This window comes from Vigna unguiculata, chromosome 6 (assembly GCF_004118075.2).
Source record: "Vigna unguiculata cultivar IT97K-499-35 chromosome 6, ASM411807v1, whole genome shotgun sequence".
In the NCBI taxonomy this organism is placed as follows: Eukaryota; Viridiplantae; Streptophyta; class Magnoliopsida; order Fabales; family Fabaceae; genus Vigna; species Vigna unguiculata.
This window is the reverse complement of record NC_040284.1, coordinates 20184112-20327507: the sequence shown is the minus strand read 5'-3', so window position 1 is coordinate 20327507 and position 143396 is coordinate 20184112. Positions and strand designations below refer to the sequence as shown.

At 31.7% G+C, this 143396-nt stretch overlaps 12 protein-coding genes and 2 non-coding genes across 39 annotated transcripts in view; 8 read left to right on the top strand and 6 right to left on the bottom strand.

Moving 5' to 3' along the window:
* The window catches only part of LOC114187515 (cell division control protein 6 homolog B), a 4939-nt gene extending 2308 nt beyond the window's left edge, over positions 1-2631 (bottom strand). Inside the window, exons 1-10 of the mRNA XM_028075780.1 lie at positions 2446-2631; positions 2287-2356; positions 1985-2205; positions 1608-1682; positions 1431-1531; positions 1206-1312; positions 1053-1112; positions 831-904; positions 593-643; positions 349-398 (exon numbers count right to left, since the gene is read on the bottom strand). Coding sequence (XP_027931581.1) covers positions 349-398; positions 593-643; positions 831-904; positions 1053-1112; positions 1206-1312; positions 1431-1531; positions 1608-1682; positions 1985-2205; positions 2287-2356; positions 2446-2550 — 914 coding nt within the window. The 5' untranslated portion in view covers positions 2551-2631. The remainder of the gene's footprint in view (positions 1-348; positions 399-592; positions 644-830; positions 905-1052; positions 1113-1205; positions 1313-1430; positions 1532-1607; positions 1683-1984; positions 2206-2286; positions 2357-2445) is intronic.
* A 4914-nt stretch (positions 2632-7545) lies between these two features.
* On the bottom strand, positions 7546-11815 carry LOC114187230 (peptidyl-prolyl cis-trans isomerase CYP95-like). Of its 7 annotated transcripts, none has more exons than XM_028075418.1 (7): positions 11735-11815; positions 9798-9885; positions 9665-9719; positions 9460-9548; positions 9128-9186; positions 8312-8552; positions 7546-8078 (listed from the first exon to the last, which is right to left on the bottom strand). In XM_028075418.1, exons 1-6 carry the CDS (start codon positions 11746-11748, stop codon positions 8510-8512), a joined length of 348 nt encoding a protein of 115 aa, XP_027931219.1. In that variant the 5' UTR covers positions 11749-11815; the 3' UTR covers positions 7546-8078; positions 8312-8509. The 7 variants fall into 7 exon arrangements, with proteins under 7 accessions (XP_027931219.1, XP_027931218.1, XP_027931222.1 ...); XM_028075417.1 differs by having other exon boundaries at positions 9162-9186; XM_028075421.1 differs by having other exon boundaries at positions 9162-9186; positions 9484-9548.
* Positions 11816-25993: 14178 nt separating this feature from the next.
* Positions 25994-36709, top strand: LOC114187872 (villin-1). Of its 4 annotated transcripts, XM_028076256.1 has the most exons (24): positions 26020-26198; positions 26341-26437; positions 27692-27797; positions 28232-28331; positions 28600-28668; positions 29218-29451; positions 29811-29988; positions 30067-30193; positions 30428-30593; positions 30994-31144; positions 31240-31325; positions 31419-31574; positions 31779-31847; positions 32061-32129; positions 32215-32352; positions 32750-32878; positions 33049-33196; positions 33332-33345; positions 33670-33810; positions 34209-34334; positions 34705-34767; positions 34859-35054; positions 35928-36106; positions 36261-36709. In XM_028076256.1, the coding sequence occupies exons 3-24, from the start codon at positions 27742-27744 to the stop codon at positions 36372-36374; spliced, it is 2709 nt and encodes a 902-aa protein (XP_027932057.1). In that variant the 5' UTR covers positions 26020-26198; positions 26341-26437; positions 27692-27741; the 3' UTR covers positions 36375-36709. The 4 variants fall into 4 exon arrangements, with proteins under 4 accessions (XP_027932058.1, XP_027932057.1, XP_027932056.1 ...); XM_028076257.1 differs by lacking the exon at positions 26341-26437 and having other exon boundaries at positions 25994-26198; XM_028076255.1 differs by lacking the exon at positions 26020-26198 and having other exon boundaries at positions 26248-26437.
* Positions 36710-38040: 1331 nt separating this feature from the next.
* On the top strand, positions 38041-46129 carry LOC114187873 (alpha-glucan phosphorylase, H isozyme). Its single transcript, XM_028076259.1, has 16 exons — positions 38041-38452; positions 38577-38808; positions 39467-39646; positions 39946-40122; positions 40214-40299; positions 40484-40673; positions 41029-41121; positions 41597-41775; positions 41905-42022; positions 42114-42242; positions 43348-43566; positions 43651-43854; positions 44205-44363; positions 45006-45269; positions 45393-45583; positions 45708-46129. Exons 2-16 carry the CDS (start codon positions 38584-38586, stop codon positions 45832-45834), a joined length of 2541 nt encoding a protein of 846 aa, XP_027932060.1. The 5' UTR covers positions 38041-38452; positions 38577-38583; the 3' UTR covers positions 45835-46129.
* Positions 46130-50674: 4545 nt separating this feature from the next.
* Positions 50675-54264, bottom strand: LOC114187794 (serine/arginine-rich splicing factor SR45a-like). 6 transcript variants are annotated; one of them, XR_003605348.1, is made up of 8 exons: positions 54109-54264; positions 53476-53498; positions 53294-53386; positions 52488-52596; positions 52214-52363; positions 51961-52064; positions 51674-51737; positions 51452-51538 (listed from the first exon to the last, which is right to left on the bottom strand). XR_003605348.1 is itself a non-coding variant. In XM_028076163.1 (7 exons), exons 2-7 carry the CDS (start codon positions 53496-53498, stop codon positions 50886-50888), a joined length of 1092 nt encoding a protein of 363 aa, XP_027931964.1. In that variant the 5' UTR covers positions 54109-54264; the 3' UTR covers positions 50675-50885. The 6 variants fall into 6 exon arrangements, 4 of the variants coding, with proteins under 4 accessions (XP_027931964.1, XP_027931966.1, XP_027931965.1 ...); XM_028076163.1 differs by lacking the exon at positions 51961-52064 and having other exon boundaries at positions 50675-51538; XM_028076165.1 differs by lacking the exon at positions 51961-52064 and having other exon boundaries at positions 50675-51538; positions 52488-52593.
* A 10357-nt stretch (positions 54265-64621) lies between these two features.
* Positions 64622-65294, bottom strand: LOC114188500 (sporozoite surface protein 2-like). The gene is made up of 2 exons (XM_028077072.1): positions 65252-65294; positions 64622-65103 (listed from the first exon to the last, which is right to left on the bottom strand). Exons 1-2 carry the CDS (start codon positions 65292-65294, stop codon positions 64622-64624), a joined length of 525 nt encoding a protein of 174 aa, XP_027932873.1.
* Positions 65295-67879: 2585 nt separating this feature from the next.
* Positions 67880-88109, top strand: LOC114187815 (DExH-box ATP-dependent RNA helicase DExH11). Its single transcript, XM_028076189.1, has 23 exons — positions 67880-68186; positions 69263-69520; positions 69658-69912; positions 70034-70102; positions 70328-70406; positions 70582-70745; positions 70919-71026; positions 71971-72072; positions 72324-72524; positions 72621-72731; positions 73072-73139; positions 73429-73795; positions 75000-75155; positions 75216-75326; positions 75517-75570; positions 78426-78683; positions 79732-79841; positions 83955-84108; positions 85948-86407; positions 86735-86949; positions 87061-87299; positions 87466-87592; positions 87699-88109. The coding sequence occupies exons 1-23, from the start codon at positions 68052-68054 to the stop codon at positions 87909-87911; spliced, it is 4014 nt and encodes a 1337-aa protein (XP_027931990.1). The 5' UTR covers positions 67880-68051; the 3' UTR covers positions 87912-88109.
* A 2834-nt stretch (positions 88110-90943) lies between these two features.
* LOC114187045 lies at positions 90944-104392 on the top strand. 10 transcript variants are annotated; one of them, XM_028075156.1, is made up of 14 exons: positions 90945-91124; positions 91220-91332; positions 93251-93327; positions 93402-93516; positions 94303-94343; positions 94430-94645; positions 94841-94933; positions 95591-95750; positions 96263-96351; positions 102655-102758; positions 103150-103262; positions 103351-103608; positions 103808-103916; positions 103991-104392. In XM_028075156.1, exons 1-9 carry the CDS (start codon positions 91096-91098, stop codon positions 96292-96294), a joined length of 876 nt encoding a protein of 291 aa, XP_027930957.1. In that variant the 5' UTR covers positions 90945-91095; the 3' UTR covers positions 96295-96351; positions 102655-102758; positions 103150-103262; positions 103351-103608; positions 103808-103916; positions 103991-104392. The 10 variants fall into 10 exon arrangements, with proteins under 10 accessions (XP_027930958.1, XP_027930957.1, XP_027930953.1 ...); XM_028075152.1 differs by having other exon boundaries at positions 103351-103916; XM_028075153.1 differs by lacking the exon at positions 103351-103608 and having other exon boundaries at positions 103150-103285.
* Positions 104393-105275: 883 nt separating this feature from the next.
* On the top strand, positions 105276-105347 carry TRNAM-CAU. The gene has a single exon. It is a non-coding gene; the product is annotated as a tRNA-Met (tRNA).
* A 2325-nt stretch (positions 105348-107672) lies between these two features.
* On the bottom strand, positions 107673-109817 carry LOC114187004. The gene is made up of 4 exons (XM_028075105.1): positions 109467-109817; positions 108577-108669; positions 108038-108172; positions 107673-107947 (listed from the first exon to the last, which is right to left on the bottom strand). Exons 1-4 carry the CDS (start codon positions 109695-109697, stop codon positions 107906-107908), a joined length of 501 nt encoding a protein of 166 aa, XP_027930906.1. The 5' UTR covers positions 109698-109817; the 3' UTR covers positions 107673-107905.
* Positions 109279-109350, top strand: TRNAG-UCC. Its single transcript has one exon. It is a non-coding gene; the product is annotated as a tRNA-Gly (tRNA).
* A 5382-nt stretch (positions 109818-115199) lies between the features above and the next one.
* Positions 115200-117860, top strand: LOC114187791 (protein GRAVITROPIC IN THE LIGHT 1). Of its 3 annotated transcripts, XM_028076159.1 has the most exons (3): positions 115200-115317; positions 115770-116470; positions 116725-117860. In XM_028076159.1, exons 2-3 carry the CDS (start codon positions 115816-115818, stop codon positions 117501-117503), a joined length of 1434 nt encoding a protein of 477 aa, XP_027931960.1. In that variant the 5' UTR covers positions 115200-115317; positions 115770-115815; the 3' UTR covers positions 117504-117860. The 3 variants fall into 3 exon arrangements, with proteins under 3 accessions (XP_027931960.1, XP_027931961.1, XP_027931959.1); XM_028076160.1 differs by lacking the exon at positions 115200-115317 and having other exon boundaries at positions 115704-116470; positions 116728-117860; XM_028076158.1 differs by lacking the exon at positions 115200-115317 and having other exon boundaries at positions 115706-116470.
* Positions 117861-117986: 126 nt separating this feature from the next.
* LOC114187792 (mitochondrial uncoupling protein 2-like) lies at positions 117987-127903 on the bottom strand. The gene is made up of 10 exons (XM_028076161.1): positions 127546-127903; positions 122808-122898; positions 121459-121677; positions 121295-121373; positions 120723-120856; positions 120535-120633; positions 120003-120107; positions 119516-119590; positions 118998-119084; positions 117987-118410 (listed from the first exon to the last, which is right to left on the bottom strand). The coding sequence occupies exons 1-10, from the start codon at positions 127593-127595 to the stop codon at positions 118387-118389; spliced, it is 963 nt and encodes a 320-aa protein (XP_027931962.1). The 5' UTR covers positions 127596-127903; the 3' UTR covers positions 117987-118386.
* An 825-nt stretch (positions 127904-128728) lies between these two features.
* Positions 128729-130643, top strand: LOC114186967 (proliferating cell nuclear antigen). Its single transcript, XM_028075055.1, has 4 exons — positions 128729-129135; positions 129741-129893; positions 129974-130071; positions 130179-130643. The coding sequence occupies exons 1-4, from the start codon at positions 128817-128819 to the stop codon at positions 130404-130406; spliced, it is 798 nt and encodes a 265-aa protein (XP_027930856.1). The 5' UTR covers positions 128729-128816; the 3' UTR covers positions 130407-130643.
* The last annotated feature ends 12753 nt before the right edge of the window (positions 130644-143396 follow it).

Genomic DNA, 143396 nt, shown 5'->3' with positions numbered 1-143396 from the left:
TGTAACGCTTCAAGTACGAGCAGGGAACTTTAACTGAAACCTCAATTTAATCACACAACCCCAACTAACTTCCCTTATCCTAGTTTTCTTGCTCTTGTCAGATACATTTAACTGTACAGATTAGTTATTATTTTAACTAACTCACTGGACTTTAATTCCCTGCACCTATTCCATGTTCAAGTTCAAGTACGGTTACTTAAATTTGGTAGGATTCTGGATTTGTAATAAAGATCCATTTCTACTTTTTCTATAAATAAAAATTACCATTTTAGATGAATAATCATGGATATTCTTATTCATGATCTCACGGGCATAAAGAGAAAATAATAATAATAATAAATGACTAACCGGCATATAGAAAGGGCATTTCGCATGTCTCCGGATGATGCTGCAACTTTCTGCAAAATACAGTGCTAATTAGACTCCACGCTATTTCAAGATGAATTAGGAAAGAACTGCTGTTCACTTGTCGTTAGCTTATTTATTTCAACGTCAAATTCGTCAGCAGTAAAATGGGACTCGAATCATTTTACGTAAAGAATAAAAAAGGTAGCATGGTCTGGAATTATTTTGTCAAGCATATTTGACTCACCCTAGCACATAGTTCCAGGGCCTGCTGTTGAAAGACACTGTAAGGAAGTTCCTAGTGGAGAAATAAAAAGTTGTTAAGAAAAATATTCAACAAGAAATGCAGGATTTGCTTCACATTTTTTCCACCAAGTCAGTAAACATTTTAACAGAGTATCAGAATGTCAATTTTGTTCCAGTAGTCATGATTAAAGATGGAGAAACATAAATCTATAACCCAATTTTAATAACAACAATCTTACCTTTACCCTTTCTTCGAGAATCTTGAGGATCTGATCTTTCGAGTAAGCCTGGAAATTTACAACAATAGGCTTGCCTAGAACAAAACAAACAGAAAAGATTAAAAAAGACAATAAAATAGTTTCCAATGGTTTACACAAGTAGGATAGCTCCAATGTTATTGTCAATGAGATGCATATAAAATGAGAAATTTTTATATAAAATTATTGACTTAATTTACTCACAATTTAATGATGTAAGTCTTGGAAGAAAACGATCAGCTAAGTCAATTGCATTAGCTACACCTGTATAAACAAACAGGATTAGTCTTGAATTACCCAGACTGATTTATTAACCACGAGGTGGAAACATCAGTTTTGCACTTTTGAGAAAATTACCTATTAATATACATCTGGAAAAAGGAAAGGTAGTGAGCATGAAAAGATCATGAAGAACGGCTCTGTCTTTGGTTATCAAATAATCTAATTCGTCAGCTACTATCAATCTGTTACAATGAAGGTATATTACTTCTTTGATAACAACCAAGTAGAAAACATGTATACATGTCAGTTTATATTATATTTAATTTGAAAAAATATAGTAGGCAGGGATATATTTCTTACGTCATGTTTTTGATAGATGATTTCTGAGAATACATGTTATGAAGTTGCTGTAAGGGCGAGGCTGAAACCTTTTTACCCTGCGCTTGGTTCAACCCAATCATCTGATAGAAAAGCCACTATGTCAGTCAACTGATAATGTTAACTTCAGTGTAATTAAATGCGCACCAACATTCCTACCTTTGTGAAAATATCCGATGTGCTGGCAAGAGTTGTACAGTTTACAGATAAAACATCGGGCAGCGGGAGACCTGCCTGAAAATTAGATAGTCAAGATCGTATTAGCAAAAGAACACAAAACACACTGTGGCTCCAGATAGAACAATCAAAGTGAAAGATCTAATTTAATGTTTCTTCGGTCAATTATATTCAATGGGCAAGTATGACACATAATTCTTCCTCATGATTAGTCAAGGAACATGTCAAACAAGCATACTAGATGGCATATTAGGCATATCAACAATCAAGGGATAATTAGCTTTTAATATTTCTGCAGCATGCGGAAATCATCAATCCGTAACAGCACCAAGAGCGTGAAACAAACAATTACACCATACCTCCTTAGCCCAATTGAGTAATTGCTCTTTCACTTTCTCCATAGACAAAGATTTCCCGGTTCCGGGACACCCGCATATATAAAGACTCCCAGCCTTTTTCTGTTCAACGCACCCTTTGCAGAACTCCAAAACAACATTCTGCTCCTCCTCACGGCACACAACCGAAGGTGGCGCAGTGGACAAATGCAATGCTAGCTTCACCGCCTTTATTTGCTCACCATCTATTATTCAGTCAACACTAAAAAAAATCAAAATCACCTCTAAAAAAAGACAGCGAGAAAGAAAAGTATCTCGAATCTTACCTTTGGGATTCCACCTGGGTTTCACAACTGCCGGATCAGCTTGGTTTTCATCTGTGCCGAAACTGTTTACCTGCAAACGAACGACAAGCAATCGGTTAATCACAGGAATTGAAAGAGATGAGAGAGAGTATGTAGGGGAATTAGAGATTTGAGAATTACATTGGGGGAGGAATTGGCGGTTGCCGCGGTGCATCGGCGGGGCGATTTGCGGGGAGGCGAGGAAGGGTGAGATCGCAACGAGCGTTTTGCAGCGATGACGGGCATTTTTGTTGCGAGAGTGAGAGAAGAATGAAGAGGAACTTGAAGGTTGAAGAAGAAACTGCGATTCTGCAATGGGGGAATGGAGAAGATAACAGATCTATAAGCTTTCTTTAGCGGGAAAAGTTTATACAAGCGCGCCAAATTGCGAGCATCTTCTTTCAACATTTTCCCGCGTCACTGTTCCCTATCTGTTTTAGTGGTTTCTTATAACTTCAAATTTCAAATTAATGCCATGTTATGTTACAAGTTGATGAAGGTAAAATAAAAAAAATAAATAGATTAAAAAATAATATAAGAACTTATATTTCTTTATTTTCCACTAAATTAATTATTTTGATAATTTTCACAAAACAATTTAAATAAGGAATTAAATAGCAAAAAAAAATGTTACCATTATAAAAAATTGATAAATGAAAGAAGATTTGTCATTTGAAATTAATAACTCAAATATATATATGTTTTTTTATTTCTTGATCTTTATTTTGTGCACTTATTATGTTTCCTCTTTTAAAAAAATGGCTTTCAATTTTGTTTTTTTATTGTCTACAAATAAGGAAGCAGACATATATAAGTGTTTAATGTATGCAAATGTAAAATAAATTAATATATATATATATATATATATATATATATATATATATATATATATATATATATATATATCTAAAATCGATATATAAATCTCGTAATGTTAAATAGTTTATAATCAACATATGTGTAGACATTACTTTATATCAAATATTAATACATAAAAAAGAAACAAACAATAATTAACTATTCACAAACTGTTCAACTAATTTAATACAATAACAAGGATGTTGTCAAAAACAATAACAAAAATAAATAAATAAAAAATGTCATTTAAAGCTCACCATGTTTATCAAATTTAAAATTAAAATATCTATTATTGAAAATATATTTATCGACTTTAAGTTTAGTTTTTCTCTATTTTTTAATGTTTTTATCATTACTCTTAATATACCACTTTTCCTTAAGAAGAAAACAAAAGAGTTTCATTTTAAAATAATTCACAAATTCAAAGAGAAGAAGAAATGTCAGTTTTGCAATCCATTTTAATGGCTTTTTAAATCATAATACTGAAAAAAAAGTATAGAATATTATTACTCGTGCATTAATTCATTAAATATTTATATTCAAATTATTCGTGTATTGTTTTATAAAAGTTAGACATATTTTTCTCCTCAAAATCCTTTTCAATTTTAAAACAAACATAATCAACCTATAAAAAAATCATATAAATGTGAAACATGTAGCAGATATATATTCAACTAAAGAGGTCAAGTAAAAGAAAACTCTAAATAAAACAACAATAAATTTGAAGACAAACGAAAAAACATCAAATTAAAAAAATAAAATTAAGAAAACAAAGAAAGAAACACTTTAACAAAGTAACTTCAAAAATATAATTAAAATTATTACAATAAATTTGTAAAACAAATCAATTAAATAATTAAAAAATCATGTTGGAAAGGGACTTATATAATTAACTTCCAATAAAAAATAAAAAATAAAAACTCGTTAAAAATTCATCGAAATATAGAAGGTATATAAAATCATGTATATATTAATGAAATGTAATTTGCTTAATTGGAGTTATAATCTCTCATTAATTTCATATTTAAAAGATATATCAAAATATATATGTGAATACTTAATTCATAATTTTGTAATCTCACATCTTCATGGTATTTTAATAATTTATCCTACATAATGACTGTGCCTGCCAAATTAATATATATGATCATAATATTAAGAATTCAAAGAAAATTAACGAATATTGCTCAAAGTTGATGCTTAAAATTAACAAAATATTTAAAACAAAAAATAGTTTAGTTATAAAATATTAGATTTAACAAAAAAAAAATGATATAATCAGCATAAAAAACCACAACGAAGCCACGCGTGAACATAAAAAATTGTGGCACCTAATTGCAGTATTAATTAATTGGAATTCACAACATGCATTATTTGCATGATCAATATTACAACAACTTAAATCAATATTACAGCATTCATGTTGCTGATTAAATTGTTGATATTTTGACCAAATCTATATAATCAATCTTTACTTGTTTGTCATATTCCTGCTTGATATTCTGACCAAACCTTTATTTCAAGTTCATAAGAGAGTGTGTAAATGTGATTTTCTTACCCATGGTTTCCTTTTTTATTATCCCAGATAGCATATTGTTGATAATATTTACCTGGATAGCATTGTTTTTTTGGTAGGTGAGAATTCGGTCTTTAAGACACAAATTCTAATATAGTTTTTTTTTTTAAATTCCGGTTAAGATTCGGTCTTAGGAATTTGAATTCTGAACTGGATTTTTATTTCTTTTTTTATATATATAAATAAGTTAGAATTAAGATTTTTGAATTTTGTTAATAAAATAGATTTAAGAGTTAATTTCTTTTGTTTTTGTAAAAAATGTTGAATTAGAGGTTAAATTTATTTTTTAAAAAATATATTTAGTATTGTGTTTTTAGTTATTTTATGTATATTATTTGAAAAAATAAAAAAATAAATATTATTTTATTTTATTTTTTGAATTTGTTGATTTAAAAATCGATTTTGTACTGTGTAGTAAATTATTTTATGTGTAATTTGAAAATATAAAAGTCAATTTATTTATTTATTTTTTTACTTTATTGATTATTTTTTTATAATAGTGATTTTGGAAAAAAAAATTAATTATAATAGAGGTAACTAAAGTAAAAACAATTAATGTATAATGTTTGAGGTGGTGGTGTATTATTTATTTTGAAAAATGATATAGTAACATTCATTTATTTACAACTTCTCTCACAATCTAATGTAGCATTGTCACTTTCAATTCTTTTAATCTTTTTCGATTTTCACATTGGTTATCTATGGAAGAAAGCAAGAAGAGAAAAAACAAAAAGGTGCAAATGCAAATTGAAAAAGAAAAAGCGGGAAGTGCGAGTGCAAACTGATGGACCGAAGAGCATCTTGTTGGTCTTCTTCAACCGCGTTAATCTTTGTCTTAATCGTTGTTCTTCGTATTCAAATCCTATTTTTCTAAAAACCCTCTTCTTCTTCGTCCCAATGGTGTGGGTTTTCTAAAAACCTTATTTTTCTAAAAACCTCTCTTCTTCTTCTTTGTCCTAACGGTGTGAGTTTTATAAAAATAATATTTTTCTAAAAACCCCTAGTCTTCTTCTTCATCCCAACAGTGTGGGTTTTCTAAAAATCATATTTTTCTAAAAATCCTTTTTCTTCTTCGTCCCAACGTTGAGGGTTTTCTCATTGGACATGAATTTTTCTTTCTTCGATAACTTCAGTAGTGACACTTTCATGCCTTGAGTTAATGTGATAGAGTTAATCTTCATATTCTTATTCCTTCGAGTGGGTCCAAATTTGTCCCTCTTTGTGTTTTGGAAAAGGAAAATAAAAGGTGTATATTTCTTCTTTTTCACTACTATTGTGCAATATTTTTGTTTACGCATGATTACATAAGTGTAAACATGTGGTATACGTTTTGAACATGTGTGAAAGGATGTACAAAACCTATTTCAATCTTCACTCTCTTCATTACCAATAGGGAGTATATGTTGGTGAGCCAAGGAATGAAATTTTTGTAATTTAATCAACAACATATGAATTCATCCCCTTACTATGTGTCAACCCGTGACTTGATAAATGCTAACACACGTGCAATGCATTGCACATGAATTTCTATTTTTTCAATAACTTCAATAGTGGCACTTCCATGTCTTGAGTTCATGTGATAAAGTTAAATCTTCATACTCATTCCTTTAAGTGAGTAGTGAGTCTAGTTTGCCCCTTTTTGTTGTTTGGAAAAGGAAAATACATGTTTCTATATTTCTTCTTCACTACCACTGCGCAATATTTTTGCTTATTCATGACTACATAAGTGTTAACCTATGGTATACGTTTTAAACATGTGTGAAAAGATGTACGTTCTGAATTCGCACATTCTCCCAATTGTATTATCTGTTAGCTTTTATAGGTCCAGGTTAATAAATTAGCCTTCGCACTTTCCAATAAAGTTGACAGGTCTTGTCATAATGGGAAAGTGTAAGTGAGGTCATTTATTTGAAATATCTGTCAGCTTTTACAATTGTGAGAGTAAATTTTTGAATTAACACGTTATCTCAATTGAAGTATTTGTCACATTTTATAAGACTAATATAATAAATCAACTTTGGCACCTCCCAATAAAATTGACAAGTTTTGTGATGATTAAAAGGTGGAACTGAGGCCATTTATTTCAAATATACGTCAACTTTTATAGTGATGTTTTCAAATTGACTTTTATATTTTTAAATTAAATTAAATTAAATTGACTTTTATATTTTCAAATTACACATAAAATAACTTACTCCACAATACAAAATCAATTTTTAAATCAACATATTCAAAAGAAAAGAAAATAATTTTTATTTTTTTATTTTTTCAAATAATACATAAAATAACTAAAAACACAATACTAAATCTATTTTTTTTTTAAATAAATTTAACTTCTAATTCAACATTTTTAACAAAAGACAAAAAAAATTAACTCTTAAATCAATTTTATTAAAAAAAATTAAAAAATCTTAATTCTAATTTATTTATAAAAAAACAAAAAATAAATAAAAATCTAGTTCAAAATTCGGGTCACCGAAGATCAAATTCTGACTAGATTTAAAAAGAAAACGACTATTTGTAAATTAGGATTTGTGTCCTGAGGACCGAATTCTCACCTAGCTAAAAAACAATGCTACCCAGATAAATATAATCAAAAGTATGGTACCTAGGATAATAAAAAAGGAAACCGTGTCATTGGGGTAAAAAAATTGTGTGAATGTACGTAAGAGAGTAATAAGAAGCCATATTTATAGGCAATACGCACAAATAACCAATTGTATAAAAAAAAAACAAACTCAGGACCTATCTACCGCTTACTGTCACAACTAATAAAGCATTTAAAAGTAGTAATTGGATAAACCAACTCTCAGAATTGATCAAACAATACCAGATCACAATTTATTTAACAAAGACAAAGTTCGAACAGTTTCAGCGTTTAGCCTAAACTTGAGTAAACCAGAAAATACTTGTTTTACGAGCATTATATGACAGATGATGAGGACATATCTGACTCAGCTGAAACTTTCATGTAATAATCTGAAGAGCTTCCTGAGAAGATTTCTATCCTTTCTCGTTCCTCTTCTGCATATTTTAAATGTTTTCCCTTCTCCAATGATCCATGATGGTCCGCAGAAAATCCATCTGTTTCCATTTCTGATTTATTTATCTCCTCAGAAAATCCATCATTATCCATTTTTGATTTATTTATCTCAGTTTCTGATGATTGTGTGTCAGGATCCGACGATCTTCCTGATTCAGATGAGTAGTATTTTCTCCTTTTCCTTCTCTCTTTTGAAGATTTCTTCTTTTTTCCTTTCGTCAGTGTTACTTCACTATTAGCTTCAGATGATCCTTCCCGTTGCGCTTCTAATATTGCTGAAACCATTTGCAGAAGTTCCTGCTATTTGGAATTGAATAATTAGTTCTCAAAAGTTTATGCTGTGCTTTTAAATTTCTAACATACTATTATGATATAGAAAAAAAACTATAGATTTTATCATAAAGATTTAAGATGTTGTCCATTAATTTTTGCATCACACTTTGGTTCTATAAATATAACCATGAAACAAAGTTTAGTAAATTCCTCTGTATAAAACAGGTTGTTTCTAAAGGAGAACAATTTTTGTTTACCTTGGATTGTGAAGATTTCGTGTCAGAATCTGAAAAGCTCCCAAATTCAGATGAGTAGTATCTTTTCATTTTCCTTCGGTCTTTTGAAGATCTTTTATGTTTTCCCTTCCTCCGTGTTTCGTAATTATTGGTTTCAGAATATATCGCTATAGTACAACATTCATGACAGAATATGCTCTTGATTGTGACTTAGCATTCTCACCCGGGAACTTGTAACCATATATGCTTTCTCCACCAGTCCCTGCAAAGCATGGAAAATATCTCGCAATGTTTAAAAGACTAATACAAAATTAACAAATTAGATAGCTATATCACTCATCCCAATAACAGGCCAAACTTTGTTCATGTAACATGAAAAACTTTGTTATATATTCAAGCTAGAAGTAGACTTTAAGTCTAACTTTATCCCAAAAACCGACTTGTAAGGTGAGATTTGCATCCAACTTGTATACTATAAAATTGTCTTATCTCTATCTAATGTGGAACTTTCAACACATCTCCTCACATTGAGGAATATACATCGCATGCGTGGAATTAGCAATGGATGATCCGATAACGACCTAATAACGGATGAAACAATATATCCAAAAAATTTCGCTAGGATAGACTCTAACCTGAATTAGGTTTAAATTCCACTTCTAACCGTTCTTAACTGACTTAAAAAATAAATAACCATTGTCACAGGAAATGCTCAAATGGAAATAGGCCGGTAACCTGAACTACTAAATTATCGAATAATAAAGCATAAAAAATGTGACCACATAGCTAGTATCAAATTGCAACCTTAAAAAAATGGGTAAGGTAAGGTAAGGTAACTCATTGAGATGCAATGGATACATAGAAAAAATACCATTTCGATTGACAAAGTCTCCTCCCTGTAAAACCAAAACCAGCCATTAGTACACATAACACTACTACAATACATAAAAAATGAGGCTTGGTTTCTTGAAACTTCTAGAACAAGGATGAACAACATAAGATGCACAACCTTAAAACTGTATCACTAGAAAAGCATTCGGGGCCATCAACCCAGTGTATCCTACAACAAGGGGGTAATGGACCACTACTAAACCATGCTCAACCACAACAAGACATACATGCAACTACCATATAACAATCTAGATACAAGAATAAATGGAACAACAAACCTGCACAATAGAACCTTTTATAACCTGATGGAAGAAAGAACCCTTGTAGTCAAGTGGTTTTCCAGTATTTGGACTCGTACCTTTTTCTCCTGAACACAGAATGAAAATTTCATACAGAAAGGGAGGAAATCAGGAATTGGTAACTCATTGATCATAAGCATGTCTAAGTACATGTAATTCCTCACACAAATCAGTTTTATAATACCTGTACATAATGCACGAAAGTTTTCTGCAGTCATGGGAGCAACATTGGATAAAAGCTGCAAGGGAGAATTATCATTAGGTTTACCATTGCAAATGTTGCAGCATAAACAGTAAACATACAACCAAGAAAGTACCTTGAAAACCATCCTTTCAACAGGATCTCCATCAATGGACACATCCATAAACACCAGGGGCTTCTTCTTCTTTCTCATCTTCCTTGGGCTTATTTATCAATATTTAAAACATTATTAAACAAACACCCAAGTACCCTTTGATTTGAATGAACAATACATCAACAGGGAATAGAAACTGATTCTAGTTGCATGTCAAGAACATAAAAGCAGTTTCCAAGCTTGTGATATAAATTTCCAAAATCTACATCAATTCATGTCAAATTTGAGTTAGACAAATGTGAATCTTCAAATTGAGACAGACAAATGTGGACCCTGTCAAACAATGGTAACATAACATTAATGGCATGCTCTCACAAAATGCAGTAGCAGCTAACAAGTTAAACATTTCACTGAGGCACCATCAGTGTGCTACTGTACACCTTAATTTCCCCTCATTGGCAACACATACAAAATGTTGAAGTCAAGCCAGCTGAATTTTCACAAAAAAGTGGGGATTTTTAATAAGTGCAAATAATCAAGGGCACGCGTTTATAAATTTTAAAGGAAACACTTGCAGGAAAAAAAAAACAGTATTACCATGTCTTAAAGAAGGGAGTTGCTGCAGTTTTTGATGATGTTCAGATTTTAGTAGAGATGTGTGTCTTAGATATACTAGCATTAGACTTTGTGTGTTCTTTGTAAGTCTTAGCATACGTGTACAGCCAATAATAATCCCTTTAATCAATCTTAATCAATATAATAATGTAATAATTTATTAGTATTAATTTAGGTACGCTTTGTTCAAAACATCACAATAAGACAACTAGAATACGCATTCAATCGATTAAGTCCTAATATGATCAATTAATTCAATAACGGGTACAAGTGTGACTTTCTTACTTTCACATTTAATGGATTATGTACTTAACAATAATCGATTAATATCTTATATGTAAACAAGATTAGCTCTCGCATTTAGTCAATTAATTAAGAACTAGTATTATTAATCAATTAATATAAGTTTCAGTCAGTTTCTAGGCTTTGCAAATAGATCAATCTGACTTTTAAGATAATCGATTAATTCAGTTATATCAAATTTCTTTAAATCTTGCATCTCTCATTTGAAAACAACTTTATGATATTCCAACATTGGAAGAACGAGAGAGTGAGAGTTTTTTAGAGTAGTCATAATGCTGAAATCAAGTTTGGCAAGAAGATGAAAGATTAAGGGGTTTGTTCATTGACTATAGGGTTTTTGTTTGTAAAATCAATTTTCAGGTGATATCTTTCTGATAAATTTGTTGATTCTATTGTAATTAATATATGTGGTAAGATATGAGCTGATTGAGTGTCTTAATTTTCTTGTCTTTAGTTTTATTTATTTTTTAATTGTTTTGGTAGTTAACAATGCATCTCACTCCAATTATGTCAAAGAGATTCATAAAAATGTCTAATATATTTTTTAAACCTTGAAAATAATCATTGTTGTTTTCAAACCAATTCACCCCTTTTTGTTTGAATTTAGCCTGTTTTCTTCTTTAACAAGTAAGAGAAACTAAATTAATTGATTGTATGTGCTTAGATTTATAAAATCTCCCTCTCATCTGGATTTCAAAAAAAAAAAATTAACTGCAAAAGTTGACTTTAATGGAAAAATTTATCAGTGACCAGGAATTGGTTCTGTTCATATCAATCTAAGCATATATATTGCAGCGATCACCAACTGGTAATGATAGATAATGATATCGCAGAGATAAACCACAGCCAGTAAGCTTAAACCTAAGAAGGATTAAGAAATTCAGACCAGCAAGAGAAACATTATACACTAACGGAATCAAACCAATTAGTGAAGACGAAAACAAGTATTTAAATAAACCAAAAAAGACAGAACAAAAACATTAATACAGAGAAAGACATCAAATTAAGTAAGCAGTGTTGGAATGAAATCCAGCCATTACCTGATAACCTTCATAGGTGCCCGGCGCTTAGCGAAAGATCCTTCGACACCGTCGACAAACACTTTTTGGAGTAACGGTGTGTTTTTGGGAAAGTTATTATTTTATATTCAGTTTTTTGTTTTTAATTTAAACTTTGTTTAAAAGTTATTTTTTTTATAATGTAAATAATTATTGTCCTGATCTTTAAGGCGATAATACATATGTTCTGTAATATTATTTTACACCCATCAATTAATTTATTAGTGTATTACATTGAGCATTTTCAATTTAATCAACTAATTTCAAGCTTTAAGGCACTATTTTCTTTATTCATTGCTTTTAGACATTAAATGTCTAATTTCTTCTTTTCTTGTATTTTTTTAAAGGTTTAAATACCTTTTTGGTCCTCATTTTCATAGTTTTTGTTACGGATGATCCTCATTTTGACATAATGTTTAAAATAGTCATCATTTTTATCGAATGTTTAAAATGGTCATCATTTTCGCAATTCGTGTTTTATTTGGTCATTTTCTGTAACGCCGTTTAAATCATTAACGAAGTATTGTACAAGTGGCACGATTTGTATTAGGGTGTGTTACGTGTACTGTTCATATGACTAATTAATTTGATTAGTTTGATATTAGTCCCATGTTCAAAATGACATCTTAATAATTAGTTTGATTAGTTTGATATTAGTCCCAACATGTTCAAAATGACATTTCAATTTGAGCATTGAAGTGATATTGATCTAAGCTTGGGAATAGCCATATGTACAGTACACGTAACACACCCTAATACAAACCATGTCACGTTTCGTTAATGATTTAAACGGCGTTACAGAAAATGACCAAATAAAACACGAATTGCGAAAATGATGACCATTTTAAATATTCGGTAAAAATAAAGACCATTTTGAACATTGTGTAGGATCATCCGCAACAAACAGTACGAAAATGAGGACAAAAAGGTATTAAAGCCTTTTTTAAACAAGTTATTATAATCTTTTACTTAAGTTATCAATTTTCAAGTAATTTATAACCTGGTTGTTGAAATACATAACTGACTTTACTTTATAAACGAAAATAACCTTAAATTCTTAATTTTTATAGAAAAAATCTAATTTCTTAGAAACCAAAATATTTGAGTTAATTTAATTTTATAATAAAAGTTCAGTCCATGTCCATATATATATTTTAAGTAGTTTTGGAAAAATCCCAGCAAAAGCTGAATTTAAATATAAGTAAAGAGGTGAATTTCCCGAATTACCCCTGCTCTCTTGAATAATTAATTGAAACGTTGGGATTAAAGAGTTACTAGCACCATGATTCGTCAAAAAAACAAATAAAAAAACTTTAATAAATCAAATTATATAATAATAAAATATTTAAATATATAACGTACACTGTATAATTTTTAAAAATCATCAAATAATTTAAAATTAATATAAAACCATATATGGATAAGAAACTTTCAATGTAACAGTGGATTTAAAACATATATACGATTCAATAAAAGTTTTCTAAAAGTAAAATAATTATTTTATGAATTTTATTCGTTTTATTTTGTCCGATTTAATATCTTTTAAAACTTAATCACCCTTTTAATTATATTTTATTTTATTATTATAATAATAACAACCAAAATAATGTTTTATTATTTTTATTATAAGAAATAACACACAGGCCATTTGTTTTGACTTGACTATTTAACAAAAGTCATATCCATCTTATTTCTTTCATATTATTATCGTATACAGGTACTACATATATATTTTTTAAATATACGTGATATTATATTAATAGATGAAAATATAATGTTATTAAGTTAATATATAAAATAAAATTATATTTATTAAAAATAAAGTAAAATATATAAAAGTAAAAAAATAATTGTTGATAAATAAAAAATAAAATAAAAGCAGTAATATCAAAAATTATAAGAAATAACAATGTATTTTATATTAAACATATTTATAAATTCAGATTTTAAAATAATATTAAATTAAATAAAAGCTTTGTTAGCACCGAATAAAAATAATTAATATATATTAAATTTTATAAAATTTGTTAGTTAATTATAATATTAAATGAATTATTACTTAATAATTATTAATGTAATTTTATTTTATTTAAAAAAATGTTTATAAATGTTGTATAATTATGTTTAATATTTTATTTAATATTTATTAATAAAAATTTTAAAAATAATTAAATAATAAAATAACTAAATTTTGAGATTGTTAAAAATTTTTAAATATAATTAAATGTAAAATAAAATAAAATTAATGAAAAAACTAACAAAAAATAATATTAAATATCTAAAAGGTTTTAAAATATATGAATTTGAGATTTCATTGAATTTTATTTTTTTAACTTCACGATAACATTTTACAATATTGTTAATAATGTAAGAAAATCTTATGTATTTAAAAAATAAACAATATTTTAATATATAAAATTTTTAATTACAAAAACATAAAGTTAACAATGCAAAAAATATAATTAGCTAAACTTTTAAGTGAAATACTAGATTTAAATTTGCATCTTAAGTATGAGAGAGATTTTTTTTTCTTGTTTTTAATAGAAAAATTTCAAAGTCTTTATTTTGTATGAGAGAAATGTTGTTTAGAAATTTTAAATGATATATGTTTGTATTTATAAAATTTGTTATATAAATTTATATTATTTTAATTAATGGAGTTAATTATTTCAATTTTTAATATAAAAATTATAAAATTAATTATACCTTAATCAATGTTATTAGGACACTGGTTAACATCTCTTTCAAATAAAATGATTTACAGTATAATAAAAAAATGGAAAATGTTAAACAATGTCTTACGGACACCGATTAATATATAATTAATGATCTTTAATTTTAGCACTTTTACTTTAAAAATATAAATAATTAATTTTATTAATTAAAATAATATAAATTTACATAACAGATTTTATAAATACAAAAGTGTCCTTAAAAATTTCTAAACCATAAATCTGAGATAAATATTTTGGAATTTCTAAGGTTTCAGTTAAAATACTAGAAAAAATATCTCTCTTTTGACACTTGAATATTTTGTCGGTAAAAGCTTGAAAGGTTCGAGAGATGCAATCTTTAACTTTTGAAAGAAAAAATATCTCTTTCAAATTTGTAGTCTTTTTCAAATTTTTTTGTGATAAAAATATTGCAGTTTCATGTAAAAAAAATCATCCTTTCTTCATAATATCTTTTGTTACTCATTTAATTTTTTTTTACTTTTAATTATATTTTAATTTTTAACAAAATTAAAACATAGTTATTTTTTTATTTAATTATTTTTTACCTTCGTATAAGTGTGCATAAGCTCAATTATTAGTTGAAATTGTATATCATTTATGGGCATTTGTGTCCTTTAAATGAAGCAAAATTGAATTTATAATGATTGAGTTAAGATTAATTTAATATTACAATTAATTACTATTAGGGATGACAATCGGGAGGGACTGGGAGGAGTTTCGCTATCCCATACTCATCTCCGTAAAAAAAAAATTCATCCACATCTCTATACTCAAATTTAGGGGTGGCAAACGGGTCAGTCCGACCCGTTTTGGCCCGGCCCGTATGTGGCCCGTCAAAAAACGGGTCGGGACGGGCTGGCCCGTCAAACAAAAACGGGCCTATATTCACAACCCGTCCCGTATATGACGGGCTAACGGGCCGGGCCAGGCTGACCCGTCTAGTTTTTTTTTTTTTTTTAATTAGTTTTCAAATTTTTTAATTTGTTTATATATACATATAAATTATTATTAAAGTCATATTTAATCAAATAAAATATTATTTTAACTTTTAATTGATTAGTTAATGTTTTAATTAGATAAGTTAAAATAATTATTAAATTTACATATTAAATTATTCAATTATAACTAATAATTCAAACTTAATTTGTAGGTGTTAATGATTTAAAGTATAATACTATTATATATTTATACATTTAAAATATATAATCTAAAAAATTAATTTTTTTAATTATTTTTATTGTATTTTATTTTTTTAAAAACGGGCCAACGGGCCAGAACGGGCCAGCCCGTACTTTGGCCCGTCAAGTTGACGGGCTGGACAGGACGGGCCAGAACGGGCTGATGGGTTGAAATCTTCAACCCAGCCCGTTCCTTTTAGCACGGGCTGACGGGCTGGCCCGTTGGACCCAGCCCGTTTTGCCACCCCTACTCAAATTCAACGACCATCAAAATTTTGTCTCATCCATATCCCCACGGGATAACGTGTATAATCTCGTACTCATACCTGTACCCGTTTTCTTACTACTTCAATATTAATTTTAATTAATGTTTTATAAAATAATAAAAAATTACGGTAAAAGAAACATAATATTATCAAATATTTAATATTAGGAGTATGGTTGTTTCTTTGACATACATACTTTGAAATAAATTATAATTGTTTACATCTTAGATTATAATACCAAATAAGATTTCATGAGAATCAAAACATTTATTAAATTTGCAAACATTAATGAAATCTAGTTGATAAAATTTAAAAATATTTAAAAAAAAATATAAAAGGAAAACAAATATTCAAATTAAAATATATTTTAAATGTTTATTTACTTCAATTTTTTAAATTCTAATGAATCTCTTTTTTATACACTAATAAAAGTTATAATACATTACTTTATCAAAATGATGCAAAGAACAAATAATAAACATAATAATAAAATTTTAACATAGATCTTGTATCGTTTAAACTTCAATATATGTTGGATGGTGATAAAAAAAAATTAATGGCAAAATTACATTAAATTTTTATATTATAGTAAATAAAAGTTATTGATACAATTATAGTATGATTGATAATGAGTTAGAAAATAAAAAATAATTAGATAAAATATATTCAAATAGTATTCTACATGATGAAAATAAACAACAAATAAAAAATTAACAAATTAAAAAATGTTTAAAAATAATTTGAGAGACTATTAAAAGAAATCACACAAATAAAAATAAATGTATAATTAAGGACATGATAAGATGAAAAATACCTCAGAGATCTAAGAAAACTTTTCAAATATCAACATATATACTTAATGGTTGAGAAATAACAAAAATAGTTTTAGAGAAACAAAAGAGTTATTCATATGAAACAAAAATTAATAATAAGTAAAGATTTTTTTTTAAATTACCTAATAAATGAAAGGTTTGTGCTATTACATGCTTAAATCGAGAGTATTAAACATTCTCATGTGAAAGAAAAATATACAATAAATAAAAATATAAAAATATAAAAAAATAGTAGAAATATTCAAATGTGAAACATAATTTTTTTTAATTGACATACATCTTTTTAACATATTTACATAATGGTTATGATAAGATGAAAAATACAGTTTAGATGCGAATGAGTTTCATGATAAACCAAATAATTTTAAAAAATAGATAGTATATATATATATATATATATATATATATTGTTATTTAATTAATTGTTAATATTTTAATAATTTAAATGAAGATAGATATTATGGCAGAGATACCCAATTGAAAAAGTCAGATATTCCGCATACGCATACCTATACACAGTCAATACAGAAACGGGATCAGACAATACTCAGAGAGACATGTTTATTTGTCATCTCTAACTAGGGATGTCAAAAAAATCCGTACCCGCGGGTATCCGCGGATAAAACCCGCAACGGATAGAAAATGGATATTAAAAATGGATACCCGCTACCCGTGGGTATGGGTATTTTTGATACCCGCATGTTAACGGGGCGGGTACGGATATCATAGTATCCGTACCCGTGGATACCCGTACCCGCTAAACTTTAATTCAGAAAAATTATTACCCCATAAAAGAGTCAAAACGTTATGAGTCTTCATTATATTAGTAAAAACTTTAATTCAGAAAATTTTTATATATATATATATATATATATATATATATATATATATATATATTAGTAAAAACATTATGAGTCTTCATTCAATAATGGTGGTTAGATTCTTACCCCACAAATGAGTAAATTACTTCCATATACTGTGGAGGCATTGATGTGTCTCTAAGACTGGTTATGGACCAATATGGAAGGTAATGAAATTAACATTTTTACTTAGATATTTTAATTAAGTGATTATTAGAAATTTTTACTGAACTCCTTATGTTTTAAGGCTCTTCTAGATTAAAATTGGACAACATGAAACTTTATACAATGTTGCAAGAGGTGGATATTGATGAAGTTAGTAATTTCTTTAATATTTTATTCAAAAATAAACTACAATATAAATTGGTAGTGATTTTTTACTTAACCAAACAATAATTATGGTTAAATAATTATTTTTTAAAATATTTTTGTAAATACCCGCGGGTACCCGTGGATACCCGCGGATATGAAAAAAATAGATGGGTACCCACATAACGGATACTCGACGGATATGGATACGGGTACGTTTCATGTAATGATGCAAACACTTTTGAGAAATTAATAAAAATAAAAAATGTTGAAAGGGTGGGGTTAGAACTTCACACTTTTAGTATCTTTCAAGTATTAACTTTTTTTTTTTTAATTGACGTTGAATCCTATATCTTAATTGATTTGGTTCTAGACAAATTGGTCTTACAATTCCATGTAATTATTACTTGCATTTTATTTTTCGGTTACTATAATTACTTGCTTTTATTTTGTGAAAAAGAGTACCCACATTCTTGTCCCACATGAAATTACTTCCTACCTAGTAATCTGTTGACAATTAAAAAGAAAATAAAATTTTGTAATTTTTTATACACATTTCTTTACCTTTTTTATTCTTTTTATACTTATATAGTTCAATAAATTGTTTAATTCCTACCATTTAAGAAAAAAAATACCAATAATAAATAATTGTGATTAAAAAAATTAAAAATGTTTCTATTATATAACTACAATATTTTTATAAGCTTTATTATAATTTACTTTTAATGGTTTAATAAATATTTTTATTTGTAATAATAATCATATTAAAATTTTGAATTGTATTTATCGTTTTTTATTTTATCACCAAAATTTATATATATATATATATATATATATATATATATATATTTAAATTTTGGTGATAAAATAAAAAACGATAAATACAATTCAAAATTTTAATATGATTATTATTACAAATAAAAATATTTATTAAACCACTAATAAATATATGGATAGTAGTCTCCTGCTTGTATTTAACTTTTGACAGTGTTTTGTACGATTAAAGTTTTGGAGATTTTAAAAAATTAAAAAGAATTTAATCCAACTTTTTAAATAACATTATTTCTTAATTAAAATCAAGTGGAAACTACGTACAGTAATATGTTTTGATAAATAGAAATGAATTTCACAAAATTATGAGATTTTTAATAATTTATAACTAATTGTAAAATTAAATTTGAAAGAATATGTTAAAGAATTTATCTCTAATATTTTTCAAATTCAAAATATTGTGATTATAAGTTTTTACTTCTCCACCGATAGTTTTCTTCCTATATTCCTATCTAAAACATACTCCAATGGTAAATACATAAAGATTTAAACTTTAGTTGGTCGTGTTGGGAAGATGTCCATCTTCAACAAAACATCTATGTTTCGGTAACACTGTAATTACAATTTCTTAGAATTTAGTTTTTTTTTTAAATGCAATTTATATACTTTTTATTTTACTATTTTACTAGGTAGCATATGATATTTTTAACCTATTTCTTTACATTAATCATCGGTATGGGAAGAGTTATCCAATTTAAAAAGTTATTTTTTAAGTTTATTAAATCATATGAGATTTTGGATTGGTCCACTAGTTTATGAGATTGATTTATCTCCTCGTCTAACAAATCACATCTTTTAGTTAAGGAAGTATGTGTTAGATCATTTTCATGTGTTAGAACTTGATGAGGTTCACGTAAGAAAAATACTTCCCAATTGAAGTTAAACTAGTGAGAAAAAAAAAATCATCAAAACAAGCAGCTCAGAGGAAAAACCACCAGATAATGAGGGCTCTGTAAAGTGATTCCAAGTGGAAGTTAGAAAAAAATGGGAATGCACATTAATGCGTGATGGTTAGACGAATGGGAAAGGAAAGTCACTAACTAATTTTAACAGTCCAAGTGAGACTATTTTTTTTGAAATTTGTTGATACTAGTGATGTTATTAAAGAATGGAAAAATGTTTGAGTTGTTAGACACCATGGTGGATGAAATTAGAGAGGAGCATGTTGTCCAAGTAGTTACAAATGGAACTTCTAACCTTGTGGCAGCTAGGAGAAGGTTAATGGAAAAGAAACCCAAATTATTTTGATCTCCTTGTGCAACACACAGTCTTGATCCAGTGCTCAAAGATATTGGAAAGCTTTTAGTATTTTACAATATTATTAGCAATGCAACAAAAATCACCACTTACCTATATAGGCGCACATGAGTTCTTAATTTGTATAAAAAAAATACTCTAATGGAAGGAAATTAGCAAGACCAACTATCACACATTTGATTACTTCTTATCTTACACTAAATTATATTAACCAACAAAGAAAGACTCTTAGATCATTGTTTGATTCAGAGGAATGGGCTATTAGTCCACATGCTAACAAAAGTGAGGGTAAGAAAGTGATGAATCTAGTGTTGAGTGATTATAGATCTAGGAGATCAATCACCTATTGTTTAAAATGTGTGACTCCACTTGTAAAAGTGTCAAGGCTGGTAGATGGTGATGCAAAACCAATTATGCCAAATATTTATGAAGCAATGGATAAAGCCAAGGAGCAAATTGCTGAAAATTTCTAAAACATAAAGACAAGGTATAAAGTATAGAAATTTATTGATACTAGGTGGAATTTACAACTACATAGGCCTCTTTGTTCAACAACCAATTATATTAATCTCAGGTAAACTAATTACACCTAAATTTTTCCTACCTAGTAGCATTATCTTCTTTGTTCTCATCAAAATATTTTTTATTGTCTTAGATATCACTATGACAAAAATTTCAATTTGGAGATAGTGGTGTTGATTGGTTTGTATGGAACATTTGAGATAATGGTTTTGAATGTAAGCATAAGAGTTATAATTGATCAACAACTTGAAAAGTTAAAGGGAGCTAAGGGGTTTTTTGGATTGAACATGGCAATAGCTCCTAGAAACAAGAAACAACTTGATAATGAAATTACTCTCATTACCATTTTTATATGATTTATAATTTATAATTACATTATATTATGACTCAATACTTCTTTGTTTTGTTAGCTTTTGGTGGGAGAGTCATAGAGGAGAAGGTAAAGAGTTGCAAAAGATAACCGTGAAAATTTTGAGCCTCACATGTAGTGCAACATGGTGCGAAAGGAATTGGAGCACATTTGACCAAGTCCATACTAAGATAAGAAATAAATTGGAACAACAAAGATTAAATGTTTTTGCCTATGTAAAGTACAATCTTCAACTTGAGTTGAGACAAAAGAGTAAAGAAGATAAGTACTTTATTTGTTGTTCTTTTGCTAATATAGGTCATAAAAACTCAAATGCCAATACCAATAAAAAAGAAAAACGATAATAGGAATTGAGGAATCAATCGATACCATTAATGAAGGGGAAGAACTTTCAATAAAAGATGAAGATGACTTGTGACGTAGATCTTGGTGAGGATGAGGATGAAATGTGAATGATTAGAATATAATGTTTTTTTGAGGTTATTTAGGATACAAGCAACAACTGTAATTATGTTTGTATGACTATAATTATGCGCAAATAGCATGAGCAACACACTTATTTTTTTGGATGGCTGTAACACAAAATTAGTTTAGTAGCATGTAGTCATAGTTATAGGAATCTTATATAGCAATTACATTGTTTTTGAAGGTAGTGTTGCTGAAATTGTGAAACTGCGTGATAAATACACATAGATACAACCACTCTATTTGAGTGAGTTTGTTTTGTTATTAATTATCTTTTTTCATATTTATATATCTTATATATTTAAGTATATGTTAATTTTCTTTAATATTTGTACAATGTTTACGAATCATACAATTCATGATACATACGATTCAAAATTTAAATTCTCCAAATTCAACTACCATAGTCTCCATTAGAGACCTAGTGTAAAGTGTGCAAACAAAACAAAAAATTAATATAAGATAAATTAAGTTGAGAAGATAACTTTTATCAACTGTGAATATTAAATTTGACTACTAAAACACTATAAAAAACTTAATAAAAAATTTACTATATTTAAAAATCTAATTGGTTCATACAAGAAAAAAACATACCGATAAACTTGTAGATTTGCCTCTATCACACATTTATTTATATTATTATTAACTATTACTATATTATTATTATTAACATCGTTCTATATTAATATCATATCTTGGTTAAACATATCATTGCAGTTTGTTTGATGAATTTTATTACAAGATTTGAAAAATATTTAGGTTTTATTTATTTGCTTTTTTTTTTCAAATTGTAACTTTTATTTTATAATTAATTCCCAATAGAATGATATTCCACTTAAAAACATTGAAAGTTACAACCAATATATTTCATTTTTACTTATACTTAATTGAAATCATTTAAAATTTCAAAAATATTCTAATTACAATGTAACATAGCACATTTTTTAATACCTAGAATAAGTTTCTCGATTATCATATTTCAAAAATATAATTTTTGAAAATATAAATAACTTTAATTTAAATAACGATCCTTTAAAAAATACGAGAGAGGGGAGAGAAGAGAAAAAGAGATTTCTTTTTCTCAACAAATAAAATTATAAATATATATAAATGGAGTGTTTAGAATACTCCAGTCCTTATACATGATATTTATAAAAGGAAAAGAGATATAAAGAGCCACAAAAATACATCTCTTTGCCAAACCTACACATCAACTAAAAATCTAACCAACCTGACATATTGCCAACATACACATCAACTAAGAAATCAAATAACCCAACCCCACGTATTAGAGAAAAATTAAAAAAGACAATCTAAGTTTTATGTAGAAGAATGTACTAAACAATAAAGAACTACAACAAAAACACATGATAACATTTATCCAACACATATCCAACACATATTAGAGTACTGCTCTTCTTCACATAAAGTTTTTTACCGCAATTCAACTCCCTTTCCCGTAGTAGTTTTTAGAACCATTTTGTACATCTTCGCAATAATGGGTATAGAACTTTGTTTTCCACAATGTTTGCTTCAAGCACCTACACAAAAAGTTAGATACAAACACACAAATATTTTTTGTAGATTATATACCCTTCCCTCTCTTCCTATTAGAGGTTAGTCTACCTCTCCCTTACTAAGATACCCATATGTTTATGGTATACCTCTTTATGTTGCCTAAGAGACAGATCTAATGCACTCAATTGGACATTAAAGCCATTCTACGTACGAGAACTTCACAGTATGAGATTTGTATTTCATCCATGTTCACACTCTCAATTGCGCCATAGTGAAAATTTCCTCTGCATCAATCAACTTTTCCTTGCCTAAAAACAACTCTATTCCTATGACTCCAAATGTTACATATGACAGAAATCCATAATCCCTTTCATAGATTGTTCCTCTTGTTGTTAAAATGCAACATGAAAAATTTTTGGAAATGAACACACGATTGATTATGGTGTGTAGTGCTTACACCTACCCATCTATTGCACATATTCCATATCTTGTTGGCAATGTTACATGTAAAAAATAAGTGGCTTACAGTTTCTAACCCACATAACGCGCATAAGGTGTCTTGTAATGTTGTTCCTCTCCTTCTAAGATTATCCTCTGTTGCCACCCTATTTAAGATTGTCCTTCAAGCAAAATATTGTGCAGATGGGAGGGCTCTTATACTCCAAAATAACTTGAACATATCAGAATGTTCCCCAATAAATGTGTTATGCAATTTTGTATAAGCAGATTTTACTGTATACTTCTCCCCTTCCACATCTTTCCAAACCCATGTATCATCACCTTCTATGTGTAATGAGTTGTGTGTTAATATATGCATGAATTCCATTAGTTGGGGTTTTTTCCATTCAAACAGTTCTCTCCTCCAACTCAGTTTCCAATCCCAATTGTTACTAATCCAACTCTCTAACTCAACTAATGTTTATTCTCTATTATGAGAGTTAGCATATAGCCTAGGGAATCTAACATTTAATGGGATATATCCTACCCACGTGTCCTCCCAAAACTTGATCTTAGTCCCTGATCTAACTTTCCACTCAATATTTTGATCAAATCATCTTCCTCTGACCTTCACCACTTACTTCACTTAAATCTTTCCACCACAAAGACGCATATTGTTTTTTGAAATTTCCATTTAAATTTCTTCAAGATCCATATTTTCTAATATGTCTTTCCATAATCCTTGTTCATCCGCACTTAATCTCCATTTCCACTTAGCTAATAAGGCTTTGTTGAACAATCTAATGTCTTTTATTCATAACCCTCCCTATTCTTTAGGTTTGCATAAGTTATCCCATTTTACCGAGGCTATTCTTCTGCCCTCTGAACCCCATTTCTAGAGAAAATTTCTTTGTTGTTTTATGATTGTCTTGCATACACAAATTGGTGCTCTATAGAAGGAGAAATAGTATAAAAGTAGGGTGATAATGACAGATTTTATGAGACAAATTCGTCCTGCAAATGTTAAGAACTTGTCCTTCCAACTTGATCACTTGTTTTTAATTTTACTAACGACAGGTTGTCAAAAGAACTGCTTTTTAAGATTCCCCCACAAGCAGGCCTAAATACTTAAATTACACTTTCATAATATTGCAATTTAAAACCTCATAGTATTTTTGTATAACATTTTTGTCTACACCTAAGACTTCAATCTTACTTTATCTTACTTTTATGAAAGTTTACCTTAAGGCCTGAATCCATTTCAAAGCATCTAAAATACTCTTTGTTGACAAAATATTTTGAAGATTTGCTTCACAAACAAAAAGTGTGTCATTAGCAAAATATAATAAATTAACCCCAACATTGTTTTTTCCTACTTTCGATCCTTTCTATACTTGTTTCTTAAATCTTAATTCTTAAATAGAATTTAAAATTCCTGAATTTTAGTTAATTGCATTTTTCTTTTAAAATTAATAAATTATTGAATGTCATGTAATAACATATCTAATTAACAATGTATAGTTAAAAAGAATTCTAAAGAAAATTTACTTTTTCCTTTTTAAACACTTCATCCAATTTCTAGACACACAATTAATTACATTGTTTGACCAATGTAATAAGCAAAATAATCCAAAGAAAAAAAAAAGATTAAAGAGATCTTTGAAGTGCTTTCTATTTATTTTTAAATAAATATCCAACTTTCCGATTTATTGACTAAATCGATGAATTAATTACAAACAACTTATAAACCTACCAACTTAACTGTGAGTTTTAAAATATAAACTGTTATTTAGTTTTTTATACTAATTCAATACAATTTGTATAGTTCAACGGCATGACAATGACAAATTTTTTTATAGTATCTTAAATTTAGTTAAGAATTTTAATACTGTTATTAATAAACATTTACTCCTTCTCTGTTCAAGTTGGTTCATTTGTTGTTCAAATAAAGTAATTCTATCAAAATATTTAGAATTTTTTTGAAAAAAAGTTATTTTCAATTAAACTAATTAAAGTCTTTATTCTTTAATATCCACAGATTTAATACTCACACTTTAAAAATATGAAAAATTAATCACCCATTTGAAAAATAGAAAAAGTAAATCTGCCCATCTTTTAACATTTAAAGAACAAATTCATTAATAAAAAAAAGTCAAACAAATCAAATACTCTAGCCTATACTATACCTCTTCAAGTTTGACTCAAACTAAAAATGCACCTTTTTATTTTATTAATCAAAATCATTTTAATATCTTTTAACATTTCAACTTTCATTTTAATCATTTAAAATTTGATTTTAAAATATGGAAACAATCTATTAGACCAATTTAATACTTCTACTAACATGATAACTCATATCAGTTAAAACAAACTGTCACTGTTTCTGTCAAAAATCGGTGAAAAGACTGATTTGGTTTAAAGAGAACCACTATCAAAGTAATTCATTTTAAATCTAAAAGGATAAAACAAAATCTAAAACATAAATAAGACAATAAAAAATATCTTTTATTTATTATCCTATCACGAGAACTGTCTATTAATAATACATATAAGAAGAAAAAGATAAACTGTTATACAAACAAAGAGACAAAGACACCGAAGATATATATGTTGTATATGTATATATACCATCCTATGTCAGAGAGGTATGTCAGAACATTAAAGATAGTGTTGAAAGTCACATTTGAGTTAGAAATCTCTTTCTATGTTGCAATGTTTTCTCAGTGTCTATGGTAACACCGCAAGGCGTAAAACAGACACCACACCACATCACACTTCATCATCATCACCCTCTTTCCATCAACCACACTGCAAAGTGCACAACTAGAAAGCCATTCTTGTGGGACCCACATACAAGCTGGACGGTAAAGATAACCATGCTTTTCAATTTTTTGTTTTGGTTTTGCTTTATCTCAAGTCTCTTTCTCCACCAAACGCTGTTTTCATCATTCCAATGTCATTTTGCCCTCCAATATAAAGCTTTCATTTTGTTTGTCTTCGGCCAAGGCTTTTCAAATGGGAATATCCAAGTTTTGTTCTTTCCCTGTCTGTTCAACCATCACCATCACATGGTGGTAGCTCCTGAATCTGCTGTTGAATAGAGGTGTGTGTGGACTATGATGATCTACCCTGCTGGTCAAATTAGTCTTGTCTGCTCTTTGAATGTTCATGCTTTGTGTTTGATTGCAGTGGATCATCTTTTTTCTCTCCCTTTTTAGCATTGTTATCGTCTTTTGACTTTGTTTTGCCCAAGGAATGAACGACCTTTATGGTTGGTTCTTGGTTGCTCTTTGAATTTGTTCAAGCTTTGTACTTGTTTGCTGTAGATCATCTTTTATCAATCCCCTTTTCTTGCATTGTTATTGCCTTTTGACTTTTGGGTAGGATCGGTTCTGGGTATTGACTGATATAGATTCGTTTCGGCGCAGCCTGATAGTTGTGTTGATTTTGGGAGTTATGTGTTGGGTTAGTTTCATCAAATATTTTCTGCTGCGTTTTGGTTTAGTATTTAGTTTAGATTTCTTGCTATTTTAGACTTTCCTAAGTTATCAAGTTGATTACCTGAAAGATTATTTTCTTTAAATTATTGGTGTCTTGGTGGAAATTTTATTTATTTATCTTCATCATTGTTACTTGAGCAGAAAAATTACATACTTTAAATCTAACAGGCGATGCAGAAACAAAATATGAATGCTTTTAAAGTGTGATACACATTTTCCTTTTGAATGTTTCATAACCAAAATAATTAGAACTTTGTGTGATTTGTTTTTTGCTGTAATTACATAAAGAAGATACTAGATTTACTGATAACAGCTGTCATTCATTGGTTTATTTATTTAATAGAATTAAATTCTTAAATTAGTAGTCATGTGACTGACATTGGCATAAGTTAAATGAAACCTTAGCTGTTTTAAATTAATTGCACAATGGTAGTATGTCTTTGCTTGATTATTTGTTTATTATAGCAGTGTTTCTGGATTATAGATGCACGGTTATAATATAAATCATTAATGTGTTGCCACCTTAAACCTTACTAGATAAGTATTAATATATGCTCTGGAAAGAGCAATCCCATTGTTAACTTGTATATGGAAAGAGCAATCCCATTGTTAACTTGTATATGAGTCAAGATTCTCTAGTGACTTTTTCTGGTGCTGTTTTCTGTTGAGCATTAAAAATACACTATGTTGGTACCATACAAATGTTTTTAATATATTTTAAAACTTGAAAATCAGTGACCATCAAAGCATTTTGAAAGCACAACAGAAGAACAACACAGAAATACCTAGCAGAAAATTCAAATTCCATATATATCTCAGGATCTAAGGACTAACGTAGTTTAAATCTTGGATTGCAGAATAATCTAGTGTGGGATCATTTGGCTGGAGTATTAGAGCCACAGACTCAATGCCTATTGTCACTAAAGAAATGGACTCTGCATTCCAAACAGCAGGAGCAAACCCGTATCCTTACAACCATTTTCTTTTCAATTGTTCTATAATTTGTGCTACTCTGTAGAACAGGCAGTAGTTAGTTTATTTTTGTTCAGTTTTTTTTTTCATGCCAGAGAAAATAGAATTGGTATTAATTTCTGATGACAAAGCCGCCAGAACATAGCTGATTTTAACTGGCATTAGCCATGTCAATTGCAAAGGCACTGGTGAATGACTTATTGATTATGGAGAAAAAATGAAATAAAAAGATAGGAGAATAGATTCTTGCATTGTAATCATGCTACATTTTAAAAATAGTTGGTAAGCACATAAAACTCTTGACCTGGATGCTAATCTCTTGACTTTTATGCAAGTTTTTGCAGATTTGTGTTTCAACTATAAATTTTATTTTTAAATGTATCACAGTTCTTTGTTTTATACTTAGCTTAGCTTAATGTTCTTAGAGGCTTAGAAATTTGGTGTATTGAGAATCAGCGGCTGGTTTCAGTATCAAAGTCAAGTCATGGAAAATTCTATACCGGAAGTGCATACTTAGTCTTGAATGTAAGATAATGCTCACTTTATTTCCCCATCGATCCTTTTGAATGCATGAAGAATTTGCTGCCTATATCTCATCTAAATCCAAATTTTCAAAGATTGTCTTCATCATCTCTATTTGAGTTTTGCTATCCCCTTTTGAAATTGAACCCATTAATTTTGGAGCCACCTTTGCCATAATGATATCTTAACAATTCCCTTCAGTATGAGCATAACCTTAATTTAAACTCTACATAAATTTGATGCAGACCTTTTTATGTGTTTGTGGAAACAGGCCGTCTTTCCGAAAATTGGCACTCCTCATTATGACATACATTATTGGCTAGGAAGTGAAGCAAAGAAGGTTTATATCCTTTCTTTTCTAGTTGTCTTGCTTGTAGTGATAATGTTACTGTTATTTTTCGGCAGGCAAATATTTTTAGGCTCCTTAGTTTTTTTCTCCCTCAAATAGTTCCTTGTAATTTTTACTCACATGATGGTGTGGTCCTCCATTTTCCTATAACATTTATTGTCATCTTTCTCATCATGTTTACTGTATAGACATGTTTTTTATGATTTTATCCCATTTAGGTAATGTGAAACTGTACTGTCTAATTTACGGTACCAAGATTTCCTCAATAAAACTTGCTTTAGGTGTAATTTCTGTTTATCCAACGGCAAAATAAAGACTATGGGTTTGTATTTGTTTATCAAAAATTTGCTTGGTGATTTATATCTGGTTAAATAGATCAAAGAAGGTAATGGATATATTGTAACAAATATCTATTCACAACATTTGATTTTAATACATTAAACACTGAACGTAATTTTTAAGTATGCATGAATGTTGCATTGCTAACTGTGAATAAATAGCATGATCAGCATTGTTTCACAGTCAATAAAGTTTTGACAGGTAGATTCAAGCTTGGCATCAGAAAAGGCACTTGAGCTGGATGCAGCATTAGGATCGTGCAGTGTTCAATACAGGGAAATTCAAGGCCAAGAATCGCAGAAGTTTCTATCATACTTCAGGCCTTGTCTTATACCCATTGAAGGAGTGTTTACTTCAAAACAGGGGAGTTTGAATGGTGAATATCAAGTCCACCTGTATACTTGCAGGGGAGATTATGTTGTTCATGTGAAGGAAGTGAGTTGTTTCTGAAATTTGATAATTAACTGCTTCTGTTGTCTGTTAATGTGAATCACCTCCTCTGCCTATTTTCCTCTCATTGAAAATTTTAGTTATGGACAATACCTTATTGTGTCTCCACATAATACCGTATTAAACAATGATTAATAACTTTAGATGAGATAATATCAATGATGATCCCTGTTGGGGTTATACATGTTAGTTTCAGACAGCATAGCTCCCAGTTTCATTTTCTTTTCTTGCTTACAGACTTTCCATTGTTTGATTTATTATGTTAGTATAGCCTGTATCTAACGCCCTTATATATATATATATATATATATATATATATATATATATATATATATATTCATTAGGTGCCTTTCATAAGGACATCGTTGAATCATGAAGATGTGTTCATCCTTGATACGGCCTTAAAAATCTTCCTCTTCAGTGGGTGCAACTCTACCATTCAAGAAAGAGCTAAAGCTTTGGAGGTTGTTCAGTATATCAAGGAGAATAAGCATGGTGGAAAATGCGAAGTAGCAACAATAGGTTACACAACTTTTTTAATGCTTATTCCCGGTTTCTGAGGGAAAGATGTTGCAATCATAATTTTACTATTTGCTGTAGAGGATGGAAAATTTGTTGGTGATTCCGATGTGGGTGAATTCTGGAGTTTATTTGGTGGTTACGCTCCTATACCTCGAGAACAGCCTCCTGTTCAGGAATCTGAGGCTCCTCCTCTAAAGCTATTTTGGTGAGGTTTATACAACTATTTGCATAATGTGTGTGTGCATGCATTAGGGCAAGTTTTGCCGAACCATACTTGTCAAAGATTATTTCTATGTAAAATATGGCATAAGTTTAATTAACTTATTCAATTAAGGGCATCAAAGTTTATTGTCTAACCTAAATTACTTTATTAGTTGGTTAACTTCAAGAAATTTGTCACTCTTTGCTAAAGAGGGGTTTCTTTTTCACATTTTAACAGGATAAATTTACAGGGAAAACTTTGTGAGACTGGAACCAATGTATTCAGCAAAGAAATGCTTGAGACAGATAAGTGTTATATGTTGGACTGTGATAGTGAGATTTTTGTCTGGATGGGAAAGCAGACTTTATTGACTGAAAGAAGAACAGCCACCAGAGCTATAGAAGTAAGACTCTCTTCTGAGTTTAGTTTATTTCATGGAAACTGTGAATATCCCTGCTTTCCAGTCTCTATGTTTTACCATTATCTTATAGTCAAAAAGGAGTTAGGCTTGGTTTATTGATGTCAAACTTTCACTCACTTGATGTTCACCTTTGTTCTGAAACTTATCTTACTAAAGAAATATACATTCTGGGATAGTTTTCTTCATTCACAATTACTTTTATTGTATTTTCCCTGGAGGCAAAATTATTTATAATTTTTAATCATAAACCCCACCTAATAATTCTTTGTAGCTGTAATGGTAGGACAGTTGATTTACATTAATTCATGTTGTCAATTGTGCTTTTCCATAAGCATTGCATTGAAGGCATTACCTATGCTCACTATTATCTCCATTTTACTAGGATTTTGTCAGAAATGAAGGCAGATCAAGCAAGACTCATTTGACATTTTTGTCAGAAGGATTGGAAAGTACCATCTTTCGGTCATACTTTACTAATTGGCCTAAAACAGTGGAGCTTAGGCTTTATGAGGAAGGCAAAGAAAAAGTGGCAGGTTTAGTATCTTATACACATTTCTCGTGTTTAAGAAGTTTACCATTAGTGTGTACTCTATTGTTCTTTTCTTGAAGTTTGTTTTTTCTGCCTCAGCCATATTCAAGCACCAGGGTTATGAGGTGAAAGAACTTCCTGAAGAAGACAACGAACCATCTATAGATTGCAGTGGCACAATAAAAGTATCTTCTTGCTCAAAACTTATATTTTTCTCCGTTTCCAGTGATCATATTTTCTTTTTCCTGTGTTGTCCGTTCTGAATACTGCAATTTCAGGTTTGGCGGGTGGATGGTGATGAATTGTCTCTTCTTTCAGTTACTGAACTGACAAAGCTTTACAGTGGAGATTGCTATATTGTACAGTATACATTTCCAGGAAATGGAAGAGATGAGACACTATTTTATGCTTGGGTTGGCTCCAAAAGTGTAATGGTAGGCACTAGTCAAGGTTTTCTGTCTTCCATTAGGTAGTTTTTTTAACGTGTCTAAAATACCCAATATGTCTTCCATTTAGTACTCAGCTCTTCAACTTCTGTAACAATGATAAACTTTTCATCTCATCTTTTGAAATAGGCTTGGTTGTTGTCAATAATCCTAACCCAAATTGCGCTTTTGTTCTATGATTTTGGCCTGCAGGAGGATAAAACAGCTGTCATTTCCCACATGAGTACTATGGCTGATTCAATCAGAACTAATCCAGTTATGGTTAGTGCTGCTCTTCCTTTGCCAACTCTTACAATGGGTTGATCGAATAATGAAATTATAGTTTTGGGAAATATGTGTACAATTTTTATCTTCACAATAGGTGCTAGCTTCTTATTGCTACATTCTGCATATTTAGCACATTCGTGTAAAAGACATAAGTCTCCTGCAATTGCTCTGCCTAATATATTCAATTTACATCACATGTCTGTTCAGGCTCAAATCCATGAGGGTAAAGAACCAGCTCAGTTTTTCTCAATACTTCACAGACTAGTCATATTCAAGGTATGTGTTCCAGATTGGATTTTGAAGTTGTGTTTAGTATTAAAAAAGTCACATGCTCCAAATTCTTCATTTTTGTTCTTGTAAGGGGGGAAACAGTTCAGGGTATAGAAACTTCATAGAAGAAAAAGGTTTGGTGGATGAAACTTACAATGAAAACCTGGTTGCTTTGTTTCGAGTACAAGGTACAAGTCTAGATAATATGCAGGCCATCCAAGTTGATCAAGTAAGTTTCTATTAATTTGACTTTAGTGGAATCCTTTTTTTATTTTTATTATATCTTTTCTCTAATCACCAAAGTGTACACAAAGGCTTTGAGCAAAGCTATTGGTTTCTTTCTTTTTTCTAAATTGCATCAGTTGTTTCTAGTTACCAGTTATTTTTCAGCACTAACTATTCCAATATCATTTTCTTATTGACTACGGACTAAAATAAGAAATTCTGAAGTCCAATCTATTGTTTTCTGTTACTGTTGGTCTATTGGGTGTTATTTATATTTTGGTTTTTGTCTGTTCTACACAAAATGGTGGTTGACTTCAATGCATGTTTTGTTTGCATTTTTTTATGTATAAAAATTGTATTATTTGTCAGTATGTATTGACTATGTACTAAAATTGTTATAGGCTTCAACCTCCCTGAATTCATCCTATTGCTACATTCTGCAAAATGAAGGATCTATCTATACTTGGATTGGGAGTCTGTCTTCTGCTAGAGACCATAATCTTCTTGATAGACTGGTGGAGCTACTTAATGTACGTCATTGCAATTGATATTTGGTGCTGGAATATTTTTTTTAGATGAAAGTCACTGAAAGGAAACATTTAGCAACGAGTTTTTCATTTGAATTTATATTAAACTACAAGACAATATAGTTCTTGTTATATATAGTGTTGACTCACTATTTCTTGATGCAAACCTGCAGACAAAATGGCTACCTGTGTCTGTGAGGGAAGGGAATGAACCTGATGTTTTCTGGGAAGCTCTTGGTGGAAAGGCAGAGTATCCAAAAGGCAAAGAAATTCAAGGATTCATAGATGATCCACATTTGTTTGCATTAAAAATAACAAAAGGTAAGAAAAACACCTTCTTAAGAAGAGTAATCTAGATCTCACTTGGTTTAGAACTATCCTGGGTGAAATGACAGGGAAAGCATGTCTAATTGATGGTTCTGTTTCTCACGCTGATTTCTTGGAATTTCAACTCAGGAGGAGACTTCAAGGTATGCTACTTCTACAATTTGAAACTGTTCTTGTGACCTGTAATAACTAATACATTATTCTATTAACTCAATAACAGAATAATATTTCTGATGAAGACTGAGATAAGAACCACCATAAGTAGCATTTCTAATAAGCATTTAGATTACCAGCACTGAGATTGAAATGCCTATAACATCAACCAGAATTAGAGCTTTTTTTTCTCATTAGTTCTATGAACTTTATACTGTGGCCTTTTTTTTGTTAACTTTTCTTTTGCTCACATACACACATATATAATGTATTATTTTAACGTCATTAATTGTAACCTTCATATAATATTTCAGGTGAAAGAGATATACAATTATACACAGGATGATTTAATTACCGAAGATGTTTTGTTGCTTGATTGTCAAAGAGAGATTTATGTTTGGGTTGGCTTGCATTCGGCTGTCAAATCAAAACAAGAAGCTCTTAATCTTGGCCAGGTACCTACTTACTATGCTTTTACTCTAATTGTAATGCGTGCAATTAAATCAGTTTTTTATTTCACGTATATATGGTCTTCTTCACATTGCCACTCACATTTTGAATTCCCACCATTAACATCTATGTTATTATTACTTTGCTTATACAAGGAAGTTTATGCATCTAATATACTATACAAGGAAGTTATTGTTTATGCATCTAATTCATAAAGAGGCAAGTTTGGTAGTTGTTTCTCCATTCTTCATTATTCACTAACTATTTGACAGTCTCGTTCTAGGAACTAATTCTTATTTGACCATAAAATGAATCATGAGATCAAAGTCTGCAGTTTTAATGTAATATAGGCTTACTCTTTGCTGCAATATGTTTATCTTACATTGGAAACTGTTATGAGCAGAAATTTCTGGAAATGGATATCCTTGCTGAAGGCCTATCCCTGGACATCCCTATTTATATTGTAACAGAAGGTTATGAGCCACCATTTTTCACCTGTTTCTTTTCATGGGATCACTCAAAAGAAAATGTAAGTGTTCTCCCTTCAAAATCATAACTATCGATCATCATACTATAATGACTAATTTTAAGAAGTGCTCATTGGTATAGTGGAGACTTGATGCGATCCCTTGCCCCCACTTTCCTAGAATTAAAGATCGATTTCTGAACTCCCTGCAAGATTTTTTTATATATACTGGTGTGGATATACATAGAAATATTTTTCATATACAATTCAATATTTTGCCATTGACCTTGGTCATGAGTTTGAATCCAGAAGTTGTCTCTTTGCATATGCAAACAGTTAGTGTTTTTATCTGGTGTTTGAATGGGACACCTTTTTGGTGTTTTACATTATATTGTTACCAATCTTATCAATTGTTCTGAGTGAATTGTTGCAGATTGTTGGCAACTCATTTGAGAGAAAGCTTGCAATTCTGAAAGGAAAAGCAAAAAGTGTAGAAGTAGGTGACTGCATTTAATAACATCAATTTTAGAAGGTTTTCAGCTTTTGATCATTGCTTTTGTCTTCGTAATGTTTTCCACATTATCCAGGGACATATTAGAACCCCATTAAAAGCAACCTCCAGGGACTCTACTCCTAATGGTCACAGAAGCTTTTCTGCTTTCTCCAATGGGCGTGGAAGAAGTAGTTCCCCTTTACCTAGCCGTGCAGGTGATAGGCTTCTTTCTAGCTCCACTCCTGTTGTCAAGAAGCTCTTTGAAGGCTCTCCTACCAATGACAGTGCTGGTAATAACAATCCTTCTCATCAATTTCTGATGTGAAATTGTTTAATTGAACAGTTAGTCTATATGTGAATGAGTTAGTTCTCTTTGGAGCTATCTACTCCAAAGTTGTATATATATATATATATATATATATATATATATATATATATATATATATATATATATATATATATATATATATATATATATATATATATATCTGTATCTATTGATAAAGAGATTCTTCTTTGTAAGAATTTTAAAATAGTTATTTTAATATGTACATCTTAATAAATAGTAATGTTAAGAAGTTGACTTGAAGTCTTATGCAACCTATGGCTCTGATGCCATGTTAAAAAATGAAGTTTAAGCCTAACTCAACCTTACAAAACCAGGACAACAAATTTCGCTAGAATAAACTTTAATCCACGACTTTGATACCATGTTAAGAAGTGAAGTTTAAGTCTAACTCAACTGGCTGGCTTCTAAGGTGCGGTTTGCACTTGTTGGGTCTTTCGAGAGAGGATCATCAGGGAGATAAAGTACCAATGAGACATGAGTCCAATCCACTCATAAGGGATTGATACCACTCTTAACCCAAAACCTTAAGGCAATGGATTTATGGGTCTTCATCGTTATATGATGCTTAATTTTCTCATTTTTACTTAATATGAGACTTAAATTCACACTTGAATTTTCAACCGCACTTACTTATATATTATAAAATTATTTTATCTCTAGTCAGCATGAAATCTCCAACAAGTAATTATTCTCAGGTGTTTTGTAAAGAATCATTAGTGGTATCAAATTCAATTGAGTTATGAAGTATTGACTAAGGTGATTCTTTTTCATCCTTTACTTGTTATTTTTTATCATTTTGTTTTTCTTTTCCTAGAAAAACCAACGCCACAGGCTGAGTCTCCAGCAACAGAACTAAGCTCATCTAATGACTCTGCAAGTTTCACTCAAAAGGATAGAAATTTGGATGGTGAGAATTTGCCTACACACCCCTACGAACGCCTGAGAGTAGTTTCTGCTAATCCAGTAACTGGCATTGATTTGACAAAAAGAGAGGTACTTTCTAAACTAATTCAATCAGTTTTGTTACCATCTTTAACCTTTTTCTTGCTTTTGGAGGATTAATACGAAAGACCAAGATAAAAGTTTATACAGAACTTTGGTTCTATACTCTGAAAAGTGACTAGAATCTACATTTTGTGATGAATAGGTATATTTATCCAATGAAGAGTTCCGTGAGAAGTTTGGAATGCCAAAATCTGCTTTCTCTAAGCTTCCTAGATGGAAACAAAACAAACTGAAGATGTCACTGGATCTATTTTAAGGTGACTGACTGTGTTTTGTGGCACTATATTACAACATTTTAGGATGATACAAATTTTATCTCGTGAGTGCATTGAGAATTTGAGGTTGAGTTTGCGAAATACGTGTCATATAGTACTCTTCACCAACTTAAGCATGTTGATTCCTTCATTTTATCTCATAATGTTCTGTTTTGAAGATGATGTTTTTGGTGCATACATGTGGAAATATGTAACGGTTTTTTGCTTGAAGAGAAAATGTTGTATAGTATTTTTAGTACCGAATGTTCAAACAAACTTGCATAGGGTTTGATTGAAAATCTATGATCTATCGACTAAGGTTTCTTGTCGTTGAACACACGAAGTGCTTAACAGTTTCTTGCATGAATCTTTATTATCATTAATGTTTCATTAATATAGTATATATATATATATATATATATATATATATATATATTCTTTTACTTAATTGTACAAAGTTGTGTGCAACTCATGTATTTAAACATTGAATTTTGGGCACGTTTGACTACCAGTTTCTCCTCCAAATTATAATATTTATTGATACAAGTGATTCTTGGATCGCACAGCCTAAGTGATTTAGTATTTAAGTCATTGTGATATAGTATATCAAATAAAACAGTAACATGAGGCTCAATAATTCACTAGGTTAAAATAATTTAGGCCTTTTCCTTCTTGCATCCCCTTAAATTTTAAAATTATCATTTTGTCATTTGTAAAAGTGAATTTTAGATTTTCTACATTGAAAATCTTTCTGACAAAACTTTTCAAAATTTTCATAACAAAATTTTTAGAATGAATTTTTTAGAACATATGAAATACGTAGAGTTTTTTGGAATAAAATTTCTGAAAAAAAAACTTTATATAAAATATCATATACATTGTAAATTCGGAATGATTTTTTTCAAAATAATTTTTTCTGTTTTTTTCATTTTCTCGCATATTATAGCTGAAAAGTATCTGAAAAGTTAAAGAAATAAAAAATAATAATAATATAGGTAAGGGAAGGGTTCAACGATTTAAAAAAAAATAATTAAATATAATAATATTTTTGTATTGTGGTTAAAAATATTGCAAACGCGTGTTTTGCATGTAACCAATTAATTTGTCCTTATTAAATTATTAGGATACCATTAAAAACCAAATGAGATCATTTTTATTATATTAAAATTGATTAATTCTACAATTATACTAAAAAGAAAAGGACGACTATATTTATTGCATGTAAAATATATTTTATCTAAAATTTACCTTGAGTTACCATAAATAAACTAGCATATGATATCACTTCACTTCTATTTTCCATGTGTAAAGGTTGACATCAAAAGTTCTATGAACACGTATCACTAGAATCATAGAATTATGATAAAATCAGTAAATTTTTTTATTAGTCTAAGAAAACGGACATTGAAATATAAATCCTTTAGATATTCCTGTTTTTCTGCTAAGAATTAGAAGCCACGTGATCGAAAGACGTATAACTTGCACCAACGTTTCTTACTTTTCCGTGAGTTCCAACCGCTCTTGTAGAACACATCAACCTTTTCCCTTACGACCGCTTCCAATCAAAGCTCACACGTGTCTTCCTTCTCACCGTTCCGAAACTATCTCATCATTCATCCCATAATGCTCCATTTTGTTATCCCAACGCAAAAAGCCAAATAAATCTAAGTATCTAAGGCACTCTCACACTCCATGTGACTCATTGCTTCCTTCACTCTCACTGCTCACTTTTCTATCAAATTCAATTGGAGACAAGAGAAAAATCTAAACTTGCATGATATTTTCTTCATTTTATTCACTCATTCAATCACTCCAAAGTCTTTCTCTATCTCCTTCTCTTTCCATTTAAAGGGTCTCACTCTCACTTATGGTATCATTCAGCATCATATCTCGTGATTCCCTTCTGTGGCTTAGCAACAACACTCCTTGAAATATCTTCCCATTTGCTTCCACGCCCTGATTTTGTTTTTGCTTATTAATCACTTGTTTTTCCACTTGCACATTTCTTCAATTCTTAATCTTGATTCATAGAGATTGAGAGGGAGAGAGAGAGAGGTTACATTGATTAAAGTTGGAAGAGGTAATTGTTCTTTTACTTGGGGCTTTCTTTTTATCATCAATTTGATTGGTGGTAGATAAAAGTTTATATTATTGTGACTATTTGATAAGTGGGTTGTGAGAAAAATAACTGTTTTTGGTGACAGATTAGAAATGGCGGCTAAAGTAGAGGCTAATGGTGGTAGTGGCAAGGTTGGTGTTTCTGCAGTTTCTGCCAAGATTCCAGCAGTGGCACATCCATTGGCTGAAAAGCCTGATGAGATTGCATCCAATATTACTTACCATGCTCAGTTCAGTCCTCATTTTTCCCCTTTCAAGTTTGAGCTGGAACAAGCTTACTACGCCACTGCTGAGAGTGTTCGTGATCGTCTCATTCGGGTATGATCGTATACTTCTACTTCTTGGAATTGCGATGTCTAAAGTTTATTTGTGAGTCAAGAGTGTTTTGTTTATAAACAGTTACAAATACGAATGTGTTTCACTTTCATGTTATAGTTATAGTGATGATTAAAGATGTTGGTATCTCAATTTCTCAATAGCAATCGACATCTAATAAAATGAGATTTTTCTCTGAGAAAGATTTAGGACCATTAATTGGTCATGCCAACAAGCAGAGTGTTTTAGTGTATATGGAATTGTGTACACGTGTACACGTGTGTGCATGTGTGATGTAGTGAAACTTTTCACGAGCATGGATCTGGTCATCTCAAATCTTAACATGATAAGGTTGTGCACGGGAGAGGATCCATTCTTACCTTTTTATAATTCAGTAGTTTGAATTGATCTGAAATTTGGACAGATTTATAAGTTCTGGTTGGTATTTGTAAGCAAGAGGCAAGTTATGAATAATTTCGTAGGAAACAATTAAGGAATCAAATTATACAAATAAAGGTTAACTAAATTAAGACAATAAATAACTGTTTTTAGAATTTTGTGAATAGTTTGTTCTCTCCCTACTACTGATTTAAGTTCTAGGTGGAATTGTTTACTTGGAAAGTACTAATGCTGCTGTTGTACATTGATGATATTATTTCAGCAATGGAATGAAACATACGCTCATTTTCACAAAGTTGATCCCAAGCAAACTTACTACTTATCGATGGAGTTCCTTCAAGGTCGAGCTTTGACCAATGCCATTGGAAATCTGAACATCCAAGATGCATATGCTAATGCTTTGCGCAAATTTGGACTTGAACTAGAAGAAATAACAGAACAGGTAATAAAAAATTACAATCTATGCATGAAATATATTTTTCTCTAGGGCCGCATGCTAGATTATCATTGTCAAATTATGTTATTGGTGTATAACTTGTGAGGAGATTCATCCCAAATGTTTTACCTGATTTCTACTTCCTATATCTTTAATCACCATGGAATGGTTTTCATAAATTCAACATTCATTTTCATAATGAAAGCATCTTCCCAAAGTCTGCATTCTTTCATATCTATTGATAGATTTTAATTATATGGTATATAAAAGTTGTTTGCTGGATCATTCAACCTGGAACTTTGCAGGAGAAGGATGCAGCACTAGGAAATGGTGGTCTTGGTAGGCTTGCTTCTTGCTTTCTGGATTCAATGGCAACACTTAATTTGCCTGCTTGGGGTTATGGTTTGAGATATAGATACGGGCTGTTTAAGCAGAGAATCACCAGGGAAGGTCAGGAGGAAGTTGCAGAGGACTGGCTTGAGGTTTAATTTATCTCCTTCATTTTAAATCTGTGGAACTATATTACATATTTCATGAGATACTGATTTGCAAAATCAAATGATAACCAAACAGAAGTTTAGCCCCTGGGAAGTTGTGAGGCATGACATTTTGTACCCCATCAGATTCTTTGGTCATGTTGAGGTTAACCTTAATGGAAGGTAAGTGTAAATATACCGATTTACTTTATAAAAGCATTTTTAGGCGGTTGTTAAATGACTATCTATGATGGTTAAAATTTTAAAACATAATTCTTTTTACTCTTTAAATCTTAATTCAAATGTAAAAACAAGCTATATTCAGATACAGTGTATGAAAGTACTTACAGTTTGGTGTTTATACCAGACGAAAATGGGTTGGAGGAGAGGTTGTGCAAGCACTGGCTTATGATGTGCCAATTCCAGGTTACCAAACCAAGAACACCATCAGTCTTCGCCTGTGGGAGGCAAAAGCAAGTGCTGAGGATTTCAATTTATTTTTATTTAATGATGGGCAACATGATGCAGCTTCAGTACTTCATTCGCGAGCTCAACAGGTTGGCATCTGTGAATTTTCATTACTGTTAAAGAGTGACTAGGTTGCTGTCCTCAACATGATTATAAGTTGGTTCCTATACAAAGTAGGGGGAAAATTGGTGGGTGGCTTGTCTGTGACTATATTATTTGTAGTAGATCAATGGTTGTGCTTCTACCTGCAAAGATCCTGTTATAGTGATACGAATCAAATGAACAAAGCATTTCTTGCCATTATATTATCCGATAACAATCCTTTTGAATTTTAGTTGTATTCCCAACCCCCATAATCCCCTCCCGTTGTCCTTGGCCTCTGTAAAAAAGAAGCAAGCAAAAAGTTATGTGAAGCAATTCTAACCTAAAATTTGTTTTTTGTAGATCTGTGCAGTTTTGTACCCTGGGGATACCACAGAAGGTGGAAAACTTCTACGGTTGAAGCAGCAGTTCTTTCTCTGCAGTGCATCACTCCAAGTAAGTCAAATCCACTTGATAATTTCCTTTTCATGCTAAGTGTTCCTTAGAGTATCGTATTATCATTCCTTGTGTTCATTCATAATAAGAAGCTAGGATTGAAACTTTCAGCAGTGATGGTTGGTCAGTGACTGTGTATTGTTGATTTGATGTTATCTTAATTCAAAGTATACATTGTTTGTCATCATTTTTGAGTTTTAAGAGAAATTAGCAGTTATTTTCACTATCCTCTTTCAGTTAATTATGTAACAAACAAAATGTTCTAGTTTCTCTTGAGACTTGTCTTAGTGAACACCTTTGCTGACAACACTTTCTTTATGTAACAAGAATGTTTTATAAATTTAATGGCGTGGATATTTTCACATTAGAATCGATTAGGGTCATCTTTACATAATTCATTCTTGCCAAATACCAGGAAATTTTGTTTGACATCTTTTTGTTACCATTGTCCACTCCTATCTTTGTACAATTACAGGATATAATATCCCGATTTAAGGCGAGGAGACAAGGGCCTTGGAACTGGTCAGAGTTCCCTACAAAGGTTGCTGTTCAGTTGAATGATACTCACCCAACACTTGTAATACCAGAGTTGATGCGATTACTAATGGATGACGAAGAACTTGGATGGGAGGAAGCATGGGATGTGACATCAAGGTCAATAAATTGTACAAAATTGTTGTTCAGAATTGTTTATTGTCCATCCTCTTTATTTCACCACCCCTCACAATTGCAGTGTATTACTGTATATATTATTGCTAAAACGTGATGCTATATCTTAACTAGGACTGTTGCTTACACCAACCATACTGTCCTCCCTGAAGCACTGGAGAAATGGTCTCAACCTGTAATGTGGAAACTTCTTCCACGCCATATGGAAATCATACAAGAAATAGACAAGAGAGTAAGTTGCTCCCCTTCCATGTTTCTCCTTGATTGACTTCATGAAAGTTGCACTGATATATTTTAATGTGGAAACCATGAAACGTTTGCAGTTCACTACAGTGATAAGTACAACCCGGTTGGATCTTGAGAGTGAGCTAGCCAACATGCGCATCTTAGACGACAATCCCCAAAAGCCAGTAGTTCGGATGGCAAATTTGTGTGTGGTTTCTTCTCATGCAGTAAGTGTACTTTTTAGAACTCAAAGAAGAGTTTCATCTATCTTACCATGTGCTTGTTTTTTATCACCATATACCTCCAAAGTTTTCCAATATTGGTTTCGGAAAGAAAACATTGAACTGAATGTTTTTGGACAACTTATGTCAAATTCCAGTTATAGTGCTATTCTAGCAAGCATTTTTCCTGCGTGCTGTATTATTCTCTTGAAGATTTATTGGCTGTCACGTCAAGAACAGCTGCAATTTAATACTGTGATGCATGAATCTATTGTTTTTCCAAACTCACTTATTGTTATAATAGTGGTATTAGAATAAAGTTTAAACTGAACATTTGGAAGGATTGTAAATCAGAGACTTGTAGTGTTACTATAGCAAGTAGCAAACATATTTTTACTGTAGAAAGTAGCAAACATATTACCTATGAAGAGTGAATTTTTGCTCTCTTGGATAATGCAATTGAATGAATACTACAATATATGCAGAAAATGTCTTGACCAATCCAAAAATATCCTCATAATACAGTATCTCCTAACTAACTCCACTGAGGAAGGCAAGAAAGCTACATATTAGGAGAAAATAGTACAGGAGAAAGATATTACCTTGAGAAAATAAGGTATTAATAAAAAGAAGAAAATGGTGAAAATATAGTGCAGATATCATTAACCTGAGTGTATTCATCTTGTATGCTATCATGATCAATCAAAGAGAACAATCTTTTGTTTAATAACACAATATGCTCTATTAAAATAGTATTATTGATAGAAAAAAAAATCTGCTAAAATGCAATCCATCCTCAATCATAATTTCCAACCATTCATCTAACAGAAAAACAATTGCTAGGTAAGAATTATAATTTAAGAAGTATGAACTAAAGATGGTCAGTGAAGGTGTCCAAAATTATGAATAAAAATATGTAGTCAAAGGTAAGGAATACCAAACAGACATTTTTTAGTCTCTGTGACAATTTTATCAATATTGTATCCTTGTATATGCCCCTCTCTCCATATTTTAGTTACTAATTTTCTTTTTCCCTATTACCCTGGTACATATGATTGTAAAATTATTTTAACTGAATTCCATATACCTCTTCGTGCCTATCTCCTTGTAGGTGAATGGTGTTGCTCAGTTACACAGTGATATATTGAAGTCAGAATTGTTTGCAAATTATGTTTCAATCTGGCCAACAAAGTTCCAAAATAAAACCAATGGGATTACACCTCGGAGATGGATTCAATTTTGCAATCCCGAGCTCAGTAGGATAATCACCAAGTGGTTAAAAACTGATAAGTGGGTAACCAATCTTGACTTGTTAACAGGTCTTCGACAGGTAACTACCCAGATTCTTCTTCTATGCAGCAGCAAATTGATTCCCATTACGATGGTATACTAACTCCTGGTGTTTTTCCCATAGTTTGCAGATAATGAAGACTTGCAGAAAGAATGGCTGTCTGCAAAGATGGCTAGTAAGCGGCGCTTAGCACGGTATGTTTTGCAGGTGACAGGGGAGAGCATTGACCCGGATAGTTTGTTTGACATTCAAGTCAAGCGTATCCATGAATACAAGAGGCAGCTACTTAACATACTTGGTGTGATTTATAGATACAAGAAGCTAAAGGTATGAGAAACAACCTACTGTTTGATAGGGTAAATTTCTGAAATGCCAATCATTTTAATTTACCTTTTTTATGCCTCTTTTAACTGATGTTGATAACGAGTCACAGTTACATCATGCGGCCTTATCCTCATATCCAAGCTTCTATTTTAACATTTTATTTTCTGTGCACAGTAATATTTTGGAACATCCATTTCTAGTGCAAATTCATCAACACTGTTTATAGTATTTCATCTTCTTCCATCTGGGAGATGCAAATATACAGTCACTTATTACGTAAAAAATCCTAGTATTATCAAAATACATTATCTATGCTGAAGATAGTCATTATATTTATAACTGAATGATGATAGGAAATGAGCCCTGAAGAACGGAAGAAATCTACTCCGCGTACTGTAATGATTGGAGGAAAGGCATTTGCAACATATACAAATGCTATAAGGATTGTCAGGCTGGTGAATGATGTTGGTGCTGTTGTCAACAGTGATCCTGAGGTCAACAGCTTTTTGAAGGTAACTTGACTTTGTGCAACTTCCTAGATAAAGTGCCTTTGTTTTTGAAAGTAGAAAAAATTAGGATACTAAGTGAATTTTTCGTATATTTTCATTCCTAATGTTGAAAAAGAGGAATGGGGAAACAGTTAGATCTCCAGAATGGGACCTAGATTTATAAAATCTTATATATGCATCATTACTTGACTTATCATCTCCACATTCATACTATGATGCATCGATATTTCAATTTAGATCACATATCCGTATCGGACATGTATAAGCATCGGATATTTTAAGATACTTTACTAATACTAATCAACGAAGTATTTAATTTATAAAACGGTAGTATTTTTTTTATGACTAGAATTTATAATTTTTTATTTTGACAATGTATAATATATATGATTTAAATTTAGATTCAGACGATAAAAATCACATATACGTATTTTATTATTTTCAATATAAACGTATCAGATATGTGGCATATCCAATACACATATCGTATCATGTATCATATCCAATACACATATCGTATCATATGTCATGTCCAATACACATATCGTATCCGTACAACATTATGTATTTGCTTGATTCTTGATATAATATCATACACTTCTTAGGGAGAAAAAAAAAGCTAACTGCTATTTGAACTTTTGTCAGGTTGTGTTTGTCCCAAATTACAATGTGTCTGTGGCAGAAGTGCTAATTCCAGGAAGTGAACTTTCACAGCATATTAGCACTGCAGGAATGGAAGCAAGTGGCACAAGCAACATGAAATTTGCTTTGAATGGGTGCCTTATAATAGGCACTTTAGATGGAGCCAATGTGGAAATCAGGGAGGAGATTGGTGAGGAGAATTTTTTCCTCTTTGGTGCCACAGCAGAAGATGTTCCTCGACTGAGGAAAGAAAGAGAGAATGGACTGGTGAGCAGTTATTCAAAAGGGATGCAAAATCAAACAAATATTTTTCTCAAAAATAAGCTAATCCAACTTTAAAACACATGTAAGAAGCTCGAAATTAACATCACCATTTTTTGTGATTTGTAGTTCAAACCTGATCCTCGATTTGAAGAGGCAAAGAAGTTTATCAGGAGTGGGGTGTTTGGAAGCTATGACTACAGTCCATTGCTTGAATCTTTGGAAGGAAATTCTGGTTATGGTCGTGGTGATTACTTTCTTCTTGGTCATGACTTCCCAAGCTACATGGATGCTCAGGCAAAAGTCGATGAAGTGTATCGGTAAGACACAATCTTCTATTATGTTTTCTCATAAATTTTAATCAATAGTAGAAAGTGTTTGCACTTCTCCTGAAACTTTTCATTTGTTCATGTAAATGATTTTGTTCATATGATTTGCATGCAGTGACAGGAAAAAATGGCTAAAAATGTCAATCTTAAGCACTGCTGGAAGTGGAAAGTTCAGCAGTGACAGAACAATCGCTCAATATGCCAAGGAAATTTGGAACATAGAAGAGTGCCGCGTGCCATAATTTCTGCTGCATGTCATTTGCATGCAAGTTTGTGTATAGCAGATAGAGAATGATAAATTTATAAGTAATAAAAAATATGAAAAAAGTAGTTTACTAAAACGAGAAAGTGGAGACTTATTTTTTCTGTGTTTAGCTTGTCACATAAGATTTCAGCTTTGTTCTTATGTTAAATGTTCTCTCTACCATCTGCTTCTGATAGATAGTGCCTTCTATATGCAAATAAATCTTTAGTTTCATTCTCTGTGAAATTTGATATAGCCTTCTAAATTTGAGGATTACTTTTTCATCTTTGCAATGAATTAGTCTGGTGTATATTCTGGTTCAGTTGAATAAGATTCTATTCTAGAAAGAATAAATGCTGTATATTTTCGTATGGATAAATAATGTTCACATCTTTTTAGAAATTCTCAAAGTATAGTTATCTCTCCTTTACTTTTAAAAATTACACTATTTTCTCTTGAAAAATAAAAGATGTACCTTTTGTTTATAGTAATAACTATTTTTCTTTGCTGATCTTCTATCTACTTCATTGGTACTTGATTTTAAAGAATTTGTTATTTATACCAAGACTTCAGAATAGCAAATTTTAAATCCTCCTATTCTCTCATTTAAAATTAAAATTTTTTATTTGGATAAAAATATTAAAATTTTCTTTGAAGGTAAAATTTTATTTTTAAAATATTTATTCTAAAATGTGAAATTCTTGAGTTGAATTTCAAAAAATAAAGAATATTGGTCGAATTTAAATATTTCAACATATTTAATAATTTAATTATTTTAGTATTAAATATATTTGGTAATTTAAAAAATAAAAACATTAATACGTTTACTAGTTGATATTAATATATTTACCAATAAAGAATATTAGTCAAATTTAAATACTCAAATAATATTTAACAATTCAATTTTTTAATGTTAAATAATATTTAATAATTTGAAAAGTCAATATTAATTGATTTCACAAAACAAAAAGATAATATTATTTACTAATTATGTCATTAACATAATAGAATCACTTAGTTATACAAATTACAATAATAAACTATAGTGTAAAAGCGGAATATTCTATACAACTTGTGTCAAACATATACGAGGATCCAATTAATTATTGTGACATTTTTGTTCTTATATAATTAATCGGTCATCATATATGTTTGACAAATTTTGTGTCATCCGGTGAAGACAGTTAAATACTTTAGCTTGATAACCAGTTAAATCTAATTATTATGATCCATAAAAAGTGCATATAACTTCATGCGTACATAAAAGTTTAATTTTTCAAGTTTCCATAACAAGTTTAATTTTCCTAGCTCCTCACGTATTTGCACATGGATCACTATATATGTTTGACAGGTTTTATTTTTTTTTTTTCTTGAAAATCACTCAAGCCAGTTAATTAGTTTAGGTTGATAACTGGTTAAATCTAATTACTACGGTTGACAGGTTTTATGTTTTTTTTTTCTTGAAAACCACTCAAGCCAGTTAATTAGTTTGGGTTGATAACTGGTTAAATCTAATTACTATGGTCCATAACACGTACATGTAACTTCGTGTGTACATAAAAGTTTAATTTTTCAAGTTTGGGTAAACTATACAAAAAGTTCTTTCTAGCTCCCAACTTGTTTGCACATGGATCACCAGATATGTTTGAAAGGTTTTCTGTCATTTTTTTTTGGAAACCACTCAAGCCAGTTAATTAGTTTGGGTTGATAACCGTTTAAATCTCATTACTATGGTCCATAACAAGTTCATGTAACTTTGTGTGTACATTAAAGTTTAATTTTCCATGTTCTGGTAGACTTGTACAGAAAGTCCTTTCTAACTCCCAACTTATTTGCACATGGGTCATCATATATGTTTGACAGGTTTTCTGTCATTTTCTTATGTCATTTTTTTACATCATTTTTTTACTCCAATTGCCCAAATAACAAACACAATAGAAAAAGGAAAATAAAAAAGGGAAGGTTTGTTTCATTCATACGAAACAAACATATCATCATCAAAGGCTTCAATGACACACCCTTCTGCAGAACAAAAGAAATATGAAATGTGTAGTCAAATGGAAAACAAATAACACAAACAAAACTAAACTACAACATTGAAATTCGTAAAGATGAAGTAATACCCGCGATGGGACATCAAAAGTACAAGTAGAGGACCACAAAGACTCTGATAACGACACCAATGATGGAACTTCGGTGAAATTAGCCGATTTAGTTTGTTAGGAACCTGTAGTGAAGTTGTTGTGGTCGCCATCTGTGTGTACGAAGGTAGAAGATGATGGTGAGAGTAAGAGATATCATAGAATTAGGGCTAGGGTTTCGCAAGGGAAGAGAGCTAGAATTTTTTTTTGTTTTTTGAATTCAAATGAAAAATCAAAACTGTTTTAGAATGAAAGCACGTGTGATATCAAAAGTCAAATAATGGTGTCAAAATATCTTTTCCCTATTATTTTAGCACGAAAAACGGAAGGCTTCTCACATCTCATTAAGTAAATTATCATGAGATATGCTATATATATATATATATATATATATATATATATATATATATATATATATATATATATATATATATATAATGTTTAATTGTATTTTGAACACACGGGTTAAAAGTTGAGAAGTGGAAAAAAGAAAGTGTGATCGAGGTAAATACAAAGGGGTGTATTTATTTTACAGATCTATTTAAGTTAAAATGCTAATAAAAAAATAATTTGAAAAATTATTTAAAACGAAAAAATTGAAAAAGATAAAAAAAATAAAGTGAAAATTGATAGACGTTATGGAAGATAAATTTAGGTTAAATTATGTCTTTGGTCCCCATTTTTGTAGTAAAATATTGATTTAGTCCCTCTATTTTTTTTATTATATATTTTTAACAAAATTAAGTTTATTTAAATTTGTGTTTTATGTTCAACTTTATTTAAAATTATTTTTAAATTTTAAATTTATTTGTTTTTTATTGTTACACAAACTAGTTAAAATTACTTATAAAATTTATATAATTGTTATTTTTACATCAACTCAAATATTTGTATAGAAATTATTGAACTTACAATACTTAAAAATATACAATTATTTAAAATATATATTCAAATAGAAAAACAATATTAAATTATGATGTAATAAAATATCAATATAATTTATGAATTTTTTTCTATTAATATTATTTTCTATTAATAACTTTAAAATAATTTTAAATAAAGTTCAATGTAAAAATTAATTTAAATAAACTTAATCTTGTTAAAAATATTTACTACAAATATCAATTTTGATAAAAATATTTGTATATATTTATATAAAATTAATTTTGGTTTCAATTTGAAAAGAAAAAAAATTGTTTGATTTTTTACAAAAATTGGAACTAAATTGAGACAAAAATAAAAATTTAAGGATCAGATTGAGAATGAGGGAGTGATACTTGACACGTGGTATTATCACTATCACATCACACTGTCACTATCATGTGTCAGCTTGACACGTGACAAATATTTTAATTTTTTTAAATAAATAAATAATAAAAATTCAAAAGAAATACCCCTCTAACCTTGTTACTACACCACTAAGAAAAATGACTTGATTGCATTAAATTGTTCCAAATAGAAAGCAAATTAAGATAAAATAAAAATAAAAGAACACCAATTTTGTTACAAAAATGGAGATAAAAGATATAATTTAACCATAAATTTAAAAGTCTAAAAAGATGAAAAGACATCTAGTAAAACTCAGTTCATGAATCTTTTCTTATCGTTTAAAAAATATCTAAATGGACCTATCCTATTATTTTAGCCTAACTAAGGAATGCTTCACACATTTCATTAAGTAAATTATCATGAGATATTCTATCAAATACATATAGAAAAATGTTTAATTGTATTTTGAACACTAGATAAAAATTGAGAAGCGGAAAAAAGAGTGTGATAAACTCATATTGAGGTAATTTTAATACACCTATTATAAAGTTTCAATAACTTTCTTTGTCAATTTCTTATTAAATAGTATTATGATCTTCAATAGTAATATATAAATTTGTTAAGGGTATCTTTCTCATAATTAACCAACATTTTAGTTTCTATAATCTACAATAAACTAATCTAATTGAATAGCCATGATGAAAATTTGAAAGTATTGTTATTATAAAATTATAGAAGTAAATTACTTTTATAACATGTTTTATTACAAAATTGTATTATTTTTTATTTTGATAATTATTTTTCATTATAATAATTACATTAATTTTTTTATTTTTTAATTACATTCATTACACTTCTACATCGTAAACATAAGTGAACATTGAGGCTAATAATATCTATAATGAGATTTTAAAAAAACACCATTTGTTTATGAAAATAAAGCTAAAATTTATTCTTCTCTTTTGTTGTCGATAAATTAGGTTAAAGTTTGAGAAAATGCTTAAATATTTGGTGGTCCTACTTTAACACGCGAACATTAATTTTGAGGGAGTGCCTCAAAGGATTATTTCAGCAAAATGATTTGTGACGACCACTAATAATATTTTGAAATTATAGAAACTAGGCTTCATTCCACCTTTTGCTGCTTCTCAAGGGCATTGCAGAGATAAAGGACTTAATTAACTGCTGATTCAGAACAGAGCCAGTATAATAAGACCTAAAACAATGACTGATGATTCAGAATAGAGCGAGTATAATAAGACCTAAAACAATGAGTACCCTATAATAACATCCTGATTAATCGAGCAATCATCTATGTGTGACTCTACGTAAATACTTAGGAAGATCACATCATCTAAGCATCAGAAGAAAAGCCAACACAAAGTTAAAGGAGCAAATGGAAAAATAAAAAATGAAACGACGCCAAGGTACGAAATTAGATGATCTATACTGACAATAACATAATTTTTCAATTCCGTACTACTAGGAATAGGATCATATGGTTTTTAGACAAAGTCATTAACGGAACCCAACGAAAACTTCACCTATAACTACTGCATACATATGTCACCACACTACTACTATTACATTATCTACTACTATAAGCCTAAGATGTTAAGCCGATGGGGAGCATGAAATTTCAAGTTGAAGGAGAGGAAGATCTAGGAGTATTAGACCTGGATACTGATCTTGAACTTGCAACCACACTGGAGGACCTTGACCGATCTTTCGAATATTTGGCACTTCTCTTGGAGCTTCTTGAAGGACTCCTCCTTGGCCTGGGAGACACACTTCGAGAATCTCTCCTCCTTGAAACAGGAGTGGCACTCCGTGAGTAACTCCTCCTTGACCTTCTCCTTGGCCTAGGTGAGGCACTGTGAGAAACAGACCTGTATCGATGCCTTCCATAATAGCGATCATTGGGTGAGGCACTTCGAGAAACAGACCTGTAACGGTTCCTTCTGTAGGAGCGACCATCCGGCCAGTCATAGGGAGAGTATGATCTGTCACGGATGCTGACGGGAGACCTGCTATAAGGAGAGCGAGAGCGAGAATATGACCTGTGTCGATAATGATCATAACGCACATAAGACCTGTACCGGCTGTAGTATGGAGAGTAAGACCTCCTTCTCTGTGAGTAATATGGAGAATAGGATCGCCTCCGCCCATAGTCAGGAGAGTAAGAACGACTCCTACTTCGGTCTGAAGAATAGGGAGACCGACTGTAGCTTCTTCTGTAAGGAGAATAGCTAGGGGAACGACGAGGAGAGTAACTTGGAGAGCGGCGTCGCCCTGTAATTTAATGATAGGTATTACGAAGATAATCGAATAATTAAATAAATTTGAAGATATAACAACTAAATGATAGGTATTAGGAAGATAATCGAAAAAATAAATAAATTTGAAGAGATAACTATGAAAACATACCACGAACAGTTCTCAGCCCTAGATACTTCCCTGGCGTTGGAGTTCGACCACGTCGCCTTCTGGCCTGCAACAAAGACAACCAAAAAATGGCATGAGTATAGGGTATTGCCAGTCACGAATACATAAACAGTAATATCATCAATGTGAAATAAAAAGTATTGCATGTTGGCCCAAAAAGTAGACAAACGGCAATTGTGAAAGGAGAATCATTTGAAGCACAAATTCACAATACATGAGATAATAGGATATAAACTCAAAAAGAGAGAGAGAAATGCAGGGCATACAACCCTAATGATCTGATACTTGGTGGTGTATTTGATTTGTTTGTTTAGTTGTGATTTGATAGTTTGATGAAGAGCTGCTTCGCACAGCTAACCTGCTGCCACAGAAACTTCACATGGAAAGCACAAAACTTTCAAAACTCAGAGGAACTAAAGAACCAATCACCCATATAATTTCTATGCATTGGAGTTGAACAATTTCAAAGCAAATAAGAATCCATGCCACAAAAAATAGAGCAGCATTGCTCAAATACTGTACCTTCTCAACTGTAATAACACGCCCTTCAAGTACAGAGCGATTCAAATGCTTTACACATCGATCAGCCACCTCAACAGTCTCCATCGTCACAAAACCAAACCCACGGGATTCCCTTGTCCAAGGATCAACCACCAGATGTACATCTATCACCTAAAAGGAATAACTTACAAGTAAGAAACAGTAGACAGACAATATTTACATCTCTACGGAATGATAGGCTCTTCTTCATCATCGTTAAACTAACAGCAAGCATATAATGGATTGAAGAGCTTACTTTCCCCTCGGCGGCAAAATGCTTCTCCAGTTCCCTCTTGGTGATCCTAGGAGACAATCCTGTCACATACAGATTGTTTCCTGGATTTTCTGCATCCCTTGATACACTCCTAAATCAGACAACATGAATGCATAATAAGACAACAAATATGAAAAGATTACCAGATGACAATTATTGTTAGAATCACACAATTCGTTATGGAATCAATATGGTGCAGCAAGTTAATGACCGTATTGCCAGAAATCACAAAAGTCTTTTAACCATAATACGAGAATGAACTAATGTAATCCTCTAATCCCTAAATCGATTCCACGTCACCAATATGGATCAAATCACATTATTCAGTAATCTACTGTTTATCCCAATAATTCTCGTCAATAAAAATGAAAGACAAATACGCACATCCATAGATTTTTGGATGAAAAAACAACTGAACGAAGAAAAATTACAGTGACATCTTACTTGATTATCCCATTGCTTTTTACATTTTTATATACAGGGAGTTTACATTATTACAGACAGGGAATTTACAACCCTTCACTCTATATATCATCCTCAAGCGTTGTGTTCCTCCATTATCACACTCATAAAACAAAGCCTTCACATAGTCAGCCACTCCACGGACACACCTACTATTGACTAAAATTCTTGTTTACAGAGGCGATGTGGTTAGGTGCTGTGGAGCCTCAGTTTAAAATATTAAACTGCTGTATATTGAACACCTTACATTAAACATCACTCAAATGATTCTATAATATTATATTCAATGAAAAAATCTTTCTAGAAAATTTAAAGGGGAACCCTACCTTGAACGGCTTCTGGACATGGACCTTGAGAGAGACCTGGACACAGACCTACCATATCGCTTATACGGTAATGGAGAAGGCGAAGGAGAATACCTAAGAAAGGATGAATCAGAAAACCAATAAGCAAACACACAAGCCTCACGAAAAATAATAACTACACTAAAATTGAACCAGAATCTAACCTTGACCTCCGTGAGTAAGACATCTGCAACAATGAGTAACCAAAAAGACAAAAAAATTATAAATCAGTAGTCGCATTGGACAATGGTCAATTCACATAAATATCAGCATCCAAGCATTGACGAGGTATTTTGTACTTTTTCAAAACAATACTTTACCCCACAAACACAAAATTACCAATTTCCACAACCACGGCCACATTCATAAAAAACCATGCAAAACTAATAAATAGCAGCGTGTCCTCGCAACAAATCTTCCAATAAATTTGAAGAATTAAATTGTCAACTAAAATCTCATATTTATACTCAAATCATATTACTTTTAACTTTTATCAACCGAAAACATCACTGATCAAACACATAATTCCACAACAACTTCTTAGCAAATCCCTCCGAAACTAAAAACAAACTATTAAAACTAAATGCAATAATTTCCACAACTCTCCAGCCAATTTAAAAATAAATAAATAGATTCAAGCAACTTGACAAATTAACAACAACGAATTCTAAAGCCGTGAGAAGAACAAAATCAATTTTCGCAAAGGAAATTCACAAAAAGATAATTGAAAAATATTGAAGATGAAAACAATGAACCGTTCGCCATAAATTGAAAAAACGATCAAAATTGAGCTTTACCACGGCAACAGATGAACCTCAAGGACTTGCTTTATTGAAAGAAGGAGAACAACGAATATAAAATTTGTTGGTGACGACACAAAGACAGGTGCGTTTTGAAAACGATGAATGTGGGGGTGAAGATGTTTATATAGAACAAGAGACGTGAGGCTGTGGTTCTTTTGGATGCTTCTGGAGAATCGGACGCGAAAGCGGAATTAAACTCGCTTGAATTCTTCAAAGGCCTTGGGCCATTAAGAATATGTGCCTTTAACTTTTTGCACCCCATATTTTCGTCGTTCACTCTCAATATTATTTAAAATTCCATCTTTATTCTTCTAAATTTATACCACGTAAAAAACTATTAGTTTGTTTCAATGTCACAAAATTGTGAAAGAAATAGTGGTAACAAGAGTGTTTAAGCATTCTTTTTGTGCAACCTTAGAAGATAACATTTTTCAAATACATTTTTTTACAATGAAAATTCTATATTACACACTTCACAACAAGTACGATATGAAAGTTTTAAATTTTTTAATTTATTACAAAATATATCACCCTAATCTTAATTTATTGCAAGATATATATATCACCCAAAGATTAAAAAAAAAACAAAACAAATAGACACAATTAAATTGGTAATGCATACTAAATTTGTGAAGAGAAACTTAAAAAGACAAATTTTAGAAAAGTGAACTTTGAATATAATATTAAGTATTATCTTTCTTTTTTTATCTTTGTCAAAAAATTATAAATTTGATTATTTTAAGTAATTTTTATCATTAATATTATGTCTTTACTAGTAAAAGTGTCATGGGCATCTACTCTTATAATAATAAAAGAATAGACATTAATTGATATATTATTGAAAAATTATCATTAAATTTATAGGCAATACTAATTTGTCAAACACAAGACTGTGCTCCCAAAACCACGTCAAAAATATCAAAGTCAATTATAAAAACACAATATATTTCCTTCAAATTATAAAAAGTTTAAATATTTGATGGAACCACAAAATTTCTGATAATAAATCAATTACTCTTCAAACTCGATGTTACGTTACTTTTGGAGTCGGAGAAGAAGTTCCTTCCCATAAGTAATGAATTCCTCACTTAATAAAAAACTCTTATTCGAAATAAAGAAAGTCCTATAAAACAAATCTCAATAACAATTCACAAAGTTAAAATGGACTTCAGTCAACAAATAAAATTAAACAAAAATATAAGAGGAAAGTATAATTTACTCACATTGAATAACTCAATGAGGAGATGGAATTCTTAAACTTATAACATTTTGAAGATATCATTTCACAAGCCACAAAGAGTGATTAAAAGATTAAAAAAACTATATTTTTTCAAAGATAGCAATGATCATGCGTAATCGAATTGAAAAAATAAATTAATGACAAGTTATTCATTTCATGTGACCAAAAATCATGACTATATATTAAAGTTTACAATCCATTAAATCAATAGTCGTTCAAATACTACTTTCCTATAATTCTTTCATTTATTCAAGTACTTCCTTTCAAAACAAAATTCAAATCTTAATAATTAATTATTGATTTAACAATGCCAAATCCAACTTATATGTATGAAATTCTCCCCATTTAATGTGTTTTTATACTAAAATTTAATCAATCAACATCATCAAAAATATTTGTTACAAATAATTTAAAAAATAAATAAACATAAAATTAATAGTATTTTTAAGAGGTCATCTCGATTTAGATAAAAATTAAATATTTTGGGACATATTATTTTCAATATATAAAAATAGTATTGTCGTTAATAATGACAATTCAGTGGTAGAGTAAATATTTATGTGGTGCTTATACTTTCAATCTTTCTCTATTATGTACTTTCCTACCCTATACTAGCACCAACTTTTACTATATTATTTACTTTTGAAAACATATTAAATAATATATTGTCTTTTCAAATTAATATCAGACCTATCCCAATATTTATATACTCTATATATATTTTTATATATATTTACATTCAAATTTAATAAATAAATTATTTAATCTAACTTGTACGAAAAAAAAAATAACTGCTAATTTACAACAATTGCTAATATATTTTGCAAATATTATCAATAAATAAAATACAAAAAATTGTAATTCTTATTAAAATAATATAATATTGAAGTTTTTTTCATAAACTCAATAAAGTTAAAAGACAACATTAAACTTAAAAAAAAAATAATCTATGATTATATTTTAACTCTTCAATTTGTCTCCTCCCGTCATTTCCGGTCTCGGCCTATACTTACGTATCATATTCTTTCACCACCTTTTCCTTTATTATGTAATTCTAAAATAGATTAAATATTATATTAATCTTTCAAATGAATACAAATTGTACCTCAATATCTATATACTCTATATGTACTTTACTATATATGTTTTTCTATATATTTTCATTCAAATTTAATAAATTATTTATTTAATCTAAAGTTATCATTCACAGGTTAATATTCTTTTTAAAGTATTAATAAATAAAATACAAAATATTTTACTTTTTATTAAAAAAAATATGATATTACACTTTTTATGTATGTGAAAAATTGAACGAGTGTAAGGGTAATTATATCATTCTATACACAAATATAGATATCATTGACAATTAAAAATCAACTATATCTAATTGATAAGACATAGATAGTAAATAAATACAAATCTTATTCAGAAAACTTTAAAGTAGCTTCAAGGATATAAGTAAAAAAAATTTAATAAGTTTGTATTTATGACAAAGATAGTGGACAAGTATAAAAAAACATAAAGAAAATTAATTAATTAATATTGAATAAATTATTTTATACAAACAAAATATGTTATATAATAAATGGTTTTAACTAAAATATTGCTTTCATGGGAATTATCACAATAATTATTCCCTTCAACAAATCCATCGAGTATATATAATATTACAACTTCAAGAATTTTATTAATTTATTTTTTATACAAAAACAAATAATACTGTTGTTATACTTAAATATGATATCATTTTTTTTTTATAATATACCATATTTTCTTATACAAGTTCAAACGTTATTTCATCTAAATCCAATAATCAATGATTTTTAAATTCACAAAAGGTTGTATATATTATTTCATAACATATATTAATGTCCTACAATACTTTAATCCCTCATAAACAAACATAATTTAACATCATCATAAACATAAACCATACACGTATTCTGGAGCAAACATTGTTCCTACCAAAGTATTAGGAGGCAAATAAAAAACACCAAAATAAGAAATCACAAAAAAAAAAAACATATATGGTTCCTTCCAAACAACTTCAACTGAAAACATTTTTTACACCTTGTTAACATTGATCAAATAGTCATATTCTTTGTCAACCTCGATTCTTATAACATCTGCAACAGATAACTTATTCTCTTTGCAAAAGGTTTTCTACCCACAAGTTAGACACGTATATACAAAATGTCAATTGCAACAGATTACGATTAAAATGAACATTCAACTAACAATGAACTCTATCACTACCAACAGTAAGAAAAACTACATCAAAATTAAACAAATTATGAATACACGAAACACAAATGAACAAAATCCAAAACCAATTAAACCAAAATAAACATGGGCTTACCTCATTAGGTTCAAGGAAGGAGATAGAACTCTAGAAGAAATTCTTAAAACGAGAACCCTTACTGTCATATATCTTCTTCCTCACAAAACTCAGAAAACAACTCCAACACAAAGCTACCTAACAATAAAACAAGTTATGAAATGAAGTATGTAATCAAATAGGCCTTTTGTTTTTTACCTATTATTAATGGGTTTGGATTTTTCCACCAAAAATGACTTTTATTCATAAATAACATATGTTATGATTCCTTTCATTGGATATGTATTATTTTTTAAATTCAGTTTTCTATTCAAAAATGTGTAATAATTAACTTTATTTACATATGTGAAAAAGAAATTATTGTTAAATATTTTATAGATTCAAACTTAAGTTCAATACATCAAATAAAAATAAATAAATTTAATTTTAGAATTTTTATTCTAATTTTTACGAATACTTTAATATTAAAAATATTATTGAATAATTATTTTACGAAGAAAATATATATATTTCAGTCAACATATTTATTGTTTAACTTCATTTTTTATCTGTTTATTACTAATTATTAATAAACTTTTCTTCTTCAAGTCTTTATTTATTAATTAAAATTATATGCTTATAAATTAAAAAAAATGAAAAAATAATTACCATTTGAAAAAAAAAATTATATTTATTTTTACTGAAACTTAATAACAATATAAATAATAAAAAACCTACCCGTGCGGATCTACATCATGTCTCATACTATTTTATTACTTAAAATGTTTAAAAGTGTGACTTAAGTTTGGATCGAAACATATTCGAAAAATACTTAAAAACGTTTAAAAATAGTAGCATAAGTTAAAATTGCAATATATTCAAGAATTATCTACTGAAATGGAAATATATCCAAGGACTAATTAAAAAGGTTTAAAAGCGTCACAACAACTCAAATTAAAATGAATTTAAAACTACCTAAAAGTGTTTGAAAACACCACAATAATGCAGATTGAAATACATCTAATAAATGCTTAAAAACGTCTAAAAAAGCTCACATGAAAAATAATGTGAGAACTATTTAAATGTGTTTATGCTTAGTGCATAATTACTAAGCTCGGATAACAGCACATGTAACATCTTTAAAATTATACCAAATAGTATTTTGCGTATATTAACACTTAAAATTTTATAATACATTACTTTTCATATATATTATATCTGGTCTAATAAATTATGAATATATAAATATAAAGATTGTAAATATTTAGAGAATTAAAATTAATTAAATATTTACAATTAAAAGAATTATAATAAAAATATTATTATAAAATAATATATTTCAAATAATAAAATAAATTATACTATTTATAATTATGTATAAACTACGATAAAATGATTTTTTTAGTTTTATATATAATTATAGTGAAGTGAAAGGGGAAAATCCACGTAATAATCCAAAATACTCTAATAATAAATAAATAAGTTTGCACATAATTTTAGTAAAATTTAGTTAAGACGACAGTAGTAGTAGTAATCATTACTTTGGATTTTATAAATAAGATAAGGGGTGAAGGTATGGGTGGGGAAAAAAAAAAAAAAGAAAGAATTAACAGTGTGAATTCTTTCATTATAAGAAAGTACATAGTGAGGATACATAGTAGCAATGAAGAAAAAAAATATTTATTATTTTATTTTATTTTATTTGTTTATACTTATTTATATTTCTATATCTATTTTAGGTGTATATCTATTTTAAGTCAGGTGTTCTTAACTTAATTCTAATTTATATATTTACTTTTCGTTCTTTTTTATTTATTAATATTTATTTTCAGTTGTGCATGGATTTTATTTATTCAATTTATATTTACTCTCAATTATTTATTTATATTTATCTCTACATATTGGTCTTTTTTATTTATATATATTTTTAGCTATACATTGATCCTATCTATTTATTTATACAATTAATTTAATATCAAAATAAAACTTATGATAAATAAGGATTTGGTTATTGTAGTTGGAGATATGACCTTAGAGATTTAAATAAGTAGTTATTACTCAATATGAGATGTTATTATGTTACTTTGTTGGTCATGATGAGACTCATTTATTCTTAATAGTCACAACAAAATTAATCAAAATATTTAAAAAGTATGATAAAAATCCAAGTTTTATTGATTTGAAAGAGTTTTTATTTTATTTTATTGAGATATGTTATATTTTTATGTGATATTTGTCCCACTTCCTTATTTTATTACACAATACGAACAACAAGATTTTATAATGTCATCATAGATGATTGCTCCTAACATGTTCAACCCCTTATTTGCCGACATTGCGCCAGTTTTTCCAGGAAATGTATAACAAACAAATGCAGTAAATAATTTTGTGACATTTCAGGAAACAATAAATTATACTATTACCTTCCTCCATGCTCTAAATGCACTTGTTACTATAGAATGACAAATTGGAATTACTTTTTTATTTATCCTCAATAGTTCAAGTGAATCTTATCCATAACATTTTTCTTCCATAATACTCTTTCATCTTCGTCTGTGTGTGTGTTTACATTTATATATATTACAAATCCTCGAACTCTTATGTTGTGTTTGGATCCCGCATGAGTACTCTTCATGCAGATGGAAAGTGACTTGAAAACGCGTTTGGATTTGCTTGTTTCCGTTGATTTAGGAGTGTGGATTTGTAGGTGAGTTGTAAAATTTGACACTTTATAAAATGAAGAGATGTGCAAGAAAAACTAGATCATCATATTAAAATTATTTTATTATCTCTCTCTTTTAATAATTTAATTTACTTATATTTATTATATTTATTAGTTTCTTTTTTCTGGTAAACTTATGTAGGAAAGATGCCTGATTATACACCCTGTATAGGTTCCTATATATTACATGCATATAATAATTAGTATTATATAATAAAATATATATTAATTATATAGATATTGATAAAACCGCATATTATATTATATTATATATATATATATATAATTTTAATTTTAATTATATAATAATAATAATTAGTATTATTATTCAAATAAATATTTTTGTAAATGAATTAATTATATAAAATAAAATAAATTTAAATAAATGTGGAGATATAAATTAAATACTCTATATTATAAATTATTTTAAGTTATCATTGAGAATGATAATAATAATAATAATTTATTTTAAGTCATTAATGATATCAATAAATTATATTTTTCTAATTTTAAATAACATTTTTAATTTTATTTTAATACCATTTATTTTACATTAAAGGGTAAAATGATAATCATATAATTTACTCTGTCAAAAATTATAATTTATTAAATTTTATCAATCACATCATACATAAACTTTCATAAATTTTTCACTTATATCCATTCAAATCATATAATCTTTCTCTTAATCCAAACAACTCCATCTTTACTTACAAATAAACGCAAATTCAATCTCTCAAATTCACACCCCCATCCAAATACAACATTAGTAACTTTAACATTGAGAAGTCATTTTAGGTGGTTCTTCATATGTTTATATTTTTAAAACTTCAAGTTTTCTCATAAAGAGACAATAACTTGACTCTCAGAGGGTCTCATACTCACATTTTAAAAACATTTTGATAAATTTGAATAAAAACAATAACAACAAAATATATATATATATATATATATATATATATATATATTAAAAATGATTTATTACGTAAATATAAAAGACATTTTCATTTATTAGCAATTATAATTATTTTTAGCAATCCTATTTCATATAAGTTAATAAGAGATATTTTAACCAAAGTTAACATAATAGATATTAAACTACTATTTTCTCTTAAAAATGCCACATAAACTTGTGAAGGAATAATTAGGCCCCTCTCCTTATTTGTTCTGCCTCCACTGTACCCTCTCTCCTCATTTCTTCTTCCTCCGTTGGTCTCTCTCCTTACTCTTCTTCTTCCACCCACAAGAATGTCGTAAATAAAGATATGAAGCAAATAATGCATATCAAAATTCATTATTCATTTATAGTGAAACAAACATATTTATAAGCAAAAATTATCGTAAACAAATAAGAAATATTTTAACATACAACAGGACCAATTGAATCTAACTTAAACATTAATATGATTTTGCAAGGAGGTGAAATAAACAAATATTTGTGTTTTATCTAATAATATTTTTATCTAATAATACATTGGTGTTTTATTTTTGTTTTTTTTAATTTGACTAATAAAAGTTTAGCTAAATTGGTTTCTAAAATTTAGCTACCAAATATTTTAGTTACAAAATTGGTTTCTAAAATCTTGGTAACAAATGTTTAGTAACCAACCTCCTGTAGCTAAATTTTAGAAATAAATAAAATTTATAAACCAATATAATTTTTTATTTGTAATAGTAATTATTTTAGTAATCAATAATTTTTTATTTTATAAATTAGTCATTATAGTGACTAATAATTTTTTATTACTAAATTGGTTGTTAATAATGTATTTTTTAGTGTTGCAAATCTCAACCCCTCAAAGACACATTTAGGCTCTTATTTATTTTCTTGTCTTCTTTTGTTCTCTCATTCTCTTTTATTATTTTAAGTACTCTTCATCTGGTATTCTGGTTTAATTGATACTCAATCTTGAATATTTAAGAATGTGGGAGTGGAGATAATTTTACCTAATTACTTTGACAAAAATAAAAAAAAAATGTTTGAAAGTGAATCTAACCCAATTTTCAAAGGAAAAAAATTTATTTGTGATGGTTTTTCACTTAATGATATTTAATAGTACTCTAAATATGAAAAATAGAGAATATGTCATTGTACGTGGATGACATACTAACGATTGATATATGCAATGAGATAGTTTCTAAAACTAAGTTAGTTTTAGATTTTTTTTTAAATATAAGTTGTTTCTAGTTTCTTTTATTCGGTCAGCAAAAAAGTTGTTTCTATGTGAAGTCAATGTGATTTTAGAAGTTACAATCATAAGGAAGAAGGGAGATAGTATATCATTATCCTAAAACAATACATGATAAACTTCTTAGGAACTTTATAAATCATGACTTAAATCAAGTGAATATCCCTTATGATGCTAACTCTTAATTTAAAAAAAAAATATAGGAGAATTATTTTTCTCAACCTCAATATGCCGAGATAATTGAGAGTTTACTGCTTTTGATGAATGTTTCTGGATCAGATATTGCTTATGCAGTAGATAGATTGAAAATATACACTTACTATTCTAATTATGAATATTGATCAGACTTATGAGATACTTAAGAGATTCAATGGATTGGACCATTGAATGTAATGGATTTCGGTCAGACAAACAATGATTGGTAGACCAACAACGAAATATAAGTTTGTTGCCCTTAAAATGGCTGCAGTGCGAAGTCATAATGGAATTTTGCAAATCCTCTGACAAAACCTTGGGAAGAAATATGATTATAGAAACATCGAGGGAAATGAGACATAAGTCATTTGAAACAAATAAGTGATGGTAACATAACCTTTGTGATCGTACATCCCATGAATAAGGTTCATATGGGTAAAAACAAGTCACTTGTCAGTTTTATGGTGTATGTAAAAGCGGTAGAGACTAAATTATTAAGAGGTTAAACTTTGTAATTAAAATTCCATGAGATGTAAGAATTCTAGTTTAAACAAAGTTCTTAATGATTTTCATATCCCTTTCGGGCGATGTATGATTTGTAATGTACACTTGATGAAATCACCTTTATAAGTGTCGAGTGGGGCCGCTTGTATGAGATCTTGACACGATCTTTAGAACACTCGTGAATACCGGACACACACATGGCCTATTAAGTGCAACACAACGATAACAACAAGGATTGTGAGTGTGTTTTGGGATTGATAAACCACTAGCACACAACAAGTGTCTCGGTTCATATAGCTCGCTATACAAACTACATGTGTTAAGTTTATCAATCTATGAATGATTCATATAGCTTGTTATACCAACTTTGATGCATTACATATAATATGTGACCCAAGATTTTATTTCATTATTTCTATCTCATACTGTTCTGCAATATGTGGGGGATTGTCGTAAAAACAATGTTTTTAATTGTTATTACAATATGAAAGTTGTGGCAGCCATTTCGACTTAGCCATCATTGTTGCAACGATTTTGATTTGGTATTTACAACAATATTTTGACCGTTGGTGACTGTTACAAATCTCAACCCATCTCCCTACCTATAAATAGGTGTCTTACATATTCTTCCTCCAAATACACCTTTACCTTGTGTTTGGATGGAGCATTTCAACAATGCTTAGAAATTGAAATGCTTTGTATTTGAATTACTTGTAATTAAATTCCATTCATTTTTTAAACAATTTGTTTGGATAAGGAAATTAAAATACCTTACATTTCAATTTCTTGTTTGAAAAAAAATTGAATTTATTGTGAGATAAAATTTAATTTTAACAATATTTATTTTAGGCTTAATTATGTTTTGAGTTCATGATAAATTTAGAAACATGCTCGACAACCCAAATGGGCCGGAGTGACCCAACTACCCAACCAGATTGGTTAGACACGACGACCCACCCGAGTTGGACCGATTGGGAAACCCAGACAGGCTAGGTTGACCCGATGATCTAGAGCCTTGACGGCCCATACTGGATGATTGTGCCGTCAAGTTCTTCAATATGGCATGGTCCAACCCGTCTAGGTCATTGGCCCCATGCTCTAGACGGGTCCGACGACCCGAACGAACCCGACAATCAAGACGGGCCTGACAACTTGGACGAGCCTGACGATCCATACAGGGTCGAATACCCGAACAAGGCCGATGACCCGGACGTATCCGATAACCCGGACGAACCCGACGACCCAGACGGATCCAAAGACATGGACGGTCCCAACGATGGGACCGTCCGGATAGTCTGGCCCGTACGAGTCATCGGGTCTGTCTGGATCGTCAGGACCATTTAGGTCATTTGGCCCGTATGGATCGTCCGAACCGACGATTTGGAAGGGCCCGTCCGGGTCATCGTTCCCGTTTGGGTTGTCGGGCCTATTTGTGTTGTCGGGTTCGTCCAGGTCGTCGAGCCCGTTCGCGTCATCCTACAAGTTTGGGTTGTTGGGCTGTCCGTGTCCTCGGACTCATTCGGGTCGTCAAAATCGTCAATGTCGTCAGGCCCGTCTAGATCGTCAGGTCCATTCGGGTCGTCGGGCCCGTTCGAGTTGTCAGGCTCGTCCGGGTTGTTGGGCCCATTCGGGATGTCGGGCTCGTCTGGGTCATTGGGCCTGTCTGGATAGTCGGGCCTGTTTGGGTCATCGAACATGTTTGTTTCATCGGGCCCATCCAGATCGTTGGGCTCGTCTGGATAGTTTGCCCTGTTTGAGTCGTTGGGCCTGTCCGGGTCGTCGGACCTGTCCTGGTCGTTGGACCCGTCCGAGTCGTCGGACCCTGGTCGTTGGACCCGTCTGAGTCATCGGACCCATTCGGGTCGTTTAGGGTCATCGGGTCTGCCCGACACATCTAAGTCTTCGAGCCCGCCCGCATATCTAGGTCGTCTGGCCCCTCCGGCCCGTGTGGATTGTCAAGTCCGCCCGACCTGGTTGGGTCATCAAGCCCGCTTCACCCGTCTGGGTCGTCATACCCGTTTGAGAACTCTACCAAAGAGTCTATAATGTGAGGTTGAGTGAGAAGAATTTCAAATTCTACCTATTTTGAGGGTATTTGAATTTCTACTAATTTAGCTAAATGAAATCCTTCAAAAAAATGCTTGCATTTGAAATGCTTTTTAATTTCTCTATCCAAACAAAGCATTTCATTACAAAGAAATCTAAATTCTTAAAAAAATGAATTGCTTCATTAAAATACTGTATCCAAACACACTCTTAGGCTCTTATTTTTTCTCTTTTCTTCTTTTGTTCTCTTATTCCCTTTGATTATTTTAAGTGCTATTTGTTTGTTTGTCCGATATCCTGAGCTTATTGATACTTTATAAAAAGTTTATCTTGCTAGATTTTAAAATCCTCATAATATCCGAGATGTTCCTATTATACTATGGGGGATTTTTGCATACATAACGGATAAATCCTTTAGGGTAGTGATCATTCACGTATTAGAAAATCATTATAATTTATGTTTTATGCACAAAAGTCGACACTATTTTCACCTCAAAGCTCGTAAAATAATGTGTTGTTAAGTCTTATTTATTGTATATTGTTTATCTTCTCATTTGTACTTAATTTGACATTGATTCAAATTGATATTTTAATTCATAACAATATCCTTATACATGACTATCTTCAATTGATACACTTTCTTTAAGGAGAAACATTTATAACAAGTCTATTATTGATAATTCTTAGGGTTAAGTATGTTTTTAGTCCCTGAACTTTGATCCAAAATTGGATTTCATCCTTGTCTGAAACTTCAATATATTTTGGTCCCTAAACTTTAAAAATGAATAAATATAGTCCTTTTAAACTCAATTACGTTAACTTTTTTTGAAGTGTCGAACATATTTATCGGTAGATATTGAACCAGGAATGTGTCAAATAGTATAAAAAACTCCAATACTAGTATGAAAAGCGTTTGACACATCAAAAAAAGTTATCATAATTCGGTTAAAAGAACTATATTCATTCATTTTTAAAATTTAGGGACCAAAATATATCAAAGTTTCAGACATGGGCGAATTCCAATTTTGAGTCAAAATTCGGGGACTAAAAACATACTTAACCTTAATTCTTAAGTGTATTGTTTGTTCAAAATTCAAATTTTACACCAAGTAAAAATAAAAAAAAAATAAAAATTTAAGCACCGTATGATAAATATTACCTCTCATGCAATTTTTTTTTATTCACACATTTTTTTATCATCATTGGATATATCTTACTATACTCATAATTACTATAAAATCTCATAGCCATACAACATCCGTATTCAATTTTAAGCATGTTGCAATTTTATCTCGGTTTGTTTTTATAATTAAGTAACTTTTTAATATATAAAATATTTTAATGTTAACTAACTACATCATTGATGTAATGGGATGAAATTAAAACAAAGCCTCAAATTAAAATTTTAATTTACTAAATACTCAATAAATATTTTACTAAAAAGATTAAACTTGTTTTTAAGTCTAATCTAAATAAGACTTAATTATGATTAAGTTATCCGAAAAACTTGGAAATTTTTAAGTCAATGATCTATTGAGTAGAGTTGTCAAAATGGGTAACCCGATCCGACCTGGCTCGACCCACCACGGGTTGGTCATTTAGTGAGCTAACCCAACCTGGTTCACTAATCAGCGAGCCAAACAAATTTCAACCCGACCCCGTCCACCGCGGGTTGGTGGGTTAAACGGGTTGGCTAAAAAAATATATATATAATTTTTTGAGTCAAAACTATATTATAATTGTAATTAAAATCTAAATAAACTTTAATACAATCCAAATACAAACAAAAATCACAAAAATACAAATTATCTGTGTTGGCTAAAAAGAATAACCTAACATGACCCAAATACAAGGCCTAACTTAACAAAAAATACTAAAATACTTGTGTGACCCTTTATTTGCGGGTTGGTGAGCCAACCCAGCTCACCACAGGTTCAAACTGGGTGAGCTGGGTTCTAGGTGAGCCGAGTCAAAAATCAACCCGTATTGAAATTTGTAAAAAAATTTCAACCCAACCCGAACCCGTGGTGAGCCGGTTGGTTAGCGAGTTCCAACCCATTTTGACAGCTCTACCGTTGAGTAACTAATAAATTTAAAATTTGTAATTATTTAGTGATTATTACTTTATCATGTTATCTTTACGCTAGTTATATGATTTTACAGTTTTATAAATTATAATTTCTAATTTTCTATTATTAAAATTTTATGATTTTACAAGACATTATAATGAGTATTATTTAATTTTGTCACTATGATATATGTTTGTATGAATAAATTTTTTAAGTTTAAATTTTGTTAAATAAAATACGCAATTTGACTTTAACAAAGAGTTTAAGGATGAATGATTTAACCGATAATATCCGCATCAACTAATTAATACTTACATTACTAATTTAACAACAAAAAACATTAACAGAAAATTGAATTAAAAAATTTAAATTTATCGAGTACTTGATATATTATACAAATTTATCAAAGAATGTCCCAAAAAAAATACCAATAAAAAGAACGAAAGTACTTTACTTGCATCGCACTTTCACTTCATGCTATGTAATTAAACCTTTTCATATATACCCCATCCAAAACCCGCGAAAATCAAAGCCTTCTTTCTTTCTCAAATCAAAACTCACCCAAAGAGAATGAATAAACGAGCCACTGAGTAAGTATAGCAAGAGGCATAGCAAGAGGCGTGCTAAAAAGAGAGCGTACCCACAGTGGCGCCTCATGGATCCGATCTATGCAGCCAACGAGCTCGCTTTCCGGGTCGGGTTCTCCGGCCACAGTGGTCACCTCAGACTGGAGCCGCTCACCACGCCGGAGCGCCACAACCCGCTCCGTTCCATTCCCGATTACATTCCGGTCAGTCTCGGTTTACTCCATTTTCTCATCTCTAGGTTTTTCTGCTGTAGCATGCTACGTGTCACTATTACTACTACATCTATGGTATTTTCTTAATCAGTGATAGGTTTTACTTGTCAATTTTGCATCTGTACCAAGCCTGGTTTTCCTTTTCCATAGCGCAGTGTACTGGGTGAAAGCAACAGATATGGGTTAGTATGTTAGGAGCAGGAATTGATTCCCCGCTGGTTTCAACGTTTAATCTGTGACTTTGATTAATTTGGATACACACCCTAATCTCACTGTTCTGATTAAACTTCAATTATTCGAAGTCATTTTTATTGAAATCAATAATTTGTAACTTTGAAAAAGGCACTTTGGTTTACAAAATCCTGAGAATATGTTTGGAAGTGTGTTATAGAGTGAAAAGAAAGGGATTTAGAAGTGTGTCATGGAGTGAAAAGAAAGGGAGAGCAAGTTGTTTTGTTTTTAGTCATGTCTTCATACGGACAGACGATTTGGGCATTAGGGTGTTTGGTAAGGTGCCTACTAACAGGACTCATGTCAAGGTGGAAGCAAAACATTGTAGGCAATATGCTGAAAAACTTGCATATTTAAAGTAAATGCGAACACATTAAATCTATGCTAATTTATAGTTTTATTTATTTTAGTTTAAGAAACTATAAAACTGGAGAACATTTATAAAAATATAATTTTATCCTCCCTTCCCTCTCCCTCCAAATTCCTATTTTCAAGCATACGTAAAGAGTGCTAAAGACTATAAAGACTAGCAACTTGTCTTTTTATTAACTTGACTTTTTATTGACATTGCGGTTACCTGACCCAACTGACAATGAGCAAGTTAGATGCCTGGGTTTTAGTTTTACATACCGTGCCTTGCTTTGATACCTTAAATTTGCATGTTCTTGGTTTAATTTATTTTGGAAAAATAATTATTTTTTTCTGTACAGCTTCCTGAGTGAACTTTCGAAAAATGACTGCTTTTCCTAAATTATGCAGTTCCTAAACATGGTAATCTTTGAAGCCCGAACATTCATTTGTATTCCTACTGGTAACCTTTTCCTACTTTATTTCAGCCACCTGCCTTTCCTAGCGAGACACCTGAATCTATAAAGAAGTACATAGAAGAGACGTATCTCCAGCCAAGATTGGATCCTGATGAATTTTCACCAGAAAAAGTTGGGAGGCAGTGGGAGTTTGACTGGTTTGACAGGGCTGAAGTTCCTCTCGAGCCATCACTACCACGAACTATGGTCATTCCAGTTTGGGAACCACCATTTCGACGTTCAAACAATGGATCAGTTAAAGGAATCTGGGAACCAAAATTTGAGGAGGTGGGAGGTGCTTACATGAAATTGCCAATTCCAAATCCGTGATGGAAAGTTTGGTTAAAAATTAGAACAAATTTAGTTTAGAGTCAATATTAATTGATTTGCCAACTTTATCGGTAGTGCGTATAATGTTGTCTTAGGTGGATGTATCCGATCTGAAGTTGGGAGAGACAGAATCTGGGCCATTACCACGCACTTCTGGAAAGGACTTTGTAAGGGGAAGCATTAATAATCGTCCTTTCCGTCCAGGAGGTTTGGATGATTCTAGAAGTGTAGAAAGAATTCTTCCAGAAGGTGCTTCAAATGGTGAATGGGTGCGTGAAATTTTCAATGGTGGTCCTGCTCAAACAATTCCTCCAAGCTTAAAGCATGGATTAGACTTTGGCGAGCTCAAGGTTATTTATTTATTTGACATTTTTGTGGAAAATAATTGCTTGTTTTCTGTGTTAACTTATTCTAAGCTTGAAATTCAATATAACCCACTCGTTTTACTTATATTTTGTATCCTTTTTGAAGTCCCATCCATGCTCATGGAATGTCTGCAAGGAAGCCAATCCTCTCCAGAGTTCATCAGTTGAAAAATTGGTTAGTTAGTCATTTTTCCCCATTTTGCATCCAAATTTTTGAAGACCCTTTTCAGTTTATATTATTTTAAGAGGCATACTAGACCTCCTACTCCTTATGCTGGATGGTGCCAGTTCTTGAGAGACTGTCAATATAAGGACATGTTTTTTTATTATATTTAGAAGAAATCTTATATATTATCTACTGTATTTTCTTAAATGATTTGCTTAAATCATGCTGGGACAGAGTGAATTGTCCGTACAGTTTGATGACTTGTTTAAGAAGGCTTGGGAAGAAGATGCTGATGGAGAACAAGAACAAGATGGTAACTAGCCTACACTAACTGCAGTTCTTCTTACCGCATTTGTTGTCTTAAGATTCTTGCACTGTACTATAAGTATAACCAAACGAACGAAATCATTCTGGACAATACAGACCTTTGTTAGATAAGATAAGTTTTCACTTATTTTGTTCATGATTTTGTTGTTTTTTATTATCAGAAGTGGAGTCTGTTATATTGGAAACTGAAGTTGGTACAACTGAGGTGTCAAGTAAACCACATGATAGTGAAATGTCACTTGATGATATTTTGTTAGTTGACTCAGACGGACCAAAATTGCATTTGGATGGATTTAGTGATGAAATTGAACAGCAGAAGAAGGAAGTAAGTGGTTATGGACTAAGCTATCACGGATTGCGGTTAAAATGACTGTTTCATTTTATGCATCACAATTTTGTTACTGTTTTTAGCACAATGTTTCCTCAACTATTGGGAAAGGCTTTTGTTGTTGTTTGTTACATGACAATCCTTAAAATTGAAACCTGTTCTCTTGGCAGGCTTGGGCTATGCATGAGTCCAGTGATCGAATTGTGGAGTGCTTTCATGAACTTGTTCCTGACATGGCACTAGAGTTTCCCTTTGAATTGGATGCATTTCAGAAAGAGGTATATATTCATGCTAATTTTCGTCTTGTTGTCAGGGTTCAGTGATTAAAGCACTTATGATTGAAACTACAAAAGCATGTATGGAATAATTGTTTTACAGAATAGATGATGTAAAAATTAAGCTAAAAAACCCATGTTTGACTGTTTTTCTAGCCTACTTTTGATCTTGGTTGAAAAGTGGAAACTAATAATTTTACCAGCATTTTTCTGCCCGTGTGTCTTCCTTTCAGTTGTGTGAAAATATCCCCAGGGATTTTGAAAGTAGCAAGTAATTGAGGTCTCCAATCTATATTAACTAATGTTGTAACTTTGCAAGATTCTACCAATGAACTTCTGGTTAAGCAGTTTATTTCACATTTTCATTTTATATTTTTTCTTTAATATGATAAATAATATGTTTTTTCTACTTTCGTACTTGTCTTCATACTTTCTATTTCTTCTTTTATCTAATTTGTTCTCTTAATTACATTCATTTGATGAATTGATAAGTTAGAGTTTAGTTCTTTTTATTCTTAGTAATTATTTCATGCTTCTGCTATTGTATTCAGTTGGTTGTATGATGATTGGGATTGGGATGTAACCATGTTCCAAATTCTTGAGGGGAGGGGGGTGCCATGATATTTGGTTATTGGAATCATTTGTCTTGACCTTTGCACATTTGCCCAATCGGGTCAAATGCATCAGGAGGAGCTGCATCACTCAAATTTCCAATAGTTTTTGTTATAAGAAATAATTTATTGTTAAAGAAATCTATGATCATTTTATAAAATAAACGAAATCTATATGTTCATTGTAGCTTCCAACTGAGAGAAGATATTCTTTCTCATAATCTAAATTTTATCACTTATATTTAAGTATTATATTATCTCTTTGAATTCTAGCATGAATATATGGCTTATATTTGTCTTATAATTTCATTTTTTATTCTTTCATAACAATTGTAGGCTATTTATTATCTTGAGAAGGGGGAGTCTGTTTTTGTTGCTGCTCACACATCAGCTGGAAAAACAGTAGTTGCCGAATATGCATTTGCTTTAGCATCAAAAGTATGCTCAGAATCTTTACTATTCATGAAGTTTCTTTGTTTCTTTTCTTTTGCTTCCCGGCAGTGTAATTGCACAAGTCATGAACCATATTGTTCAATACCATTTATATAACAGTGCTCTTTTTATACTATCCTGATGATATTTTGACTTAGTCTTACAATATTGTTAAGTTTTTCCTTATTTAAATTTTACCAATCTTCACAAGACAAATGCTTTAGTTGAAGTTTTCCGTTTGAAATTTAACAATGCAGCATTGCACTAGAGCAGTGTATACTGCTCCAATAAAAACAATCAGCAATCAGAAATATAGAGATTTCTGTGGAAAGTTTGATGTTGGGCTTCTTACTGGGGATGTAAGCTTGAGGCCAGAGGCTTCTTGTCTCATCATGACCACAGAAATTTTAAGATCAATGCTCTACCGGGGTGCTGATATAATTCGGGACATCGAATGGGTTAGTAACATTCTGGTTTCTCTTCAACTATGAAAGGCTTGCCCTTGTGAATTTGTAACAACTTATAGTTGCGTTTTTCCTGCATAAATGTGGTAGGTTATATTTGATGAGGTGCACTATGTCAATGATGTAGATAGAGGAGTTGTTTGGGAAGAAGTAATTATCATGCTTCCGAGACACATCAATATCGTCCTCCTTTCTGCCACGGTATAGTTGGCCCTCAGTTATCATACTTGAGATTTATGCAGGACATTCTGTGTAAAATGCATGTGTTTTGATACTTCCAACTCTTAATCTGTTTCTGTATCTCAAAGCACATGGAGCATTATAATGCTGGAATGAAGGATTTAATATCAGAAAAATAAAGAAGTTCTTTGAACCTTGTAATGCTAGCCTGGGAAGTTACACCCACTCACACACATATATATAAATACTTTTTTTTTCTCTTACAAATATATTTGTGTTCAGATTTCTCTCCCCTCCCTTTACCTCATGTTATGTAAGCAAAGCTATTTGTCATTATCCTAAAAATAAGTATTTTTTGCAGGTTCCTAATACTATTGAATTTGCCGATTGGATTGGCAGGACAAAACAAAAGGAAATAAGGGTTACAGGGTAAGTGATGATTCTTTCTTACAATGGTCGTCAGAGGGTCATTTAGGTGTTTAAAATGCTGTTAGTGAAAGAGTAGATTTAAACATATACTTTAAAATATACAATAATACAGAAAATATATTTGTTCCTTTCCAAAATTAAAGATTGTAATCAAAAGGTGGATGCTATTAGGATGTTACATACTCTTCAATTTATGAATTCCTTCAATTTCAAATGGAGTTGTGAGCTCTTTCGTGATTCTCAGTTGTCTTATTATTTTTGCTCCTATAATGATCAATTTTCCCACCAGAACAACAAAAAGACCCGTCCCATTGGAGCACTGCCTGTATCATTCTGGAGAACTTTACAAAATTTGTGAAAGTGAAACATTTCTGCCTCAGGGATTGAAAGCTGCTAAAGAAGTTTCAAGAAAAAGGAATTTGACTGCTGGTGGTGCTTCGGGACCAAAGGTGGGTATTTCAGCAGGTCATGAAAATGCCAGAGGTTCAAAACGTGAAAATACATCTCGCATGAAGCAGCATGGAGCTAATTTCTCTGGAACTGGTAGAGGCTATCAAAATAATAGCAATGGCCAGAGCTATTGGGAATTGAGGAGAGCAGATGCTTCAATGTGGTTGATGCTTATCAACAAGCTCTCCAAAAAGTCATTATTGCCTGTATGTTGATTGTGCTCTATATTAATAAATTTTCAGCAAAAAATACAAAAGGAATTTTTGGTAAAATTATTTACAATTAGGAAAACCAATTGTTTAATCATTTCCAGGAGTTGTTGGTGATAGCAACTTGAGGATTTGATTTGATTGTTTTGTGAATTAAAAATATTTTTACCAAGCTCCATTTTTGTGATTTTTGATCTATTTATTGGGTGCTATTATCTGCTGATAATAGTTAAAATATAGGAAAAACATTTCAATTTCAATAATGTTAATTTCTCTCTTTTAAAATATTTTAGAATATATCTTAGGATTTGTTTTTCCATTTCATGACTCCATATTTCCTTATATTTCCCTATCTGTTGTTTCCTTATTTAAATTGGGTTTAAATCCAGTTCTGGTCCCCATAGTTTGCATTTTGCAATTTTAGTTTCTATAAAATTTTAATAGCATATTTGATCATCTATGTTTAAGAAAATTAAGTAATTTTAGTCCAACATAATATATCATCTCATTACTGACAAAAAATGCTAACGTTTTTTGTTATATTAATGTTAAAGCTTATAATTAAAGATTGCTATTAATATTCTGTCTAATAAGTAACAATCATTGTTATCATTGACAGACGCTTAAATTTCTTAGAGAGTGGAAAATGTATTCGAAGTGGATCAAAATTGTTTAATTCTGGAAAATTGGAGGACCGTGATTAAATGTCTACACTGACCAAAATTGCACATTCATCAAATGTGCAATTTAAGCCATTAAGTGCACATTCACTGAAATTGCATGTTGACCTTAAAATTAATTAAAATAAACAGATTTCTGCTTTTTTTGTGTGTCTTATCTGTATGTTTTAGAAAATAAGCAATTTTCATCTTAATTTTATAAGCATATCATATTCCCTATCTGTGATTATATCGCTTGCCGTCAAGCTGGAACGCATAGGTAGTGTGTGCATATGTTGTTGCAAATATAATCAATCTTCGTCCTCTTAGTGACTTGGTGAATATGTCGGCTAACTATTCATTAAAGTAGACAAAGCTAGTGCTGATGTATATAAACTCCACTTTTTCTCTTGTGAAATGATAATTTGTCTCAATATGTTTATTTCTTTTATAAAAGGCAGGGAGCAAAGCATTATTATTCTCAATTTATTGTTACTATTTTAGATTTTATTTATTTATTTGGAACTGTTTTGGGAATGCAGGTGGTTATATTTTGTTTTTCTAAGAATCGCTGTGATAAATCAGCTGATAGTCTGACTGGAACTGACTTAACTAGTAGCTCAGAGAAAAGTGAGATCCGACTTTTCTGTGACAAAGCATTTTCGCGACTGAAGGGATCTGACAGAAATTTACCACAGGTCAGTTGGTGTATGGCTTAGTATTTTTGTGACTGTGTTTCTAATTATGAGGATATACAGGTTGTTCGAGTACAGAATCTTCTTCGCAGAGGTATTGGTGTACATCACGCTGGCCTTCTTCCAATTGTAAAGGAAGTTGTTGAAATGCTCTTTTGCCGAGGGGTTATCAAGGTGAGATGGCCTTTTGTTTTATTGGTATTCACAGATTTATCAGATATCATAAAAAACCCGGCTATTATTCAAAAGTGAAGTAAATTACTTTATATTCGAGAGTCATATGTCCACAATTTTTTCCCCCTGGTTGTGATTATATTATTTTAAGATTTATGTCTGACTGCTTGACTTATTTTTTTTGCTGTAGGTCTTGTTTTCAACCGAGACATTTGCAATGGGAGTCAATGCACCTGCTAGAACAGTGAGTCTCTTTTCAGTGTTGCTGCTAAATTTGAATAAAAATTTCAATTTTTCTTAAATTTTCAATGAAATCTAATTAATTATTGAAGTTATTATCTTACAAGTGACTATAAATGTGTTATAAAAAAGTTTGCTGTGGTTTATGTTTAGTTACTTCAGTCTCATGTTACTTTAGTATCTTTTTTTATCAAACACGTGTTCTTGTTCAATAATAAGTTTGTCCTAGGTTATTTTAAACTTTGCTGGAACCTGAAAAAAAAAAAGAAAAATATTTTAGATTGGAATAGAAGATATTAGATTTAAATTTGACATTTAAAAAAAAGGAGAATTAAGAAATGACTCGAGCAAGATTAGAGTCATTCTTTCAGAAAAATTGCAATAAGAAATTAAGCTATTCCTAGGAAAGAGTACTCGTGTTAAAGAGTAAGAAATTTGTTAAGTAATAAAAAAATGTATAATATTTATTTTTAATGACAAGTACAGTATTGGGAACTTGTAAAGCTTTACTTTTCATTGACTTAGGTAGGATTTAATTGGTGAAGAATTTTTATTAAAATATCATTCTTAGAGGAAACAAAGTGATTATAGAAAAAAGAGCTACTTGATCTTGTTGACTTGAAATCCCTGAAAGAATTGTCAGACTAAGAGCTTTCCTTAATCATACTATTCTTGAAACACCAAGACACAGTCAATCTTGTTCCATATGAAAGGGCAGAGAAAGGCCTTAACAATATTTGAATCTCATCCAAGGCACCAACTGCCCAATACCTCTGAGTGGCAAAAACTGCCTATACTTGCTATCTGGTAGAATAGTTTATATTATATTCTGAGCAAAAGCTGTTTTGTGTTGTATCTATTTGTAAGGTACAATCCTAGGGGAAATTTCTTTCTCTTTAAACTTTTGCTGTAAATTCTAGGGGAAATTTCTTTCTCATTCTTGCAAGCTTTTGTTGTAGGCCAATTGATCCATATATATTTGAATATGAGTTAGTAGGGAGACAGGATTTCTCAAGCTTTTTTCCTCATACATACTCGTTCAAATTGGTATAGGACTTGGACCTGTTGTGCCATCCATTATTGAACAGCTAATGAACCACCCACAAATATCTAGTCTAATGCTTGAAATGTTCATTCCTTGGTGTGAGGGGGTGTGTTGGTGATCTTATATTGGCTAAAGACATGACCAAATTATAGTTTATAAAAGTGACGGTAAATCGAGCCGATCTTTGTTAAGATTGAATTAGGTTTTCAAGACAATCTTTTGTAATTTTTAAGTGGGAGGTCTCAAATAGGTCTGTATCTGTAGTATTTTTCAAAGTCTTTGAAATTTGAAATTGTTCTGTTGTGGAAGGACAAATATACACAATTGCTTCTTTGAAAGTTGTGTTTGAAATGAGAAACCCCTCTGAGGTGGGGAAAATAAATGTTTTATATGCTAATTGTTAGAAGTGGACTTTAAGCCTAACTCAACCCCACAAAACCGGCTTGTAAGATGAGGTTTTCATCTCACTTATATATTATGAAATTGCCTTATCTCTAGTCGTTGTGGGACTTCCAACACACCCCCTCACGTCGAGGTATATTCATCTTGTGCGTGGGACTAGAAATTAGTGAGTGGTCTGGTAGCAGTCCGATAGCGGGTGGAACAAAATGTCCAATAAATTTTGCTAGGATAGGCTCTAACCTGGCTCTGATACCATGTTAGAAGTGGGCTTTAAGCCTAACTCAACCCCACAAAACCGGTTTGTAAGGTGAAGTTTGCTCCCCACGGAATAGAATATCCAATAAAGTTCGCTAGGATAGGCTCTAACCTGACTCTGATACCATGTTAGAAGTGAGCTTTAAGCCTAACTCAACCCCACAAAACCGGTTTGTAAGGTGAGGTTTGCTCTCCACTTATATATTATGAATTAGCCTTATCTCTAGTCGATGTGGGACTTTCAACACACCCCCTCACGTCGAGGTATATTCATCTCGTGCGTGAGACTAGAAATGGGTGGTCCGATAGCGGTCCGAGATAGCGGGTGGAACAGAATGGTGGCGTTGGAACTCTCTTAAGAGCGTGATAATGGTTTGAATTTGCCCCAAGGAAGAAACCCTACGTGTGAGACTTCCAACACTATCCTAACCTCAGTTACTTCATGGTCTGTGCTTTTGGTACCTAAATGTACTCTTGGGTTCTCTCTTGTTTTGTTTTTGGATAAGCAAGGTCTCTTTCATTTATTTTGCATAATTTAGGTTGATTATTATAGTTTTACATCTATAAGGGCAAGACAAGTGCAATGGCAATGGTAAGGATGCTGCATTGTTACATGGAATTCATGGATTCAAATCTTGGAAACAACTGTAGAATTGTGGGATGAAGGTTGTGCACATTTGATTGGTATACCTTGGCAAGGGGATGAGTTAGTTAATTATTAGACTGAATAAGTTTGTTGTAGTTTGAACACTGGATGATAATAAATAAGGCATATTGCCTGTTGATAGGAGGAAGAAGGATGGTGTGGGGATTATCCCTGTCACTGTGTAGAGTTAGTAGGGCCTTTAGGCATCGGGAGGTGCGAACCCTGGAAGCTCTATAGTCAGGGGAATTTCTCCCTTTTCTCTCTTATAACATGACACATACAGGTTCCTCTCAGCATCTAACTTCTCCATACACTTGGTGTGAACCTTGCACACTTAGTTGTCCTTTTGTTAGTTATATACCCATCATTATTTTTGAATTTTTTTGTTTTGATAAATAATAATGATTGACAATTTGTGTATCTCCTTTCCATTATTTGAAGAATATTTCCTATAACCTGCAGTTTAAGATATGATGTGTTTAATGTAAACTGCTTTTATATTCTTCCACAGGTAGTTTTCGATTCTCTAAGGAAGTTTGATGGCAAGGAATTTAGGCAGTTACTATCCGGAGAATATACTCAAATGGCTGGTCGTGCTGGCAGAAGAGGACTTGACAAGATTGGTACTGTTATTCTGATATGTCGTGATGAACTCCCAGAAGAGAGTGATTTAAAGCGTGTTATTGTTGGAAGTGCAACTCGACTTGAATCTCAATTTCGGCTAACTTATATTATGATTCTACATCTTCTTCGGGTTGAGGAATTGAAGGTGCACATGACAATCCAAGTCTTTTATTTAAAATGTTATAATAATGATGGTGAAGATACTATAATTAGCAGTGTCACAATAGTTGATTTGATGTGCAACTTGGGGACAATTCAAATTCCTTAGTAATTTGAGATAGATCCTCCTAAAGTTAAATATCCAATTAGATCTGATTGGACAAACTTTTGTGAATAATTTCTCTTATTTAATGATCGATTAATACTCCTTAATTCATATTTAAAATGATAAGTTGTTTCCCAACTTCTTAAAGCATCTTTAATCATGTATTTTTCAAAATTTGGTCTGAGACACTTGTTACAACTATATGGACTGTAATTGGGAACCGGTATTTGTAATTACAAGGTTAGAGGAGAGAGCATATAAAATAAGGAAAGAGGAATTGTAGCCACCTGGCCGCCGATGGAAACTGACAGTTATGATAATTATCTCTATACCATTATATTTTATTACTTCATCATTTGGAGGCACTTGGTAGGATTTAATGGGGAACTATTAGGGGGACATCGGGGGAGGGGATGGGTTCAGTTTTGTTAGGGAAGGAAGGAACTTAGAGTGGGAGGTCATAGGTTCCTTTAAGAATCTGCGACATGTCCTTTTATCTTGTAATTTTCTGCTTCTGGCTAGTTCCAAGAGAGGGAGAGAGACCGGGGGTGGGGTGTTACTCATACACATGCATGGTTCTAGTTCCTATCGTTGTCCTATCCTAAAGATCAGCTTCAATCTCTTGATCACATGTATCATTGGTATATAAAATACAAGAGGCAGTTGGTTATAAGCTCTGATATAGTATTTTAAAAACTAGAAGTCCAATATAGTATTTTAATCTGAAAATTAAGTTTAGATGAATTATTATGAGGCAGTTGGTTATAAGCTCTGATTATGCAGCAAAAATGGAAAACTTTGATGGTCAAAATTACTTAGAATGAATGTGCAATTTCAGCCCATCTATCACAAATGTTACAAGTAATTTCATTTTATGTTGAAAATTTTAACTGTTATTATTATTTAATTGGGTATTTTTGGGTTGCAGGTAGAGGACATGCTTAAAAGAAGTTTTGCCGAATTCCATGCTCAGAAAAAGCTTCCAGAAATGCAACAGCTTTTGAAGCGAAAACTTGACCAGCCCAGAAAGGCTATTGAGTATGTGAATTATTCAATGTTTCTTTTCAATATTGTTTGAGGCTTTAGTTCCATCTCTTCATATACAATCATTTTGCCATCATACTGCTCGCTTGCTTTTTAGCCGTGTGGCTGTTTCTAAATGAACTCGTTGGTGAGAGTGGTCACCTTTATTACTCAGATAAAAGAACATTCATAATTGGGAGGTTAAAAGAGTGTTATATATAAAATCAGTGATTATGTTTCATCTGCTTAAGCTTTCGGTAAGGCTGGTTCATGACAAACAATACATATGGTAGAAATATCTGAAGATTTATCTTTTAGATAGTATCTGTAGAGAGAAATGATATTCATTCATGTGACAGAATCCCCTTAGTGTATTATTAGCACAGATGAAGAACATATCATACATAGCATTACATAGGGATGGGCCCATGCCCATGTACAACAATCCTGATCTAATTCCCTTTTTTATGTATCGAAGAATATATATCAAAACATTCCAATGATCAACGTGAGGCGCCTCCATGAACTAACTAACAACTTCAATTGAAAAAGAGAGGTTAGACCTTGTAATTATGAGATAAATGAATTTTCTGACCAATCAACTATATTTTTTTGGATTCATCTGAGAAAGGTCCACCTTGACTTGCCATTAATTTTTATTTGGATGTATATGACTATGAACAAGTTGATATTTAGTCTTGTCGATCTCTTCTAAAATATCCAAGGCATATTTCTTTTGGGATAAAAAATGCCTTCCTTTGATTTAGCTACCTTAATTCCAAGAAAGTACATTAAGCTGCCAAGATCTTTACTTTGTGAGAGAGTGAACACGTGTTTCTTTAGCTGGAAAATTTAGTAGCATCATTTCTAGTAATAGATATATCTTGCACATGGACAATTAGGTAAACGCACTTCCTAGGAGAAGTATGACAATAGAAAATTGAAATATGTGCTTCACTATGTTTCTACCCAAAGTCTTGCACATTGTGACTGAATGTCTCAAACCAAACTCCTAGAGATTGTTTTGGCCCATACAAATGTCAACTCAATTCACATACTAAGCGAACTCTCCCTTAGCAAAAAATCAAAGAGGTTGTTTGATGTAAATTTGTTCCTCGAGTTCTTTATAAAGGACATTTTTAGTATCTAACTAATGAAAAGGACGATGGCCTTTAGGTAACAGGAGAAAAGGTATTGGAGTAATTTGAACTACATATTTGGGTGTAGCCTTTAGGTACGAATCTAGCTTTACGGTGATAAAATTTATTGGCACATTGTTAATGGTGCGGGGCCACCAGCATCTAGTTGTCATTTTCTCGGGGGAAGAGAAACAAACTCACATGTGCCACTGTTTTCAAGTGTGTGCATCTCAACAATCATAATTGTCTCCATCCGAAAGTAGCAAGTGCTTCTATGACATTTCTTGGACTAATATAAGAAGACATTGAGGAGTCATCGTAAAAGTTAACGTTGAAGGGCATGAATATGATGACTTAACGTTGCAATATTGGAGTAGTTCTTGGTGTCTTGCATTGGCGTGTTAGGAGAGGTGGTGTAGAGGACTCAGGTGGACTATCAGGTCAAAAGAGACTTGCTTCTTCAGTTGAATTCACAAAAGTATGAATGGAATCAAAGACATGGGTGAAAGAAGAAAAGGTAACATATGTAGGCAATTAATATCTTCCATGATTCTATTCCATAGAAACTCCCCATAGTCTACTTTCCAACTTGCTTCTTTGAGGAGACCAAGTACATTATTTCTTATGAGAGATGAAAATCATCTTTTTGGAATAAGCAAACACTATTTTGAAAAAGTACTCGAGTTTTCTTAGGTTTTTCATTTCAATTTTTTTGTTTCTTTGAAGCAAAATTATATGTATTATCATATCTTGTAATAATCATATCATCCACATATACCAAAAGTATAGTGAGTTTACATGTAATGGAGTGTTTTATGAATAAAGTATGATCTTCTTGATGTTGCTTGTATCCTAAGAAAACCATTGTGTAAATCTCTCAAGCCATGCTTTTGGAGATTACTTAAGACCATATGAGACCTTCTTTAGAAGGCATGTCTTATTCCTTCCACTATGAGTTTCAAATCCTAGTGGAATCTCCACGTATACTTCTTTTAAAGCTCCATGAAAAAATACATTATTCACATCCAATTGGTGTAAGTCCCAACTATAATGAGTTGTCAAAGCGAGAACAACTTGAATTGTATTCATCTTTGCTATTAGAGCAAATGTCTTCTCATAGACAATTTTATATGTTGGAGCGTATATCTTTGCAACTAATCTGACTTTATATTTCTCTATTGTCGCATCTTCCTTATAATTTAGTGTGAATATCCATATGCATCTTGCAACCCTTTTGTTTCTCGGTTTGCCAAGGTTATCCCATGGTGCGATTCTTTTCGGTACATTAATCTCCTTTCTCATTGCTTGAGTCCTATTAAGAAAGTGGTTTATGTCTAGCTTAATTTAATAATACCAGTTTATAAAGTGAGGTTTGCACCCATTAATACTTTAATTTGACCTTTTTTGTAGCATGTGTGGGCTCTTGAACACACCCTCTCACACCAAGGACTCAACATTAATCTCCTTTCTCATTGCTTGAGTCCTATTAAGAAAGTGGTTTATGTCTAGCTTAATTTAATAATACCAGTTTATAAAGTGAGGTTTGCATCCATTCATACTTTTATTTGACCTTTTTTGTAGCATGTGTGGGCTCTTGAACACACCCTCTCACACCAAGGACTCAACATTTTGAGCATAGGATTGGGGGGAACTTGATAGCGGGTGACATGAGACCCAACAAACTTGATTAGGATAGACGATGCTTATTGGCATTGAGTGGAGTTGTCCACCAGCCAATATATAAGTTTCATTCCAAGACTTGAAGCAATTAATGTGAAACTTCTTAACACTCCCCCTCCATAGCCTGCTGAACCAAGCGAGCCTGCCAAACTAGGCAATTACTAAAATGAGCCAAAGGATTTGATAAGTGGGTTTTTGAACCTTACAAAATTGGCTTATAAGTTGAGCTCTGTGCCTATTAATATACTATAATTTGACTTTATCTCCAATATATGTGGGTTCTTCAACAAGTCCGATATTAATTTTTTATGCCTTCTTGGTCTAAGGTAGGAATTGTTTATGCATCAATAGCAACATTAACGTTTCGAAGTTTATTAGAGAGGTTGTTAGTCGAAACATATTGAGAAATGAGATATTTAACACAATCTTTTTCCTTTTCTCGATGGAATGTGTGAATTCTCAATAAAACTTCCAAAGTGTTATGTTCAGGGATCTTTACCTCTATGACAACTTTTTTTGCTCTGGATTAAAAGTGGGCTGTTCTCTTTGATATTTTTTGCCGAAGAATTTGTTTTCTTCCTCAGTGTGGGTTGGTTTGATCCTATTTCTGGTTACTTCGTTACTTAGATCTTGAGCATCCCGCTAAGAGAAATACAGTGATGTTAGGAAGGAGAACTCCTCAGTTTCAAGTGCTTTTTCACCTTGAAGTGAAGTGCTGGCAAAAAAAGGATTATTTTTCAGGAAAGGTGATATGGTGATAAAAACGTGACAACTTTGTGGATGATAACATTTGTGCACCTTTTTCATTAGAAAGATAACTAGTAATTTAAGAACTATTAAGATCTAATTTACTGCTAGTAAGGTTATGATAGTGAATAAAATCATGTTGAAATGAATAGGAATATTTTAAAAGTATTTCTCTTAATCATTATGGAGATATTGAAAATATTTGTATCTTAATAATTCGCTATTAGGAACAAATAGAATCATAAAGTAAATGATGAAGAGAGGAGCAGAAAAATGACGGATAAGAGAATTGAATAGGTAAATCTGGCCATTACCAATGTAAAATTGTTTAGGAGCTTCATAAAGAACATTTTGGTGAATGTTCTGACTATCTGCTGTAATGTAATATGGAAGGAAGCACCCAAAGCCAAAAGACTAAGTGAAAGCTGAGTCACATTAGCTACCCAATACAATACTCACACACTATCTGTATTATTAAACGATAATCTATCTATTTATACACATTTCTGATGCTGCATATTTGTGTGTAATTTCTAAAGCATTATATGTTTCTATTATTCAGATGTATAAAGGGTGAACCAACCATTGAAGAATACTATGATTTATATTCAGAAGCTGAAACATACAACAACCAAATATCAGAGGCAATTTTGCAGTCTCCTAGTGCCCAACAGTTTCTCAATAGGGGAAGAGTTGTAATTGTAAAATCAGAATCAGTGAGTTCTTATATTCATATCTTATGTTTTGCAGGTGTTGGAAATAGGAGTGGAAGTTAATATATAACACGAATCAAATGGGAATTTAGAATTAATGTGGTTTGGAAGGATTAGTCATTATTGTTATTGAAAATGTTAGAAATATTAATTTATTCTTTTATGTATATGAATATTGACAGTGCTGAGTGCCACTATGTAAATTCACGAACATTTTTCGTAGCTTATTAACTAATCTTTGGCATCAGAGCACCCTCGGACCTCTCTTCTTAATCTCTGGGTTTAGCCATGTAGTGCGCGGATCATTTAATCCCTTAAAAAGTCTAGCCGTAATGTCCCTGACACCTGGTCTAGTAGCTTCAAACATTTTCAATCAGCAAGTCCAGTGAAATATCGCAGCAAAATATAATTAACAAGAGAAGAGAGAGATAGCAATTCAGAGAAGCTCTGCTAAGGGAATATGATTCCCTCTTGCAATTGAGAATTCAGTTATTACAAATGTATCTAGGCATAACCCTCCATGGTTATCGTTCCCCTCTATATATATTTCTGCTGTCAAGTACTATTCATCTCCCTTCAGTTACTAATTGCCTGACTAACTTCCCCTCCTTCTAGTGTACGCAGAGTATTTTCCTCTTTTTGTCCCCAAAAGTACTTCCTCTGTGGATGCTACCTTGTTCCCAAGGTCGAAGTCACGGAATATTAGGGGGCATCTTCCCAAGTTGCTTTATGAGCTGGCTGATTTTGCCACTGAACTAGTATTTGCTCATATGGCTTGGCTTCACTAGTGATATTGTTTGTGATTAACACCGCCTGAAGAATAAGCTCTTCCTACACCAGCTGAAGCTGAGGGAAGTGTTTGCTCTACGTAGCGGCTTCCTACCTACTTCCTTTGACTGAGGCATAGAAATTTGGGTGATCTAGGCCTTGTCTGGTAGCTGTGCCATTGGGAATTATGTCAGGGTTGTTGGAAATAATGGTAGAAACCAATGTGTCATTGGGATTTATGGAAGTTAATGTATGGTTGGAAGGATTAGAGTAGCAGGAAATAGTTTAATTCTTTACTATTGTTCTTCTAAATTTAATATAACATGTGACATATTACTTATTACCTAACTAACGCATAATATATAGTATGTAATAATGTTGTATTCATTTTGAGTATCAATCTGCACAAGAATTCATAGTCTACTCTTAATTATCATTTTAAATCTATTAGGTGATAACATTGAATGTTTGGCTGCATGAAAATATGATCAAGTGCCTATCTTAAAAGGATAACTGACTGGTTTATGTAATTTTTCTCCAGAAAGAAAACTTCTGAAACGCTTGTATGATTATGCGTGATAAATATTTATGAAATTTGGCTGATCTATAATATCTCAAAGGGAAGAAGGGACTTGTTTATGTAATTTTATCCAGAAAAAAAAAAAAAATCCTGAAACACTTGTATGATTAAGTTGTGATAAATATTCATGAAACTTGTCTGATAAGTAATACTGAGAGTGGCCAATAGTTTTGATGGTCAAATGTGCCAGTTTGATGACATGCAATGCCTTTATCATGAGCAGAAGCTTAAAGATTCTGAATGAAGGACTATAGGCCTCAGCAATGGCTGAAAACAAGGAAACCAAATTCTCATTTGTGGAATGAAATTGAATGTCAGAGCTTGACAGTTTTGCAGAACTATTGTTATAATAGTTGCTCTTGGCTTTTTGGTCCTTAATAAAATTTCAGCCATAAATTTAACGATGTATTATTTGAGTTATAACATCCATCTTTTAGAATTTGAATCTTCAGGACAATAATAGATGGTTAACCTGCATCATAATTGATTTACAGGCGCAGGACCACTTGCTTGGAGTGGTTGTGAAAACTCCATCACCCAGTAATAAGACATACATTGTTTTTGTGATTAAACCTGACATGCCATCCTTGATGCAAAGTGCCTCCGGTGGTACTATGCAGAATAAAAGTGGTGCATTTGACCAAGGTTATTTTGTAATGCCAAAATCAAGACGTGGGCTTCTAGATGAATATAGTACATCTGTTTCTGCCCGCAAAGGAAAAGGTATCATCAACATCACAATGCCCTATTGTGGCTCTGCCAGTGGAATGGGCTATGAAGTTCGAGAAGTTGACAGTAAAGAGTTTCTGTGCATATGCAGTAGCAAAATTAAAATTGACCCAGTTGGACTTCTTGAAGATGTTAGCAGTTCTGTTTATTCAAAGACTGTTCAGTTGCTTGTGGATTTGAAATCAGATGGAAATAAGTATCCTCCAGCTTTGGATCCCGTCAAAGGTATTACCATTTGTGTTAAAGGATGAGTTATACTTTGATAATTTATCCATTTTTATGAATAACAAGTGGGCCATGTTTTGGCCAAACTTAAAATGAAAAGAAGAATGTCAGATGTATAGGCAAGAGTAGATATGATAGAGTAATAGAAGCAATTTTTTAATCAAGCGAGTTTTGATAACACCTTCTAAGCTGCAATATTGATGTTTCTAGAGGTGTGGTTTACCCATACTCAAGCTCCTTCGGGTGTAATAATTTTTTCTTTTATTCCAATACCTGGGTGTCCTGCTCTGATTTGAAAACCTTGTTTAATATTGCTTTTTCATTCAGATCTGAAGTTGAGAGATGTGAAGCTTGTGGCAACATACCAAAAGTGGACTAGATTATTGGAGAAGATGTCCCAGAATCAGTGTCATGGGTGTATAAAATTGGAAGAACACCTCAAATTGGCGAAGGAGATTAAAAAGCATGAAGAAGAAGTATATGCTCTTCAGTTCCAAATGTCAGATGAAGCACTTAAACAGATGCCTGACTTTCAGGGCCGGGTATAACATTAATTCATTATTATTATGCTTGATTCTTGAAAAAATATTCTTTATTGTTTTAGTACTCAGTCTAATGGTGCCTTTGGTTTTGTTTTTGTTTTGCTCCTTCAGATAGATGTTCTGAAGAAAATTGAATGCATTGATGAAGACCTTGTTGTTCAAATGAAAGGTCGTGTTGCTTGTGAGATGAATTCTGGGGAGGAACTGATATGTACGGAGTGCTTGTTTGAGAACCAAATGGATGAACTGGAACCAGAAGAAGCAGTAGCTATAATGTCAGCTTTTGTGTTCCAACAGAGGAATACGTCTGAACCGTCACTCACACCCAAGCTCGCGGAAGCTAAACACAGGTAACTTGCAATAGTCCATTTTTTAAATACTCCTGTAACACAAGCCAAGTAAGACTCTCAGTAATTACTTATTTAACATACTAAATGGTATCGTTTTGTCTGCATTCCTCTCTTCATATTCAGATTGGAATTATTATATGGATTCTAACCTGGATGTATTTGTTAGATTGTACAAAACAGCTATAAGGCTCGGAGAGCTCCAAGCGCAATTTAATCTGCCAATAAACCCTGCCGAGTATGCCCAAGAAAATCTAAAATTTGGTCTTGTAGAAGTGGTTTATGAATGGGCAAAGGTATCCTGCCACAGAAAATAAATCCAAATTCTTCACATCAGTGTTTAGTTTGATAGTTTCATCATTAATTTCGAGGGAAGTGAATAAACCGTCTTTTTTAATGCAGGGTACTCCGTTTGCTGAAATATGTGAGCTTACTGATGTTCCTGAAGGCCTGATAGTAAGGACCATTGTCAGGTTGGACGAGACATGTCGGGAGTTCAAAAATGCTGCAGCAATAATGGGTAATTCTGCTCTCTGCAAAAAAATGGAAATTGCTTCTAATGCAATAAAGCGTGACATTGTATTTGCGGCTAGCTTGTATATTACTGGTGTATGATCATTGCTAAACATGCTGATTTTTTCGAGTTTTAGAACAGATACATGCATATTGAGTGATGCTTTGTATATAGTGTCTGTGACTTTGCGTCATTATTATGTTTTAGATTATTTGGACATATGTTTGTATGTTATTTAATAGGGACATTTATATTGGCGCTTTAGATAATTTGGACATTTATTTATATTTTAAATATATTATTTGTTATATGAAGTACTGCCATGAAGTAGTGCCAATTAGTTTTTCCATTTGTATGAATTTTTATAATCTTGATCGACTTTGTGAAAGCTTTTACTTCAATGGAGGTTAATTATTTTCGAATTCTACTTAATCATTAAGTTAAGTGTAAGTTTGATTCTTATCAATTGGTATGGGATTTACTTGTGAATATTAACAAACTCGATCATTTTTTTAGGAGTACGTCAAAATTCTTATGCCAATGTTTTTAGCAATTATTAGCATACACATATCTGTTAGTAATACAAAGAGGGAAACCCATTTTTGTCATTATTATTATTATTTTTTTTAAGTTTCATAAAATATTATTTTATTGTAGATAGTTAATAGAGTTTAAAAAAATAATTATAAATCTAATTAATAAAATAAGAAAATGGGGTATATATTGATAAGAACATAATTAGTAATCAATTGATAATGTGTATAAACGATGATAATGGTTATAAATGTTAGTAAGTTATAAATTAATATTTATTTAATTACACTTGGGTTGTAGTTTGTGAACTAATTTAAATTAGGAAAAAATGATGATAATGTGTATAACATTTTAATAAAATATGCATGTTAATATATCCAGGTGGTGATTGATAATTTATTTTTTAAAATATTTCTGGTAGGTTATATTAGAATACTTAATATAAAACTGTGTATATATAACACGAATTATAAATTTAGTATAAAATTATCATTTTAAACGAAATTAGAAGGCATTTTTATTTGTGTTGTATTATTTGTTGATAAATGCATTTACTATAATAAAAAGGTGTTACAAGAATAATCAAAGGCCTAATAAGGGTAAAAATGTTAAAAAAAATTAAGTTGATATCAATTTTATATAACAACACAGGTGTATAGATATAACATACACGACTTTCGTACTTTAGTAAGATACAAAATCAAACGTGATATATCAAAAAAGTAACAGAGGAGTATATATATATATATATATATATATATATATATATATATATATATATATATATATATATATATATATATATATATATATATATATATATAAGAATTTAAAAAAAAAAATTAAAAATTTGTAGGTTCATCTGTATTTTAATGGAAACGGATTAAGATTTGTGGTCTGATTTTGTCATAACTTGGTCTGTTCTAGCTGGTTTTTGATAGATAAAACCGAATGAATGGGACTAGTGTATTTTGTCAGCCATAATTAATATTAAATATATTTTTATTATTAACATTAAATGGAGTTGATGGTAGTATATTAATAATATTTTTATTTTTTTTCTTTGTTGAAATCTGATAATGTAAAATAAAAAATTTAGAAAACAAAACATATTACAGAAAGAGGTGAAAAGTATTATTAAGAGAAATATTTTAGTTTTATTTCTTAATTTTTAATATCAAATGAATAAAAAATAATTATAGTATTTTTAAAGTGTGTTTACATTAATTATATATACATTCATAAATTATATATATGAAAAAAAAATTATTAATCGTCAAAATTCGTAAATAATAGATAAAATTTGTAGGTAATTATGATTTATTTAAGGATTATTTTAATAAAAAACTCAATAATTTTAAAAAAAAATTAAAATTATAATTACATAATAATATTTAGTTTATAAAAAAAGCTATATATACTATAAAATTACATAGATATATCTTTTTATAATATTTAATAAATATATATCTTATCCGTTAGTCCTATTAAAGAATTTCAATTGGATAAGTTATTTTTCAACTTAAAATTTATGATTAAAAGTTTATTAATTAATAACTAGTTAATTATCTCCATCAAGTGTATAAACTAGTTTCTCAAAACACATGTCAATGTATCATCTATTAATTATTTCTCAAAATTACGTAAAACGTATGTGAAGTTTGTTTCATATATTTAATGAGCCTGAATTATAATTTTCAGAATTCAATAAATTCCTGTTATCTTAATTAATAGGATTAAGAAGAATACAAAGTTCATTGAAGTCTCAAAATTACAGACTCATTAAATACTAATTACACTGAATTATCCCCTAAAGTCCGTTACATACAGCTAAGAAATAACGCTATGTACAACAAATGTATTACCATATCAGCACCTCATTTATTATTAATTATTATTAATAATAATAATAATAATATTAATGACAATAATATTAATAACAATAATATTATGATGGGAAGTAATGCGTTTGACAGAAGACAAAAGAAATTATATATGACAGCAGCAAATGAGTAAGTATATATATTATTTTATTAATAAATATTAATCGTTAATTTTTATTGCAGTTTAAACTCATTAAATCAATTTTATTTGTCTATATTATTATTAGCGGAGGATCAATCTTATCTTCAAACTTCTTCTTACTTACGACATTTTTTTCTTTCTCTTTCTTCTAACTTCTCTCACTAAAAAATTATGCATAAAAAAAAAATAATAACGATATTTTAACTCAATTTTGATTTATTTTTAATCTATCATTCTAATTAGATTACATTATATTATTAAAAAAAATCAAAAATATATAATTTAATGATTAAAATAATAGTTTTAAAGTAAGTTGAAAAAGCGAGTTAAAATATTGTTGACCTAAAAAAAATTATATTATTTAAAAAAAATTAATTTTAATATTTTCAAATATATTAATTTTTTAAAAATAATAATAACACAAGAAAATTCAATAAAAAAAATTTGTATGAGTGAGTGGGGTTATAGAAATTGAAGTAACTGTCACTTCCTAATAGAACCGTTGTTTGAATTAAGTTCTTAACTTTGGTGTCTGCATGGAACCTCGTACTTACACATTGCACTCACTATCTCTCATCACTAACATCTATCTAATGCAACAAACCGTTCTTTCACAGTGTCAATGCATATTTAACTCTCTCTCTCTCTCTCTCTCTCTCTCTCTCTCTTCTTATTCTTCTTCTTCTTCTCCCTTTCTCTGTCTCAATATTCACCACCTTTCAAGCCATGGATTCGCACTGGAGCTCTCGCCAAACGTACCATCTCCACCACCGTCACTTTTCTTCTCTCCTTTTCTCATCTGGGTCGTCGTTTTTTTTCTGATCATGTTTTTCACTCTCTTTCTTTCAAGGTTTGAACGCTACCTTTATGATTATCTTGTCAAAAGAAACATGCACCACACTGCTGAGGTTTTCAGGAACGAGACTAATCTTCATCTGGGTCCCGCTGCTTCTTCCACTGATGGTATAACATTCTTCAATTACTTCGTTTTTTTTCTGTTTTGTTTTCTTTTGTTTATTCTCAGTGGTTCTTCCTTTGCTTCCTCTTGTGGGAGGATTTCTTTCTCCCTGCATGTTAATTATCTGCCACTTTCTGGAAAAAAAAATTGTCTTTTTTCTTGTTCATGTTGGGTTTTGGTAGATGATTACTAAATTCACTTTAAGGTTTTCATTTGTTGGTTCCCTCATGAAATCTCTATAATCCAATTCTTGTCCTGTCCCTCAAATTGAAAAGCACGTTTTCTCTTTCTTTGTTTTTTGTTTGTGTTTTATTTTTTTATTCCAGGGGTAGAAAAGGAGATAGGAAGAAGAAATTATTTGAAAAAAAAGTTAGAAACTGTTTTACTGTACACAACCACAATTTATGGAAAAACGTAATCTGCATCGCAAGGTCTCGAATCATTTAATAACCATTGATTGAAAATTCAAATGTTGAAAATTGTTACAAAAGTAAACGCACCTGGGAAATAAATTATTGTTAAAATCTCAGTTCTTGATTTTTAATTTTGAGAGTTATGCTTTACATTTCATCATTCCTAAAATGTGAACCTTGGATGATAAATCCTTAAATGGATACAGTTTGATTTGTCATCATATGTTGGTATATGACAAAATTTTTAGAATTTAGGCTACGGTTACAAATGTATTAAATCATAGTCCAAAATTTCATTTATTGTTGCCATTATTTGTTTCTCTCCCATGAGTAATTGCCCCTCTTAAACAAACAAGTTCATTTGAGGCGTTATAAGTTACACCAAATCAATATCCATTTGGATATTCTAAAACTATGAAGGTTATAAAGAAATCCTTTCATGTTAAAATTTACATTACAAGTGATCTAGATTTTGATTCATATGTATTTTCAACAGATTTACTCATTGTTTTCAATGATGAACCATCCGTATTAATATTGTTTATGAAAAAAAAAATTATCTCTCCCTTTCTAAATGTAATAGGCTCTTTAATATCTACTAAGCCAAAGATATGCATTGCAATATATGTGTACAATTAACTAATTAAACATCAAAACTTCTATATCTATATCTCTCCACAACACCCTTTATTTATCTCATACTTTTCTTTTGGTTGTAAAAATAGCATTTCTCAAAAGTAAAAAGAAGGTTCCGAGATGAGAATTAAAATTGGAATGGTTTTGTAAACTAAGAATTTTAACATGTTGGGTGTTCTTCAAAATATGATTTTTTGTACTGTATATAGTGAAAGAATGCCCTTTTTGATAATGGGTATTGGTATTTTAACATGTTGGGTGTTATCACTTGTAATTATTAAACAACCAATTTTGTGAAAAGTTTAATATTATTTTATTATTCCAGAGTTGAGACATCTCATTGAGTGTGTGGAGAAATATTGACTTTTGGAATTGTGGTTTAGTTGTTTTGATTTTTGGATTGTCAAAGTATCATTTCTATTTAACAGTTACGAAGTTTGACTTAGTTGGCAAATTGAATGTCACGTGAGAAAACTTTGTCTGTTCTGTTTCTTTTCTGTGCTGCTTTTCTTGTAGGAGTATTGTTGAGAGAATGATCCCAATTATTTAGGGAGTGTTTGGAAGAGTGTATTTAAGCCCTTTCACTACTCCCAAGAAAACCCTGCAATGGCTACAACCAAACACGACTTTTTGTAGTCGGTGGAAAACTACGATATGTAGCTGGTGAACTAATTTTACAGAGGGTATTTGTGATTATTTTGTTTTCTTGATTCGAAATGTAAATATTTTTTAGTAAGAAGTTCTTGGTGGTAGTTTCTCTTTAGTAATTTTTGTTCATTTATATCCTTTCTATTGTATTATTATGTCTGGGGATTATTAATTGTTGTGTGGCAGTTTTTGTGACTGGAAAATGTGTTTGGATTGGTTTTTTCAGCTGTGGATGTCCCAGAAGGATTTTTGCTGGAGTGGTGGTCTCTCAACAATGATTTTGAATACTTCAGACAAATGCATGTGAGTTACCCTCCTCCCTCTTATTGGTTTATCAATGCAATTATGTGATCAAATCTCACCTGGGATGGAACTAGTTGCAGGAGAAACGTGGGTTGTTCAGAGGAATGCAAGGATGTAATGCTTTTCCAGAAGTAGGGTCTTCCATGAATGTTCGACCAAAGTATCAATTTCCTAATAATTTTACTCCTGGTACGTTTCTTGCTCTGCTTCATTAGGCCACAATAGAGCATTTTAAGTTGAATGACCTAGAAAATGTTGAAATCGTCTTTCCTCAAATGTGGTACTCCCTTTACACTGACCTAGAAAATCCACATTTTAAGGGGGTCTTCAGTGAAAGCACCAACTATTTGGAATTAAGCACAAGAGAACTAAATTCAAAAAACTAGTCTATCAAGTGAGAGAGTATAGTACTATATCAAGTAGCTCATACTACTTAATGTGGAATTTCTAACAGGGATGAATTAGAAAAATAGGCATGACAAGAGTAGGATCTATCTACTTTAGCATTAAGTGCTGAAACTAGATGTTAGTTAACTGACAATCTATACTTTCTGTGGATGACAATTATGTCTGTTAAAAATTGTTAATAAATTTCTTCTTCCCATCTGATTTTAATATCGAAAAACAACCCATCAATATTTTACAACTTAGAACTTGAAAGATACTCACTTTTTCTATTAATTTACTTATAGTAAAGTATTTAAACAGGCTAAAAAAAGGACATCAATGTCATTTAAAGCTTAAACATGTGAAAGATTAACATGGTACATTAGAAACCTTGATGATATCCTTAAACATGTTCTTGATAGTTAATTATTATGAATAGAGGATAAGTAAAACTATTCTTTCACTGAAAACTTGGATGTTTCATAGTGAGGTTTGGGTATTCAGAGTCAATGCAAGCACATAGTTCTCCTTCCCCCCGCCCTTTACCTGCTACTATCTTCTTCATATATATTTTTCTTTTTGTTGCAGTTAAAGCACTCAACATAGGAAGCAACTTGATGCCATCACGTGTAATGAACATTACTTCAGCTAATATATTTTAGTTTTCTTTAACTTCTATTGTTGGATATTTTAATAAAGGCATTTTTTTGGGCAGGTAACTGGTGAATGGCCAGTATTTTCCTCATCTTCTGCACACCACAAAGGTAGTGGTAAACTGCCACAATGTCTATTCCCATTTTCCCATCAAGAGGCATTTGGTCAAATGCAACGACTTTCATCTTCACATCAAGACAAGGTGATGACACCAGTAGAGAAAACAACAGAGGTTTCCAATGTCAATAGTTCAGAAGCAAATTCTGGATTTATTGAGGTAATCTCAATTGAGGTGGCTAAGTTAAACTTTATGCCCGATTTCATGTAGTTATACTTCTAGTAGTCTCATTACACTGGGAGAATTGTGATAGAGTTGCCAATGACTGCTTATGTTTTTATAAATATAAAGTTTCTATACAATATTTTTACTACGAAGAGCTTAACTAATTGTTTTAATAAAATATTTTTGCAGGAAACAGATCCGATCATTGAGAATTTGTTAAATTCTTTTTGGTTATTTGAACCTGATGAACCAAGCCTGTTTGACAAGTCAACAGTAGGACAGGTATTACATAATAAAATATTCCAAACTGGTTTATGTGTTATACAACTTAACTGGTCATGTCTACTTTATATGGCGAATTTTAACTCAATCTGTCGAAGTAATATACTCTATCATACACAAGAGGGATGATTTAGTGTATGTCTGGTTCAATTTAATTTGAAGGAATAATATACTTATCTCCTAGTTTCTTGAAATAGCTTTTGAAAAGAAAAGGTAATTATTCTCCAACGAAAGTTGTTCCCAAACGCTAGAATGTATTACTGTAAGGTATTCAAGTCAATTCATTACTTTCTTGTTGTGGCACACATTCTTTGGAATAAGACGTTTTTTTGTTTCAAATAAAATATGAAATGTTTTCGAATTGTGAGAATTTGGTGCTGTGTCCATGTGCTTTGAGAATCTACTCATCCTCTCAATAATTTTTTTCCTTCCACTGTTTGCTTCTCAATGTTCATCAATGGAAGAATAGGTCACTAATTATTGTTTGAAAGGCTACTTAAAATCTAAAATATTGCACATGCGTGTGTGTCTATACGTATATGTAAACATAGATTTGTTGATACCCTTGTATAATTGACTAAAATAAAAATAGAGGTAGAAAAAAAACAATTTGGTATTCTCTATAATACTAAACTTCTCGTGCTTCTGGCATTACAGAGCAGCACAAATGCCGAGAGTTTGGTGGAACGTGGAATTGGAAACACTAGTATGAATACAATTGCTGGTTCACCATTGGAAGAGGATGATAACACAAGTGACACAAGTGATTCTTCCAGCAGTTTCCAATTTGTTCTTACTGATGAAGATGTTTCAACGGGTAACTATTTTTTTATGGGAGGATTAACTAACTTGAGTGCATTAATTGGTATTATCTTTTTGCAGTCTGTATAACTTAATTTTTACATTGACCTCCCTTATGATTAGGACTAATTACAATTTCATCCCTGGTGATTGAAAAGTTAGCTCCCTTACTTTTATCTATTATTATTAACGCCAACAGTTTTATCCCTAATTAATGCTGAATTGTCCATACAAATAGAGATCAATATGGTCAAGTATTGAAGTAACATATTAATTGCAACAATATATTCTTGTTCTCCAAATTATGTGGGAGATCAACTATATCCTCCAAGTTTTAGTACAGACTAAGAATGAGTTTTTGAGGTAACAAAGCATGCAATCAAATTAAAGGATTCAGCATTAACAATATTGTCAATAACTCGGCACCTTTTTTACTTAATGATTTTAACTATTCATGTTTATATATACAAACACACGCACACACACCTACCTATGTGTCGTTCTAATTATGGAAATTTTGGCTTGCAGACCCTCAGTTGGAATCCAATGCAGAAACATAAATCGGTATCTTCAAGCATGGAATGTGATATGTTGTCTGCAATAATGAATTCCCTTCTGTAAGAGGATTTGTTATTATGATTTAATCAATGTGCAATACTGCAATGCTACTAAAAAGCTTTATCTGAATTATATCCTTCTGCTTCAGTTTTATGTCGTACACTTAGGCTAGTTACCTATAATATCTATGTTGTTGTTTCTTCTTTTCTTTTTTCCCTTTTGGGTGGAAACAGTGATGAGCAGATGTCGGATTTGAGAACTGGGAAATACATACATCCATAGACCTTAGTTTCATGTATGCTATCTAATAATATTGTGATACATTTGTTGAAGTTAATTGAGAGATATGAGATTCTCTTTAGTATTATAGGATTATCTCTTTATAACATCATGTTAATACATTTATACATAGTGGTGATAAGATTATTTGTAAATTCATGCTATCTGGTATTTGGTAACAAAATACAATATGAATATACATTTTGCATACACATTACAGTACTTATAATCTTTTGGAGAAGTTAATAACAGGAGGAATTAGTTTAGTTTGTCATACAGAAAACTTGTTTGAAAGTAAACTAGAAAATTCTTCTGTTAATTATTCCATAAAATAAATACTTAATAAATTTAGACCAAGGATTAATTAGCTTAGTCTGGTACTTTTTTATTAGGAATTCAAGTGTAAGTCTAAGTCCCACATTGGATAAAAATGAGAAAGTCGAGCACCATATAAGGTAGAACCATAAACTCATTGTCTTAAGGTTTTGGGTTGAAGGTGGTATTATTCTCTTATGCGGTTTGGCTCAGGTCTTATTAGTGTTTTGTCTCCCTAGTGAACCTCCTCCCTTGACGTCAATGGTATTAGAGTCAATGGTTAGTCTTGGTGATTAGCTCATACGAGTACATTATGATCCCTGTATCGAAAGTCTTTTTTATAAGGGTTTCAAGTAAGCGAGTCCCATTAAAGATGAACGGGGTACAAAAAGGGGTACTCATGTAAAAATAAGAAAGTTGAACACCATATAAGATAGAAGACCCATAAATCCATTCTCTTAAAGTTTTAGGTTAAAGGTGGTGTCATTCTCCCCAATGAACTTTCTCCCTTGACAAACCCATCATTTTTTATGTATTGTGATTTGATCCATTTCTACTGTTGAAGTCTCTTTTGGCATTATTCCAACTTCCTTAGCCAATTCATTGTCATTTTCTCCTCATTAACTATTACTCTAATCTTCTCCTGGATATATTTGTGGATGTCTACTCATCCACCTCATCATTTTTAACTCTACTATGCATATTTATTTCACCTACAACCATTAATGATTGTAGAACATTATAATCTTATAGCTTTCTTATAGGACATCCCTTTGATCTCAATATGAGCTTAGGGATCTCAATTTATGCTTGAATTTACTTATTTTCTTAAACAAGTAAAGCTATCCTTTGGAGAGTTAAGATGTTCATATGACTCTTGAAGTCTCAAAACAAGGGAACTCTTCTAATAAAGTTTATAACAATAGAGAAGATCATGGGTGAATCAACGATTGAAGTGTCATAGATAGACCAAGACAAAGAAGTTGATGGGGTACTGTGAATATTTTGGCATTAGAATAGTGATAATGGCTATTTCTCCAAGACAAAGAAGACGGTTTATGGCAACTAGGTTTTCCCAAGGAAAAAGTGCAATGCAAATGAATGCACAAGAGATTTGCAAAATAAATATGATGCTAATATTTCTTATACACATGATACAAATCTTCTCTATTTCTTGATACATGAATCCACGAGAAGAAGGGTATTAACTAACATGATAATGATGGAGAATATCATGGAGTGAATCAACAATTGAAGTGTCATTATAGAATCAACCTTCTTAGATGGAAAAGTTTATGAAATTAATGGTGCAATTCATGATTTGGTTGGGTACTGCAAATTTTTTGGCATTGGAATAACAATTCTTCCCATTTCATTGAGATAAAGAAGTTGTAGTCTACCATAACTAGTTCCTCCCCACAAAGAAAGCTCAACGAAGATAAATCCACAGAGACTCTTTGTAAAGTAGCTCCATTTAACTAATAGCTATACTAGTCATATTGTCTAGCTCCTTATATAGGAATTGAATCAGATGAGGCCTATTTAACTCAATGGTGAGTAATGGCATGGTAAGGTGTAAGTCATCGACTCAAATTTTTTGGAAGGCTTAAAGGTGCCTTGGTAAGGGAACAAGTACTCAATTCTAAGGAGTACATTAGTATCTGTGTATAGATCTAAACTATGTAAATAAGCATGTGTTTGGGTACATGCAAAGTCACATGGAACAGAGAAGTGTCAAAGGTTTCATGGTAAACAAAGAAGCCTTCAGTGCTTACAAATAGACTATTAGTCAAGTTTGAAGGTAAATCAAGTAAGAAAATCCTTTACTCAAATTTCCTTGAAACACATTACAAAGGGATTTTAATCGGAAATGTGTAATATTCAAGTCGAATACAAAGTATGATATTACGCTGTAATTAAGTTTCCAAACGTGCCAATAGACACTAGTAGCAAGTTTATATTATTATTGCTCAATGCAATTTATTATATAACCTTGGCCTGCCAATTATGAATGATATGAAAAGTATTTTTTGGTATTCATAAAAACAATCAAAGGTATATGTGTGAAGACAAAACATAGAGTTATTCCTGTAACAATTGGTATTATGGATTTTAAGTTTATGGGAGTTAGCATGGGATCCGTATTAGGTGAGAAAATCATTCGTTTGGTAGAATATTCTACTAATAAACTCTTTCCACTTATTTTCCTATGTTTGTCCGGAGGAGCGCGTATGCAAGAAGGAAGTTTGAGCTTCATGCAAATGGTTAAAATTTCTTCTACTTTATATTATTATCATCGATACTTACATATCCTACTACCGGTGTGGTGGCAACTAGTTTTGGCATGTTGGGGGATATCATTATTGCTGAACCAAACGCTTCACAAGGGGTTTGTAATTATCTAATCCGAAACCTAATCCAAAATATGTTATTCTTGTCACATTAAATCTTAAGCAAGTCTCTTCAAATATGGCCAATTACCTTGGTCTAACCATCAATGTATTGGTCTTTAATTGATCATTTTTTATCTTTAGGAAAGTTTTCAAAAACAAGTAACAACTTTCAAATGTCACAGCTAAACAAATTAACAATAAAAAAGTGTCATTTCTTAAAATTTTTCAGTAAGAGATGGCATCGTAAAAGATTTTCTATGTCTATGGTACGGTCCTTCCAAGGAAAATACGATGTAGATAAAGAAAGAACTAGGAATGTGATGAGTAAAGATACGCAATTTATATGGCTCCGTAGTTCATTCTTTTACACTATCATCCTAAGACCTCCTTTTACACTATCATTCTTTTACACTATCATCCTTTGAAATGAACCTAAGACATTGTTGATGTGATGTAAATCTTTATGTGAGATGTTAAGGTTGTTGAAAGGATTCAATCATTATGGTAAGGAACATACTAGGACACCTCACCCATGTCCGCCTTCAAGAAACTTGAGGATTTGAATCATAATTTTTAGATTCTAAAAAATTGTCATTTTTTAAAATTATCAACAAGATAGATATAATCATGACCAAAGTCTACGATGAGGTCCTTCCGAGGTTGACATACCATAGATAAAGAAAGTAATTTCTACTTTCGAGAATGTTATACGAATATAGATGTAGAATTTATGTACGTACGTATATGGTTCATTCATTCACATTATTATCACAAGCCTTTCCGAAAGATTTCACTTCAATTGGAATTTGGTTATTCTCCATGTACGAGGATTCCCACTAAGCATCCATGGCTGAGGTTAAAGCGCCCAACTCATAATTGGCGAATTCGTAGGTTCAATTCCTACTAGGTTCAATTCCTACTGGATGCACACCAATGGGACCCTCCCTCCAAAAAGTCTATTGGATTTTTGTTCAAGAATAAAATCTTATTGGAATTGTCCAGTTCACCCTTTGGAACCATATCACATCCTCGAGGATGAATTGAGACGGTATGCAAGATGTAAGGCTCTTGAGAAACCCAATCACCATGGTGTAAGGATTATACTAGAAAACCTTAGCCTAATGATCCTTCAATATACATGAGCTATTGAGTCACAATGCTGGAATAATTATTGTTAGAAGTCCCACATCGATAGAGATAAGGCAATTTCATAGTATATAAGTGGGTGCAAACCTTACCTTACAAGCCGGTTTGTGGGGTTGAGTTAGGCTTAAAGTCCATCCTTAATATGGTATCAGAGTCAAGTTCCGATGTTGGAATAATTCTAAAAGACGTGTTACTTTTTAGAATTTATCAAGAGGGATGCAATCATGAAAATGTCCATGGTAAGGTCTTTCCAAGGCTTATATGGTGTAGTTAAAGAAGGAGTTCATGGCTGCGAAGGAAATGGTACAAGTATAGATGCACATTTATCTTTTTCCTTGACCATAATACTTTATCTAAATTGAAGGCACTTTGTTGGTGTGATGGTGAATTAGTACTCAAGATGTAAGGATGTTGAGAAACCCAATCACTACGGTAAGAATCATACAAGAAACCTTGTCCTAGTGCTCCTTCAATAAGCACAAGGATTTTAGTCACAATGTTCCAATCACTAACGCGTAGAAACTAACTAATCACAAAGCAAAAGGGATTTTTTAGCTTAGGTATATTTTGTCCAATTAGAGGTTTGGAAATTAACCAATCACATATCACTAACAAGTTGGTCATCAATAGTATGTCAACTTTTCTCTTAACAGAAATGAGAATGCTATAGCATCATTATGTTATTTGCTATCCCAACTATGTTGACACCACAAACAACATCAATCATATGCCATCACTAATCCTATGGAGTGGTAGACAGATCTATACAGTTACCTTAATAGCTAGAGAATACCAAAGAACAACTAAATCCTTTGTCTAACCTAAAATAAGGTAATAAGTGTTGTTTGAATTTAAAGTTACCATAAATAATCACTTCTTATGAAAATAATTACATCTATATATGCTGGCTAAAATCGTTCGATAACTTACGTAGATTAATCTATCTTCAAAGCATGAATCCAGATTCTTTACTAGGTTTTTTGGTGTTGTCCCCTGCTGTGCTTTTAAAATAAACTGACATTGATACTTTAAAAATCTTTTTAATATATTTTAAAACATCAAAATTAATGTCTATTAGTGTATTTTGAAGACATGATAGAAGAACAATGCAGAAAAATCCAGTAGAAAATCCAAATTCTCAAAGCATACAAGTGAGAACTGGCCTAATCAAGGACAAAATACATATAATATTAAGAATCTCAAAAGTAGTTTTTAACATGTATCTTTGTTCTTATCTTACTTTGTCGGGCAGTTCCTGTGAAGGTATCTTTGGGAAAACTAGTTATGATTGTGATTTTGTATGTTGGCCATGCCAATGAACAATTATTGATGAAGGTAGGGTGATACCTAGAAGAACTCTGACTCTGACACCTAACTTAGGACACTATTCGTTGAGTAACAATATTGAGAACGGGTCTTTGTAACTATGAGAAAGGACCTCATCATAGGTACATGCTGACCTTTTGGGATCATGCCCTTGGGTTCCCCCCCTCCCCTCCTTCACTCTCCGGACTCTTACAACAATTGCACTAACTTGTGTCACGATTGATAGGGAATCTATATATCCTACTATCTTGGACATTCACCTATATTTTTCTTTGGGCTCAACAAAGTATGCAACGAACAATGTGCCCAATATGAGTGGTATGTGATTGGAAAATCAGGTTTTGATACCAATTTTAATATAAATAGTGAAGAGAAATAGAGAAGGGAGGGAAATATAAGGAGCGGAAAATTTCACTATTCTAAAATATTGAACTACCTTCAATTGTAAAGCAAGGGATTTCTGAAGGAAGTGTTCAAAGATGAGGATCCTATAAATAGGTCTGTCATTGGTTTTGTCCATAATTTCTATAATAATGGTTTCCTTGTTTGGTATGTAATTGTACATAGCTTTAACACATTTATCTGATTTTAAATTTTTTTAAAGAGGATATATTAACCTCTTTTGCAGCATTAATTCCTTGTTTGATGTTGAATAAGATATATGTGGACAGTTTTTAAAATCATCAAAACCAAGATCTCCTTTTTTTTGTAAAAGAGGACATTTTTGTTTTTATATTTATTGCCTTAAGATGCACATGTACCACATCAGGCAGAGTGGGAATGAATACTCCCTACTTCTTGTTAAGTCATTCCTATGCTCTTAAGCAACATATATGGTTTTGTTTCCTTCCTCTTTGCCCATTCCTGATTTCTCATTGGTTGAACTTATGTTTTTGTTTCTAGAACACGAATCTTGTCAACAACCGAGGTATCAAGGCTAATTTGTGATGTACAACTAGCATGCAGAAAAGTCTTCCGAACTGTTTTGTCAACTAGGAAAGAAAATGGTTAGTGTCCAATTTTATTTTGAAGTTTGCATAGATTACGAGCTAACCCGAGTAAGCTCTTGATCACTCAGCAGAAGGAATAGAAGGAAATTTCCACAGTATTAAGAAGTGGTTTATTTTCCTGAACATGTTTTCAAAGCCTTTCTTTCTTTTTTTTTCTTCTTATATATACTACAAATTTTTAAGGTTAATAATGTGGAGAAATTTTTACTTTCGGAAATTCCTTTGTTTGTAGTATATAATAGCTGAAATGCGGGCTATTGCATTGGCAGTTTCACATCTTAGCTTAATCTTCAATAACAGTTTATTGACTTTGCCATTTTGTTTTAGTTGTAATTTTGTGAATCAGTCAATCTTTTGCTCCTAACCAGCCTTCTTTTGTTGTCTTCAGTGCAGCACCTGGAGATCCTTCAGTTACCATAAGACCATTTTTTCTTTTTCTTCCAATACAAATGAACAACAAAGGAGACGTTAAAGATGCTGACTCACTAAGATTCCTATTCTGTAAATCATCTCATTTGTAGCCGGTAAGCATCTCTTTAGAGCTAACACTATTGTATCATAGTGATTCTTTTTTGTTGACATCAAACAGGTGTGATTCCAAGAAAAAAAGAAAATTCTAGGCTCTAGGAAGGAACATGCTACATCATCACTGTAGACATACGAGGAGGGAGCAACATAAAAAATATTGACATTTTTTAGCTGAAGAAATAGTTCATACTTAGCTGAAGTATCAACAACCTGAGCACGTGCACCCACCGAATCTGTTGGCCTCAGAAATGTTATTATGTGCTGCAACCAATGAAAGTGCAAGATACCAATATTTGTCCATGGAAACATTAGAATCTGAGTAAACTATGAACTTCCTAAAGCCTCTACTCCAAGCAATACTAATACCATTGTGAATATCCATAGTTCATCATTGGTCATTTATATATTAATGACATTTTTCTGTATTTCCATTTGGCTTTAGGCTCTGGTGTGGATTGAAACTGCATTTTGCCTTGTTTTTTGAAAGTTTCTTAATTAATAACTGGTGTGTTGAGCAGGAGGCATTGATAGGTGGCTAGATATTTACCAGAAAGCATGCAAGAGTTGCCACTAACAGTTGCAGTGTTCAACAACCAAGCATACACCAACTAGAAATCAGCCATACGTGTATGTTCATGTTTTAAAGTTATATGATTTAATGAACTTGTATGAATGCTTCTGATATATAATATATTCAGCAGAAAGTCATGTGCATGTTTTTAGTGAAGAAAATGATGGAACATGGTGACACTTGTAGCTTCAGCAGAAAGTCAACTAAAGAATTACTACACAGGACTAAATCACAAGTAGTTTTATTCAGTCAAAGTTGCTCAACTAGTTATGAGAAGGGTTGTCCCCCAAGTGCATCAGAGGAATGCAACTTTCATCCATGGAGAATGGAGAATGAGAGTTATCTTATTAAATATTATAGTATAATTTTTGGTGCCAATTTTGGATTATTTATAGAACAATTTGCCACTTCTCTCTCTACTTTGGTGAAGCCTGGTTTCCATTTTATGCTTCACTTAGGATGGTACTTTAATTTAATTTCGTGAACTTCTGATTTGTGCAGATCAATATGATTTTGCTATTCCTTTTCCAAACTGAGAAGCTAAATTCATATCAGTCACTTATCTTTTACATATTAAAATGATGACAAATTCATATTTTATATACTAAATTAAGGGTTTACTTATTTTCTCCTCAAGAGAGTAGTACTAAGCAATTGAGAAAGTTTAGGTATATTTTAATCTTTGAAAAAACAGGACTTTAGTAATTTGAAATTTATCCAGGATTAAAAAAGTATGCTATATTTTAATTTTAGTAATAAAAAAAATTCAAGAACATAAAAAATATAAGTTTGAATATTACAGAATTATCAAGCACAAATAAATATTTATACTTCTTCAATGATCAAATTTAAAATGAATATTCAATTAACTTAAAACTCTGCATTCTATACTTCTCAGGCCCCAAATAAAGAACACTCAGAAAATGGAACACAACATGCAAATCCTGGTAATAAACTTCTGTAATTGAAGAGGTATGTAGTTAATCTCAAAACTGAAGGCTGTTGTGAAGATCCCAAAATCAATGCCACCTCCAAAGCTACAAACTTTCTATTTATAAACGACCAATTTGTTCATTATTAATTTTGAGTTGAATTATGATTTTAGTTCCTGAAATTTGAAATAATTATGATGTTGTTACAAAGTTCAAAGAATTTTATTTAATTTCTCAAAATTTGAAAAATTTGACTGTATCACTAATTATGATGACTAAAATAAATTTTGTAAAATTTAAAATTTAGGAATTGAGGTTTAAAATTGGGCTTAATTTCTCAAAATTTTGTACTTGAGAACTAAAGTAATGTTCTGAGAATAAAACAATTAAATTCAACGGACCAAAATCAGAATTACCACAAATTGCAGAAAGCAAAATCATAATTTAACATCAAGTTTTCAATTCGTTTGAGTAGGTCTCAGTATCAGAGTGGCGCAGCGGAAGCGTGGTGGGCCCATAACCCACAGGTCCCTGGATCGAAACCAGGCTCTGATAAATATTTAGAAGCTTCCATTTTTCAATTTTTTTAATCTATCTGCCATCTATTTGTGCAGCATTGATGTTGCAGAAGACATATGTAGACAGTATTTAAATTCATCAAAACCAACATCGCTTTGTTTTTGTAATACAATACATTTGTGTTTTTCAGAACTAGTTTTGTCAAATGGAAGTGTCCAATTTTGTTTTGAAGTTTGCATAGATTACCATATATGTTTATTGTCTTCACTGGCTTTGGCTTCAATAACTGAATGTCTACCACATATCAAAGAAGCAAAGTTTGCACATGCAAAGCCTTCAAGTTAAATAGAGTTCACATAATTTTAATAGTGGTTTGATTTCATTACTCTGTTGCCACTAACAGTTGCAGTATTCAACAACCAAGCATACCGGTAAGAAATTCAATAAATTCAATATTGCTTTAGTCTTTAGATATTTGATAAATTCAATAAAGTTTTATAATAGTATCGGTCTTTTTTATCCATAAAAAACAAAACTATTTAAGTGAAGGTTGTTGTGGGATATCCCAAAAACAATGCCACCTCCAAAGCTACAAATTTTCCCTGCTTTCTATTTATAAATCACCAAATTAAGTGCCAGGTAATTGAAAAAAAAAATGTTTCTGCAATCTTAATTCCTTCCCAGTTCTCAAACCTTTCCCATTACTTCTGAATTTATCAAATATCTAAAGACTAAAGTTCTATTCTGAGAATAAAAAAATAAATTTCACGCTCGAGTTTGCAATTTGTTTACGAAGTATGAGTGTAGGAAAGTCAATTTAAAATGTTTTTGCGATTATTTACCTGTAGAAGAGATTCTGAAGCTCAATTGAGTCAAAACTCTCAAAAGGTCAAATCAGTAATTAATGAATGCGTACCTTTAATTATTGGGGTCCACGTGTATTTATAGAGTATTAATCATGTTTAGTTATGTCATGGGCCGGACTCTGGCTTGGGCTTTAGTTTGAGCTGTAAGTGGGCCAGGACCCTAGCCCAGGCCCTTAGGACCTATTGAATACTGGGGACTTTATTTTACTAAGTGCATTGGAGTAGTCGGCCTAAGCCGACTACTTTCCTTAACGGTTTATGCTATCGATTTAATTTGGTAAGGCTTAGGCCAACTCGGTCTAGGTTGACTACTTGACTACCTTGGCATATATGTATCGTTTACTTATTTGGTCGAGTTTGACTAGGTGTGGTACACCAGTCCCCCAGCCTTAGCCAATATGAATTGTCGGTCAAAGGTGATTATGTGTTGGTGTGCTAATGGGATCCGCCGGGTGTGGTACATGTTGGATAATAATACATACAAATGCGATAAATTATTATATGTCGTTATTTAATACATTTGTAAGAACTCACAAAATCCCACACACACGAAAACAACATATAAATCACAAATGTTGATAAACAGTTCTATCAATTTTATAAATTTTTCATTCACTCTGGGACAAGTTCTTGGTCCTTGAAAATCTTAAATTTGATTGAAAGGGTTTTATGAAAAGAAGAAATCTTAAAAATTCATCACATACCCCACTTCAATCACTTTATAATGAACTTGTGCATTATGCATAGTTTTGTATCCTTTTTACGTAACATCATGGGTATGCTTTCTTTCTTTCTATTTCTTTGGTGTTTTTTAATCACATCTATTTTACTGCTTTTGAATATATTCTTCTCAAATTCTCATATGATATCTTTTCAATGTTTTCACCCTACAATTCTTCACTTTCACCATCATCTTTACAACCATTTTTCATTTTTCTTTCTTCATGTTGAAAAGTAATTATAAACACATTCTTCATTTTTCTATCCCATAAACTTTTCCATCATATTACAATTACATTTATCACTTTCTTAGTTCTTCGTCTTTTTCTTTTCCATCACAAAAAGTTACTCTTGACTTAAAGATTTTCCAATTGCCAATTCTTTCTTGGTAAACATTTTCTCATCTCTTTATTGCTATTATATAACTTCATAGTGCAGATTTTATAAACTATAGTTCATAGTAAGCATTTCCCTTATAATATATACTTTGCTTTGAATATGAACACTTTGAAAATCTCACCTACATGTACTGAAAAACAATGATTTGTGTCATCAAACTTCTTACAGGGATCACTGTTCTGTTTTCCTTAGGTAAGTGAAAGTCATAACTTTTCCACATCCTTTTACAACTATTCCTTCTACACCTACTAAAAACAAGAGTTTTATTCTCTCTTTCTCTTTTCTATTTTCAAGAAGAGTTCAAAATATGTAATTCATTTTATAAGGCTATATATTGTTTTCAATTGTTTTCAAACTTGGTATGAATAATAAATAGTCACAGATAATGAATATTGTATTGTAAACCAGACATACTAAACACAGTCTCTAATTTATACCATTTTACCAGAAATCCAATACATCAAAGATACAACATGAAATGCAAACTAGTACCATATTTAAAACACAATAAACTTGCATTCAAATCACAAGTTCTTTTATTTAATTTAGCTTGGATTGCAACCTAAAACACCAAGTTGAATCCACATTTCATCTGGTCACTCCTTGATTTTAATTCTCACTCCTCTTAGGCTTGTCTGAATTGAAATCCACCTGAAACATATTCATGTAATTTCTTCAGAAAAAACAAAGATAACAGTTTTGCAGTAAAAGAGCAGATTCAGCAAAATCCTATACAGTTACCTCATTGGAAGTAGCAGGAACCCAATCATTGGTTGCTGGATTGCACATGCAAGAATGATGGCAAGTAGTGTCATTATCTGGTTCAATGTGAAAGCTTTTTCCACTTTTCTCTACTTTGATAAATCCTGTTCCAGTCTGTGGATGACACACATATTCATCAATTTTTTAACATCAGCAATAAACTATACATATTGTATTCAATATTTATATATAAGTCTTTATATCTTTTATTCATTCTTTTCTGAATCTGCAACAACAAAACTCCTTTTAGATTGCATCAACTACACAACATAAATAAGTTTGATTGAATCTTTCATTCACTCCTCTATAGAATTTCTTTCTCTATCTTTTCTTTGCGCATTTTCTCATGGTTCAATAGTCCACTATAAGGTTGGCTAACATTCAACATAAATTTTCCATTATAAGAAGCATGGTTTCAGTATTTTGCAATCAAATTCACTATAACAAAAAGAAACTAAATCAATGAAGAGATGTATTTATCAGAAACAAAATATATTGAGAAGAATGCAAGTGAATACCGTATGGTGGTGTTTGTCCACACTGTTTAGATCTTTGTAATACTCTGTTTCCACAAATTCCTCTGTTACTTCACTCCCATTGTACACCAGTTTCTGCATATAATTGAAGAGAAAAATATAAGAAATATTAACACAAAGCTATGTTTCCATATGCAAAGTAAAAGCTATGTTTCCATTCAATTACAACTTGTTCCATACGAGTTTATGTAAAAATAAGATTTTTCTTAGATTCATAACCTGATTTCTGATCTCTAATAGGTTATCCATGTAAAAATACATAAAAAGTACTACCTTCTTTCCAAATTATGTACAAGTCAAAGCTTTTACCATAGATTGGTAATAGATGTATTTTTGTATACAATTTTACTAGAAAAGGTCTCATCCTCTCAATAAATACATTACACTTACCCCCACTCACTCATTAACTATTAAGACAATTTTCTTAAGGACATGGAAAAACGTTATGATCAATTATCTACTCCAATAATTATGATATGAAAAGTCAAACATACCTATATGGTGGATCAAACAAAATTAAAGCTATAAAATCAATAGGGTCTTACCTTATAGATAAATACTCAGATCTAGCTTATGCCAAAGCAATTTAAAATAAAATATATATTGCTTAGCCCAAAGTTCAAAATCTGAAATGGATCATGAAGCTAATTGTTTTATAAAGCATGATGAAGATTTCATCATCAAGCGTTTGTAGTCCAACGGTTAGGATAATTGCCTTCCAAGCAATAGACCCGGGTTCGACTCCCGGCAAACGCAAATATTTTTTATTTTTAGTTTTCTGTTTTTAGAAAATAATTTTGAAATGCAAAAATGTTTATGAAGTGCAGAGAAATAGGTTAAAATAAATAAAAAGTGAAGCAGAAAATGGGTACCTTCTCTTGGGGATCATTCTCAAGGTTTTGAAAGTGTATGAATTCTGGAATAGAAGATTGTTTGGTATTGGAAAAAGCATCAACATATCGAGTGGAATAGTCACTGCGTTGAGGTTTGGTGTGGCGTTGTGGAGCGACTCCATCAAAGTAGTCTCTTGTTTTGGCCTCTAAGGAAGCTTCTTCCTGAGCTGAGAGATGAACGTCACTCCTGTTTGGCCTGTAAACCTCCATTTTTTCTCTTAATGATGAAGGTTTGTGTGAGAATGTGTGTCTGTATTTGTAAGAGTTGGGGGTTGTTGCAGATATTTTTGGATTGGTTGTAAGAAAACTTAATTGAGGTATGAAAAAATATCTGTTTGAGGGAAGGCTTTTCCATGCAAAATATCTACCAAATCTTATCCTTTTGTTCTTGCTAGATCGCTGTGTTTGGTGGAATAACACCACAACTATTCAACATTTTATGATAAAATGTATTTTGCAAGAGATATTTTAAAAATTATTAGATATAATTAGTCGCAACATATTTATTCTCGTTTCAATATGTCTAAGAGGATACAAAGTTAAAAACAAATATTATTTAGATACATTAAAATAAAAATAGATATATTATGACTAGTTATACCAAATTATTATTATATTTTTTATTTTAACTAAAATATATTACATTTTAAGTATAATAAAAAAGGTCTTACTAAAAAAGTTAATTTTTTTATTTTTATTTGAAATTTATTATTAATTATGTTTTTTTAGTAATTATTATGTGCGTGATTTTAAAAAGATATTATTAATATACAATTAAGTCTATAAGAGACTTTTATTTTTCATTTTTATTTTCAAAACCTATAGTTTTTGGATAAATATAAATATAATATAATCAAATCATCAAACACCATCTGAAAATCATATTTATATCATTTTACTAGCTAATAATTCATTTAAAATACATAATAGTATATTTAAATATAACAATATTTTTGTTTAATTTAATTTGATATGATTATTATTTGTCTAAACATTTAGAAAATAGTTGAGAGTAAAAAGTGGTATATGTAATATGAAATTTAAATGTTGTATTTTTAACATGTAAAGCTTACAAATAAAGAAAAACTGATGATTCAAAATTCATATTAAAAAGACCACCATCTTGTTAGAAACTAAAATAAAATAGAAAATAATAATAATAATAATAATAATAATAATAATAAAGTATATGAATAAGAAACTAAAATAAATGTTTTTTAAATGCCAAAATTGATTTTTTTTTCTTCATATATTTGATTAATATATTGTGTTTTAATATTATATTAATGGAATGAAAAATTAATAGTGATTTATTAACATTTAATTTGAGACAGAGTATCTAGGATTAATCATATTGGATGAGTTTTGATTGAGACTATATGTATGGGTGCAATGTGGAATGATGTAATTCATATGTGTAATATACTAAACATAGATATTTTCAAGAAGAAAATATTATGTTGAGAGATTTTAGGTGATCAAAGTTTTTGTAGGTTCTTATGACCTAGTTTGCGACGTAGACAAGATTGTGTCTGATAAGTCATAAAGAATTTATCGAATTATGAGGAATCTACTTGTCAAATGAAGATGACTTAATTTATTGAAATGTAACTTTTTTTAAAAGTGGAGATAATATGTACCGAATATAATTCAAGACTATAGTTTTTTTTTTTTGAAACATGGTAAATGTATGTGATAATATGATGTCAATAATTGATGGCATGAAAGATAGTCAATTGATCTAAATTACATATTAGACACTTAATTTATATGAATGAATTGTGCAATTATATCCATTGATTTGAATGGATGCAAAATGAAAATGTATTCTTTAATAGATGTTGAATATGTAGGAGTGTTTGAAGTTTCTTTCTAAAAAATAGTAGCTTATCTTGTATATTTTTTTATTTATTTTTCAATTGTGACACTAATATGTTTCATGAGAAAAAAGTATATTCCAAACAAATTCAAATACTACTAATGAAAAAAAGAAGAAAATGTTATAGAATTTATTTATTAAACAACTACTACAAATTATATATATATATATATATATATATATATATATATATATATATATTGTAATGAATATGTTAGAAGAAGATGAGACAATAGACTTCCATGGAGAAAATTAAATCTAAGAATCAACTTTTATTTTTATATTAATTTTCAATTATTTTTCAGCATCATTTCTCGGAAGTAAAAATAAAATAAAAAGTTAATTAATTATATATATTTAGTATTCTACATTTGTTCACAATTTATTGCATTTGCATTGATAATAAAAAATATAGAACAAAAACTGTGAAATGCGTTACTTTTAAGATATGCTCAGTAGAAAAAGCTTATTCTTGTATTTTGAAATATCAATTTACTCCTATCTTTACACATCTTGTCTCTGATATACACATTTGTATCATTGGGTATACACTTTTCTTTTTACTTTTTGTATAATCAAACCCAAAAAGATATTTTCATTTTTTTTTTCTTACCAAACAACTTCTGATTGATATATTTATCTTCACTTTCTTACCCAAGCTAAAAGAAAAAGTCTTTACATTACTGTGTGAAAAATGCAAAGTTGTAATTTAGTACTTTGATGAGGAAAAAGGAAAATTGGTTTGAAGCATTTAGATAAGGTGTCTGACCCCATATGACAGCTACTTCGAAAAAGTACAAATCTTTCAAAACATAAAGAGAAAATTCGTACAAACTTGAAATTACAACATTAGCCCTCATCTTAATGAATATCTTCAGAGTCGACTAAAAATTTAGAATTTCTGAAATATTCTCTTGTCCCCCTATTAGGTTTTGTTCTTTTGTGGGTGATGATTTGAGAGAGGAAGATGATTGATTTGGATTGATTAGAAGGTGATATTTATGTTGTTTTTTTATGGATTTGGGAGTGATATTGGAGTGGATTTGAGAGTGATTTTTGTGAAAATTTGTGAAAGATTTGACTGATGTGACTAAAAAAAATTAAATTTAATAAATGAAAATGTAGAATGACCTAATTGTCCTTGGTGTTAAAAAGGTATAATAAAATGATATTTAGATAAGTTATAATTAGTTTCTCATATATTATTATCATAAATAAAAATATTTTAAATATTTATTTATTGAAAAAAAATAATATTAAATTATATTTGATTTAGAAAATTTAATATTTTAATTAAAAAAAAAACATTTCCAACCACACAATTAATAAAAAGTCAACTCCAAGCATAACATAATATATAAAAAAGTACACACATGACAACATACAATATGATGAGTGATACAATCAAAGTCAAGCCTCTCTACTCATATAAGTTTGCAACCTATTCCAACGATTTTCTGCTGGCATCCCCATCAGAAGTCGGGTATGAAGTGGATGTGAACAAAGAAAGTCGTAGCACTCTCTTAATAAGTTGTCATCTGAAATGTTCATGGTTCTTAGTAACTCAGAAATTTGGTCTCCTCTATATTGAGCTGAAGGTGTTCTAGGAATTAGGTTGTATTGGTCATTAAGTAGTGCATTGCGTCGTTCAATAGTTGGAAGTTGGCGGTTAGTAGCTGCAAGCATTCGTCGATCAAGAGCATTTGCTTCCTCAAGTAACTCTATTATTTTGGAATCCATCTGATTTAAACACACATAAGAATCAATTAAAATAAAAATGATAAACACATAATACAAGATGAAAATAATTTCAATTCATTCAATTCGTCTGTTGCTTGATTTTTTCCCTTACGGCTTCTAGATCTTGTTGAGGAAGACGCCATGCTAAAAAAACTTCAAGACATAAATGTTAATTAAATTTAACATACAAACTATTTGCACAATAAAAGCACTATTGCAAATATAAAGGTTTAAAAATAGTCATTAACATACAAGATCATAACAATCTTTCATACACAAATTAAGCAAACAATGTCATGAATTAAAAACAACTAAGTCAAGTAGTCCCTCTCATCATCTTAACTAACTTATTCCATCGTAGACCCGAAGGTATGCCAATTAGCCGTTTTGTATGCCCTGGATTTGCGCAGAGGAAATCATAACATTGGTCCATGACATTTTCATCAGGTATGTTCATGGTGGCTAACATCTCCCATATGTCGCTCTCTGAATATTGGAAATTTGTCATGCGCCTCATCATGCTAACTTGTTCAATAAGAATTTCATTGCACTTCTCAATTGCAACAACTTGCCTTTGTGCTGTCTGTGATATGTTTTCGAAATGTGAGTTACCTGATCCCATGACATCCATGAACCCATCTAGCTTTGTTGTTAGTTTCTCGAATTGTGAGTCCATCAAATCAACCATTGGTGCTTTTCTTTTGGACCCTCTTGACGAAGAGGTCCCACAAGACGGAACTGATGGTTGTGATTGAGTTGGCCCAGGATTGTACTCATCCATAGCAGGTGGTGATGGTGGAGTTGGGTAAGTACCTCCTTCATACAACGGTGGGTCAGGCACGTATTCCATTTGATCATTAAGATCAACTTCTAACATTTGTTGTTGACGTTGACGTCGTGCTTGACGGGCTGTGCGGACGCCACTTCCAGTGGCTCGATTTGCTCCCCATAATTCCTCCATTAGGTCGTAGTGCCTAATAGTAGTGACTTTCCATTTAGCTGCAGTGGGCTTTGCCTGAAATTATAGTACAAGACCATAAATAAATAAATAAATAAATAATAATCTTTTGATCATTATTGTATGCAATTTCAATTACCTTTATCAAACCAGACCATACTTCATCCTCTGCTTCAAAATTTTGCATGCATATTTTATGGAAAGTAAAAACTTTAATTGTAACGAGTAATCAAACCAATTTTTAATAATGAATTAAAGCTTTAATTGCAACCTTTTACAAAATTCTTTTCCATTTTTTTCAATATCTTTATTCTTTTAATTTTGGATTAAATATATTTTTAGTTCCTTAATTTTTAGTGAATTTTGAAATTAGTCCATTTCGAAACTTTAGATTAACTTAGTCTTTCATCTTTCGAAAAACGTGGATTTAGTCCTTTTAATCCAATTTTGTTAAGTTTATTTGACATTTAAAGCACATTTCATAATAATATTTGACTTAACATTAAAGCAAAAATGTGTCAAACACTGTAAACAACTCCAATACAATCCTGAAACGTGTACAAAACATCAAATAAACCTAACAAAATTTGATTAAAAGAACTAAATTCACATATTTCGAAAGATGAAAGACTAAATTGGTTTAAAGTTTCAAAATGAATTAATTTCAAGATTCACCGAAAGTTAAGGGACCAAAGACATGTTTAACCCTTTAATTTTTAATTATCTACAAATTTACTCTTTTGCATGTGCTTTAAGATTTTGAATTCTTTTCATATTTTTGATTAATTAATTTTTAATTATAAGTAGTTCTTTCAATCTTCAATTCTATTGTATTTAATTTGTTACTTGAACATGAAATTATATCGGAGACAGATACATAATAATCCCCGTAACATTTTGCAGGGAATTAAAGATGTTAACAATAGCAAGAATAAATATCTCTTTTAGAAAACATTGCAATTAATATTACCTTTAATTTCATCTGATTTTTTTCAATTAAAAAAATAGGCCAAGGATATTACGGCTAAGAAAATTTATTGTCTCCACACATTTCACTGTATCCTCTTATCTCATCACATGCTATTCTATCACAACCAATTACTATAACCACCTTCTTCCCAATCACTTCCACTGTCTTATTTCCTCCACACATTGCTATACATAGCCACCACAAACACCACCACTCTAACAACCGTAACTCACAGCTCTTGCCACGTTAACCACCGTACGCTACCAGTTTACTCCGGCAACAGGTCAACAGTTCACCCTACCAAAGCCATTGCATTGCTTTCGCTTTTCAATTTTTTTTTTCCTTTTCTTTTCGGGTTAACTTCAACACAATCCCCACTCTTGAAAACTGTGTCTCACGTAAAAATCTACGTTTTATAATTTTAGTAATTTCAAATAACCGATTATAAAAAAGTAATCATGTTTTTTTAATTAAAAACGTAGTTAAACATTTGCAATATCATTAATGAGTGACATGGTGATGGTGCGCGCACCCTCCTCGTGGGTGGTCTGACACTGTTCACTGTCACACTCTTGCGATCCACATACACACACAGCACGTGCTACCAATATCCATTCCTAATTTTTTTATCCCATTATTATTATTTATTTATTATAATTATAGAGTCACACCAGGTCCCACTCACATTCACTTCCTTGCCACCATTTCTGAGCTTGACTTCTCTCTCATTCTCAGTGGCGTCTCCATCAAAGGCCAACACAAGTGCATCTAGAGTGAACCCATGACGCGAAAGGTTTCAAATTTCTCCGATCTGATCCAAAGGGTCACGGCTTCCTGCCTCCTCCACCCTCTGGCCACCGCAGCCTCCGGCAAGGAGGACGAGAACTCGCACTACGACTCTGAGGAGAACAGGAACGAGGAGTACGAGGAAGAAGACGAGAATGAGGACTACGAGGAGGAGGAGGAGTACGAGTACGACGAAGAGAGAGCGGTGGGACCTCTGAAGGCTCTGAAAGTGAAGCAGATGGAGGGGCTGATGGAGGAGGTGTTCGAAACGGTGTCGTCGATGAAGAGGGCGTATGTGAGGCTTCAGGAGGCGCATTCTCCGTGGGACCCGGAGAGGATGCGGGCTGCCGACGTGGCAGTGGTGACGGAGCTCCGGAAGCTCGCCGTGCTGAGGGAGCGGTTCCGACGGAGCGGAGGCGGGGAAGGGAGGAGGAAGGGGAGGAGGAGAGGTGGTGGGGTGGCGTCGGTGAGAGAGGTGGTGGCGCCGTACGAGGCGGTGGTGGAGGAGCTGAAAAAGGAGGTGAAAGTGAAGGATTTGGAGGTGAGGAATCTGAGGGAGAAGCTTGATAGTGCTGTTGCTCTCACTAGTAATGGGAGTGGTGAAAAGAAGCCTGGGAGGTCCTTGTCTAAGAGGAGGCTGGGAATTCAAGGTACGTTAAGCAATATACATGCCACTCTTTTTTTAATATAATAGATATCATGGAATGTGGTGTTTAGATTTAGATGGATGAATATTGAGAAGAAAAAGATTGAAAAGTCTCTTTAGAGTGTGTTTGGGTAAACAATGGCAAACTTGATCTTCAATTAAAATGACTTGAGATTATGTGATTTACATTTGACACTTTATAGGAGAGGAAATGAATGAAAGTTCTGATTCTGTAAATTTACAAAATTACTTCTGCAGCAGTTGCAGCAGTACCAACTCCAGAACTGTTTGAAGCAGCAATGGTTCAAGTGAGAGAAGCGTCAAAGTCTTTCACATCTCTTTTGCTGTCTCTGATGCACAATGCACATTGGGACATAACAGCTGCTGTTCGTTCCATTGAAGCTGCTACTGCCTCAACCGACAAATACCACAATACTTCAACCACATCCATTGTCTCTGCTCACCATGCCAAGTACGCCCTTGAATCCTATATATCCAGGAAAATCTTTCAAGGGTTTGATCACGAGACTTTCTACATGGATGGAAGCCTCTCCTCCCTCCTCAACCCTGATCAGTTTCGACGTGATTGCTTCACTCAGTACCGGGACATGAAGTCCATGGATCCTACTGAGCTTCTTGGAATCCTACCAAGTTGTCACTTTGGGAAATTCTGTTCCAAGAAGTACCTTGCCATTGTCCATCCAAAGATGGAGGAGTCATTGTTTGGGAACTTGGAGCAACACAGTCAAGTCCAAGCAGGGAACCATCCCAGGAGTGAGTTCTACAATGAGTTTTTAGGGGTGGCCAAGACAGTGTGGTTACTTCACTTACTTGCATTCTCGTTGAACCCTGCACCAAGTCAGTTTGAGGCAAGTCGTGGAGCCGAGTTCCATCAACAGTATATGGACAGTGTAGTGAAATTTTCAGGTGGGCGAGTGTCTGCTGGTCAAGTTGTAGGGTTTCCCGTTAGCCCTGGATTTAAGCTTGGGAATGGGTCTGTTATAAAGGCCAGAGTTTATTTGATAGCGAGAACATGAAGTTTTTTCTGAGGGGAAGTTCTTTTTGCATCACTTTTTTTCTGGTTCCGCCGCCTCGCTTTTTTACATTCCATAAATTAGTTTCTAGGATACTGGGAATTACTTTTTGAAATGTAAGAAAGAAAAAAATATATATAATGGGTGTGAGAGAAAAAGACGATGCAAGTAGAATCACTCTTTAGGGAGTCATGTTTTGAAAAAACGGATTACAGTGAGCTAAGATTTGCCTAGCAGGATTCAGGGCTGTTAATGTAATATGAAAAATCCGTCGGCTAGGTTATTGATTTTCTGGACGGAAGTGATTATGACAGTGTGTATTACCAAATCTATATTGGCAAGCTATTCTTTTTCTCTGAATATTTGACTTTCAAACGAGATGGAGCCAGAAAGGAAACTTATTAGATTCCCCAAGTCGAAAACTATCCGGGATTTAAATCAAATTTGTCAACAATGGTGATACCCCATGATATTTGAATAAAGTAATGAATTATAGAGCCTCTAAATATTAGTTTGCATTAATGTTTCATTCAATAAGTAGGGAAATAGGCAATTTATTTCCCAGAAAAATGTATCTGACATCAATCCAGTACAATGTAGGTCATTCAAGTAAATGTAATTTCAGGGTCTATTAATTGGCTAAGAATGTTTGAAACTTTGAATTGTGGCCTTTCACATGGCACAAGCAGGAGACAATCATATACAGAGGTGATTTGACGGTTTATTCATTAACTAAATACTTTAAGCGTGATGTCCGTCCACAAGGAAGAAGTGGGGAATGAATGTAGAAAGACCACCTCTCGAAAAAATTTGCCGTTCTTCTGATAGCACTCAACAGAGAAAGAACACTAATTTTCCTTCGTCAATATCAATCATGAAGTAAGAATTATCCTCTCAAAAATCTTTTCGCCTGCCACATGAATCAAATAACACTTTCAGTATCGACGACCAAATTCATAATCATTAAAACTTCCTGTTAGACGAAGCAGTTCCTCGAATCAACAAATGATACCATCATGCAAAAAGCAGTCTTTCTGTAATATTCACAGGGCTAGTTTAATGGGAAAATTCACAGCTGTCTTCATACAATGTGAGTCTTGAAATGTGATTTGAATTCTCTTAAGAAATCATGTTAAGTGAAAAAGTAATAGTGTGTCCACCCTTCATTTGAAAATTGACTACTTTAGTCGGCTAGACATTGGTAAAATTCAGACATTTGATTCTGATTAAGGAGACAAATAAGTTACAAAAAGCTATTTTCTCTTAAGACTTGTAATGCTAGAAGCTGAAGCTGAAGCAGAAGGGGGAAAATTCATTGAAAATATTGATTAGACTAGGGTAAACCTTACGTTCACTTGCAAGCTGCGTAATTGAACATAAACAAGTGGCTTAAACCTTAAAGCAGCGCATTTGTAAGTGGATATCAGGCTGCAATAAGATATATAAATTACAATAGATAAATCTAACAGCATGGCCAAGATAAAACGTGTATCTTACTTGTTCATAAGTAAGAAACATAATCACATTCCAGGCTCCTACTCGACCAAAATTTGGAAGGAAACCTTTATAGAAGGCCAAAAATCCCTGCAATACATTTGTAACATGAGTGCAAGCTGCAGAGAAAAGGACAAACTATATGCAGACCTCACGCTAGCTTATTATCAAATGAACACGCCAGGGTCAATTGTTAAAAATATTTTTAGTTTGTTAAAGGATCATAACAACAAAGATTGCTATGGAAAATCACATTCATTGTATAGGAATTAAGTACGCTGCTCAATAGCCTCTTAAATTATGCACCGAAAAGTTTGCTTCCGCTCTCCCAAATCACCTCATACAATTAAGGTGATAACCATAGTAATGAATCTTTCAATTAACAAAAAAATTGGAGAAACAAATAAAAAATATAGCAAGAAAAGGATAGAACAATTGTAATGAATCTTTCAATTCCCCTTGGTTCAAGATTTGAACAGCAATTATACCAACGATAAAATCAATTAAGGAAATTCATAAACCTCATTAAGCAAAGTCTTGAGAAAGCAGTCAAATGTGCTTTTGTAGGTTGAATCCCCCATCATCCTGGATTTCACCTGAAAAATTATGGGCATTGAAACAAGTCATCCACTGGCTTCATAAAGTGTGCTTCTTCATACAAATTTCACCAATATTGTTAAGGAATCTAGCAATAGTTCTAGAATTTCAAAATACCCAGTTACTTATAATTTCCCCAGAATGTTTATGGAGGAACATAGACAAATTGCCCTTGTAAAAAGTGTTTGGGTTATTTTTGGTAAGATCCAGTAACACTGTCAACTTTAACTCTACATCATCCAGAACCAAAATGTTAAATCAAAATATTCAAATAGTGCCATTGACTATTTGATTCCCCTTACTTCTTTTTTAGTCTCTTTTCATAAGCACAACTTGTTGCTATCGATGTGTTCTTAAGCATAAGTGCAAACTGAAGACAAAAAAAGGGGCGAGGGATGCTGTAGCACCTACCACATCAACAGGAGAACCAATAAATACAGCAAAAAGACCTGCCCCTAAGCCAGCAAGAAGGTGAGTATAGACATTGTCAATGAACCCTGGAATTTTCAAAATCGTCTGCATAAGTATAAAGAATCAGAGCAGCATTGCAATTTGTTGGGAAAATCAATCCAAATTTCCAAGCATTAATGATAGTAAGTGGAAAGCCAAGGATGCATGTTTCTAGACTCAAGGTGAATCCACTATCATAATGAGATGTGTTAGATGATATAACATCTTATTTTACAAGATGTATATGAAAAGTGGATAATTAAAGATCACGAAGTCTCTTTATTGAAGGAAGCTTTCAACCTTTGCTATATAAAGGGATTATATGAAGTGAGAAGTTACAGAGAGAGAGGGGCGGTCTTGTATTGTGTCTCATATCTCTGATTCCCATTGTGTGTGAAAGGGATTTTTTTTCCAACAAAATTAAATTGTGTGTAAGGCTGTACTTCGAAGTATAGCAAAAAATCTAATTTAGAATACCCAATAATGTGATTACCCGTTTCACTTGATCATAGCTAGCTAATTCAGCAGCATTTATAATTGCATTCCTTGCTATGTTTGGCCCAAGCCCAGTCCACAAGGCCCCTATTCCTTCCTAGTTTAACAAAAAAATATAGAGAATTAGACTCAATTAGTATATTTTCAATATAATCGAAGAAGCAAGACCAAATAAGAAAGGCTTACCTGTCTCAATATAGTTAAATAAGCATCTATGGCACCAGAATAACGCCTAGGTACCCCAGATGGCAGATGACCTTCAGATTGAAGCCTAACTTTAACAAGATCAGTTGGATTAGCAATCGTGATTGCTAAAGCACCTATCACAGGTTGAAAAAAAGCGAGTCGGTGACTGCAATATATAATATAGTACAAAATGTAAATTCAATAACTTCTATTATCCAAATTATTAGCCTTTTCTTTTTCAACTTCTATTATCCATATGTAAAGTCAACAACTTCACCCTAAATTTACATTATGCAACTACTATTTCACATTTATGATAAAATATTGTGCTACAATATGAAGATGAAAAAGTTTCTTGATAGATAACTAACAAATAAAAAGCATAGCTAGAATTTTAATTTCCATGTAAATGGAAAAAATGAACATAGTTCAAGCATCATTTGCCTTTTATTTTATCATTTTTTTTTGTCCTACTGGAACCAACGAAGATGCTAATTTCCCCACAAAGGTGAGAAAATCAATGAATGGTATGCAATCTGAAATGACGCATTAGACTGTTCAGAAGTACTCACCAGTGAGCAGAGCAGCCAGGATCATATGGTATATTGGAACCTCTCCAACAAAGGCACTACCAACAAGAAATGTTTTGACCTGTTCATGGTGCAGTTCATATGTACAACCCATGTTCCTCCAATCACAGTCTTATTCAATGAAAGTTAGATATGTATATACTCACAGGATCGTATAATCCGATTCTTAAGCCTCCATATAAACATTGGCGATGCAAACCAGGGACAATTCCTTTCCACAGAGCTGATATACCCTCTTCTCTAGCAATGGTCTTAATTGTGCTTAGCATGCCCTTGTATTTAGGTAAACCCACTCCATCATCAACCCCTACCTTCTTTTGTAGTTGAAGCCTGACCTTAGCTGTGTCCAGAGGAATGGTACAAAACTGCACCAAACCCGACCCCAAAAGAAATATCAGAATTACTTTCTCAAAGGCAAGTTTTTAGGTTAAATTTCTACAGCAGTCGTTTGATAGAATAATGGCATAGATGCATCTATTTACCAATAATGTAACTTAAGAAAGGCAGGAATGAAACGTGTAAAAAAGCTTGAAGCACGATAACTATATTTTTTAGAGCTTAAAAGATGGGCAGGGTCATTGTAAAAGTTTTTTTACACTGTTAACTAATTAGAAATCATCCTTAATATGACGTTTAGGATGGTTACTGCTAAAGTCAGCAAAATTACCATTCATGGTGGTTTATAATTGATAGTGCAAAAACTTTACACATCATTAATGCATATACTATTTTATCTTTCACAAAAGGAAAAAAAAAATGCTAAAGAAGAAAAGTAGAGTAAAACTCTTGAAAAAGAAAAACCTATAACTAAGAGAATGTGTCAGGTAACCAGTTATGCCAGATTATCTGTATAATAAAAGCATCAAGGATCAACAATAACATGTATAAGTGCGCACACCTTAGTAAGATTTCGACTCACATTCACTTAAAACTGGAACAAGTATATATGTTCTCTGCATTCACTAGGATCCCTCCATTCTTTCGTCCAATAATACTCATTTATGAGTATTTAGACTCCATTTTTTTGCGTGATGAGCGACGTGGTATTCACTCTGCTCATAATCCTACTAACGCGTTTAATATCAATTCAAATGAACTGTCACTTTAAGCAAATTTTAACTGAGGAACCACTCAGTTATTATTATCATCATCCTATTATAGTAATATAAGAATCAACAAATTTGTGTTATAATTGGATTACAGCACCGAACTCTCCACATTTTCGGGGCAGACACTATTCACTCAAAAACTAAATGCAAAGAACGTTATATAATTCACATCGTCTGGTGAACAACCCGCACAATTTGACTTTTCACAACTTGTACACAAACACAAACAAATGAACTTGATAAACTCAAGTCACGCAATCCTGACATATCATTCCTTTAGCTTATAAATGTAAGATTCAGTTTCTATCCAAAACAATCGGATATGCGAGAAGTTATATTACAAGATCCAAATGCTGAATCGAAATGAGTTAGAGAAGGATGGTTACCTCGGCGAAACAAGCGGCGAAAGCGCTGCACAAGAAGGCTAGAGCGAACGAAATCTGGTTCGGATCTGACATTGCTGACGGTAGCCAAGCACTGGGAAGAAGAAAGGGTTTGGGTGTGAGAGTTTAAGAAGCTGAAGGAGACTAGTGGCATTAACGTAACCACTTTCGTTAACGAGACTCTACTTCAATCCAGTTCACGGTTAAAACAGTGTTAGTCGCGTTCCTTTCACACTCCAACAGAGGGAGAAATAGATGTGAGTAATCAGAAAGCTATGCTACGGTTGATTACATTGCGATAATATAGTTGTTGACAACTGTCTCGTTACAGTGACTATTTTGTTAAAAAAAAAATCATTTAATTCAGAAAAATCAAAATCTACATTTTTCATGGACATTAATAAAAAACTTAAGTTAAAAACAATATGAAAATTACAATTGTATAAAAAACAATACACTAAACAAACTAAAATACTTCTAGTATCGTTAAAAACTCATAGTCAACACTTAATATTTATTAAGTTTTTATTTTTTTTCTATCTTGAAATCGAAATGTAAAGTGAGATGAAATGAAATTTCAACCATAAACTAATTTAATTTTTAAGATAAATTTATTAGGTTAAATATTAATCTTTCTTATATACTAGAATAATTAAGTTATTAATATCACTTAGACCAACTAAAATGTATCACCGCAAATTATGAAGGGTATGCATGTGCAAGTTCAAAAAATGACAAAAACTTGTGTCCCTCTGCCATGAAGTGGCAGACCTACTTTTCTAATTAATGTACCAGCAGGATGGGACCATGTTTATCAGACAAGGGAGTAAACATTAAAAAAATACTCTAAAATATATACCGCAATAAATTATATATAAAATGTGTATAATTAAGTATATATTTTAAATGCTAATTCAATTAATAATTTACCAAAACACGATATATCTCACAATATATGTCACAACAAATTATATACAATAGAATTTACATTAACTTTATTTTCTTTATTAATGTTTAGATTTTGGGATAGAAGATAACAAAAAATTTACTGTGTTTCATTTGGAATTGTGAAATCAAATCATTGTTTGATTTCATACTTAATATAATATATATATACTTTATTTCGTTTAAAATTATGAATTCTAGTGAGTAAAGGGTCCAAGTCAGCCTATTAGTTTTTTTTGACAGTTTCAAAAAGACTATTCAACTTTTCTTATTTCATTTCTTCATTACATATTATGTCCTCTCGCCTAGCAACAATTACTCACATTTTCCCCTTATTTATGAAAGTAAAAGCTCTATTATGGTTTGAACCACGTTCTTCTCCAAACTAGCTAAGCTTATTTTTTTTTTCACGTAAGTTGAACTCGAACCTCTATCCTTGCGTTTCTTCTGTGTTTGGTAGCTCTAACTCCCTATAAATCTTTGTTGTGGTCTCAGTCTCGTCTGTTTGTGCTTTTGTTTTTAACTCCTTAAGTTGTTATGGGTCCTCCTGGTGCTCCTTCACTAAGGGTTCTTTAAGTCAAATTTTAGTTTAAAGGTAAAGGGAGTTATACTTATTCGTGTTTTTTATGTATATTGTGTGTTTTAGTTTTGTTTCATGGTTGAGATTCATGTTTGATGTTTGTGTGTGTATGAAAACAAACTTAATGTTGATTGGTATTGTTTGAATCTGGCTTGCATGCGTGAACATTGGTGAAACCTGATATTCTCGCCCAAGCGAGTAAGTCTTGCCTAAGCGAGAGTAGCAGAAACTCACTTATAGTTTCTGCTCGAGTTGTTGCTCAGACGGTGAGACGGTGAGCTTCTATTTTGAGCGACAAGTAATCTCGCTCAGGCGAGAAGGTCTCGCTTAAGCGAGAACTTCTAGAAACCTGCAGTCCGAGCTCTCGCTCAGGAGAGCACACCTAGCTTAAGCGAGATCATTCTGTCGCTTGAGCGAGGGCTTCTAACTTAAGCGAGATTGGTGCAGGGACATGCTTTAGTGTTGTTCTTTTCTCTAAACTGGGTGTTTTCTCCATGATTGATTTGTTTACCTTTTTTTATAGTTTTATATTATGAAGTATGATGTCACGTATGTTTAATGCAATGTGGTGATATTGTTATATGTTGTGCTCGACATGAAATGAGACATGAATTGACTGGTTGATTGTTCATTGGCATGAAAATATAATGATTGAGATTACATGTGGATTTGGTGTGAGAAACCTAGATGGTATGAGTTAGATGTAATTCCATGAAACTCTTGGCGAGATTTCATGATGGTGTTGTAATGTATATAATCAAATAAGGATTCAAGCAAGGTTGCATCCTAAAACTCTAAAGAATCGTCAATTTTCACATAGAACGTTGGATGATCATGGATTAACCTTGTGCGTGGTAGGGTGAAACCCATTGGTAATGGTTTTGCAGAGCAGTAGAGACCATCACAAGTGCAAGCATATAGTGAATCCAATCTTATTATATGTATCCAAATAATTGAGTTATAGAGTCTTTATTGTTTGTCATCACATGCCTTGTGTGCATACTAAGATGTCTGTTTATAATATGTTAATAAATTGCTTACTTATTGATATGTTAAAAATTATTTCTTCTAGCTCACCCTTTCTTCTTGATGTTTGTTTTTTTGTTTGGCTTTTCTTTTTGTGATGATCACCAAATATTTGGTGTGAGCAGATGTGGAAAACCCGATGGTCATCATGGTAATGAAGATGTTGTTGTCTAAATAAGCACGTGGGAATATGTTCTTTGAGCATCTCTTGATAAATTGTTATTTTGTAGTTTTCTGCTTTGTGAGCAACCTCTTGCAAATATTATTGTCCTTTTTAGTCCTATTATTAACATTGTTTTTCTTTCCGTGTATTATGGATAACTGTAATAGTTAATACATTATGTTTTCTGTCTTGTGCTCCTGATTATTTATAGTTATGTGATATTTTATTTATTAGAATTATTCTATTAAATCAGGATATTACTATATATATTTATTAGAAAATGAGTTAAAAGTTATATATTTATTAAAATAAGTTAATTTATATTATGAAAAAAAAAATACAAAAAGGAATAAAGATATATAAAATGAAAATGTTTACTGATTGTCTTGTCTCAAAACTTATGTTATTCAATGGAATATTTTGATGACTACTACAATCATACGCAGCTTTTAGAAAACACCTGACAAATTATAAAACATAAATAATAATTAAGCTAATGTCCGAAAGGATTTTATATGTATATAATCAAAACTACGAACGTCTGTTAAAAGAAAAGAAGTATAACCAAAATACAATATCGATCTAAAAGAAAGTATAAACGAGTGTTATGAGTATAAAAATTGTAAGAAAAGAGAACAATTTAACTGTTTAAATAATAATTTTAAAAGAGTTTTGTTTTTTCATTGTCTCTAACAGAGTTGACGTTATCATTTTTATTTTTAATACTTATAAGCAATTTAAATCTTACAAAATTAAAATTTGAGTCACATTGATTTCATAAAAAAAAAATTACAGTTAAATAACACTCAAATATCATTAATTTAAAGACAACATCCACCCTACACAATACTTAAACACGAAACATTAAATAATTATAATTAAAAAAAAAACACTGAAACACAATACGTAAATTTGTTGGATCAATTTTGATTTCGACATAATTTGTTTGGTTAGCATCTCCACATCATGGACCTAACATCTCTTTTGTTATGATTTTAATCAAGGTTTCTTTAAGGACAAAGGTAGTGATTGTTATTTTACAGTTATTTATTGAAATCAGTTTTACTTTCGATCAATCTTAGCTATAAGGGATTTCTCAAAAGAAAATATTAGTCATACTTATTAAAATTATTAGAAAAAATATTTTTAACTAACGAAATTTAGAAAAATAACATTTATTCATGTTAATTAGAAGAATAATAGTAGTATCACTCTAAAAGAATATTTGTTCATTTTAACGAAAAAAAAGTAGCAAAATTTGACCCCAAAAAACTTTAAACAACACTAAACAAACAAACATGATTAATCAATATTTTGGAACCATTAAATATTTTAATATTGAAAGTAATTTATAAAAAATCTATAAGTTTAATTATTTTTGTTTAAATAAAACATTAAAAGAAAACTTTAGTTAAAAGTAGATTAAATTTAATATAATTTTTTAAAATTGTGAACTTGCTAACCTGGATTACTTTTGTACTATCTCCTCTGAAGATTAATATATATTTTTATAACGAAAATAACTCCAAAAAAACTAGTTTTTTACAAAAATAAAATGTTATTATATTATTCCATGATAATATAAAAATATTTCAAACTATTAATATATGTTTTTTTTTTCATTTTTTATTAGTAGGTAGCACTAATTAAAAATGACATGTAAAAAGTTTATTAAACATAGAGTGGGATTTTTTGTATGAAGAAAACAATTATAAATTATATTTAAATTGTAAAGTTTACTTTTTTTTGTAAGTTTATGGGCCTGATGAGTAAGGTCTATAGTCAGCCACTTTTGTCCTCAGTAATCTAATTGCTTTTACTGTCCATTTTGTCTCCTCATTAACCTCATCTAAACGTACAAACAACCATATCACACCTTCATTTTACTCCTTAATCATCCATTCATACTATTTACAATATAATTTCTAAATTTAAAAACATTACTTTTGATATAAAATAGAGAAAGAAGTGATCATGTATAATCATAACGCCTGCAACATGTGGCATAGCGTAAGAAATATGGGTACCTGAAACCGTGGTTGTTGGGAAGGTATTTGTTCAGCAGCAACGCTTCCATGCTGGAGGCGTACCAGAAGCTTATAAGCCTGCTGTGAACAGCTTTCTCGACACCGAAACCTTCATTGTCGTGTTAATGTGGTGCTACTTTTTGTTTTTGTGTTTGTTCTTGGGGTGAAATTTGAGAAGAGAGGATTTTTATGAGGTAGGTAGAGGAAAGGGTTGATTGAGGAAAGGGGTTTTGGGGGATAAAGGGAATGAGAGAGGTGAGAGGGGAAATGGGTGATGCGTGAGAAGTTAGGTGGAGGTGGTTTCAAGAGTTATGTTTTCAATTAGGTGAATTCTGAAACACAAGGGGGAGTATTTGAAATATGAAATTTTAACTTCAACAAAAAGATGCCAATTGTTTCCTCTATCTTATCAAATTTCTTCTCCCTCCCCAATCATAACCTTCCAGGAAATGCTTTCTGTAAAAGAAAAGGATGTTTGACTTTCTCAAATAAAAGTTTCGAAATTGTTTATTATATTTTGGAAAATAAATTTAAAAAATGATGGGTGTAGGAAGTAATTGCCAAAACAAAATTTGGACTTAAGGACAACTCAGTCGAGCCAAGTCCATATTTATGGACTTTTTTTTGTTTGAGTCAGTTATGTAAAAAAAAAAATCTAAAACGTCATAGACTTCCTGCTCATATTTTTGCAAGGAAAAAAACACCAAAAGATATTATTCACAAAAAATGTATCACATCAAAGTATTAACACATAACTACACATTCAACGTTCCAACTAAGCTTATGAAAATAAAAATTAAATCCAAATATTCTTTCCTTACATTTCATGTACCCAATCACTATTACAATCTCGTATTCTTACGTTTACATTAATACATTATTTGTGGATAAAATACATCATTGTAACTAACCTACCCCAATATAAGGTGTTATAAAATCTAAATTAGATTTTCTTACGTGAAATTTCAATTATTCAAAATAAAATTAAAGTCATTTTTTTCTTTTTATTTTAAAATATTAGAATTTTTGCATATATCAATTTTGTTTTTCAACTTTGTGAAAAAAGTAAAAAAAAATTGAAAATTTTTCCATTCCCCGCCCATCCCACCAAACGTCCTGGCGGGAATCCAATTATCCTCCCAAATCCCGCCAATTGCTTCCAGAAGCTTCTCTATATAAAAACCCTTCCCTTCCCTCTCTTTTCATTTCCACTCTAAACCCCCAAACTTCTTTTCGATCTCAAACCCTAATCCTTTCTACGTAATATCAAAATGTTGGAACTCCGTTTGGTTCAAGGTTCTCTTCTGAAGAAGGTTCTTGAATCCATCAAGGAGCTAGTCACCGATGCTAACTTCGATTGCTCGTCTACCGGTTTCTCCCTTCAGGCCATGGATTCCAGCCACGTGGCCCTCGTTGCACTTCTCCTCCGATCGGAGGGTTTCGAGCACTACCGCTGTGACCGCAACATGTCCATGGGTATGAACCTCAACAACATGGCTAAGATGTTAAAATGTGCGGGTAACGATGACATCATCACAATCAAAGCCGAGGACGGTGGTGACACCGTCACTTTCATGTTCGAAAGCCCTAGTATGTTTCTTTTTCCTCCAACGTTTTTGAAATTATCGGTTGAACTTGTTGAGTTAGGGTTATTTTCTAATCCTGTTTTGGTTTTACTTTTGTGCATTTGGTGCGCGAGCAGCAGATTTAGCTTGATTTGTTATGTTGATGAACTTGTTGTGCTGACCTACTGAGATGCATGTTCTTGAATTGAAACTGAGCATGTATTATTTGTCATATTTGATTTTAATTACTTGTTGAAAAATTATTTCTATTTTCAAAGAGGAGTTCGAAGTTCACTTCTAATCTTTATCTTCTACACAGAGTGTGATTCTTGACTAATGGACTGACTATTTTGGTTCGATATGCATTAAATTTGGGTTAATTGTTAGGTTTTACACAAAGAGTGCGATTTTGGCGAATGGTCTGACTTTATAGGTTTGCGGTGTAGTGATTTGTTTCGTGGTTTGGTATGCTTTATGTTTGTTTTCTTTGATAGTATGATGGTTACCTAGGTATTCATATCTAGTGATAAAATAGGATGTTACAGAGTGCTATGTGCTTGCATGAGTGTGATCTCATAATAATATCACTTTCTAGGGACGTGATTTGAATTTGGTCTTGTTGTCTTGCAGCGCAAGACAAAATTTCCGATTTTGAGATGAAGCTTATGGATATTGATAGCGAGCATCTTGGGATACCGGAGGCAGAGTATCATGCTATTGTGAAAATGCCGTCCACTGAGTTTGCAAGGATCTGTAGGGATCTCAGCAGCATTGGAGACACTGGTAACTAGCTCTGTTCTGATTTGTTATTTTGTTGTTATATTTGGATAGTTATGCTGATAATTTAGTGACTTTGGTTGAAGTTGTCATCTCTGTCACCAAGGAGGGTGTGAAGTTTTCCACCAAAGGAGATATTGGATCTGCAAACATAGTTTGTAGGCAAAATACTTCTGTGGACAAGGTGAGATGACTATTTTTGTTTTACTCTTTGCTCCGCTATTTGTTACATAGCGAACGCCTTTATTTTTTATTTAGTGGGCATTTTTAATTTCTTGATTGATCTTGCAGCCTGAAGAATCAACTGTTATTGAGATGAATGAACCAGTGTCATTGACATTTGCATTGCGTTACATGAATTCTTTTACAAAAGCAACACCTTTATCCAACACAGTTTCCATAAGTCTATCAAATGAGTTGCCTGTTGTTGTTGAATACAAGGTTGCTGAGATGGGTTATGTCCGGTTCTATTTGGCCCCCAAGATAGAAGAGGAGGAAGAAGAAAAACCTGAAGTTTAATCTCTATTTGATGTTGTTGGGTTAGGAGATTAGGGATTTTCCTTCAGTTGAACTTTGTAGTTTTCTTAATACATTTCTCTTGAAGACACTTAAACTGTGATCAGTGAATTTAGGATTCAAGTATTTTACGTCTATTGTTGCCCTCAGGCCACTGTATTTTGCCTAGAATTTGTTGTTCAGGACAATGTGATAGTATAACAATTGGCTGTGCAAATTTTCCCGTTGATGTATTTTTAATGTTTTGGATCTGTTTTCAAAATGTTCACAAAATACTGCTTTATGTAAGCAAAACATATGGTATGATAATAAGATGAAAAATAACAGAGTTGAAGTGTAGGTGTAGGCTGCCTAAATAATATAGTATTAATTTGGGGCCTGTAGTACGAATTCGCGAAATTGAATTAGCTTAAATTTATTGGTCAAAGTATTAAGAGTTAAAAGAACGAGAAACTATTGCAGGGTTTTAGAATATTACTACTTTTATAGTAAGTGATTGAGTATTTTTAAATTATTTCAAGTTATAAAATTAAAATGTGCTTGAAGATCGAACATATGCGGTGTTTGAAGATCATTAAGTATTTTTAAATTATTTCAAGTAATTAGGCATTAATTATCAACATGGAACCTGTGTGGTGTTTGAAGATCATTAACATTTATCCGAAAAGGATGATGTCAAATATTTATTATTAAAAATGGTGTAAATACTAAAAGTTTGTGACTAGGAAATTGGTCACTTTGACAAAATATGGCAACGCAGAGTTGAAGAAAAGAAACCCCAATACATGAATCTTCTCTAGCTATTGCAATTTTGAATCCAATTACATCTTTGCTCGAAGAAGGAAAGCAACAGCCACCGGAGCCATGTACATAAGAAGGTTCTAAGAATTCATCTTTTCCCTGAGAAGCCAAAGAAATCATTTCAGCACCGACCTGGCCAAAAAATCTCAGGTACTATGTTGTGGAATACGGATGACACTCATTCAATCTGCAGCAGTGTTCAAATACAATGCCTGCAAAGTTCGAGTGTCTGCTGGTCAAGTTGTAGGGTTTCCCGTTAGCCCTGGAAGCTTGGGAATGGGTCTGTTATAAAGGCCAGAGTTTATTTGATAGCGAGAACATGAAGTTTTTTCTGAGGGGAAGTTCTTTTTGCATCACTTTTTTTCTGGTTCCGCCGCCTCGCTTTTTTACATTCCATAAATTAGTTTCTAGGATACTGGGAATTACTTTTTGAAATGTAAGAAAGAAAAAAATATATATAATGGGTGTGAGAGAAAAAGACGATGCAAGTAGAATCACTCTTTAGGGAGTCATGTTTTGAAAAAACGGATTACAGTGAGCTAAGATTTGCCTAGCAGGATTCAGGGCTGTTAATGTAATATGAAAAATCCGTCGGCTAGGTTATTGATTTTCTGGACGGAAGTGATTATGACATTGTGTATTTACCAAATCTATATTGGCAAGCTATTCTTTCTCTCTGAATATTTGACTTTCAAACGAGATGGAGCCAGAAAGGAAACTTATTAGATTCCTAAGTCGAAAACTATCCGGGATTTATATCAGATTTGTCAACAATGGTGATACCCCCATGATATTTGAATAAAGTAATGAATTATAGAGCCTCTAAATATTAGTTTGCATTAATGTTTCATTCAATAAGTGGGAAATATTGGTAGGTAGCATTAATTAAAAATGACATGTAAAAAGTTTATTAACCATAGAGTGGGATTTTTTTTTATGAAGAAAACAATTATAAATTATATTTAAATTGTAAAGTTTACTTTTATTATAAGTTTATGGGCCTAACTTTAGAGAGTAAGGTTCATAGTCAACCACTTTTGTTCTCAGGAATCTAGTTGCCTTTACTGTTCATTTTGTCTTCTCAAACTAAAACATCTCACTTCCTTTTTTTCTTTCTAAAGTAGAAGTTGAGTTAGGGCGGCGAAACCCTCCTTCCTCTGAGCTAGTTTATTTCCTCTGTGTAAGTCAATCTCCAACCTGTGTTCCTTTTCTGTTTTCAGCTCCTAAGCTCTGGTTTTAAGTTGATCTTTGTCATGGTCTCATTTTCATCCCCTATGCTCTGTTTTCAGCTTCTTAAGTTATTCCAGGTCTAGGTGCCTTCCCACAAAGGGTTTTCTCCTCCTAAAGTTTAGCTTTCAGTCAAAAGTAAGGGAAGCTATGATTTAATCATTTTCGAAGTGATTTGCTTGTTTTAACTCTTGTATGTGTGTTATGTGTTGGATTGATGTTTGCATTGAATGGCGTATTGTTTTTGCACTGGTTGTTGGTTTCACATGCGTGAGCACAGGTGGGGATTTGTTGTTCTCGCATAAGCGAGAGGTTTTTCGCCCAAACGAGAAGCTTTTGCCTAAGAGAGAAGCTCTCGCCTAAGCGAGAATAACAGAAACTCATCCATATTCTCTGTCTCGAGTTGTCGCTTGAGCGATGGCCTTTCACCTAAGCGAGAGTAATCTCACCTAAGCGAGATGGGTTAGTTTAAGTGAGAACTCGTAGTGCTTTCTTTTGCAAGTTCGCCCAGGCGAGAGTTCTTGGCTTGAGCGAGAGCTCTTTAGCTTCTTTAGCTTAAGCTAAATTAACAGGAAAATTGTTTAAATTACTTGGTATTTTTCATGATTGATTGATTGATTTACTTCTTAAAGCATAACTTATGATGCCATGTATGTTTAATGCAATGTAATGAGACTGAAATTGTTGTGCTGAGAAGAAAAGTATATATGAAAAATAATTATTTTTTATATTAAAACTTAAGTCACAAAATAATATTTTTTATTATTTAATACCCGTCTCTACTTAGAAAATAAATGTATTAAAATATGAAAAGGAAAACGATTGTTTAACAAAGTGAATGTTACAAACTTTTTGACAAAGTGACGTGGCATGTATTAAAAGATTTTTCTTAGTTAAAAAATGGAAACCGCACGTGTGAGAGAGAAAATGAAGAATAGGGACGTGGGTTCAAAAAAAGGATTGTATTTCACAGAGCTGCTCCCACGCGCTGGAGTTCATTTTTGGACTCTCTTAAAGCTCTTCTTCCCCAGTGATACACAACCATTCTCCTCCAAATTTCCATCGCTCAAAATTTTCGTTGTATTTACCGAAACCCATTACCGTTGCACATCGAATCCCACCTACACGAAAGCAATTCGTCCCGACGGTGGTAGACGAAATCGCAGCAGAACGTTGCCGACGGTGGTTGACGGAGAGCATTGAAGTTACAGGTTAGCATTTTCGATTATAAATCAATTTGGGGGCTAGGGTTTTGATTGGAATCATGGCTTCTTGGAGTGGAATGTATTTTTGGGGTTTAGGGTTTTCATCCGAAATTGACGTGCTCCTTGTGATATCTGTGACAGCTTCGTGCCATTGCCGGTGGTTTAATACCTTGTTTTATTAGTTTGATTACTTTATTTGATCATGTGGTGTTGTGTGTTTTATCCGTTTTGGTGATGTGTTTTATTGGTTTTTATGATTGGTTTTCTGTGTGGTCATTTTTAGGTTTTAGGGCGTTAGTGAGTGTTTGTTGATAACTCTACTAAGTATGGATATGCAACAAGGTAATGACTCCATTGAGAATAAGGTATGAATAGCGTTACCATACATTTGATTTGTATTTGACATTTTAATAAGTCCCATTAGTGTAGCTGTTTAATTTTCTTTGCAGATACATTTGAGGCATTCTTGTGGAACAAAATATCTTGCATGTATTAACAACCAGTTAAAAGCAGAGCAAAAATTATTTATTGAAGGGACATGTTTCGGATGGTTAACAATGTTGAAGGAGCCTACGAAATTGTCTAGAAACCTTCTTAGTAAATTATGTTCTAGATGGGATGAAAAGAGTGGATGTTTTCAAATTAGATCCCAATTAGTTCGATTTTCTTTATTGGATGTTTGTGTAGGTCTTGGTCTTAGGGTGGTTGGTCTAAAATTCAATTTAAACGAAATCGAAGTGGAGAGTAATTGTAGGAAAATGTTTCAAAGTAAGAACGTCGACTTAAGCACGTTGTATGACTTCCTAATGCGAAATAGGAAAGAAATTTCTGTACTTGAGTTTTGTAGAGTTTATATATTGTTAGGCATTTGTGAATTTTTGTTGCCAAATCGTATTGGTAGGGTTTTCCCAATTCTGTTTAAGCTGGTAGATGATATTGAAGGTCTTGGAAATTTGAATTGGGGTGTTGTTGTGTATGAATACTTGGTTGGGAGCATATGTCGTGCTTCTTTCTTGTTTAAGAGTGGTGGAACTAAAAGACACTTCCATGTAGATGGATGTGTATATTTGCTACAGGTATGAATTTTTGATTTAGTGTTTACTTTACTTGAATGATGTTATAATATTGGTTGTTGATCGACAAATCTTCTTCATTCATATGTTTTGTAGTTATGGGCTTATGACCATCTGCTTATGTGGTCCCAAAAAGGTCGATGTTTGTCAACCAAATTCCTACATGTTTTGCATTGGATGAATGTGAAAGTGGGTGATTTTGTCATCAGTCGAAGTTTCAATAAGAATTTGGTAATTTTCAATTCAGTTATTTATGTTTTTGTAATTATTACATGGTTTATTTATTACATGCATTGATTTTTTACTTGATTTTGGAATGGTATGCAGGTTGTTTTTGATGTAGTTGCCTCACCAGAAGAGTTTGGTTATCTAATTGTTAGAGAAGCTTTTGAAGCCTTTGGTCGTGGTTTTGCTAAGAAGGCAGACGTGACAAACAACGATGGGTTAGAACTTGCGGTAGATCAACAAGAATAGCTCATTGATGAACTAGAAGCTCAACTGAAGGAATTGAAAAGGCATATTGCTGATAGGACAGGTGAATTTAATGAGGGATCTGAAGGGCGTTCCCATCAAAGTCATGAGTATTTTGATGACATAAGTGGCGATGGTGTTGCGGATGTCAACGGTTGTTGCAGTGGTCAACACAGTTATTCCGTTTTTGGTAAAGATATGGACCATGATGAGAAAGTTCAAAAAGCAACAGAGTTTGATAATGAAGACACAAATGAATGTGAAGAAAGCAATATGTATGATCGAATGAAGCATCAACCACGATTACGTTTGAAGAGTGCAAGAATTCGAACTCCATTTGCCACATATCAGAGACAAAAATTTCGTAAATAGATGTGTGTACTTGTTTTTTTCAAATTTGTGGACAAAATAGTTGATGTATTTATGTTATTATGACATTGCAAGACCTTGTTATGGGACATCAGTTAGAGCTTCTGCTACAATATTATGTTCAACTACTTACTATGTATAAGATATATACTTTGTGTTGACCAAATTAGTGTCATTTATGAGGTTTTATGTGTCACAAATATGTACATCTATATTGGTCAAAAACAATAACTTCATTTACCATTTAAGTTGTCAATGTCTACCACTGTAATCTCCAACTGAAATTTGAATTTCTTTTTTCCAAAATGTGTGAAGGACATACCCAGGCACATAAATGATGCACTAATATTTGGAAAAGAAAGTTAGACATGTATCCCTAGTTAAATTTTGTTCCAATTCAAATGGGCACCTGAGGACAATTTGTGCACAACCCTTTACAGCGTTTGCTATTTAAGTACTTTGTCATTGCCATTTAAAGTTGCAGCCTTAGTCTTCGCAAATTATTTTTGAACTTTATATGCTTCCCATATGTTGGTTACACAAAAAAAGTTGTACTGTTTTTGTAATAAAAAGTTTGAAATAAATTTCTGACCTGTCGGTGAAAAGCTGTTGTGCAAAACATTTAAGGGAGTTTGCCATTTAAGTAGTTCCTGATTGCCATTTAAAGTTGCATCCTTTATGAAACCAAATTATTTTGGAACTTGATGTGCTTTCCATTTATATAGGTCACACCAACAAAGTTGTACTGATTTTTTATTACTACAGTTTAGTGAAAAGAAAATGCAAATGAAGTTGCCCACATGTCCGTCAAACCTTGTTGTGCAAAAATCTTTAAAGTGTTCGCCATATAGGTAGTTAGTGATTGCCATTAAAAGTTGCAGCCTTAGTCAAACCAAATTCTTTTTGAACTTTATGTCCTTCCCATATTTTGGTTACACAAAATTAGTTGTAATTATTTTTTAATAAATAGATTGGTGAAAAGAAATTGCAAATAAAGTTCCCACGTGTCGGTGAAAAGCTGTTGTGCAAAACATCTAAGTGCGTTTGCCATTTAGGTAGTTCCTGATTGCTATTTAAAGTTGCATCCTTTATGAAACCAAATTACTTTGGATCTTGATGTGCTTTCCATTTATATAGGTCACACCAACAAAGTTGTATTGATTTTTTATTACTACAGTTTAGTGAAAAGAAAATGCAAATGAAGTTGCCACATGTCCGTGAAACCTTCTTGTGCAAAAATCTTTAAAGTGTTCGCCATATAGGTAGTTAGTGATTGCCATTAAAAGTTGCAGCCTTAGTCAACCCAAATTCTTTTTGAACTTTATGTCCTTCCCATATTTTGGTTACACAAAATTAGTTGTAATTATTTTTTAATAAATAGATTGGTGAAAAGAAATTGCAAATAAAGTTCCCACCTGTCGGTGAAAAGCTGTTGTGCAAAACATCTAAGTGCGTTTGCCATTTAGGTAGTTCCTGATTGCCATTTAAAGTTGCATCCTTTATGAAACCAAATTACTTTGGATCTTGATGTGCTTTCCATTTACATAGGTCACACCAACAAAGTTGTACTGATTTTTTATTACTACAGTTTAGTGAAAAGAAAATGCAAATGAAGTTGCCACATGTCCGTGAAACCTTGTTGTGCAAAAATCTTTAAAGTGTTAGCCATATAGGTAGTTATTGATTGTCATTTAAAGTTGCAGCCTTAGGCAAACCAAATTATTTTTGAACTTTATGTCCTTCCCATATTTACAGCCCACAACATGCATAGACCTAATACTGCACGGAAATAACAAAAACATGTTGTTCAATAAGACTAACTGCGTTTGCCATATAAGTACTTAGTGTTTGTGACTTAATTAAAAGTTGAAATCCTAAACATTTAAACATTAAACAAACATGGTACTACGTCAAAGCATTCGTCTCACCACCGGCAATGGCACGAAGCTGTCACAAATATCACAAGGAGCACATCAGTTTCAGATGAAAACCCTAAACCCCAAAAATACATTCCACTCCAAGAAGCCATGATTTCAATCAAAACCCTAGCCCCCAAATTGATTTATAATCGAAAATGCTAATCTGTAACTTCAATGCTCTCCGTCAACCACCGTCGGCAACGTTCCGCTGCGATTTCGTCTACCACCGTCCGGACGAACTGCTTTCGTGTAGGTGGGATTCGATGTGCAACGGTAATGGGTTTCGGTAAATACAACGAAAATTTTGAGCGATGGAAATTTGGAGGAGAATGGTTGTGTATCACTAGGAAAGAAGAGCTTTAAGAGAGTCCAAAAATGAACTCTAGCGCGCGGGAGCAGCTCTGTGAAATACAATCCTTTTTTTGAACCCACGTCCCTATTCTTCATTTTCTCTCTCACACGTGCGGTTTCCATTTTTTAACTAAAAAAAATCTTTTAATACATGCCACGTCACTTTGTCAAAAAGTTTGTAACATTCACTTTGTTAAACAATCGTTTTCCATATGAAAAATATAAAGTTACAGCTCTATTTTATTCTATGCCTCTATTTGGTGTATATTCACTATATTAACTACTACTATATAACAGTATAATAGATTTTTTTTTACCAAAGAATATGTCTACATTACATAAAAAATATTAAATGAGACTAAATTTCACTTCACAAATCTTCATTCCATCTACGTTTTGATAATAATCACATTGATATAATATCAATCCAAGTCATAAAATTATTAAATTTACTGAGCAAATAATTAAATGAACTTTATTAAAATTATCGCTTGAACGAATAGTAGCACTTAAATGAAAAGTAAAAAGAAAAGGGTAATCCCTATCTTATTTTCACTTAAGAAATGTAATTTTAATCTAGTATTTGAATAAAGTAATGAATTATAGCTTGTTACTCCAACCACAACCCCAATTTCATTTATATTTATGACAAACAACCTACCAAGTTAAACATTAGAACAAATAATCTTCGATACTGGTTAAGATCATATACAATTGATGATCTTGAATTACCTAATTACTTTTTCCAAACTAAGACTATTTCACCCATTCTCAAAATTAACATGCTAAAACTAATTCAGAAAACAACATATTTAAAAAGAATTTTCAAAAAGAAACAAACGAAAGTCTTTACATACTCTATAAACACTTAAATCCGCTCAAACATCACCAAATTAACACCGCATACATATACCATCAAATTTTCTGCATCACATCAAAATTTTGTTGCACAGAAGACAATAATATATACCAATTAACCGCATTTAAACGTACAAACAACCATATCACAACTTCATTTTACTCCTTAATCATCCATTGATACTATTTACAATATAATTTCTAAATTTAAAAACATTACTTTTGATATAAAATAGAGAAAGAAGTGATCATGTATAATCATAACGCCTGCAACATGTGGCATAGCGTAAGAAATATGGGTACCTGAACCGTGGTTGTTGAGAAGGTATTTGTTCAGCAGCAACGCTTCCATGCTGGAGGCGTACCAGAAGCTTATAAGCCTGCTGTGAACAGCTTTCTCGACACCGAAACCTTCATTGTCGTGTTAATGTGGTGCTACTTTTTGTTTTTGTGTTTGTTCTTGGGGTGAAATTTGAAAAGAGAGGATTTTTATGAGGTAGGTAGAGGAAAGGGTTGATTGAGGAAAGGGGTTTTGGGGATAAAGGGAATGAGAGAGGTGAGAGGGGAAATGGGTGATGCGTGAGAAGTTAGGTGGAGGTGGTGTTTCAAGAGTTATGTTTTCAATTAGGTGAATTCTGAAACACAAGGGGGAGTTCTCATCGGCTATCATTGAAATTACAAACCTAGGAGTGGAGTTAATAAGACTCTGGTGGGATCATAAAAATAATAAGTCTTGAAAAGTCTTTTATGATTTTGGATAAGGAAAATTGAAGTGAGGCACGGTAGTTTGCATTTGGGTTGATGTGTTCATAGACCTACACGCGGTGGAACTGTGTTTTTCAGCTATGTGTTTTGTGGCTGGCATCTTGAAAGGTGGTTGATGTAGATGCAAGTCATTACTCCTCTTTCAAAATTTCCTTTCGCTCAGAAAATGCATGTCACCTTGCTCCATTAAAATTTCCTTCTAAATGCATGTGTGCTGCCCAACATAAGCATCAACATGACCACTTCTAGTTTGCATTCAAAATGCATTTTGGCTAACTGTTTGACTTACCACAACCTCTGCAGTTTGCTCTTCATTGCTTGAATTCACATTGGCTATGTCCTTCCTTCTGATTGTTTTTTAGTCCTCTATTTCAATTATTATTTCTCGATTAGTGTTGAATATATTGTTTTCACTTTTCTTTGGATCATTGAACAAGGGATAAATGATCAACTTCTAATGAGTTACATATTTGTCTCGTAGAGCAACTCTCTTGCACCATCTTATAAAATATGATGCATTGTTTCAACCTCTTTGATCCTTCTTACACGTCATTTTATAAGATTTGATTCTTTTTACACCCGATGGGTTGTGTGAGACCTGTCCCCTCAACAATTACATTATGGTTTTGATTCCCAATTGCTGAATATTCTTAATTTTTAACTCACATGTTTCTCTCGTCCATGCTCCTAACAAGGACAAGTGTCAATTAAATATTTTAATTAGATAAAAATAGCTCCACGGCAACTTATCTTTCAATTCTTACAATTATTCCTTTCACATTTCCACAGATCATGTTTTTTTATAACTGTAATCTGAATGCTTATTTAGATATGTTTTATTTCTAAGAAAATCATACTCATGGGTAGACCGTTTTATTCCTGTACCAATGAGTTAGAATAAAATTTAACTTTTTATAAACCTAATTGATCATTTGCACAATAACTTTATTTCTTGTTTTTTTACTCAAATATACAATTAAATACATTTATTTTGAACTTTATTTTCTATTTATTTCATTTTACCAATTTATTTATATCTTGGTGGAACGTGAACCTTATTTAGTGTTGGAAAGATCTCAAAAATAACATATAACTAAACGCGAAAGTATAATCCAGATCAAATATTTTCTAAATAAATAATATGTAAAATAATAAAATGCATAAAATAGAGAAGGGAGAAACCAACAAACACCAAAACTTTTAATGTAGAAAAACCTCAATATAGAGGAAAAACTCACGGGACCTTGTCTAGAAAAACTTCCACTACTAAGAACCTCAATAAATGAGACGAGGAATAAAACCTTTTCTCTAAGGTAACTTCTGTTCTTCTTCAATCTCTCTCATGATTTCTCACCAGAGGCGCTCACAACTTCTCTATCTGTCTCACTCTGTTTTTCTTCATGACAAACCTGATGCAAGAGTTACAAATTTAAATTGCATAATGGACTGAGAACTCATAAACAAACTTATTTTATTTTTCTTAACTAAATCAGTGTGGGCCCAATAAATTGGTGACCCACCTGACAAATCTCCCTCTCAACTAGGGATGAGATAAATACCCGTGCCCGCGGATATCTGCAGATAAAATCCGCGGCGGATAGTTAGTACCCGCGGGTATTTATTACCCACAGGTAGCGGGTAGTGGGTATTTTAATACCCGCTTATAAACGGGTCGGGTATGGGTATCATACTATTTGTACCCGCGGGTACCCGTTACCCGTAAAAAATTAAAATTAAAATTAAATTTATATTTTATTAAGTTAAATTTAATTAAAATTAATATTAACAATATATTTTATTATGTCAAATTTAATTATAATTATAATTATAATTTAATTTAATTTATATTTAATTTTTATAATTTTATATTAAAAAATTCGTAAAATATATATATTTTTTAAATATTTGCGGGTATCAGGTATCCATGGGTACCTGTGGATTTTAAAAATATCCGCGGGTATTTTTTAAACGGATACTCGGCGAGTAAACGGGCGGGTAGCGGGGGAATTTTTTTGGCGGGTCGGGTTGCGGGTAGGCACTATCCATGCCCGACCCGACCCGTTGCCATCCCTACCCTCAACAATTAATTGGAGCCATAATCAACCAAACTGACTTTCTCCTTGCATATAACATATTTTCCTGTAGGTAAGATCTTTGTCATCATATCTGACCCATTCTGATCAGTATGGATTTTCTCTAATGACAATTGTTTCACCTCTAATGCATCCCGTATCCAATGATATTGGACATCAATATGCTTTGACCTTGAATGAAAAGTTAAGATCTTGCTAAGATGGATTGCATTTTGACTATCACAATACAAAACATATTTTTCTTGTGATAATCCCAACTCTTGTAGGAATTTTTTCATCCACAAGAGCTCCTTAGCAACTTCTGTAATAGCAATATATTCTGCCTTTGTAGAAGATAGAGCAACACATTTTTGTAGTCTGGATTGCCATGACACTGCTCCCCCAACAAAAGTCATCATATAGACAAAAGTATATTTTCTAGAATCCACATCACCAACGATGTCTGCATCTGTGTAACTATTCAACACATGCTTAACACTTCCAAAGCATAAACAAACTCTAGAAGTACCTTTGAGATACCTAAATATCTACACAACTTGCCAATGCTCTTTTCCAGGATTAGTAAGGAAACGACTCACAACACCAACAACATGAGCAATGTCTGGCCTTGTACACACCATGTCATACATCAAACTACCAACTGCAGATGAATATGAAATCTTTTGCATTTCTTCTTTCTCATACTCATTTGTAGGACAATCCTTTGAGCTCAACTTGAAGTGACATGCAAGTGGAGTAACAGGCTTAAAATTTTTCATATTAAATCTCTCTAATACCTTTTCAATATATTTTTGCTGCAATAGCCACAATTTTTCGTTCTTCCTATCACGAACAATTTTCATGCCAAAGATTTATTTTGTAGGACCCAAATCCTTCATTGCAAAGGACTTGCTTAACTCTCTTTTAAGACTTTGAATGTCATTTTTATCATGACCAACAATCAACATGTCATCAACATATAGCAAGAGAATAATATATTTTCCATTAGGAAATTTCTTCACAAAAACACAATGATCAGAATAAGTTTTATCATACACGTGATCCATCATGAAGGAATCAAAATTTCTATACCATTGCTTTGGAGTTTGTTTGAGCCCATACAAGCTCTTTCTCAATCTGCAAACAAAATTTTCTTTTCCTTTGATTGCAAAACCTTCAGGTTGTACCATATAAATATCTTCCTCTAAGTCATCGTGAAGGAAGGCTATTTTCACATCAAGTTGGTTAATTTCTAAATTTAAACTTACTGCCAAACCAAGTACAACTATGATTGAAGACATTTTAACCATGGGTGAAAATATCTCTTCAAAATCAATACCCTTCTTTTGATCAAAGCCCTTCACAACCAACCATGCCTTGTACCTTGGTTGTGAGTTATTCTCTTTTGATTTCAATTTAAACACTCATTTATTTTTCAATGCTCTCTTATCTTGAGGCAGGTTCACCAATTCAAAAGTGTGATTCTCATGCAATGATTTCATCTCCTCTTGCATGACTTTGAACCACTTATCTTTCTCTTTATGCAACATAACTTCTTCATAACATTTAGGCTCCCCCCATCAGTCAACAACACAAACTCATGAGGGGAATATTTTTGTGAGGGATTTCTTTCTCTAGTAGATCTTCTCAAAAGAGGCTCTACAAGTGGTTCAGGAGGTGCTACTTCAGTCAGTTCATTATCTTCAGTCTTAGGCATATCAACTGCATTCTCCACATTTACATTCACATCTCCCCCATGATCAACAATTGTGGCAGGAGGTTCAAGCTCATCATTAATGAACCCATAAGTAACCTGTTTTGACTTTTCTTTCTTTTCAATATCTTCAATGATTTGGTCCTCAAGAAAAACAACATCTCGACT

Bases quoted from the DNA above. Each gene is read 5' to 3' on its own strand.
- LOC114187872 (XM_028076257.1), top strand. From the start codon at position 27,742: ATGCCTATTGTCACTAAAGAAATGGACTCTGCATTCCAAACAGCAGGA. The intron at 31,848-32,060 runs GTTAGTGCTGCT...ATGTCTGTTCAG, and splicing joins TCAGAACTAATCCAGTTATG to GCTCAAATCCATGAGGGTAA. The intron at 34,768-34,858 runs GTAGGTGACTGC...CACATTATCCAG, and splicing joins GAAAAGCAAAAAGTGTAGAA to GGACATATTAGAACCCCATT.
- LOC114187791 (XM_028076159.1), top strand. From the start codon at position 115,816: ATGACGCGAAAGGTTTCAAATTTCTCCGATCTGATCCAAAGGGTCACG. The intron at 116,471-116,724 runs GTACGTTAAGCA...TTACTTCTGCAG, and splicing joins GAGGAGGCTGGGAATTCAAG to CAGTTGCAGCAGTACCAACT.
- LOC114187045 (XM_028075157.1), top strand. From the start codon at position 91,096: ATGGATTCGCACTGGAGCTCTCGCCAAAC. The intron at 94,646-94,840 runs GTAATCTCAATT...ATATTTTTGCAG, and splicing joins CAAATTCTGGATTTATTGAG to GAAACAGATCCGATCATTGA. The intron at 94,934-95,590 runs GTATTACATAAT...CTGGCATTACAG, and splicing joins ACAAGTCAACAGTAGGACAG to AGCAGCACAAATGCCGAGAG.
- LOC114186967 (XM_028075055.1), top strand. From the start codon at position 128,817: ATGTTGGAACTCCGTTTGGTTCAAGGTTCTCTTCTGAAGAAGGTTCTT. The intron at 129,136-129,740 runs GTATGTTTCTTT...GTTGTCTTGCAG, and splicing joins TTTCATGTTCGAAAGCCCTA to CGCAAGACAAAATTTCCGAT. The intron at 129,894-129,973 runs GTAACTAGCTCT...CTTTGGTTGAAG, and splicing joins CAGCAGCATTGGAGACACTG to TTGTCATCTCTGTCACCAAG.
- LOC114187794 (XM_028076163.1), bottom strand. From the start codon at position 53,498: ATGTCTTACTCACGGAGGTCAAG. The intron at 52,597-53,293 runs GTAGGGTTCCCC...TGTCTGATTTAG, and splicing joins ATGTCCAGAAGCCGTTCAAG to GAGTGTATCAAGGGATGCAG. The intron at 51,738-52,213 runs GTACAGTATTTG...TCTTTGTTGCAG, and splicing joins GTGTTATTACAGTTGAGAAG to GCCAGAAGGCGACGTGGTCG.
- LOC114188500 (XM_028077072.1), bottom strand. From the start codon at position 65,294: ATGACGACCCAGACGGGTGAAGCGGGCTTGATGACCCAACCAG. The intron at 65,104-65,251 runs GTCGGGCGGACT...TCCAACGACCAG, and splicing joins GGGCTTGATGACCCAACCAG to GGTCCGACGACTCGGACGGG.
- LOC114187873 (XM_028076259.1), top strand. From the start codon at position 38,584: ATGGCGGCTAAAGTAGAGGCTAATGGTGGTAGTGGCAAGGTTGGTGTT. The intron at 43,855-44,204 runs GTATGAGAAACA...GAATGATGATAG, and splicing joins ATAGATACAAGAAGCTAAAG to GAAATGAGCCCTGAAGAACG. The intron at 44,364-45,005 runs GTAACTTGACTT...AACTTTTGTCAG, and splicing joins AGGTCAACAGCTTTTTGAAG to GTTGTGTTTGTCCCAAATTA.
- LOC114187004 (XM_028075105.1), bottom strand. From the start codon at position 109,697: ATGGAGGTTTACAGGCCAAACAGGAGTGACGTTCATCTCTCAGCTCAG. The intron at 108,173-108,576 runs GTATTCACTTGC...TGTCATCCACAG, and splicing joins TGGACAAACACCACCATACG to ACTGGAACAGGATTTATCAA. The intron at 107,948-108,037 runs GTAACTGTATAG...AATATGTTTCAG, and splicing joins TTCCTGCTACTTCCAATGAG to GTGGATTTCAATTCAGACAA.
- LOC114187815 (XM_028076189.1), top strand. From the start codon at position 68,052: ATGGATCCGATCTATGCAGCCAACGAGCTCGCTTTCCGGGTCGGGTTC. The intron at 73,140-73,428 runs GTAAGTGATGAT...TTTTCCCACCAG, and splicing joins AAGGAAATAAGGGTTACAGG to AACAACAAAAAGACCCGTCC. The intron at 87,300-87,465 runs GTAACTTGCAAT...TGTATTTGTTAG, and splicing joins CTCGCGGAAGCTAAACACAG to ATTGTACAAAACAGCTATAA.
- LOC114187792 (XM_028076161.1), bottom strand. From the start codon at position 127,595: ATGGAAGCGTTGCTGCTGAACAAATACCTTCCCAACAACCACGGTTTC. The intron at 121,678-122,807 runs GTAACCATCCTT...GGTTTGGTGCAG, and splicing joins TCGCCGCTTGTTTCGCCGAG to TTTTGTACCATTCCTCTGGA. The intron at 120,108-120,534 runs GTAATCACATTA...ATACTTATGCAG, and splicing joins GCTATGATCAAGTGAAACGG to ACGATTTTGAAAATTCCAGG.
- LOC114187230 (XM_028075416.1), bottom strand. From the start codon at position 8,380: ATGAAAAGATACTACTCATCTGAATTTGGGAGCTTTTCAGATTCTGAC. The intron at 8,079-8,311 runs GTAAACAAAAAT...TCCAAATAGCAG, and splicing joins CGAAATCTTCACAATCCAAG to GAACTTCTGCAAATGGTTTC.